The following is a 144,179-nucleotide window of genomic DNA, read 5'->3' on the forward strand; positions in this document are numbered from 1 at the left end:
TAAAAAGGTTTGATTGAATAGAGTTTATGTTTCCAACACCATTAACATTTAACTTCGATAATAAAGTTCACAAACCCTAAAGTGAAGTAGTGACATTTTAAAAAGGTTTGATTAAATAGAGTTTATGTTTCCTACACCTATAACATTTAACTTCGAAAATAAAGTTCATAAAACCTAAAGTGATGTAGTGAAATTTTAAAAAGGTTTGATTGAATAGAGTTTATGTTTCCAGCACCATTAACATTTAACTTCGAAAATAAAGTTCAAAAACCCTAAAGTGATGTAGTGAAATTTTAAAAAGGTTTGATTGAATAGAATTCATGTTTCCAACACCATTAACATTTAACTTCGAAAATAAAGTTCATAAACCCTAAAGTGATGTAGTGAAATTTTAAAATGGTTTGATTAAATAGTGTTTATGTTTCCAACACCATTAACCTTTAACTACTCAAAAATAAAATTTAAAAAAATCAATATATACTGATACTTTTCAAATAGTGATAAAACAAATGAGAGTTTCTTGAACTCTGGAAAAAAATTTTACGTAATTTCCCATTTAATATTGATAACTGAAAATTGTAAAAATAATTTTAAAAAAGAAATGACGTGTGATAGTAATTGATGCATAGGTTTGATTGACATTCAAAATTCAATTTCATGATGTTTATTAAGAATAAACACATATTTTACTAAAAGCAATATTTTTGTTCGTACCTATGATTGCTTGGAAGTATTTTTAGCAATTTCACTAGCTAAATATTTATTAAAGTTAACATTGCTTTAACTGTTTATAAATATATAGCCAATCAGTTTACGTAATTAAGTTTACACTATATGGTTTTTCTCATCTCAAGAAATATGATTGAAGAATATAATGATACGTGTAGTCTTTAACATTTTGATATAGACTATTTGTAAACATTTTGTTTTTCCATCTGCAATGCAATTTCTTACAATAACTTATTCGTTCAAAAGATGACAACTTCAGAAAATGTATTTCAACAACATTATAGAAAACTGTTTACTTTATTGAAAACGAATATTTTTTTTTTATTCAGAAATGACTTATTTCATAAAAATGTAAAATTACTTCATTTCATTTTGTGTAAATTTAAATATAATTTTTAAGGTTTCAAATTATTGATCTATAAATGAAGTTCGATCACTTTATTGCTTTTCAAATTGTACATTGAATGATCTGAAAGTTTTGAAACGGCATTTATAAAAAGAAAAATGTTTAAGGCAACATGAATTGTTTCACGAAATATGATATTTTCAAAAACAATATTTTATTATTATTATTAAAAAAATCAATGTATTTTCGAAGAAACCATATGTTCAAAATAAATGAGGCGTATCCAATCTAGCTCTTTTAGCAATTTTTTTTCTCTTCCCAATAGTGGTTTTTGTTTTATTCTTTGAAGTTCTATGTGGTTTTTGAATATCTTCTTATCACATTTTTTATAAAGTAGACTGTAAAAATTCCGGTAAGTTACGGTGAAATTATTATAAAATGTACTCTTTTAGAATCTTATAGAAATCTTATAGATTCTTATAGAAATCTTATAGATTCTTATAGAAATCTTATAGATTCTTATAGAAATCTTATAGATTCTTATAGAAATCTTATAGATTCTTATAGAAATCTTATAGATTGAATCTTACACATTCAATCTTACAGAAAATTTATTTAAAAATTAAAAGTTATTTTATAAAGAGAAATCTTTCATTAACAAATCTGAGAAAAAATGCATAACCAAAACTACCAGAATATGGTAAAATGCAACGTGTTTCGCGCTCTATGGGAACAACAAAATGGTGGTAATTTTTTAACGATGCGCTTTGGTAATGGTTTTGGTATGGCAATTCGGAACGAATGTGGCATTCCTATTTGCCATACCAAAACCATTACCATTACCATAAAATAGCTTTTAGTTTTTAAATTAAAATTTATTTAAAAATTAAAAGTTATTTTATAAAGAGAAATTTTTTTATAACTAATCCGAGAAAAAAATGATGATCAAAACCACCAGAATATGGTATAATTTGACGTGTTACGCTCTCTATGGGAACAAAAAATCATACTGAAGCGCTTTGATAATGGTATGGCAAATAGGAATAAATGTAGCATCAATTCCTATTTGCTTTTTATTTAACATTTGTTTTTTTAAATATTTAATCTAGACCATTTGTTTATTAAAATATTAAATGTAGCATAAATTCCTGTTTGCTTTTTAACTTCGGTTTTTAGATATTAAATGTAGACAATGACATATTTAGGTTGAATTTATCCTATAATTAAATCCTGATCTTAATTCGCAAAATGTATATTACCCCTCAAAACAAAATTCGAACAATCTTCGCAAAAGAGAAAAAATATAATAAAAAGAATCATATCCAGAGAAGAGATATAATACTTCTAAATGGCTTTTTGGCAGCGTCCTTTGGGATATAAGATCCTAATCTATTAAGCAATCCCACCCTGCACAAAAAAACATGGTATTGAGGTATTGCGATTCCCAACAAAACGCTTAAACCACTCGTTAAATACTCGTTCAATGTCCCTGCTCTCTTCTCACTGGCACTCCCCTCATCACCAATCTTTAGTGTGATTTGTACGTCATTTACTTGAAATCAAAGAGTCAAAATTTCAACTAATTTTCGTCAATAATCTTTCTAGAGAGCCACAGCATAACATTTTCCAAAAATCTTTTTAAAAAAAATTTTTTTTTAAAAAATAAGGGTGGTTTTGGGAACACTTTTCCCCAAGAAAATAATTAAGTGCCATGAACTTAAATAAAGATTTGATTTCATACCAAATATTGGATTTAATACAGTATTTACTCAAGATTAAAGAGACACAAAATTCAAATAATTTTCGTCAACAATCTTTATAAGGAACCTTAGTATAACTTTTTCCAAAAGTTTTTTTTAAAAAAATTTAAAACAGTAAGGGTGTTTTTGGGAACACATTTGCCCAGGAAAATAATTAAGTGCCTTGAACTTGAATTAAGATTTGATTTTATACCAAGTATTGGATTTAATACAGTATTTACTCAAAATAAAAGAGACAGAACTTCTATTAATTTGCGTAAGTAATCTATGTAGGGGACGTCGGTATGAAATTTTTCAAACCTCTTTCAAAAAATAAAAAAATAAAATAAAGGTGTTTTTCCAAACACTTTCGCATTGGGGAAAGAAGTTAGTGCCTTCAACTTGAGTAAAGATTTGATTTTATACGTATCTTACTGAGCAGAGTTCACTGGATTTTAAAGTGAACAGAAATCTGAAATAATAAAAAAAAATACTCAACTTTTTTTTAAAAATATTTTAACATTTCTAGATATTTAAAAGATACTTAATTTTAATAAAATTTTAAAAATTTAAATAAATTATTATTAATCTTCAAAACTTACAGATAAACTAATTTTTAAAAAAAATTTGAACTTAAGAAATATAGGTAAGCAAGGTTTTTTCTTTTCTTTTATGGCAGAAAAAAATCACCGTACACTAAGAAAAAAACAATGGTTAAAACTACCAAAATATGATAAAATTTACCATGTTTCCGGCTCTGTGGGAACCCCAAAAAGCTCGGTAATTTTCAGGGAAGCGCTTTGATAATAATTTCTGTAAAACTAACTATAAAATTTTGTTTTATAACAGGTGAAAAAATTTGGTAAATGAGGCAAAATTTGATAATCTTGTTATGATACCTCAGAGAATGGCATTAAAATCATTTATTAGCTTAAATTTGCTTTTCAGTTTTACGTTTAGTTCAGTTTTGTATGGCTTAAATTTACTTTTCAGTTATCTGGTAGTCAGAACTATAATTTCAAAAACTAGAATTTCCTTTAACAGTCACCACATGATGAATGTAAATTTTATCAAAGGAATATATATATATATATATATATATATATATATATATATATATATATATATATATATATATATATATATATATATATATATATATATATATATATATATATATATATATATATATATATATATATATATATATATATATATATATAATTTATTTATTATACATTATTATATATCGCGAAAACTACTGATTTAATTTTATAATAATTTTTCTCTTAAGCTGAACGCAAAGTTAGTGGTGTGCGTTAATCAAAAATTTTGAATTCTTTAAATTTTTGATTCGAAATTTGAAATTTTTAAATTCTTTCCAAAAAAATTATTGTTTTTGGACAAAATATTAAAAATGAGCTAAAAGTAGAATAAATAACAAAAAATTCACTGAAAATAAATTACTAGAAGTCTAAGCTTGGTACTGAAAATGCTCTTAAGGCTCTGTTTTGTTCTATTTATTTGGATGAAAAATCATCTTCCAAATAAAAAGGCTCTACCGCATCGAATCGTGCCCTATAATACATCTTACGTGATATTAACCTTCTAATATGTGATCAAATTGGCCATAAAACTTAATTTTCTCGGCATTTTCCTAAGTATTATAAATAAAAGAATTGGTCTTTTAGCGATTTTTGACCCTCTAAGTTAATAGCCAATTTAGAAAAGCGTGCCAATTTTGGCTCTTTTCTATTTTATGCTTATTTAATTACCATCTTTCATAAGAAAATTAGTTTCGTTCGAACTACACAAAGTGTCTTAACAAATTGAAAGGAATCATTGTCATTAGAGTTTTACAACTTTATAATTGGACTTTTTTACGTGTCTTTCTCTTACGATTCTTAACACTAGAACATGTTATAAAACTTACTTTCAGTATTAGTATGCTAATTAAACTTTAACCTTCAGTCTTAAACTTTATATTGGGAAATTCGGAATGAAATAATCGTCTTTGTTCAATAAAAATAAATCGTTTAATAGTTCAATAAAGGCGTCTTTTTATTTGTGGGAATTTCAGTTCAATTTATTTTCAATGGTGATATAATAATGTTCATTAAAGAAAAATGTGTTCATAAAACTAATGAAATAGTGAAAAAAGTAGGATTTTATGCCTTTGCGTTTACTTTTGCCGCAGCAAGTTTAGAATTCTGTTCATGATTAAAAGTATTTTTAATTTGGTTGACATTTGACTCGAGCAATAACATTCGACATTAAACTACAAAACAATTTTTATTTGAATGCATTTGATTATCACTTTGTGTGGTCCTTGCCTTTACAGAGTTCCTTCTTCATTTGTATACACGGAAAATAAAATAAACAAAAATAACTTGCCTCGTAATTATTTATTTATTTTGAACAGTGAAAAATAATCGTTGTTAATGTGGCAATTTTAAGATAGTAAAATGATAAAGTATATAAGGTAAGAGGAAGTATATTTTTTATTCAACTGAAAAAACAACCATAAAACTCTAACAAAACACTATGACAGAAACTGCAAAAAAACATTGTTGCTTTAAATTGAATAAATTAAAATAGAAATGTGCTCTAATGATAATTGTTATCTTGAAGCAATTTTTTAAAAAAGACATTTAGATAATTTGAGGTATTATTGACTAATTTTATTCGACAATTTGATAATTTTAAATAACTACACGGAGAAAAAAATTCTGGTAAAATTGCCGTACTATATAAAAGTAATATTTCTAGTTAAAAAAAAAAAGAAACATAAATAATTCTGGAGTTAAAAAAACTACTGTATAAAAATGAAATTTCTAGTAAAAAATAATAAATAAATAAATAAATAATTTTAGTGTTAAAAAATAAATAAACAAAATAAACGGTATTGAAACCATTCATTTACTAATTTTTTCGTTCATATGATATGATTTACCAGAAAATATGGTTTTCAAAAATTATAATTCAAATTACTACAGATTTAGTAAAGTAAACAAAACTGAAAAAGTATATTTAAACGAATAGTTTTCATGTCATGCTCTTAGTAATCATGATTAAATTATTAAGTTTCTCACATTAAACAGAATTTTATCACTTAATATAAAACCTGATTTTGTAGTTATTTTGCCAAAATTATTACCAAAGCGTTTTAGAAATGATTGCCGAGCTTATTGGTGTTCTCATTCAATTCAATTTTTTCGTTCATATGATATGATTTACCAGAAAATATGGTTTTCAAAAATTATAATTCAAATTACTACAGATTTAGTAAAGTAAACAAAACTGAAAAAGTATATTTAAGCGAATAGTTTTCATGTCATGCTCTTAGTAATCATGATTAAATTATTAAGTTTCTCACATTAAACAGAATTTTATCACTTAATATAAAACCTGATTTTGTAGTTATTTTGCCAAAATTATTATCAAAGCGTTTTAGAAATGATTGCCGAGCTTATTGGTGTTCTCATAGAGCCAGGAACACGGTAAATTTTACCATATTCTGATAGTTTCGACCATACTTTTTTTCTCAGTGAAAAAAAATATCCGAAACATATAAATTTTTAACAGTAAGTTAATATTTGATGTGAGAAAAATAATTAATTTAAGGGTATTTTTAGTTGATAATTATTAGAGTAGTTTGAGTAATTATCACTGGAATTTTATTGGTAATTATTACATGAATATTATTAATGATCAATAGTAGAGAAATATTGGTAGTAAATATTGATGCAGTAATTTTGAGGCACTTATCATTTTTTGTTCCTAAAATTTTTATTGTAGCATTTAAATTAGAACTGTGAATCCGATTTAAAAAGTGGAAAAATAAATCAGAAAAATCACCGCCTTCCATTTTAATGAGAGTTAAAAACGGGTTCGAAGAGTATAGAGACGTTTAAATATCTTAAGCAATAAGCCATGGAACAAAAATCCAAAAATTCACGCTTAAAATCATTGAATAATCTTTAACTCATCTTCTAACTCCCACCCTAAAGTGTGGCAGAAAAACTTGATTTCGAAACGCATGTCTTTTTAGGAGATTTTAAATCTCTAGAAAAATGAAAGAAAATCTTCTTTTTACTTTTTGCAATTTAGTTTAGAGATGACTCTGTAAGCGCAAAATAGAAATGGTGTATGAATTGTTTCGAAAATTACATGCCAGTTGGAAAAAAATTTAAATCAACATTTTCGATACTTTGAAAATACTAGTTTAATGAAAACTGCGATGTCAGTCGGGGAAATGTTCTACTCGAACTCCAACTTCGACATCGAACACTGTGCAAAATTCCAGATCAAATTACAGTACGATGTAACGGTACATTAACTGCATCATCAGTAAAATCCATTTTACCATAAAATCCATTCTGACCGTGAAATCATAAAATTTAACACCGTAATTTTCACAATAATATTTATTTAATAAGAGTAATTCAGTTATTTTACAGTAATTATTACTGTAAAATGCGGTATATCAGATTTTTTTTTGTTCCATAACTTGTGCCTGTAAAAATGTGTTTTTACGGCAAGCAGTACAGGTACCCTGATTGCTGGTACTTTTTACTGTAATTTGATCTGAAATTTTTTGCATCGTACTTTTTTGAGAGTTCAACTACGACTTATACACTTAAAATTTTTCACTAAGTCCTCTGAAAATATTAATATACTACAGCAGCATTAATATTCATTTCATTTGTGTGCAGGATTTAAAAGTGTTTCATTTAGGAATTACATTTTATGTTACAACATAACAGTTGAAAAAATAAGTAATAAAAATATGTTTGCCTAAAACATGAAGTAGTGTAATATATATCTAAGAAAAGAGCTAGAAACCAATATTTCACACACACTCGTACCTTCCTAAACATATTTTTACTAGCAGATTCTCAAGAGATTATTCTTGAAGGGGAAAATCATTGCAAATGTGATTTATGAAATGCATTTGCATATTTTTTAATTAATTTTTGATATGAACTGAATAAATTTGTTATGGAAATTTATGTAATATTTCAATAGCTGTATCAAAAAAAATAGAAAATAAAGTAAATAAACGTTCAAAAATGCTCAAACGTGATGAATTAAAGATGAAGAATTTAAATAATTGTCCCAATACTCATTTGAATAATATTTTGTTCACATACTAATTATGAATATTTTTCTAAATAATTTTCATATGATCAATAAATTCGTTTTTCTTTTTACTTTCCTTTAAATTTTTTATTTTATTTTTTTATTTGAAGGAACTTTTAAATTTTCAAAGTCAGAGTCAAGAAAAAATCGGCTTTTCAAAAATTTTCTTTGACTCTTCCAAACTCCACACTGAGAAAGAAAATAATGTAAAGACTACCAGAATATGGTTAAATTTCACGTGTAGGAATATAAAAAAAACTCAGCAATTTTTACCGAAGCTCTTTAATAATGATTATGGTAAAATTTACTAAAAAATATAATTTTATAATGTGAAATAAAATTTGGCTATTTTATCATATCATGTGTAGGAACTTATCTTAATTTATCTAACAAATTTTTAATCACAGCAAGAACGATACATTTAATTATTTAATCCAGGTAAAAATCCTTATTCAATTTCTCAAAACAATCTATTTCGGATATTTGGGTAAAGAAACTTAATGTTTAATTTTGCATAAAGATTTCTATGTTCTTAAAGCTATTTATTTCAATTGTATCGAACTGATTCTAAATTGAAGACCATTTGAAATGGAAAGGAAATGGATAATCATTTACCTCTAATTTGGTTATAATGGATACGCGTCCCTCCTATCTCATAAAAGTGCGTGTTAAACCGCGTTAACTTTCCTCATGTCTGCATATAGCATGCCTATCAACAATTTACCAAGATGCGCCATTTTAAATACACACTTATAGGGGCAAACGCTAACTGGAGTTCAACTAAATCTCTTCACGCAACAAAACAATGCAAAGGACAAAATAAAAAAAGTATTTTACGTCTGTGTTTTTTCGTATGAATGCATAATAAATTCATTTAAAGTCATTTACAACTATCTTTTACATTCAATACCCTCTGAAGTTGTTAAAAATCCATTTCTTGCTACGAACTATCACGCAAGCTATCTGTCCATTAGAGATGGGGCGTAACAGCTGTTTTAAAGTGGTATGTTACATCCAGTATTATTCAAAACCGTCTCTGTTCCAAGTATCTGTTCCAAGTTAACAGGTCTTGGATTGTTTTATCTGTTCATTGTTCCCTTGATGGGTGCCCTTGAGTTTAAAAGATATGTTATAAACAGCTTCATTTTTAATTTGAGTAGAAAAATGCTACTTATGTATTTTTGAACGAAATTTAGCAGATCAGATCCAAGATCGGCGTTTTCATTTACTGTACTTCAGTAAAGTTGCAAATTGTACCACGTTTATATTCAAATCAAAACATAATGAGCCATGATGGCTCAGGGGATAGAGCGTTCGTCTTCCAATGAGGTGAATCGGGTTCGAAACCCAGTCGATACGAATTCCGCATCAGGCATGCACTGACCACAGTGCTGAAAGTGAAATATCCTCAGTGGTAAACGAATCATGGGTTAGAGTCCTTGCCGTCAGTCTAACAATGGAAGATTCTCGTGGTCTTCCTCTCCATGTAACATAAATGCTGGTTAGTTCTATCAAAGAAGTCCTCCATAAAGGCAATTTCTTCCAATACTTGATCCAGGAATTTCGTTGCCTTCTGGACTAGGTTCAAAATTAATAAGGCTACGGAGTTGAACATTAGTAATCGTAAACCCAAAATTGGGTCGGCTGTTCAACTTCGGTTATAAAATATAAAATCAAACCATAGTATCAAATACTGAAGTGTAAAATATACAATAATAGTGCGAACTAAGGTAGACAACGTTAAAGAGCACAAAAATATTATTAAAAGCAGACAGCTGTTTCGGATGCTCAAAGGGCAACCTTCATCAGTGCAACAGAACTGTTGCCATGCACTCAAATTTAAGAACTACAATAATACACGATATACTAAAACTATAACACCTAACTGATTCTCTGTTTCAACGATTTCGTTACTGAAATGTACTACACTCTTAAAAAAAATCAGCTCAACGTTGAACGATAAGGTACAGTTTTTCAACCTTAGTGAAGTGTTAAATTTAATTATGTTTCTTTTTAAATTTAACTACTATATCATGTACTCAAACTTGATAAATACGATAGTATACAATATTGCAAAACTTAAACATCCAATTGATCATCTGTGACAAAGATTTCATTATTGAACAATTCTAGTACACTCTCCGAAAAATCAGCTCAACGTTGACAAATGATACGGTCCATGTTATCTGTACCTCAGGAAAGTGCTAAATTTAATTATGTTTCCGTTCAAATGAACCATAACAACGCGTACTCAAGTTTAAGAGATATGAAATAATTAGTTATACTTAGCACAAAAAATACCCAACAGAGCCTTTTCTATATCATCGATTTCATTAATTAATTTGTATTACTCTATCAGAAATATGAGTTCTCCGGAGAACAATATTACAATGCAGATTTATTAAAGGCCCAGTTATTTAAGTATTTTAATGTATTTTAAATACCAAGTTAGTTACTTACATATAAGAGGTAAATTAAACATATTTTAGTTCAAATCGAAACATAGTGCCGTGTGCCCAAGTTTGAGATGTACGATAACATTGGTTTTCAATTTAGCGCTAAAAGTTTCAAAAGTGTGATCAGCTACTATTAAAAAAAGCAGAAACGGCAGATTTCTTATAAATTACTATTGGCATGTTTTTATTTTTAAAAATTAAACATAGTTTAAACAAAGCAAAAAGTCCTAATAAGAATAAAAACATTAATAATAGTTTTCAAAGCAACCGAAACTTAATTTTTGATTGGCATTTTATAACTGAATTAACACATTATATTCGTCTTAGATTCGATTCAGTCACAGATACAAAATACCTGTTACATAAAATACTAGCCATCTCAATAAAGGATCTAGCTCTTTTGTCTGGTCTTGCGTGTTAGTGCTTTTACAACCTTGTAACAGAGAGGCTCCTAAGCAGCTATTAGAGTGAGACTGAACTGTCGTTTAGCTTTCGTAAATCCCCTTTAAACTATAGGTGGGATGCAACTTTAAGTATAAAGGTAAGTTTGAGGCGGCATTTCGTGTTTGTTTCAAAACGTGAGCATTGACATCCCACTCGAAGTCAGAAAATTATGGTTATTATGTGATAGAACGGATCATAAAAATATCTTTTCTTAGAGCTAATTCCGGGAAGATGTGGCGACTATGATAACCTGTCGGATTTGTAAAATTTTCACTTAGGTACTTTTATCTGCGTTCTCAGGCAATACTTGTTGAAGCTTTCAAGAACTGTTACAACAGAATTTTAAGTTTTAATGGTGATTCCGTGCCATCACGTTACTATTGTTATAGAATTACTGAAAAACACTAAAAGATATTTTTGCAGTTTCGCAAAAGGAAGAGTCAAAACTGAATATAAACATGATTTGAAAATTAGGTTTGAAGTACTTGTATAAAAATAGCATCATATACGCTATTGAATGTAAGCAAACTTTACAAAATATGATTATATTTTTACAATTTCGTATGGAGAAGAGTCAAAACTGAATTTGAACGAAATTACAAATTTGAAGAACTTGTATTTAAATATCATAAAGTTTATCAGACTCTGAATTACAAATTGATAAATGTTTAATTTAAGACTTTCAAAACTAAACATTTTTATCTTAAATTGAAAAAAAAAATTCAAATTCTACAAAATACAATTTTTTAATGATGTCTTTTCAAAGTTTTAGGTTGCAGAATTAGAGCTCAAATGGCCATAAATATGTATGGTTCTTCTTGAATAACGATTTAATAAATGTTTCAAATTTGAAATGTAAAACATATATATTTTTTAGGTTTAGAGAATTAAAATTAAACTAGCGTTAAATATGCACAGTTTTTAGCAAGAAATGAAAAAATAAACCTGTCAAATTCATACACTAAAAAAGAAAAAAATTTCTTTTCACTATTTAAACTTAAGTTGCACTAAATATGCATGATTCTTCTTGAATAGTGAATTGAAAATTGTTACAAATTCAAAACAAGAAAAAATACTACTTTTTTCCCCTTTGTAGTTTCGTTTCGAGGATATCACTTATCATGAGTTAATCAATAAATGTTTCTACCTCTAAGCTCACTCTTCCAAATTCTATAAAAGATAGTGTTTAACAACAAATTTGATGTTGATTGATGTTTTTACAAGTTAACATCAAATTGAGCTTTCATATACAATTTAATGAGTGTAAATAAATCTAAACTCATGCAATGGAAAAAGTAAACAGTCATCTCGCGCGCCTTCACACCATACGTTAAATACTTTCGCTACCGAAAACACCAAAGCAGGGGGGCTTTAAATATCGTCTGCTGATTGCTTACATTTGAATACAAGTTTCTCCAAGTCTTCATTGATTCATGTCTTCATAGCTGTTATAAATTTACTGAAACAAAAGTTCAGTGTTATAATATGTTTGTGTGTTTTCAGGTGTGTTGTAAGAATATTTATATTTTAGTTAAGTTTCTTTTAACGGTATTGAAATTTTTTTTTATTATATCTAGTTTAAATTCGTCTTAATATCGTCTGCTTGATTTTTTTTTTACGAGCTAATTTTATTTTAAGAATTAGTGAAAATATGCATCCCCTAAATTAAAGTAGTACTTTGGTATTAAGTAGTTGTCACCATTTTTTTTTACTATTTGTTTTTTAATTAAACACTGGAAACTTAATATACCTATTTAAAAATTACACCAAGGAACAATTTGATTTATATCACTTTTCAGAAAAACGTAATTTATCACTGTATTTCTCCAAGACTGTCAATTATAAAAAGGGAAGTAAACCAGTTCTGCTGCAAATTAAATCGGAACTAGATACTTTAGCGCCTACTCTCTAACTTTACAAAAAAAAAAATTGTAAATGTGATAAAACTTACGGGGTGGGGTGTTCAAACATTATGAATGCGTTGAATAATATGAAACGCTTGTAAAACGAATTTATTTTGAATATTAGTGTAAGCAAATTATCCACAAAGCAAAAAAATAAATTTACTGAATTCAAGGTATTTTTTACGTTTTTGACGAAAATGTTACCTGTGAAATGCTCCGAGTGAACATTTCCACAAATTTAAAAATTTACTACCTTGTGGCATATTTTACGATGCGAATTTCTTCAAAAACAATTTGTTTCCCTATTAAGTTAGCACAATTGATTAGGAATACAGCACAAAATAAAAGTAGTGTAAGTGACTGAGTTCTCATTCACTATCAGGATTCGTTCCCGGGAAATTTACTTGTAAAGCAAGTGCACTAATCCCTGTAACATCCCGTCATAATAAAATTCTTGTTTTACAATCAGAACACAATGCAACGGGGTAAAACCTGGGCTAGAAAGCTGTTTCTTCAAATAATTTAGAGTTAACGTTTTGTCGAAAATCACGTAATTTCGCCCAAAACAATGAAAGACATTTTTAATAAATGCAGAATCATCTAGAATGATAGTTTTATCTATGTACCGTATATTTTTTCCCATTAATATTTGACAACATAGCATAATCTGTTCATCGTCAGAACAACTGCTTAATTCGATCTCTTGAGAAAATGTATGAAATTTGAAGAAATTTATCCCAATGCGAGCAAAGTAAGCCATTACTAAGTTCATATTCTCAGTTCCTATATAAACATTTCTCCGCCATTTAGATCAATATACACATACATGGGTAAATCGTATAAATGTCAGTAAAGCTTTAACACAGACCACACAACATGTAAGGTTATCACACGGCGTGTAATGTCACACGTCCGTCATCACAAACTTCAATGTGAGATTGGCGATTAAACACTCTCGCCAAAATAAGCTAGCAAAAAATCATTAACTACCGTCTTTTTCTAAGATAATACGAAGAAAGTAGTATAAATAAGAGAACGCTTTTCAATCGCCATGAGATCTTCTAAAATGTTTACGTATACAAATATACATCGAAGTGCTTTAGTTTTGCGGAGTAATTTGCGTTGGTTTTGGGGAATAAATAACAAAGATGTCTGTTTGGAGGAAGGTTATCGAATGTGTGATTTCACGTTTCTGGTTTTTATAGTATTTAAAGAAAAACAGAGTTGCGTAGAAGTGGAACTCTATTTTATGATTCTTTCAAGCGTGGGAAACCGATTTTTTTCTAAAAAAAGAAAAAACTGTGTTCTATTTAACGATTGTACGTCCATGTTGTTAAGGAAAGATAAATTAAGAGAATTGTTTAAAATTTGTTAGCGTTCGTTTTTATTCTCATTTTATGTTTATAGTTTTAAATTGGACATAAAGTTATCTTCCTTATTTTAAATTAATATAATTGATAGTATATAATTTGTCTGTAGCTTTCAAGTTTTTGGTTCGATATAAAGATAAGTTAAACAGATCAATCAAAGCTTGTAATGATAGCGAATAATTTGGTTGTACCTTTCGTTATTTTTCCTCCTTTTACCTCATTATAAAAGTAATTTAAAAATATTTAGTAACTGTAGAAGGTAAATAATGGTACAAAGATAAATAACGGTAAAAGATAAATAATGGAACAAAAGTAAGTAACAGTAAAAAAAAATAGTGGTTCAAAAATTACAAATAGTTTAAAGAAAAGAAGCTTAATTCAGTTTGATAAAAATTGTTCGTGAAGTTTATTTTGTATGAAGTTGTTTAATTTTATAAAATAATCAAAATCTATTTAGCAATTAAATATTCTATCTTCCATTTCCTTTAAATACTTTGTAGAAAATTGGTCCAATTCGGTACATTATATAGATAAGTTCATATTTTCGAAATAAAATTATTACTTTAGTTACTGAATGCATATTACAAAAAATGAATTATTAATACTAATCCCAACAATTTTTAAATACAGTTAAATAACTTAAAATTTTAAGAATCATTTCATAACAGAATAAATAGTTTTATTAGTTTAAAAGAATATAACTTTCAGGGACAAGATGACATCTACTAAAAAAAGTTAAAAGCCTTCTATGAGGAATTAAAGTTGAAATTCAATGAAACATTATTAGCTTTATTGGTTTTTGAATGTTAGTGAAACATTAAGTATATAAATATTGAAGCAGTTTGTTTTATTGCAATTGCTTTTATGTTCTTATTAAATTAAGTTCTAATTCTATAAAAATTGTCAAATCTAATTACATAAAATCCGTCATTTTAAATAGTTTTTTAATCTCGTTAAAAGAATAATTTTGCAACTTATTATTTATTTTCGCAAAACCGTTATTTCTAAAAAAAATTGCTTCTTCGATTTAACAATAAATAATCACGTCAGATTGTGTGTTAAGTTAAAAAAAAAGTGTTATTAATTTTACAAATTATTGCTATTTAAATTATAATACAAAAAATTGTTTTTAAAAAAAATGTAAAGTAAATGTTACTCTTAGCTTGGTTGAATTTTATTGTCCAATTTTTCCTTACAACGCCTATATTAATGCTCTTTTTTCTATAATCTTGACACAATTTATTTATCTTTCTAAAATGTGAAAATATCAACTATAATTTATTACCAAGATATAAAATTAAATGCTAAACTAATTTTAAAAACAGAACAACTGAAATTGAAAATTTTTCATAAAGGTAATTAAACATTAAATTTACAATCAGTGAGTTTTTTTAAAATTATTTCTTACAATATTTAGAGTTTATAAATTGAAGAGAAAAAAATACTTCAAAACTTACGTGATAGTATACTTTTTTTTATTTGCGTACATATCTGTAACGATCTCTTTCATAATTTGTATTAATTCAAGTTTGTATTAATAGCTAATTAAAAATGGTATGCAAAAAATTTTCTTCAATTCGTTTCAGTTCAGATTATTTTAATGGGAGAAAATCAATGCTGGAATTTTTAAGTTAAAAATTATTAAAAAAGTATTTTACCGTTCTACATTTGGATGTTCATAAAAATTTGCTGAACTTTCAGCACGATTTTCTTTTCCTAAAATATTATATTAATTCCGATTATTCCATTCTATGCATTCTAAAATCCAAATTCATACTTTTAAAACTACCTTACAATTAAATATAAGCAAATTACAACAGAATATATGTATGAATGAAAAAAAAGGTTGAAAACGACTTTAGAAGATGAATACAGAACGATTCGATTAATAAATCAAACATTTCGAACACTTAATTATTACTAACATCAAAACAATAAAATCATCATAGTAAATTCATTAAAGATCACAGTGTAAATAATTACAATTTGTTATGTAAATTACGATTTGCTATGCCAATTATAAATAAAGTAGTTACAATCAAATGATATATTTCGATTAGTTTATTTAATAAAATCATCAGGTTTTATTAAAGATATTTTATTTTTAAATTTCAATAATGCATGAAAATATTAGATAATTCTATCAAAATGTATTATCAAAGCAGGCATAAAGTCAAAATAAAATAAGAACTTACAATTCAGAAACTATTCAGAAATGATAGATGATTATTATAAGAACGAATTTAGTAATTTTAGTCCCCTCAATTTCCAAGGGAAAAAAAACTTTCAAATTAATTGGGTGTGAATATCTTACGTAATGATTGAGCATTTGCATAAAACACCTATTGTTTTTCAAATTCTACTGTCACTTAATAGTCATCTATGTATACATGAAATCAATCTGTGTATATCTGTAAATTATAAATCCATTTAAATTACTAAGCAGTACATTTACTCTCGGTAAATTTTATCTGTGTATATCTGTAACTACAATATATTGTGAAAATAATAAATAATTGTTTCAGGCAACAATTTTATATTGTTATATTATAAATCTGGTTTACAAATGTATTAAAATAAATTATTTTAAATGCAAAAAAATTTCAACTACAAAAATCCCTAAAATCGAATTTAAAATATGATAAGCACTCTATAATTATGTAATTATGTGTCACAAGAATAATTGATAAAAATCAACAAACCTTACAACTTAAAAAAATTTTGAATTAATGGTAGTTTCTTTTTTTAAAACGTTATTAGATGACATTTTTTAATGAAATAAGTCTTAACAAATAAAACGTATTATCGCACTGGAATTTCTTTTCTTTTCTTTTTTTTTTTTTTTTTTTTTTGCAAAGTTTAAAATATAATAGATAACTTTTGTTATAATAATTTGTTTTGATAGTGTAAATTGCGTGAAACATTTTAAAATTTCAAGCTATTTTTAACACTTAAAAAGGACCCACAAGTGGTTATCTCAATATTTTACCGTTTTTAAAACCATTTAAAAATTAAAATTTTCATAATTTTGTAAAAATTTAAATAATTTGTATTTTTTATACATACTTAAAATTTCGAATTCTGAAATTATTTTTAAAATGATATATTGTTCCACTAATTTTAATGTTCTTAAAGTTTTTACTTTCCTCCATTGTCTGTATAAAGTACAAACAGAGGCGTGTTTATGAGAATAAGTGCCTATGGCACTTATTCTCATAAACACGCATAAATTTCCTAAAATATTTATATTCTCTTCCCATTTATATTCTATTTATGTTCTCTTTCTATTTATATTCTATTTATAATATTCTCTTTCTATTTATATTCTATTTCTATTTCTATTCTATTTATATTCTATTTTTATTCTCTTTCTATTTATATTCTATTGTATTTTCTCATTAATTAAGCTCAATTATATTTTAAAGTTTCACAAATATAATTTGGTAACAAAAATACGTCCGTACAACAAATGTAGCTGAAGGTTAAAGAAGACATAACCGGATGATTAAGCAATATTTTCAAAATTAAACCTGAAGGAAATTGATTTTTTTTAAATAATCATGCGTTACTAACACCAAAACAATAAAATCATCGTGACATAGTAAATTCATTGAAGATCACAGTGTAAATGTAATTACAATTTGTTATGTCAATTACGATTTGTTATGCCAATTATAAATAAAGTAGTTACAATCAAATGATATATTTCGATTAGTTTATTCAATGTTCAATAAAAAAAACGATGCTCTTAAACAGATCATAAGAAGAATAAACACATAATTATATACAAAACTTTAGTCTAAATAACGAGTGTAATACATTCTTTAATGAGAAATAAATTGGAGGAAGTAGATGTTTCAGTTTAAGAATGTCTTGAAATAATAAATTTGCTTATTCCACCTTTGACTTATTGTGAAGCAATGACTAGCTACATTTCGGAAAACATTAATTTCCTTTTAAATTAAATATGTGGTTAAACGACTTTTTGTAAAAGGATTTTGATTGAAATTAAATGTGAATTGTCTAGAAAATTTTCCAAAATTAAAAATATTTTTTGTGGAATGTATCAAAAAGTTTGTAATAAAAGTAATAATTATAATTATTAAAAATTAAGCATTATTCTTTAAATTACGATTTTATAATTAAAATTTGGTTTTGTCAGAAACCGTCGTAAATATAACAGCAGAAAAGGAAAAGCTATTTTTTATTATTTATTTATTTTAGTATTTATCGTGAATATATTCATAAATATTAAAAAAAATATATATTTATTTTGAATTCTGTGTTGCTTGACTTGAAAGCATCAAGAAGAAAAAAGTGTCTGATGAATAAATGCAGAAAAGTGTATGGATTTTAATTACACAGAACAGTTTAAAAAGAGTTGATATGTGGAATGATTTTTTTTTCTTATTCCCCCTTCTTTTTTTTCAATGTTGAATCTAATATAGCAACCTAAGGATATTTCCCGCACTTTTCGAGCTATGCAAAAGCGAAGTTGACAAATTATGAAATAGATATAAACGAAATTATGAAAAAAATGGAAGGATAAAATTGTTTAACGCTCGTCACCTACTTTGTTTTTACGATTAGCGGCTCCCTTTCATACGTCACTCCCACTGCTCCAAAAAGAGTCCCTCAAAAGACCTCGATGTCTTCTCTTCAAGTCACACGAAACGATTAAATGTTGTATTCTTTTCTTTTAATTCCGCTTTAACTTTAAAAAAAAAAATGGAAAAAAATATTTGATAAAATTTTTGATGTTAATCGATTTTGTGCTTTTTTGAGATAATGCACCTATAGCACTCGCTATACTTTCCATACCCAAGATACGCCGCTGAGAACAAAACACGAATCTATTAGAAAAGGGAACTCATCTAAACTGTGTATGTGTCTTCTTTTTGCGCTAAAATCACCGAAACAGAAGGTACACTAATATTACAAATTGGGAGAGATGGGGAAAATATACCATTGCACTCGCTCTACTTTTATTTCAGCTCTGTAATATAAAATTACTAGAATGAATTTTAAAGAATTAAATGGTTTTTAGGGTTTTTGTTGTCACATTAAAATTATCCCAGTCATATTGGAAGAAATTTAGTAAATTTTGCTTTGTTTATATACGTAAATTTAAATAAAAAATTCATTTATTTATGAAACAATAACAAAGTTATAATGAATGATTTCTTAAATTTAAAAAAAAATGCAATTTTTGTAATTAATTTAATTTAAATTTTACAAAGTGAAAATAGATTAGATGTTAATGTAGAACAGATTAGATGTCAGATGCAGAATAGATTAGATGCTAAATGCTTTCCACAATAATGCATAGCGTCTTTGAAACGAAACAAATATTCTGAATATGAGTGAAGAAAATGTTGAACTATATACTATATAAAACAAATAAACAGAAATATTAACTTTGAAATTGGTTAATTTATTTTACTTTTAGTCAATATTTTTTAACTTAAATGTATATTTCTTAATGAATATTAATTCATGAAGCATAAATTTTAGAGCCTTAACGTTTGGCATCTTGGTAATGTTTGGTTGAAAAAGTTTAATATTTAGTAACAACATACAAAACAATTGTTTCACATTTAAAATAAAGTATGTACTTTATAATAGTTGTCTTATTGTAGCTTTAAAGTCAAAATAATTTTTTTTTCTTTGCACAAGTGAAATTTTGAACAACATTCTAAGAGCTGTTTCCTGCCAAAAATAATACATTTCTTACATTATTATTCTCATGATTATGTTATAAGACATAACATACATATCAAAATTTTAATATCAAAACTGTGCTGAATGTAATGCCCTGGTGATCTCGTATAATTTGACTCTTATTTTGTTAATGTGAATAAACCGCATTCTTTTTCAGGTAGAAAAAAATTCTGCTAAAATAACCATACTGTATAGTAATAACATTTCTGGAAAAAATATAATTCTGGTAATAAAAACCAAAATATGTGGTATTTGAAAAATTTTTTTGGAAGTTTTTCTATTCACATGGTAACCATTTACGGGAAATTTGGTTTTCAAAATTATAGTTCTTTCTACCACATTTGGTCAAAAATATAAATCTGAGAAGTAAATTTAACCGAATAAATAGTTTTTATGCCATGCTGTAAGATAACATGGTTGAAATACAAAAATTTACCACATTCACCAAACTTCATCACATATTTTAAAACTATGTATTATTGATTGTTTCACCAAAATCATTACAGAAGTAGATAAAACCACAGTAAACTTTATTCTATAGTTTCAGGTAGTTTTGACAAAACGTTTTTCAATGTGCTAAAATTATGTTTTTGAAGTATATGAATGAGAATTTAAAAGTATACAAATTTTTTCCACCTATTCTAAGAAAACTAGGAATTTACGAGCGTCATTGGAAATGTACATATGTACAAGAAAAAATGAAGTACTCTATTTTATAGTACCAAAATCTGTTCATCTGCTAAGGGCTTTTTTTGTGAAATTGTTTTTAATGTGTGCTCTTTTAGTCAATAAGGATACATTTTTATTTTAAAAATTTTGAGTTCATCTTTTATTAATAAAAGGTGATAAGACAGGCTTCCATTCAAACTAATCAAGCGCAAACTGATTTAGATTTTTCGAATTATCGTTTAACGCAACATAAATAGTTTAAATGGGTGAAAATATCCATGAATAATTACAGTAATATAACTACAAATATCACCATTTTCTTAATACTAAATGAAATATGCATTAAATTAACTAAACATGCATACAAATCTTTAATTAAGCACATCTTTGTTTTTAAATTGGAATTGCCTGTAAATTTAAACTAAAAATTACCTGCTCCAGTTTTCTTCGAACTAAGAAAGAAATGAAATTGAAAGTAATGACATTTGAAGTAACTACTGCTTTTGTAGAAATATGTGTATATTTTACTCTAACTTGTTTAAAATCTTTTTGAATAACCCAATTTATTTCAAAACCTGCTTTTTAATTGAAATTACATTTAAGTTTAAACAGAAAATTACTTGCTCCAGTTTTCTTAGAGCTAAAAATAACAATTTAGAAGTAATGACTGCTTTTGTAGAAATATGCGTATATTTTAATTTAACTTGTTTAAATCCTGTTAAAATAACCCAATTTGTTTCAAAACATGTCTCAAAATTATAGTTTTTAAACTTTTAAATTATAATTGTAACTTTAAAAACTGTTTTTAAATATTTTTACTAAATCATTTGCCTAAATTGCATTGGCATATAATGCAAAACTATGAAATAAAACATTTAATGAAAACAAATGCCAAGTGAAACAATTATACAGTGGTTAATGTTTTTATAAAAGCACTGGCCTTTTATAAAATGCTTACATTTTCCTATCTAACGGTAATATATATGTTTATAAACTACATTTAGAGATTTATATCTAATTTAAAAAAAAATAATTTAAAGTAATAGGAAAATTAAGAGAAATAAAAAGAACAATAAATAAAAAAATCACAAATTAATTTTAATTCCTTAAACAACGAAAGATTAAATAAACACTGTATTCTAAATATTTTTCAAAAGGACTCTAATCTATTAATATTTTTTTATCTTCACCAAATTTCTGAAGAAAGAAAATTAATTATGCAAAAGAAATGACAAAATATTACTTAAGGCCGCTAACACAAATCTTAAGAATGTTAATTTTTTAATTGCATCTAATTTTTTGAAAGCTTCTTCCGGCTGTTTTAAGCAAAACTTAAAAGGCATCTTTTTATTTAATCGTTAAGAGCATTAAACATTCATTGCTTTAATTGAAGGATAGCATAACGCCCAGTCGTTAATTACTAGTCAACTAAAAACAATTATCTAGCACTTTCCCCAAAAGACTGGAAGTTTCTTAATTTTCCCCAAACACATCGGGAAAAATGAGGGGAAAACACTCGACGCATCTACTCTGTCGCAATTACGGGGAGTGATTATCGATCTTGCGCCAAAACATCGCTGGTTGTTGGGATGAGCGCGAAAATTAACAGGCGCTGAGCCAGAAAAACTGGTTTCATGACAACCCTTCAATTTATTTACCGATTCCAATTAGCGAGGACGAACCTCTCATATTTAAATGAATGTCATCACAGGCTTGCCACATGCTTTCCGTGACGTCATATTGTTACCCGAAATGATTTTTTATAAGCTTTTTATCACTGATGCGTTTGATTCCGATGACTTTTATGTTGTCAGTGAGCTATTGGAGGTAACTTAGTAACTTTTCATGAATTAAAGCTATCGAGGCGTATGATGAGCAATGAATGGTGATTTTATGGTTGTTTTTTTTTATTATTTAAGGAAGAGCATTTAGAATCCATTTGAATTCTCTAAATAATAAAGCTAATTTTTTTTTTTTTGTAATTTGAATGTTGCTCAGGTGTTATGCTATCTGGGATTATTAGTCTTTTACGTGGAATTTACGATCAATTTCCTTCAAATTTAACAAAATTACCAATTAGCAATTTACAAATTTAGCAATTTACTAATTACGAATTTAGATTACCGATTTCTCAGAGAAATCATTGCTTCTGCGTTTATATATCTGGTGAGAGATTATCTTAATTTTAAACTTGAGTGAAAAATTGTTGAATAGAATAGAGTAAATTTATTTAGAGAGAGCTGTAAAAAAAAAGTTACTTTAGTTTGGGCCTGATCTGTTGATGCGGGGTCCCAAACACAGCACTTTCAGGGGCAAATTTTTCGTAACTTTAAATCAAATTTACTTGTTTGTTTCTGAAGTGCCTTTAAATTATTTACAGCATGAGTGAATTACGATATATTAGTAAATAATTGATTATATTTATTAAAATTTTCGTTGACTTATTATTCTAATATACAATTTGTAAAGAAAAATACGAAAAGTAATTATTTATAACATTTATGGGGCCCAGACAAGGGGCTCTCGAGCCTTATGATATATTATAGGAACTAGCCACAATACTATATTAGATTTGTTCCCAGTGGCAAGTAGCGCAATACCAATAATACTAGAATATCATAAATACCACAATATGATGCCATATATGATGCTTGATTATTTGTGGCATAGTATATATTACCACAAATAATCAAGCATCATATATGATAATTATATTTGGGCAATTATTTAAGCCAACGGAAAAGGTATAGTACCTATTTATTTTGTTACCAATTTAATGTGATTTTTTTTGTTCCAATATGATGATACAGTAAAAAATAAAAGAAACTCGCCTGTTAAAATTCTCCTTTTTATTTTTGAAAAAAGAAATTAAGTTCAATTTCTTATTTACTACACATTTCCAGAAAAATTTGTTTAAAACTAAACTTCGAACTTCATGTACTGCAACTTTAGGGTAATAAGAATATTTTTAACATAGTGTTCATTTCATTCTCTCAACTTGATAAAAAGTGTCTTTTTTAATGAAACATATGCTTTGAATTGTAAAATTATATTTTTGAAAATATTAATACGCTTAAATGCTTATTTCTGACATGCTGCTGACATGCTTATTTCTGAAATTTCGTTTGATTTTTATTTAAATTCTCCAATATTTATTTAAATTGTGCGCTTGAATTATCGTTATTAGATAATATTAAAAAATGATATTTTTGATGTGAAACGATCTGTATTGAAATTTATGTCATCTATGTAAACAATCTATACTTTCAGGTATTAAGTGATATAATCATTAAACTTAGAACTTCTAAAAAATTATAACTAGGTTTTAATTAAAAAAAATTTATTAAGTTTCAATTATATGCACTTATTCTCACTTTGTTTAAGAATGTTATGTAATTTTTCTGAAAGAAATAAAATAAAAAACCCATTCTGAGGGAGCATAAATAAAGATATGGGAAGAAAACTGCTTCTCAAATGCTATGGAACAATCACCACTTTTCAAAGTAATCTAAATAATGTTTACATTTCAAGAGAATGTAATAATAACGTAAATATCGAAAAAGTATAGTTTGTTAGATTTAGTTTTTCACGTTTTTTTAATTTATTTATGTATTTTTTATCTTTTCTTTATTTTACAAGAAATTCATCATAGGCGTTTTAAAGCTAGTATTTGTGGAATGCCTGCTAAAGATATGCATTTCATGATGAACAATTATGTTAGCATATAATAACATAATAACTTATTTTGCTTTTTATATAATTTTTTTTATTAACTCTTAGGTAATTTTCAGTTTATTAATAAAAAGTTTTTCTTTACAGATGTTTTACTATTTTTTAAGCAAAAACTTGAGGAGAGAAATTAATTACAATATAGTTCGGTAAATAAACAAATATTTCTGATCGAATATATTGTTTCGTTTAAAAAATATAAAACTTTATCTTTAAGCTTTATATTCAAATAACTTCTTTTATTTATTATTTGTTCATCGAATATTTATTCAATTTTATTTTTAAATGAAAAATAATAAAAATAGCATAATTGATTGTAACTTCAAGTGGAAATGAGCCAAATCTAAAATTTTTCTTTAATGATTAGGTTTGAATTGCATTTTCATTTAAAAAATCAATTCATTTTTTTTCTAATTCGAATGAATTTTTATCTTAGAATCTTTTCTATTGTATGACAGAAAAAAATCGTTAAATGGTGCAAAATTACACTGAATAATTTCGCACGGAAATAGACACCAAATCAAACTTAAGAAGATTAAGACTGCGAAGTGATGAAGTGAGACAGCGAAGTGACTGCATTGCATAATTAGTGATGACGAATATGTTAATCAATAGAGCTATTTACGAATTTGAAATTCGATGTGCTCGTAAAATATGCAAATGCTGAATAATCCGTCAAACGCTTACGATTACAATAAACTGAGGAAAAATTAAGTTTTCTGGGCATGGGTCATTAGAAAAATTCATAGAGTTAAAAGTTCGCTTATCACGGGAGCATTAACAAAATTGGCAAATCAAGTAAATAATTGAGATTAAGTGTTTAAATAGTTTAATTATTTGTTACTCTTTTGTGATGAAAAGTTTAAGTCAATATACTGCCAAAACTATACGGAGAAAAAAAAATCTGGTTAAATTACAGTACTGTATGGTAACGACATTTCTCGTAAAAAAAAAGACAAAAAACGTAATTCTGATAATAAAACCAAAATATATGGTATTTATAAACCATTCATTAGGAAATTTTTAAGATCTAATGATAATGGTTAATCGGAAATTCTGGTTTTTAAAATTATAGTAACTTCACATTTAGTATAAAACACGAAATTGAAAGTAAATTTATCCAAATAAATGGTTTTTAGACCATGATCTAAGAAATCATGATAAAATTACTAAATGGTGCCACTTTTTCTAAATTTTATCACTTTTACTAAATTTTATCACATATTATGACAATATATTTTAAGTTAAGTTAACAAAAATCATTACCAAATCTCTTCGGCAAAAACTACTGAGCTTATCGTGTTTCCATAATGTCAGAAGCACGGTAAAGTTAATCATATTCTGGTAATTCTGACCATACTTTTTTTCTCAGTGTACTCTCAGTTGACTTAGGCTTTTCTTCCCAAAAAAGGTATCAAGAAGCTAAGAAGACTTTACCAATTTTTTCCAATTATTGAATTGATCTTGTGCTTCGGCAGCAAAACCATACATAAACATACAGTAAAATGCTAAGAAATATGTTGAGAAATATCTCAAAAAAGTTGGTTTAATGTTGAACCATAATATGAGGTGAATTTTCTACAGTTATGAATTGTTAAACCTGCGAAAGTTGAACCATTATATTAGTATCTTGAACAATAATATGAAGTACATTTTCTGAAATTCACATCAGTAATGAAGTCGTAAACCGATTCAAAATATCAAACCATAGAATCGTGTAAACAAGTTTAAGAATTACTACAATTTTGGTCTAAATTATAACTCTATTAAAGTTACAGCCTTAGAAGATATTTTGATTAAACACGGTCCAAAATTTCCTTCAATGAAAATTAATTGAAAAGCTCATGATGTCTTAATATCCACTATCTCGAGTAGATTTTCCATGTCTTAGTAACGTCCTAAATTATTATATGTATCTTATTAACATTGTGTGTGAAAAACATTTGAGTGAATATTTGACGACTTTGTTTTACAAACTTATGGATGCATTTTCACGAAACGAAATTCACTAATTTGAATTGTTTAAATGATTTTCACGCCACTTTTTCACATATTAATCCTTTTACGCTTAATGTTGCTTTTAAACAAAACAATTTTGGTTGAATTTTCATATTTTTTATTTTTTATTAATAAAGCAACAATGCATTTCAATGTGCCATGCTTTTTATCATGTCAACAAACTTTTTATTGAGAAATTATTGATTAAAAATTGTTTAATAACGTGAATAGTAAGTTAATTATTATTATTATTTAAAGCTAGAAATGGAATTCAACTATGCATGAAAGATTAGAAATGATTGGAAAAAAACATGTAGTTTCTAAGCAAAGGAGTTGAATTTCAGGAGAGAAAATGAATTTTTATTACATTATTTTTATTCTAAATAATAGAGAAGTAAACATGAAAACAAAATCTTAAAAAAAAATATAGTTATTTAAAAGTTTATATAATCGTGAAACTTTACGTAATAGTTAGTAAGTCTTTTTATTTTCCAATCAGCTGTTAATAGTACATAAATCGTATAAATTTAAAGAATAAATGATTTTTATGTGCATAAATTAAGGTATAAATGTAGGAAAGCGTGGAAATTGGCATTGGAAAAATGCTGTAGTTCAACTGAGAAAAATGATTCAACTTAAAACCTCGTTAAAAATGCAGTAAATTTGGATCCTTCATCGTATCATTATTTTTGTCTGAACTTCGAATCAATTTTTGTCAGAATTTACAATACAAACTAACCACTAAATTGAGAGAAAAAAGCTCTAAATTCTTTTAAATCTAGTTAAATTTATATTAAAATAATTGTATTTAATAAAATTTTGTGTATTAAATACGATTCAATATTTCAAATAAGAACAGTAAAAAGTAAATGTTTCAACTTTATATAAAGCATGGTTCAATTTAACACCTTATTGAAAATACATGAATTTGCAACGTAATAGGGTTAAACGTATCATTATTTTGCCTCATATTTTAAATAATTTTTCTCAGAGTTTAGAATAAAAACTAACCATTAAATGGAAAAAATGTTCTAAATTCTTTTAAAACAAATTTCTACAGTTTCTCTATTTTCAAGGAAAAAATGTAATTGATGTAACTTAATGTAAACATCTTGTTTTACAATTTTGCATATAAATAATACTTAATAAGTGTACTACTTAACTTGTTTTTCATATATAACTTTGCAATAAAATTAGTAAACGCGTATTTATAATTATGTGTTCTCGAATGTTATAAATTGTTCTCATTCAATAGAGGCAATTTTTTTATATTATTATAAACATAATTACTGATATTTCTTAGATTTAATAAAATACGAACAAACATTTGTAAGGTTTAAAAAAACAGTTGTTAAATATTCTTAATCATTAAACATTTATAATTAGCAACGCGCATGTTTTGAAATGGTATTCAAGCAACAATGTCTTTGTGTTTTGAAGATTTGGAGACTGTTTCTGATAATTTAAACACCATTTATCAGTCACGCGTTTCCAATTAGTTGACCGTAATTAAATAAACTAAATAGTTGCAGCTTTTAGAGACGTCGCCATGCCTCTAAATCTCAAAAACACACATCAAATGCTTATTCTTTCAATGAATCAGATTATATTGTACTTCACAGAAAGCATTTTACTTTTATTCAGTGGTGTTCTCCAGTTTTCAAGTGATTGTTAGTTAAAGTAGTAAGTTTTTTTGTAATAAAAAGACCAAACGAATAAAGTTTTTCATAAAATTTATTGCAATTTAAATATATTATGGGAATGTAATTACAGAGTTGTAAACATGAGGCATTTTTTTTTTCAAATTTTGAAAATGAATACTATTTGATAAAGTTAACTAAAACAGTATAATATGAGCTTACTTCATCTCACAAAATACAAAGAAAAATGATCAGGTTTTCAAAAGAAAAAAGTGCAATAAATAAACACTATATAAGCTCTAAACTATATAATTACTTTGTTAAACAATTAGTTAAAACATGTTTATCATAAAGTAAAATAATTAGACTATTTTATTATGTTAGTTTACGGTGCAAAACTGTACATGCGCTAAAAATATTAAGTACATTATTGCTCTTCTTACACATGAAATGATTTTATTTGTTTTTTTATTCACATTTCTACTTGTAGTTAAAATTAATTATTATTTATTTAATTTATCGAAAGTGTTATGGGTTATATTACAAAATGCTTTTTTAATATTTTAGATGACTAAAATAAAAATAATTATATAGTTAGTATTATATTTTTTAAAAAAAGATTGATTTACAATACTGTTATCAGAGATATTGTTACAATGATAATATGATAACTGAAAACGCTTTATTTTCTTCCAACAATAGGAAAACAAAGTAGCTTGGTTAATTTTTTTCATTTTCATTAATCTAGATGGTATCTTTAAAAAATAAAACAAATTTAATCGTTTATTATAAATAATTTTAAAGAATCAGCTCAGTTTCTCAACAAAGTTAATCCTATCTAACACTGTTACAGGAAAAATCGACACAAAATATTCAAATTAAAATACTTTATTTCCTGTTGTTTTCTAAAGTAAAAAGTTATTTAATTTAAAATCTTACTATTCTTAGTAAGAAAATTATATAGTTTGTACTATAAGGAAAATATGGGATATAGCAGCTTTATAAAAATATATGTATATTTTTTTTTACAAAAGTAATTCACGATAATAATATTTGTATTAATTTTCAAATATCTGCAAACCAAATGAATTATATTTTTTCACAAATTTAATTCTTAAATAAAACCAACTTTTAATTAGATTACCATGATATTCTATTGCCAGTAAACGAACAAAACTTCAATAAATACAATGTTTTTTAAAAGAAAAAAAAACAATTTGACAATGAACAACATATATTTTATATTACATAGTAATTCGAATCTCTCTTTTAATTATAACCATTTATTGCAACAATTTTTATCGCAAGAATGTATTATAAAATTCAGGTTATAATTTTATCAGAAGTAAGGTGGCTAAAAGTCCCACTATAAGCTATCACTCTTCAAGTCTTCTTTTTCTTCTTTTTTTTTTAAACAAATTGTCCATTTTGCTTCTTTGTAACAAAGATCTGATCAACGGCGACTCTAGATTAGACTTAATGACTTTAGATTTCATTAGTCAACACGTGAAATGTTGTTTTTATTGCATTTATTTGAAAGCTCAACAAATTGGTGAAGATAAAGAGTGTGGAGGTGCTAAGAAAGATGGCCTTTCTACACCACTTTGGTGATGTCCAACAGCTGCAGCTGCTGCTGCCGCTGCATGGGCAGCTGCAGCATTCTCACTAGCCCATGGTTGCAAAGTTTGAAGCGCGTGCAAGGAAGCGTTACTTATACAGAGTGGATCCCTGCTTTGATCATATATGGACTTAGAAACTACTTCAGCTTGTAGAGACATCATCAGTCTATTGGCAGCTTGTCGTTCAGCTTCTCTCTCCTCTGCTGTTTGCCGCCTGTAAAAGAAAACAAATGTTAACATTTATGAAGAATTAGAAAATAAATTTTAACATTTATGAAGGATTAGAAAATAAATTTTAACATTTATGAAGAAACAGAATATATTTCTTTTTAATATTTATGAAAAATAGAAAATAAATTTTAACAGTTATGAAGGTTTGGAAAATAAATTTTAACATTTGTGAATGATTAGAAAATATTTTTTTTAAAAATTAGGATGGATTCGAAAATTAATGTTAACATTTAGGAAGGATTAGAAAATTTTAAATTTTACATTTGAGAAGGATTAGAAAATTAGTTTTGAAATTTATATAGAATTAAAAATTCTTCCAACTCTTTTTCTATATCCTAACCTATCCTTCTATCCTTATCAATATATTAAACTCATCTTTTCATTGTGCTCATGCTTTGATTTCATTTTTCCTTATTTTCAAGAGATGTAAGTGATATTGTCAAAATTCTTAATGTATTGAATTTTAGCTATAATTTGAAATCTATGTGGCAACCAGTAAAATACACAAACATCAGTGAGTATGAGTTCGGGACATTTCGAGCTCTGTAAGATAAGATAGAAAATTTTCCCCAATACATTATTACTTGCTGCTTTATTATTTTTTTTCTCACGCAGATATCGAGCCATAGCTTGAGTATCGTATAACATATCTAAGTTATTGCTCGAAAAAAGCAAGCTCCATGACCAATAATTGGTATTAAAATATGCTGCACCATAACGCCATTTATGTTTAAAATTTCTACAGCTATTTTAGAAGGGATCAAAAATAAATCTAAATAATTACATTGCAACACAAGTTTTTGTAATTACAAGTAATTACAAGTTTTTATTTCTATGAAATACAAAGTTATTCTAAATATATACTTGACGTACAAGTAACTATTTAACATTACTTGAACTATTACTTAAAATAACCTAAAAAAATGAATTTTAAATAAATGCTTAACGTCTAACTATTTTTTTTTTTAATTTCACTAAAATTATTACTTAAAATAACTTAACGAAACGAATAATAACTTAACGAAACGAATAATAACTATAATATTGCCAATAGATAGAGAAAAATCCGAGTTTATGGCGCCATATGTGAGAAATATATTGAGAAAAATTAACTTTGGTATAAAAATATCCTTCGAAGCGCATTTTTATTGCCTAGAAAATCTTGATTTCCTTTGTTGTGTTTCTTTATTATAAACTAATCTTACCTGACCTTATTTTACAACGTTATACGAGAAATTTTAATAATAAGAATTATAATAATAAGAAAAATAATAAGAAACCACTGACTCATCCCCCCTGTACATGCAAACCTCCTGCCTAAATTGACCATTAGAAAAATACACCTTAAGTGGTCAACTTACACAGGTTTCACTGTCTTCATCTTATTAAATATTTCGCAATTATTAAATAGTATAATGTTACATTTACTTTTATAATAAGCTTAATGGAAAATTGTGCTCATTCAATTTTTGGAATTATAACAAAATTGCAAAACATTATTTAAAATCATTTTTTCTCATTTTAACTAAATAATTTATTTGACTATAAAACATTTAACGAGTTTTTCATTGCAACTTGAAAATTATTATAAGCTAAATTTAAAAATGAAAATTATACAGAAATTTGAACAATAAACTGTCCGATGTTTAAACAAAATGGGCACACCAATCGAAATATAAGAAAAGCGGGATGTACCCCAGGCTCCACGTTGAAAAAAATAAATAATATTCAATAAATAATAGGACGAATTTAAATACCTTTAGATTACAATTTAAGTAAGGCCCTTTGACGCCCAATAATCAAAAACAAGAAAATAAAATAAAATAAAAATAGCTAATGATAATTAAGAAAAAAAATATTGGAGTATTTATTTTTAAGAATTAAATTCAATAAAAAAAAATATAATATATTAGAAACATTTTGGAGAAAATTTATTGAGATTCGAAACTATTTTCTTTCTAAAGGGCTTTTCAGAAATAGAATATTTTGAGGGCACAGCAAAAAGTTTTCCCTGGACACCATAAATTCTAGCTATGGCTCAGGATATGAGCATAGCAGCTTTAAAATCTACAAACCCAAGTATACCAGAGTATATACACGTATTGTCAAAACAAGTCATTTTTATAATAATACTTAAACCAGAATTTTTTATATAAAAAGCAATTCTTTGAGCTGCGCCAAAAGAGGGAGGAGGGCAGTACCGCACTTCGAATTCTTAGTGGATTCCTCAAAAGACAAATACTTACTTTTTCATAACTACCAAAATAATGCTTCAATAAAAACCTTAGAATCACCATTGTTATTTGATATGAAACAAAATCGTCTGCAGCGCACAAATCTGACTGTGGTATATGACGTACCATCACATACAAACACGAATCCTGATGTCTATGTGATCATATAAAAGCCATTAAGATAAATATTTTAGAACTACATTGTAGAGTGTTCGAATCATACTCAGTGAATTCGACAACCATCATTCTTAGAAGGCAGGTCGAGCTACTGAATGCTTTTTTGAGAAATCGAAAATGGAATACGACGTTAGGTTATTTTATCACTTTCTAAAATGGACATTTGAGTAAAGTAACATCGGAAAGTGAACGCGTTATGAGATTTTTGTGATCTGTAATACTCGTATTAGAACATTTGGAAGATTTTCAAGGAATTTGTTCCTTTTACTAGCACGCGCAGACTTTATGGTAAGCAATTCTAGAAAACCGTTGAACATGAACGTCAGAAATGTAGGTTTATACAGAGTATAATATTCCATTTTCTGTTTTTCTTGTGCTTTATAAAGCCAACTGGATGCAAGCATTAAAAAGAATGTCATAAATATGAAGAGATCAGCAGAAAGTGCTTACGTAAAATGCAGGGACTATAACACTTTAACGTGATTTTTCGTTTTATTTTAGTTTGGGGATGAAACGAAATATGTAATCATTCTTTTATGCATACCTTTTTTGCAATATGTTTTGAAGGTTGAATATATTTTTGGTAATCTACTTTTTCTGGAAATGGAATAACAGAAAAATTTTATATCTCTTTTGAATAGTTATTATTTCAGAAGTAAAGAAAACTCTAAAAATAATATTCATTTTGCTAAACAAAAGAGCTTTTGAATTAAATAAGCTTTTAAAACTATAAATACATATTTCAAGAGTTGTGTAGGCAAAAAGTAAATGATTTTTTGAAATAAGTAAGTGTAAAATATACAACTTTCTTATACTACAAATAAAAGTCAAACTTTTTGTTGAAATAACGCCTAGCCTTGAAGATTTCCAAAATCAAAATAATAAGCAAATTTACTTATAAAAACAATAGTTTAATTTTATAAGCTACTATTTTGAAGGGAAAAAACATTAAAAGTGCTTTACGATAGATTTTGGGAAAATTGAATTGGCAATTATTTTCTTTCCCTTGTTAATAAATTCAACGCTTTTTGATCCCAATATGTACAAAAATGTCCAATGTTCACGGAATACAAATTCTGCCAAAATTACTATACTTTATGGTAAAAATACTCTATGGCAATGACATTCTGGTAAAAAAAAGAAAGAAAAAAGATCACAATTCTGGTAATAAAAAGCAGAACACGTGGTTTTTGCTCATAAATTAACGGTCATCAGAAATTCTGGTTTAAAAAAAATATAGTTTTATTAGCACACATTTAGTAAAAAATACAAAGCTGGAAAAATAATTTTACCTGAGTGAATGGTTTTTACGCCATACTCTTAGGTATCATGATAAAGATAATAACTTGTACCACATTTTATCACACATCATAAAACCATACTTTATTGTTAATTTTATCAGAATCACTACTAATACGCTTCGGTAAAAATTACCTAACTTTATGGTATTCCCATAAAGCAAGAAACACAGTAAATTTTATCATATTCCGGTAGATTGGATCATATTTCTTTCTCTTTTTAAAAAGTCTCTATATATTGAAATTTTTTATCGATTGCATTGTTTTTTCATATTCGTAGCAGCATTTAATATTTTTCCAAAACATTAAAGCAAATGTTGTTTCCCCGTTAAAAAAATAAATAAATAAATAAACGATAAATACATTATTTTTGGAGTCTAGTGTATTGCTTAGTGGGAAGCAATTATTATCTGTGTACCGCCCTGTTGTAAATTTGCTGTAATTCTTTAATCGTTGAAAAACAATTCTCTTTATAGCATGTCATTGCTTCATAATAGCATCTTCAATTATACATTTAAATAAAAACTCTAAATCGCTAAATGATCATGCTTTAATACTAATATCTTAGCAAAGTAAGGTTTTTCTTTATTGGTCCCTTCTTATCTATCATTAACGAAAAGTTATTATTTCAACGATACAAGATATTGGGTTATCATCTATCGGCGATATTTTTACTCATAAAGAATTATAGGGTGTTTATGCCAGAGAACACTTCTGGCAGGCTCATTCCAGAACAGATATAATAAAGGTATAGTAGATGGTTTGATTGGCAGACATCAGTGAATTCGAAGCAATTATGACGTCCCCGGGGTAAGAATAGGTGAATATGGAATAGATATCATTCCAATAACAGCAGTTAATGGTGCTGGTGTATCTGCTGAATCAGATTCTAATGATGTCGCCAGCCAACTCTCATCAGGAAGACTGGTATCCGAAGAGCCTTAATGAAATGGTAATAACTTGGTTACAAGCGCTACTGTGCCCGCATGTCTAGCTCCAGAAACGTCTGGCGGCGATAATAATAGTAAGAAATTTTTCTTGGCGAGCTCCATTGGTGCATGCCCTATTATGACACAAGATTAGAGGAGAGCACATCATGCATTTTCAATGAGATTGCTCATTTACGCTTCTTTCTTATGGAGTTGCAGAATCACCATCTCGTGACGTGAAAGATCACGCGCATTTAAAGAGAATGCGAGGGTAAATATAGTGTATTTTTATGAGATTATGTTCTGGATGCATTATGTTGCGAGGGAAAGAGTTAAACATTTATTCAATAATATTCGCTTTTTATTACACGAGGTGTCAGAACTGCGTATGGTCATAACACGCATTAATTGCTTCTTTTCTCCTGTTTCAGGTTTATTTATGATTCTGTTTCAGGTTCAAAAGTTACATTTATAATTTTGATTCAGGTTCAAAATTTACATTTATAATTTTGATTCAGGTTCAAAAGTTAGATTTTTGATTATTTTTCAGGTGAACAAACGTAGGGAAAATGATTTCTGAACAGATAATGGTCATAGTATACATTTAGCACTTTTTTCTTCTTCTAAAATGAAAATTTCATTTCTGTTTCAGTCTCAAAATATCTGCTCTTTCTCTTGTATTGAGTTCAAAAGTTAAATTCATCATTTCGTATCTGTTACAGAATCGTTTCTTTTCTCCTGTATCAGGTTCAAAAGCTTCATTTATAATTCTGTTTCAGTTTCAAAAGTTAGATTTTTGATTCTTTTTTGTGTGAGCAAACGTGAGGAAAATGAACAAAAAGTACTTCTAAATAATATACAGGGTCACCTGCAACTAGAGTGTCAGAACTGATTAATGGTTAATGTTATTGTCACTGATTAATGGTCATAATTAATGGCCAGAACTGATTAATGGTCTTTTTTCCGGTACGAAAATTTCCTTTCTGTTTCAGGTTCAAAAACTAGGAAAATAAATATGTTAAATATGAACAAAAAATGTATCTAACTGCTAAATTGGTTTGTCCGGAAATAAGGTACTAGAACTGAATACGGTCATTACATGCGTTAACTGCTTTTTCTCTTGTATCAGGCTCAAAAGTTGCACTTATGATTCCGCTTTAGTTACAGAACTTTAATTTTTACTCTTTTCCAGGTAAGACAAATTTCAAACATTTATAAATAAATGTGAGAGTTAATAATAAATATATATAACAAATAAATTGGGTTGTCTAGGAAGTAAGTGTCAATTTTCGATAAAGGACATATGAACAAATATGACAATATAAGAATGATTGAAAACAAATGATATGTTTACACATTCAAAAAGATAGAAATCAGAAAAGTGTCACTTCTAATTAGAGGAATTAAAAAAGGCCATTGAGGAAAGAGATTCCAAAATGGAGATGTGGAAGAGAGTGATAATTACATGGCCTCTTGCTCCAGTGACAAATCAGTAAAAGCTGCCCCAGCTCGGTGGGGATGCCCCATTTCAACCACCATTTTAATCTAGCGAAAAAATCTTAACATTAGACGACCCCAACGGCAAACAACTTCACCTTTTTTGATCAAAAGTATAAAGCACATAGATAAGGTTTTCGCAGAAAAACCAGAGAGGTTTTGTAAGGACAGAATTTTAATGTTTCTAGAAATGTCTGGAAGTGTCTCGAAATATAATGAACGTTTAATTAACGCTTGTCAGAATTTAAACATGCTGCTCTTCAAAATCAGCATGAACTCTCCAGACAACCTTATGATTAAATGGAAAAGAAGAGAAAGAAAATTTCAAATTTCCTTGCAATATTTTTTTAATTGAATTGAATCAAAAAATTCTCATGTTGTTGTTGATAGTGAATAAACGTGATATATATATATATATATATATATATATATATATATATATATATATATATATATATAAGTAAAGAATTTATATATATTTTAAATATATAATATATACTTTATAATATATATATTTAAGAGAGAGCATACTGCTTAGTTTAATGAGCCCTTTATTCAGACTAATGATACATAAAAAAAGATTACTTTATCTAATGTCCTCTTTGATAAATTAGTGAGAGACAAGCAAAATAAAGAAAATTACAGTGTTTAATGATGTGTGAAAAAAGTTTCTTATTTTTTTTTTGATTTTTCCTCTCTGCTAAGTAAGAGTATGAACTAAAAAAAAAATTATAGTGGACTTTCAACAGAAATTCAAACAAAAAGAGAAAGGTACAAAAGTTCGTATGATTAAAAATTTCAATTTAAAGAAATAGGTACAGTTTAAGAAATAATAATAAATATTATAAGCAACGACAGCACAACAGATTTTGAAAGAAAAAAAATTCTTTTAACGGCGATATTAAGAGTGTAATTTTTACAAATTTTTAGAAAATCACTGCAGTGCTATTTTACAGAGAAAAAAATTTTGCCACTCAAAAATATGTCCCTACATAGTAAAAAATTCAGGATCAATTTTTCTTAAAAAGCTCTGATATTCAAGGTGCTGGTACTTTTGCCGTAAAATCCACACTTACATGTTACGGAAAGAAAACTGATGCATCGTAACTTTTACTGTAATAATTACAGTAAAATCCCTGAATCATTCTAATTAAATAAACATGATTGTAAAAATTACGGCATAATATTTTACTGTAAAAATTGATTTTACGGACGATACACCCACACATACACTTTATACAGTAATTTGATCCGGAGTTTTTTTTTACATTGTATAACATACTGCATTTTTAGATGCATTGTTCTCTGATCTTTGGCAAAAATGCTACCCGTTGATTGCAAAAATTAAATCCTTCTATTATTACGTTTGAAAATATAACAAGAAATAAATTTACTAACAGTACAATGTTTGCATTATTTACTTAACCAAATTTTCAGTTACTTAACAAACTCTAAGTTATGAGAATGAAACGAATGCCTATTCAATATGATAAAACGAATAAATAGGAATGAAAAAATTTATTTTCATCTAATTACAAGTAATGTGACAAAATTAAATTTTAAATTATAGAGAAACTTTAGCCGCTTTATTATCAAAAAAATTATTATTAAAAAAATATCAATTACAATTTAAATAATAAATATCATTTAATAATTAATAAAATAAGGAATTACATAATTTTTTTCCAACACTGAATTTCATATCAAAACTAGTTGAACTTCGTACGGAGTAAATAAAAAGTAAGGGTTCAATAAATCAGCATTAAACAACACTACAAAATCATGCACAAAATTGATAGACACAAGTAATTAAGCTGAAACATTCCCAATTTTATTATTTGCCTCCCTTCCCAGTGGTTTCATGTTATCAGATTAAACAAATCACATTTTTAGAAGCTCATCCCTTCAAAATAAAGATTAATTATATATTTAGTATTATTTGGCAAAATTCTATTGCTCGAGGTAAACTCTTGATGGTCAAAAATTATTATTACCTGCAATTTTCTAAGGTGCCTATTCTTTACTAATGTGCCCTTCCAGGTGGGTTTATATTATCAGATTAAGCAACTCATGTTTTTAGAAGTTCATCCTTTCAAAATAAAGATAATTATATTAAGTATCATTTGGCCTAATGCTATTGCTCGAGGTTAAATCCTGATAGTCAAAAATTAACATAATCAGCAATTTTCTTCTGCACATATCCTCTTCGGTAAGCCGTACAGAACCGTAATTTCCACAAAAGGATTTTGGTACCAATATTAGTATATTTAGTACTTAATAAAATACACCAATTAATATAATAGCCATAGTGCCCATTAGTAAAACTAAGCATCATTGGCGTCAATAGGACTATTTTTTATGGTTATTCTATGAAGAAGTCCCGTTTTCTTCATTAGTTTAACTTTTTAATACAAAACTTATTTCCACTTTAAAATTTGAACCTATTACCAATATTAATTAGGCATCATTGGTGTCAATAGCAATATGGCCATTTCTTAGGGTTTATATACACTAATAAGTACCTTTTTTTCCATTCAATTCACACTTTTTCACTTCAGGGGCACACTTTTTTTATTTCAATTTGTACCTATTGCTAAAATTAATCAATTGCAATTCTCAAAAATAATTAGTAACAAAACTAGAATTTTTATAATAATTTGTGGACCATGAACTAATATCGATACTTATTTCAAAGGCCGGAAAACATCACCAAACTATTATTGAGGCCAGTAGTGCTTAATTAAATACTTCTTATATTGTCGCAAGGACGTTAATGAGAATCTATTATACTAAGGTGCTGTGATAATAGATTTTTTACCGCCTTCCGAAACGGATAAGTACCCTAATATCACCATCCACATTCATTGCCCCTAATATGCAACTATTAATTTTTTTACTTATTTGTTGTATATTCCGGTGCTTAATTCTAAGATTATAATAGCTACTATTATATTAGCAAGCTACTATTATAATCTTAGAAGTTCAACTCACTGAAAGGAAGATTAACTAAAATATGTTATTCAAACTTTACCGTAATTTTTCCAAAGTTTAATAGATAACTGCAATTTATATCATTAGTTCTTGCTGAGATTTACTAATTAAGTTTATAGAAATCTATATTATATAAAACGCTAATACGTACGTATGTATGTATCTATCAATAAAACCGATGATATTTCTTTTATCGCGCTGGCAACAGTTTTCATTTTTAATTGATTGGATTCGGCGCGCAAGAGCACGTAGTGAGCAACCAGATAACAATAACCAGAGTGAGCATTATCAGGTTGTTCAATTCAGATTCATGCACTAAAAACATGACAATATTTAATTTAAACTCAATTTGGAATTAATTAATTAATTGAAGTGAGAATGCTTTAAAAGGCCGCTGTTGAATTGATATTTTTCTACTGGGAGCTACCTAAACGTCTAAAAAACGTTTAAGTGTTTGTATTGAATGCATTGAATTTTTTTATATTTCGCGTTTATTTATGCATTGAATTTTCACGCTTTAAAATGCAGAATATTAGTGAAGCGATATTTGATAATTTATTTTGCTAATACGCTTCTTATTAAGCTAATGTTTTGATTTTTTCACCATGTACAATCAAAATAGCTAATATACTTTTTTAAAAGCCAATCAGAACATTGGTAGAATTCTTCTACATAAGTACAATACTAAGTCTTTGATGATAAAATACTATGTCTTTGATGATAAAATACTATGTCTTTGATGATAAAATACTATGTCTTTGATGATAATATATTATATCTTTGTGCTAGAACATTGTGTTCATTGGCGAGCGAGCGCAGCGAGCCATGGTTCACGGCGTGAACCACATAGGATTGCGTAGCAATTCTCGGGGGTTGGCGAGCGTTAGCGAGCAGGGGGCGGAGCCTCCCAGTACGTTATAAAAGAGTATCGCTATAAGAAACACGTGGTCTCATGTACTTTTTAAAACGAATTCCGTGACGTCATTCCCATAAGTTGCGAAATTACGAATGTTGATTTTATTTTAAATAATTCATAAAAACGCGGAATAAAGTTTATTTTTAATCGTTTAAAGTTAAAATCTAACCGATTACTCATATCATAAAATAAACATCAAATTTTATAGAAATTTCTTTTTTTGGATTTTAGCGCGTGAACCAGAGATCTTGTCTGCCACGCCTTTGAACGTACATATGTACACCAAACTTGATGTGGATTTGTATAAGGTTCATATACACATACATACATACATTCTGCTTTATTTATACAGTTGATGTTTAATAAAAAATAAACATGCCTTAAAATTTTATTTTAAACCTCATGTTTCTCGGTATTTTCCTGTTATTAAACGGTAATTCCGAAAACGTATAAAGTATCCACCAGGAACAAATATTGAAGATTAGTTTGAAGTAGAAATATCACTTTAGAAAAAAAATGTGGCTTATTATTATATTGCTATAAACACATCATCACTGCACTTTATTTTCCCTTGCGTTATTTGAGAGTACATAAAAAATTTTGATAACCGTTTAATTGAATGGAATTAATTTCTTAGCTTATTTGCTAAATTCACAATTCTAAAATAAATTAGGTGGAGAAAAAAACTTAAGTTTAAAATCTAATTTTCTTGAAAAAAATTTATTTAGACCAAACTTTGAATTAACGAAGATGTGAGAAAATTTTCAAATAGAGACCAAATTTTGACCTTGGTATGAATAGGAAGATGAATGTTTCTTCAAACTATCAAATATTTTGGAATTGTCCCTGTTCGAATTAAAGAAAGTCCACCACATTATATCCAATTAGCTAAATTATTATGAAAAGAACTAGACCACGAAAAAAATAACATGGTCAAAACTACCAGAATGTGATAAAAATTTATCTCGTTTCTGTCACTATAGAAAAAAGTTCAATAATTTTTACGGAAGCGATTTGGTAATCATTTTGGCGAAATTAACGATTAAACATGGTATTATAATGTGTTATAAAATTTGGTAACAATGGTAAAATTTTGTAAATTTTGTATAGTACCTTAGAACATGGAATAAAAACCATTTACTCAGTTAAATTTACCTTTCAGTTTTGTATTTTTTACTAAATGCGTGATAATACGAACCACAATTTTGAAAATCAGAATTTCTGATAAACCGCTGCTAAATGAACTGAAAAAAATACCAAATGAATGATTTAAATATAGTATATTTTAATTTAACTGACCAAAATTAAGTTTTACTCTTTACCAGAAAATTTATTACCGTACAGTGCGGTGATTCTATCAGAATTTTTTTCTTTGTGTGTCTCTTCGAACTAGCCAATGTTTCGAATTATCAGTGTTCAAATTAAAGCGAGTACACCGCATTATATCCTCTTTGCTAAATTACTGCGACGAGAACAAAAAATAAAGAAAAAGGAAAACATTTCCTCAGTCTAAAAATCATAGTCACTCTAGATGCATCATCATTATTGACAGGTATCAATCGAAAAGCTTACTTTAAACTCAAAAAAATTACTTGCTCAATTTACAAAAAGCTGTAAGTAGTATCAAAGTTCGAAGAAAGTGTGTTGGCGCCTGGCGTCTGCCATTTGATTACAGTACTTCTCCTTTACTTACCTTTCAGTTTGGCGGCGAGATTTGGCTGAAGCAAGAGTTGCTTCAGGGCTCTTGTGTCATTGTGCAGGCGCCTTGGCTCAGGTAAAGTACGGAAATGAAGAAGATAACTGACTGATTATAACTGTATGGAATGTCCGAGTCACAGAAATGGCCAGACATGGTTATGTAGTCACTTAACTCTAGCCACAGTTTTGTTTCCGATTGCAACGTCGCGTGTAAAGGGACACGCCTTTCCACGAGTCTATGATTATTTTTTTCGAAATTGTTTCAGCTGTTGGGTTTTAAGATAATTTTTTTTTCTAAAAAAAGCTGAAAAATACGGGTGCCGTGGGTTTAGTTACAGACTTTTGTTTTGGAATATTTAGAGCAAGTTTCATTCATAAGAAAGTACTATAAATATAAATGGAATTGCGTTCAGTTGCTGTACATATATGAGTCTGATTTAAAAAATTAAACCTGAAAGTTTTTAATATTGTGTGCGTGTATGTTTGCAAAATGCAAGGTTGTGTACATACTTACGAATATAAATTAATCTAAGAAAAGAATACTGATCAATTAAAAAATAAGTAATGCGATGAATAATAAAAGTATTAGAGTTCATAAAAGAAAAAAATGATAGTCTCATGGTACTAAACAACTCAACTTACTAAACATTGTTAGCAGAATTTTTTTTTTTTTACTCTAGACTGTGAAGTAAGAAGTGGGGGGGGGGCTCATAAATTCAAAAAAACCATCGATTTTTTGATGCTGCAGTTATTTAAATATTCTTATTTAAATATTTTTCGTTTCATTTATATTTTCTTAAAATTTGCGATACTAAAATAATCTGAATCAAATTATGATAAAAACAAGAGTACTGGCACTCAGTACGCAGGTACTTTTATCGGAAAATCTGATAAACAGTGATTTTTTTTTGCGGTAATAATTATAGTAAAATTACTGAATCACTCTAATTAAATAAATATAACTGTAAAAATGAAGTAAAATATTTTACGGAAAGAATTTTACGGATGATGCACCTGAAGTGCCGGTATTTTATACTGTGGTTTGATCCAAAATTTTCACAGTGTGCAGTATTTTTACAGTTGTTTGCAAAAAAATTGCTATATCTCGTCAAGTTATTATGGATTGCCATTCCTAAATATTAAACTTGCATAGAGTACTAGAGTACTGTCTCTCTCTCTCTCTCTCTCTCTCTCTCTCTCTATATATATATATATATATATATATATATATATATATATATATATATATATATATATATATATATATATATATATATATATATATATATATATATATATATATATATATATATATATATATATATATATATATATATATATGTATGTATATATATATATATATATATATATATATATATATATATATATACATACATATATATATATATATATATATATATATATATATATATATATATATATATATATATGAGTTCAAAATGAAGATAAAACAAAGAAAAATTATACATATGAAAAAAAAAGGGGGGGGGAAATAATAAGTAAAAAAATAACAAACAACAGTATTTAAAAAAAAAAGGATGAAATTTCATTTAAAAAAGACGGAGAAAAAAAATATATATTCTTTTCATCAGCCCACGCGATTATATCCGCAAAAAACTTCCGGTTTTCCGGTTTTTTTAAATAAAATTTCATCCTTTTTTTTTTCTTTTAAACTGTATATATATATATATATATATATATATATATATATATATATATATATATATATATATATATATATATATATATATATATATATATATATATATATATATATATATATATATATATATATATATATATATATATATATATATATATATATATATATATATATATATATATATATATATATATATATACACAGTAAAGCATAGTTTAATTTTTCACTTTACTTAGGTACGTTATACTCTGTATTTACATTATATACTTTAATCAAAATCGCTCTAAGAGGAACTTTTTTTTTTTTTTGCATGAATCTACTAATTTGCATCCCAAAAAACTATGGGGTGTCAGAAAGAAATAAAATCGGGAGCTATTTTTGAGACCAGGTATCTTAATTATATATCGGTAAGCGTTTGTGTAAATGTTTATATAAATAATTTGAAAAAATTTAAAAAAAAAAACATAATTAGTAATCGTTTCTTTTCTCAAATATTACCATACTATTAAAGTTAGAGTACGCTGCAATATATAAAGGTGTACAAACCATAACCATTTAACAAACACCAAATAAAAATGTTAATTTTCTCCCATAAAAATTCCTAAGTCATTTTCATAAATTATGACTGTTATTACATTTATAAGGATTTAAATTCAGATCACACATTGGAAGAAAAGAAGTATTTCATCAACTCTAATACCATATTTCAATACGAAGTTTCAGTGTTATCAAGTCATGCATTCGGTACCATAATTAAAGAGTTTTTCTGTTAAAGGCGCTTTCATCTATTGGACAAGCTAAGCAATAAAAAAGGCAATAAGTGGTTAAAATGTGAATGAATTATTAATTGTCGATGCCAGACACTGTTTATCTCATTTTTGATCTGTCCTATTCTAATTACATTAACAATTCAATAAACCTTCGCTGCAGGGAATAAATGAATGAAGCAAAAACTCATTACTCAGATGTAAATTAAGCAAAACTCTGACGTAAATCTCTCGGTTTATTGACAAATATCATTAGAACGAAAAAATTAAAACCAAAAAGTTTGATTAATTAATTTTATGAAATATTGCGAAAGAAATTAACAGAAATTGTTTGAACACATTTAAAATTTGTTTCGAAATAGTAATATAAATTTTTACATGTGTTTAAAAGATTTTGGGGTAAATGCTAAAATACTAAATTTGTATATTTTGAATAGAACAATATACGAAATCACAGTTGCAATGTGAATATATAAACTATCTTAGTGTTAAAACACAGTTCTCCAAAGGTGTCCAGAGGTGTAAACTCTTCATTCCCATTGCATCCATACACATTTTAAACTTGCTAAAATTTTAATATGATATCAAAAGAGAACGGAAACGCATTTAGGAATTGAGTAGTTTTTAGTCCAGTGCCTGGATTTCAAATTATCAGCCAAATTGTTTGCCAGTTAATTAGCCAAATATCAAAAGTATTCGTCAATTTTCGAAAGTCTTCACCAAATGCAAATCTTAACAATTTTTTATACATATTTTTCCTTCCAGTGGAAAAAATAGCTCGCCAATACTTTTACCAAAACACAGCTTTATTCGCTAAATTTACGATTTTATCGCCTTTGGCAAGGTGGCGAATGCTAACCTTGGACCCTGTAGTCAGAAACGCTGAAGGAACCCTAAATGATTGACCATCTTCTGCCGCATACCAAGACTTAATAAGTAAATTAAGTCAATAAAAATATTTAATGACAGAATTTTTATTGAGTACTTTTTAAATATTTATTAAATGAATAAGAGATGGAATTCTTCATCGTATCGTTTTATCAATACTATTATGTCAGATAGTTAAATTTACAGATCTTAATCAGCATAGAGTATTGTAATTTGATTTTAGTGTGCATATGTACTGAATAAACATGAGCTAAAATGTGGCTTTCATCGAAATAAAAACAATTTATTTCATTGTAATAAAAAAATTGAAAATGTTAATTGATGAGACATATTACTCATAATTTCAATAAAGAAGACAAATTTCTATAGTTCTTGAATTTGGCAATTTTTTTTTTACACAAAATACTAATGCAATTTTTCATAAATGTGTCTTTTTTTCATTATTCATTCAATATGTTGTAAATAGAGTTTTTGTTCATTTAATTTTGCTTTCATTCTTTACAAGCATTTTAATTAAATAATTTTATAAAAATGATAAAAATATTAAATAAATAATAAGTGATTAATCGGATATAAATTTAATTACAGGTTTCGAGAATCAGGTAAAAAGAAAGTTTTAACTCTCGTAACCCCTGTGATTCTTTTACGGAATCTTAGGGTACCGCAGAACACCATTTGTGAAACGTTGCCTCAAACTAATTAATTCTATGCTCCTTTAATTAATTTACTTGTTCTTACTAGAGTTACATTATTATAAATGCCAGAGTTTCTTAAACCCCAAAACTAAATAAAACTAACAATAAATAAGTAAGTGAAATTTAACAATTGATAAATAAAATTTAAAGGAATTTTTGTTTTGTTTCTGTTGTAGTGACTAAGGCAATACTGACTCTTCATGAATTTCGGATATTATAACTCTGAAGAGAGAAACACTGATTAGATTATACCTGATATTTAGATTATTTAGATTAAACTATTGTTTAAGATCTGTCAAGTATATAATGAAATTGGTTTAAACAATATTAAAACACCTTGTAATCCAGATAAAAGAAAACTGTTTGCTACGTACCCAAGCAGTTTTTAAACCATTGTTTAATCGCTATTATAACAATTGAAGAGATAAATGTATAAAGATGCCAAGTAAAATGCTTTTTTTTTAAATCCCAGTTTTGGGTTTAAAAGCATGATGCATTCAATAGATGCATTCAATAGAACTGATCCATATCTGTCATGCCATTGAATAAGATAATTTTTAAAATGAAAATGGGTTTTTCAAAAAGTTTCCTGTTTGTTGCTATAGATAAAGTTATTGTTAAGCAATTCAAATAAACGACTTTAGAATCTTATTCCACTTATCGTCTCATTTGAAAAAAAGGAAAAAATGGGAAAAGACAGTTCTCTGACATTTACTTAGACTTACTTAGTTATCAGGCATTAAGACTTAGTACAGTAAAAAATAGGTAAAAATGTAAAAAATGTTTGCTTATTTTTTGCATTAATGCATGAAAAAGAATAAATGATTTGTTTAAAAATTTCAATTTTATCACACCCAAAACAATATTAACATTTATTAAGCTTCATCTCCAGTGGAGATTGGAATATCTAAAATCAAATTGAAGTCAGCTATCATACGAAATACCACAAAAAAACTGTCCTTTGCTCTATACTCACATCCATCAGACAGTTTTGGGCTTTAAGGAACTCCAAAATCAGACAGAGAAAAAAGTGCTCTAATACCAGAATTATAATGTTTACTGATATTACTATGAACGACACACCAATTCCTTTTAAAATGAAAATAAGTTTTTAAACCCTTGTTTAAACCTTTATGAAAAAATATAACGAATTTGCCAAAAGCTATCAATGTCACAAGTTACGAAAAATCAAAAACTATACAGGAGAAAACAATAAGTTGAATTAGTTCATTTACTTACTAGAAATAACTTAATTTTACTGACTTAAAAATAAAAATTAAAAACAATTAAGAACCTTTTTATTCTGGTTTCTCAGAAAAAAAAGGTAATATTCAACTTTTAAGTTAAAATTTTTTAGCACCTTAAAATGTGTTTTATTAGATACTGGAAAACAAGGAAACTCAAGAAGAAACTGAAAAGCTGAAAAAAATATTTTATCGGCTTAAAAAAATTACCTTAATCTAGTTTTTGTTCTGTTTCTTCAGAAAAAAAGATATAATCGCCAACCTAAGCTCAAACATAAATTTTATAACACCCGAAAAAGATTGACACTTATTAGATTATACCTCCAGACAAGAATGTAGTATCCAAAATCAAAATGAACTCCACTATCAGGCACTGAAATGCCGCCAAAAAAATAGCGACTATAGCCATCCACTAAACTCACCTTCATCACATCTTAGCGCAATATAACTTTAGACCCTAATCCAAAAAACATTTATTCATCGCCGAAGACGCGTATGAAATAATGCATCAACCAACCTGACAGACAACCATCATTCATCGTGGTAATCTCTTTTAACTTTGGAGACAGACCAGAAGAGTTTGAAATAATATAAGTAAAAATAAAAATGTATAAAATGGATTTCGGGAGCCGCGCCATTTAATTTGAGTCCTTGTAGTTGGTACCATTTAAATGCACGAGGTCCTTCTAAAACACTCAATCGAGCAAGAAGGGAGGGAAGCCATGTAAATTACGTTTGCTTTTGGGATAATATTTTCTTTTCTTTGTCTGACCTTTGTTTTCCTCAAGAGGGCGTGTCATTATGTTAATTTTTTTCGCTCTTGGCTGTAGCGCTGATGCTATTAGTAGCGGGTGTGGAATTTCAGCACTTTTAAATTCTCTTCAGCACCTTAATGCTTCTTTTGTTTTTGTCTCCTTATAGTTTAAGGAGGAAAAAAAAACAAACAACTTTTGAAGCATTACGAAATGAATTTACGATAGTTTACGCTGATGTCAGATCATTAATTTGGTATTTTAAGATTCTACAAAGTAAAAATAAAATTTTATTATTGAAGTTAATATTTATTATTTAAATTCATAGGTACAGTTGAAGTAAATATTTATTGTTCAAATTCATAGTTATAGTTGAAGTACTATATAGTTAAAATAAATATTGTGGAATTATAACGCTTTTAACTTCTTCAGCACCATAATACTTCAATTCGTCTCCTTTATTGTATAATCAAATAAATGGAAAAAAAAACTTTTGTAGCAATAAGAATTGAATTTATGATAGTTCACGCTGCTATCAGGTACTTAATATGACATTTCAATATTTTACCAAATAAAAAGAAAATATTATAATTGAAGTTAATATTTTGTATTCAAATTCATAGTTGTGGTTGTAGTAAATATTTATTGTTAAAATTCATAGTTATAGTTGAAGTACAATGTTCGCAAATTTACTTTAGATTCCGTACTCTCCCGTATATAAGATTTGGAGTAACTACGCATGCTTACTTTTTTTTCTCCAGATCTTACGTATTTTTACGTTTTGTTGGCTCGACTTTACAATGCTGCAAGTACGTTCTTTATAGTTTATGAATGTTGCTTTCTGTTTAAGCCTACCTTCGAATTAATAACACGGACTTGTTACAGATAGCTCAAGAAGAACACCAACACAAAAGGAAAATGGAGGATTTATTACAAAATATTAAAATGAATGTGATTTTATAACAATTGGTTTGTTTATTTAAAAAAAAAAGTATTAGTTTTAGGTTGAAATTACGGTTAATATTTTTTCGCTATTTAAAATTATAGACAACATTTATTTTAATTATATGATTAAAACTTTCAGAATACCCATGTCCAATGCAAATGCTTGCTTTGATTTTGTACTCAAAGTTAAAATGATATTCCACTACGTAAGCATTTCTATGTTGAGCGTTTGTGCAAAATATCTTATTTTCATTCACGTATGTGTTATATTTTATCACGGGCGCATGCGCATTTCACCAGATATGAAACAGGTGTGTGGGCATGCGCAATTGCTTCAAATCTTATGTTGGGGAGTATGCGTAATGTTACGTAAAAGTGCGAAATTTCCCTATTGTGAAATTTCAACAATTTTAAATACCCTTTAGACCCTTAATACTTATTCTTTTTTCTCGTAGTCTAAGGAGAAATAAAACAAATCTAGCAACTTTTAAAGTGTTAAGTAAATTTATGAGAGTTAGTGTTTTTTTCATGTACTTAATTTGTTATTTTAAAGGTTTTACAAAGTAAAAAAAGTATTATAGTTGAAGTTAATATTTATTGTTTAAATACATGGTCATGATTGAAAATTATTGCAGAATCACAGCACTTTTAAATTCTCGTCAGAACCTTAATACTTTTTTTGTTTTCCCTTTTCAAAGTTTAGGAAGATAAAACAACTTTTGAAGCATTAAGAAATTTAGTTATGATATTTTATGCTGTTGTCAGATACTTAATTTGTTATTGAAAGATTTTAACATAAAGTATGAAAATTAATAATTGCTAATACTAGTTCTTTTTTTAGTACCTGTTCCGTTAAATTATGATTTATAGTTTCTTGAATTTAAGATAATTGAGAATAAAAATTGTAAAACAACATATTCTAAATTATTGCTTCAATTATTGCTTTCTAAATTATTGCTTATAATTCTAATTTTTGTTTCAATTTATTTTACATAACTGGAAATCAAGTAATGTTTTTTTTTTAATTATTTCGATCGATTTCCGACTATAATCAATTTCTGACGATAATTGCAAAAACGGAAATTACATCAAGAATTAGTTTAATGTATAAGAACATGTTACATAAATTTCATTGTCACATGTTATTTCAATGTTCATGTTTAAAACTTGTTTTTTTATTAATACTTTATTTCTATCAAACACTTTGAAGTATAAAGGATTAAATACTGCTTATATATTTCTTTATCTCTCTTTAATGAAATATAAGTGCGACCCCATCTCTTATAAAATATGAAGCAAAATATCAAACACCTTTCAAAAAAACATTTTAAAAAGCTGTTTAAAGTACCTAACGCTTAACACTTTCATCGTGGCAATGACGTGCCTTTGTCCCACCATCTGCGTTTACAGTTCCCCCGCAGCACTAAAATTGAAATAAAACTTAAATTTCTATAAAAACTTGCTTACTTTACTTTAAAAATAACAATCAATAGCAATAAATAACCATATTCACTAATACAACAATAGAGCATAGTGGGTAGACGAGTTATTTCGTCAGTCTTGATGAAACAGCTTATACAGTACTTCCTACAATGCATTCAGACGCAACATCATAAGGTCACATTTTAAAAAATTTAATGATTTTAGATTTACGCTTTGTTAAGTAAATGTAGGAATAATGATTCAAATGATTTCGATTTTTTTCGTTCTCAATTCTAAGAAAGAAAAAAAAATCCAATAAATACGCACTTTTCAACTTTTAAAGTATTTCGCTTTTTTATACGCTACACCCATAATGTAGGGAGAAAAAAAAACTTAATTGTGTGTTTCAGAAGCCAGCTGCATTTGGGTGGTTTAGCTTAAAAGAAACTCGTATTAGAAAATAAAGAAACGCTAAAAGACGCATAGCACATTGGGTGGAACGATATATTGAGCTTCGATGGAACGAGCCAGCTTGGAAAAAAAACTGTTTTATTTGAACGCCCATCCTTTTCGAGTATTGTGTTTAATCGCTGAGTGCTTTAGTTCTTATTTTTCCATTTTTTTTCGCGAGAATGTAATAAAAAGGTTTTGATAATCGCATATACAGTTGTATGTTTATTGAGGTGTTTTACAATTTTCCACTGTAATTTCTTTTTTGTTTCTGTAGCAGGCGTCACCGTGAATAAAACATAATATTTAGGTTTTATTAAACACATTTTGTAAATTAACGTAACTGAGAATTGAAACTTCACCCATTAAAAAAATATTTTTGACATTTGTGTCTTCTTTCTATTAATGTTTGTTCAAGATGTGTCACCTTTATTAATTGTTTTCGTTAAGACGAATTTCAAAAGCATTTATTATTTTCTTCGCATGTCGAATTTTTTAACAATATGTGCAGTACATTGCGACATACTGAAAGTAAAATATTGGGTGGAAATCTTGAATAATATAGTAATTTATTGTTGCATATATTGTAAATAATATTAATTTTGCCGCTGAGAAGGAAGCATGTTATACTGGTTTTATTAATTACATTTTCTAAATTAACGCAATTATGAACTGAAACTCCACCTATTAGAAGCATATTTTTGATACCCGTGTCTCCTTTTCATCATTGTTTGCATAAAATGTGCCACATTTAATGATTGTTTTTGTTTTAATAAAAATATCAAAAGCATGTATTATTTTTTTAGCATGCCGAATTTGTAATAATGTATGTTATTTATCATACATTGTGACTTAAAGTAAATTATTGGGCTGAAACCTAAAATAATTACATAAATTTTTTATCACATATTTAAGGAAAAGTATTAATTTTGCCACTAAGAATGAAGCATGTTAGACAAGTTTTGAAAATTAAAGCAAACTTAGAATTGAAACTTCACCTGTAAGAAAAATATTTTAGACATTTGTGTCTTCTTTCCATTAATGTTTGTTTAAGATGTGATGGATATCGAATTTATAAAATGTATGTAATTAGTGATTCAGCATTGCAACTTGCTCAAACTAAGTATTGAGTTTAAATAATGAATAGTTTAACCCTTTTTTTTCCTTATATAACTTGTAAAGAGGATAATTTCATCTATGGAAATGAAACACAATAGTTTAGTTTTTTTTACGAGCTTCGTAAATTAACATTGACACTAACATATTAATTAACACTGACATTAACACTAATTTAAATTAACATTTTAATGACCTCATCCATTAGAACAGTGCTCGTTAGTTTTTGAGATAAACTCGTTATAGCAGAAACCCGTTTGTTTTTGACGCGTGTACTTTCTTGTAATCAATATTTGCTTAGTATAAACTTATTATAATAATTGCTTTTTTAAAACAAGTTTTAAAAGAATTAGTATTATTATTACAGTTTAAGTAAGTCTTTATAACGAAACAAAATAGCGCGTATTATCAAAATCTCTTCCAACTCAATTATTTCGGTGAAATACTGAATAATTCATTATTTTTGGTTTTTTTATTTCATAAAAAAAAGAGTAATTTTAAATTTTTTTAGTATCTTCAAAGATTTTTTTCTTGTTTTTTTTCGTCCTAAGTACTAAAACAGCATTATTATTCTACTATTTACAAAATTGAATATAAATGTCTGAACCGTGAGAAAATGACGTATAAAATGTTAAACAAAATGCGTACTTTAAAGGATGGTGTGAATTGTATAAATTATAAAAATATTGAATTAAATTTAAGTTAATGACTTAGTCTGAATGAAAAGATTTTCCGTTATTTCATTCTTCTTGATTTCTTTATAATTCAAATTAATCGAGAATTTTTAAGTGTTTAATATGAATGTTTAAATTTAATTTAAGGTTTAGTGAAATTATCCAATGTAAAGAAAGGGGAACTACTGTTTTACAATGAGTTAAAAACTATATTTGCATGGTTCATAAAAATCATGTAGGAAAATAGCAATGCTTATGTATAATAATTTTTTTCTATTCATTTTATAACAAATATTTTTACAATGGTTTCTATAATAGTAATTAAAAAGTTAAAGTTGTATACTTATAAGTTTATCGAAGTCAATATACTATTTATACTATTACCGAGGATTTGGTAGCCAGTTTTAAAAACATTTTTATACGGATTTGCTTAGTTTGTTTTCAAAACTGTCAAACTTTATTTTTTAAATAAGAAACGACAGCTTCTCTTTCCTGTAATGGCAACACGGTTAGTTTAAAGACATTTACTGAAAGTCACTTTTCTGACTTTTCAAGCAAGTTTTAATTTTATATTTTCAATCGGAAACGAGCAGCTGAAAGTTATTAATGTATTTTTTTAGTTAAATATATGTTAGGAACGTTTAGTTATATGTTTATCAGTCTTATGTAATTAAACTCTTAACTCTGAGCAGCTGCTCAATTTCTATTCCTAAAACTTTTTCGTTTTGGCCCACGTGTGATGCAACAGATGAATTTTTTAATATTTTTTTTAAATGGCATCTACTTTAAGTGATTGGCGCTAGTACCAGTTTCCTTTCAATAATCGAAAAAAAGAGAAGTTTCAATCACTTAAAAAAAATTGAGTATTTCTTTTCAAAATAAAGTCCTCCCGTTAAGGTTTAAAAAAAAACTTTAGAGACCATTTCAAACAAATTGTCTTATGCGATTTTTATGTAAGTACGTGTTAAATTTCAGTTATATCAAAACGTTTTTTGTTAAAGAATTTCGGCTGTTTTTCATTCAATTTTTTTATTATTATCAATATTCTTTTATTTGCACGAGTCAAGAAAATCAAAATTGTAAGCATTTTTTCACAATCAAATGCAACTTGCACGTGATATATTTTTTAAAAAAAGAAGCATTTCAAATACTTGAAAGAATTTTAAAGTAACTTTTCGAAATAAATTCATCCCATTAAGTGTTAAGAACCCTAGAGAACATTTTAAACAACCCAACTTTCAATTGAAAATACGTGATGTTAAATTCCATTTATATAAAACGATTTTTCTTTAAAATGTCCACAATTTTTCATTTTGTCTTCAATTTTCTGTTTCAAGGAATGGAGTCAATTATTTAAAATGAAAGAAGCCGTGTAATATAACAGAAATACTTCTAAGTGATGATAAACAGAATAAACTTTATATGATTTTGACAAAAATTACAATTTTTTCAAATTCGAACTATTCCATTATCCAGTATAATTGACACCCAAATAAATGTTAAGCATGAAATGTAATTGACAATCTAAAGCTATAGGCACTGAACTAAAAATTAGAAACAATTTTTCCCAATCAAATACGACTCGCACTTAATATATTTCAATGATCGAAAACGAGGAATGTTTCAAACATTCGAAGGAATTTAATGTAGCTTTTCAAAATAAATTCATCCCATTAAGTGTTAAAGACCCTAGAGATCATTTTAAACAAATCGACTTTTACTTGAAAGTACGTGATGTTAAATTCCATTTATATGAAAACGATTTTTTTTGAATTTTCCCCCATTTTTCATTTCGATTTCATTTTATCGTCAATGTTCTCATATTTAAAGAAGTGAAGACAATTACTTAAAATGAAAGAGGCTGTGTAATATAACAGAAATTCTTCCGAAGTGATGATAAATGGAATGATCCTTTTATGATTTTGACATAAAATGACGATTTTCGAGTTCGAGTCATCCCATTATTCACAGTAATTGCCGCCCAAATGAGACAGAAGTTATGATCGATGAAGCTCGAATCGAAAAGAAAACTGTTTAGTAAAATGCTTATCATCTGTCCGCCCAGTATATGAACGATTTTCGAAGTCAAATTTCACCTTTAACACCCTTTTCATCGCTTGCGTTATTTTATTGTCCCTAAAAATACTTCCGCTTAGCTTGACAATCGTTTGCGAAACACGCGCAGGAGGTAAAGAAATTTCGACACTGATTTTTGTTTCTTTTTTTCTCATATATTTAAAAATATCATGGTTAATTAAACACTATCATCGTTCATTAAAAAATTATATTTTAAGTAAAATCTGCGGTTCAAAGTAAAAATCATTATTTCTTAATTACTGGAAAAAGTATATGTATTTATTTTCTTCATAACAAGCATAATGATACTCATTTACGAGTGCTCATATACAAAATTAGCATTCGTTTTATATGGATGGAATCTCAGAAAAATGGCTCAATGTTAAACAATAGTATCGGTACTTTGAAAAAGTGTGTTTGAAATTTTATGTCGTTAACATTAAGTTATTTAATTGAAGAATGACAAACTATGTCATATTACCGTAACAATAATACGGTTCCAAAAAGTTCTGGCAGTTTAAGATTATTAATTTAACATATAGCTAAAAAACAAGTTCTAATAATATTTCAATCATCAGTAATCGCTTATTAATTTTTTATTCTAACACTTTACAAAATTTCAATCAGTTTAAAACTATTCATTTACTGATATCAAGTTGAAAAACAAGTTTTATTAATATAGTAATAATAAGCTATGTTTTGTTACATGTTTCTCAAATCATTCTGTTTTAGATATTTTGCTAAAATTAGAATATTTTTTACTTGCTTTTCGTTTTAATTTAGTTACGCAGGCATTTTATTTCAAACTGACATTGAACGAAATATTGAAAACTGAGCTAAAGCAATTAATTAAAGAAAATTTCACTTTCATTGAATTTCAGTTCAAGCACTTTGCAATGTAAAAATTGCTTTCTTATGATCTGTTTTAGAAAAAAATATTTTTCCTTTTTTTAAAAAATAAAGTAAGGATAAAAAGAAGGAAAGTATTAAAACGTAATTCTTTTTTTAAAAGAAGTGAAGAGAGAAAAAATAAGGAAAATATTATGATAATAATAATTACGGAAATATTTTAAATAAAGTGAAAATAAGAAGAAAAAAAAGTATTAAAATGTAACTATTTTTTGTAAATAAAGTGAAGATAAAAAAGGAAAGCATTAAAACGCAAATATTTTAAATGAAATGAAGATAAAAAGAAAGGAAAAGTATTAAATTGTAAATATTTTTTTAAACCAATCAACATTTAAAAGCAAACTATATTTTGTTTTAAAAGCAACCGAAGTGAATACATTTAACAGGCTTACAAACTTATACTAAGAAGAACAAAATATAAAATGCTCAGTGTTTATGTATTCAGACATAATTTAAACGCCATATGTGGATGAACTAAAAATTATGCAACGCGTAAGACAGTGGCAGCCTAAGCCTAATTCTGTTAGAAAGGTGTGGTCTTTAATTCAATGACGTCACATAAATGATCGATTTTTTTCCGGCTGATCAGTCCAATCAACTCGAGAAGTGGTACTTTTTTTTAGAAGGCAGGTATTAATTTCAATCAGAACCGGTGTCAGGTATATAAAACAGTTGACTGCTTTCTATGGCCACTCTGCAACTTGTACTACTATTTAATCTGACTTCTCTATCAAGATTTACATATCACAAACGTTTCATTAAACGCCATTGTTTTACCTTAATATATTCCTAATTCATTATTTTTCGAGATAAAAAGGCTGATAAGCAGATTGCCTTCGTTTTTCTTCGAAACGAAACAAAAGAAGTTGTCAGATTAAATTTGGCGTAGCGTAGCCAGGGGAAAAGAAGTTCCAAACGCCAAGCAGCGATAAAAGCCTGAACCAAAAAGAAAGTAAAGTCTAGATGTTCCTTACGAAACCTGCTTTAATGTTTATCCTTTTATAAAACACGCAATTTATGCAGAAATATTACTCATTTCAATTCATCAAAAAATTGTATCTATTGATCTATTAGAGAGGTAGATGAAACAGATTGACTGATTGATTAAAAATTTGTTGATAAAACGCGTAGTTCATGTTGACAGAATGATTATTTACATATAATTAAATAAAAACCCATCCATTGATCTATTTGATATGTATTAAAATATACTGTCAAGCAGATACACCGAAAAATAGGTGGATTAAAAATAATTGACTGATTGATTAAAAATTTCTTGATAAAACGCTTAGTTCATGTTGACATGATGATTATTTATATATCATTAAGTAAAAAAGTACTCATTGATCTATTAGATATGTATTAAAATAGACTGATAAGCAGATACATAGAAAAATAGGTGGATTGAAAATAATTGACTGATTGATTAAAAATTTCTCGATAAAACGCGTAGTTCATGTTGACATGATGATTATTTATATATCATTAAGTAAAAAAGTACTCATTGATCTATTAGATATGTATTAAAATAGACTGATAAGCAAATACATAGAAAAATAGGTGGGTTAAAAATAATTGACTGATTGATTAAAAATTTCTTGATAAAACGCGTAGTTCATGTTGACATGATGATTATTTATATATCATTAAGTAAAAAAGTACTCATTGATTTATTAGATATGTATTAAAATAGACTGATAAGCAGATACACCGAAAAATAGGTGGATTGAAATTAATTGACTGGTTGATTAAAAATTTCTTGATAAAACGCGTAGTTTATGTTGACATGATGATTATTTATATTACATTAAATAAAAACGTACTCATTGATCTATTAGATATGCATTAAAGTAGACTGATAAGCAGATGCATAAAAAAATAAGTGTATTAAAAACTTGCTTATAAAACCGATAAATTGTACAGAAATATTAATTATTTCACTTCACTTCATCAAAGCATTAAAAATATATAAATTTATTTATCAAACAGATAGATAGACAAGCGGAGGTCGAAGAGAGAAATAGATAGGTACGTAGATGGATAGATATATAGAAAGATGCAAACATTCCTTGAAAATAAAATATCGATATTCCCAAAACAATAAATATTGAGATAAGAATATGTTTTTTTTTCTATAATTTCGTATGATACTTAAATCGGATATAAAAGTTTAAAGTTTGTATATATTTTCAACAAGTTTAATAACTGTTCTTCGTTATGCATTCTTTCGTAAAACAAAAAGTAATTACTCAATATATAGGAATTAATTAACCTACGAAATCGAGTGCAACATTGAAAACATATGCCGCCACAAAGAGAAAAGCTAAAATAATTCTAACATTTTTTTATTATTATTTGTTGCTATCAACATTGACTTCACATTTTTAGAAAGAGCAAAAAGTTTTTAAAAGTTCAACTCATCAAAATAAAGATTAGCTAAACTCCTAAGCTTACGCGGAGAAAAAAGTCCTGGTTAAGTTACCTTACTGCATGGTAATGACATTTCTGGTTTAAAAAAAATAACAACACATAATTCTGGTTAATAAAAACAAAATATATTGTATTTAAACCAATTATTTGGCAATTTTTCTGTTTATATCGTAGCGGTTTAGCATAAATTCTAGTTTTCAAAATTACAGGTTCTTATTACAAATTCTTATTCTCTTCTCTAAATTATTCTTATTTCAAAATTACAGGTTACAGTTATGCTTATAACCACACATTTAGTAAAAATACAAAACTGACAAGTAATCGAATTAATGGCATGCTCTAAGATATCATAATAAAATTACCAGATTATCGTGTTAGAGTCAATATCACATTTATTAGAATTTTTTAAACTTATAAAGATATGAACAATTATGTAAAAAAGATTGTTAAAATTTCCAAATCGCTTTAAGTTGTTGTTACTTTAAGGTAATTATTGATTATTTGTTAATTATTTCTAAAATTTACTCGTATCATAATTATTTTCCATTTGTGATTTCCTTTAATATTATGTATATTTGTAAAACCTTTCCTTGCATTTTAGATGTTAAGTTCTATTTACGATTAAGCTACGATTTATTTATTTAAACGATTTGTTTATTTAAACGATAAAAAAATATCTATAGATTTTACAAAAAAAAAAAAAAAAAACAAATACAGCACTATAACACGACACCGAAAATGATGTTACTCTTCACGACCAACTCAGAATTGCCAAAATTTACCATAATCAAGCAATTTTCCTCACTAATTCTGCACTTTAAGGCACAACTTTTTTTTATTTCAATTACTGCTGATTTTAAATTATTAATTTTTATAGAAACGTAATTCTAAAAACCGTAACTATAAAAATCTAAATACACAGTTTCGAATGTTTTTTTTTTTTTTTAATTCAGCGTCACCTCACTTTGATTTAGCCTATTTCTACCTGACATAAATAATGAATATAATGATTAAAGCTCAATAAAATTCAATTTTGATCAAACAAAACTGTAAGCTAACAAATGTCAGCGTCGTTATCTTTTAAATATGTAAAAAAAGAGTCTTCAGTTTAATTTATGACATAATAAATACATTAATGCCCAATTTTAAAACAATGAAAAAAATTTTGTTATTCAAGCGACCTTCCTATGTCGACAAATTACAATTTTGGACTATCAAAACCAGAATCTAAATGTAAGGATAATAACTTAAACGATTTTGGAGTTATAAAAAGACACAGACAAACAGACAGACACACAATCTCTTCCTTTTATTATTACACACTGAAAAAAATTCTGTCATCGGTAAAATTCATTTTACAGTTAAATGCTATAGCATAATTTTTATAGTAATATTTATTTAATTAGAGTGATTTATTGATTTTACTGTAATTATTACTGTAAAAATTACCTCTGAGTGCACCCTGAGTGCGAATTCTGTGTACCACAATTTGATTCAGAATTCTTCACAGTGTAGATGTAACGTATTCTAACGAGTATAATAGATAATTTTCAAACATTTTTGGAACATCGTAACAAAATTAAATATTTGTGAATGTTTACACGAAATAATAATCAAAAATAACAAAGAACTTGTTTCAAATCAAACAAACAAAATTTTAAAACATGATAAAGCAGATTTCATTCTTGAGATCTACTTCTATATTTTCAGCAAGACAAAAGCTGTTACTTATTATTTTTGTTTCCCTTTTGCGAATGCTCATGGGTTCTCCTTCTTCATTGCTATGCATTGCTTTGACATGTAATGCCGAACCATTTCGAAGCTGAAGCTATTAGAGACTGTGATGTTTGTCTCTACGCTATTTTAAATTGAAAAAGTCAGAAAAATGATGCATTTGAATGAATCTTTTGCAAGTTTTAGAAAATATTGCTTAGAGAGAATGTAAATAAGTAAAAATGATTCCAAAAACAATTTTTTTTCTATTGTAAACACTTTGACTCAATAATCTTACAAAATTAATTATTGTTATGCCCTAACAGCCGACAATAACGTATATTTAGCACGGAATTTTAAATGTTTTTAAATGTTATTCTTATAATAAACTTCTCAATTATCATAACAGGAATCAGACGAATTATATAAATCTGATATCCTGTATTTGTTTGTAACTGGATAAGTTTTGATTTTTATTTTTATTTCTATATTTAAATGAAGAACCCAATAGCGGGTTACCCAATCAATAAAAGTCCAGTAAAAACACAATGGAAAGAATACATTTGAAAGAATTTTTTTCAAGTTTTCGAAAATATTGTTTTGAAAGAATGGCTATAGGTAGAAGTGATTCCAAAAACAATTTTTCCTATAGTAAACATTTTGACTAAATAATTTTAATAAACTATCGTTATGCTCTCATAGCCGTCTATAATGTGCTTTTAACATGGAATTATATATGTTTTTCAAATGTTATTCTTAAAATAAACTTCACAATTATAATAACAGGAATCAAACTAGTTGTAAATCTGAAATCCATAAAAAAATTTATTTTTTGATATGTGAGAAACTGGATAAATTTTGATTTATATTTTGATTTCAATATTTAAATTAAAAACCCAACAATGTGTAACCCAACAGATAATAGTCCATTAAAAACCCAATGGATAAATTTGCTTCATCATTTATTATTAATAACAAAATAACCAAAATATATTTTTATTTTTTTAGAAAATCGAATACCTTAGCTAACCATTCCTTCCTAACAAGTTTCCTCAGATTTAAACAAGTTAAATATCGCAATCTGCACTTAAAGAAAAAAGCTCCCATGGCTGCTATTTCCAAGAATTTCTTAACAAAGAGCCACTTAAATTAAATGCTCCCTCAGCACAAGCGAAAGAAATAAAAACAAAACTTGATATTCCTCTATACAATGGAAAAGTATATATAGCAAAGTAAGAAAGAAAAAGAAACAGTATTACATTTAAAAGTACACTACTGGGAAATCCAACTGTTCTCCAGTCTAGTTAGAAACAAGGAAATACTATAAGCCTTGTTAAGAAAAGCAATTCATTTTTCATGTTTTAAAAATGAATGTAACGTTATCAAGTCCAAAATGCGACTGAACCTGTGTAGCTCTCCAACTGCAGCTTTCAATATTAAATCTTTTTGTTATGATATTGTGTTCTTAGGAGTTTTATTAAGAATATATTTCAGCTGTAAGAAAACTAATTTAAACTTTTGAAAAGATGAATTTTTCATTTTTGCATAATACAGCAATTTTCAAATTCTAAAACATTTTACAAAAAGTTGAAATTAGAACTAGAGAAACTGCAAAAATTATAGAAACTACTAATATTGTAGATAATGGATATAGATAATGAAATATGGATAGTGATTTAGCTTTGACATGTATATGAATACAATAAACAATTTTTCTTGAACTTGAATTAACAGATAAGTGGATAGAAATTCAAGTTATACATTAGAAAATTATTTAATACAGTTTAGAGGGACTTAATTAAAATATAAACATCCTTATTACGCAACTAAAGGCATAAATACAAAATTTAACGCATCACTGGCTGCGGTCAGTGTGCGGGTGGGTGACCACTTGGATCAGTCTGAGTAGGGACCGAGGGTGTGCGGTATTGGTCCTCGTTAAACTGTTCTACCGTAAAGTGCTCGACTTCGCGTGCAGGTCGTCGGGCTACCGAAGCGGGTGTGCCATCCCCTCTGCAGAGGATCAAAATTGTGATGGCATGTCTTCGGATCATTCTCAGGGATGTTTCCCAGACCGTCGCCAATAGCCCATTGTGCAGTTCTAGTGCGACGTAAATGAACAACAACAACAACAACAACAAAATTTAACGGCGAACTTTAGTTTTCTGTCGATGAAAAGAAAAATTCGAGACAAAAGGGGATCAATAATCACGCCAATTCGTAATCTGTTGTGAACAAAGACAGACGATATAAAAAAAAATAACATTGGAGTTTCCGAAAGCGAAAATATTTAACTCATGGTGTGGAGGCACGTGATCTTGGTGTAAACATTCTGCATTTTAGGTGTTTAAAGTTTTCATACATCCTTTATATTCAAGAGAACGATTCGAAGTTAATTAGAAAAGAATGTTTCTTCAAACAAGTATATTTGGATTGTTCAGCATCGAAAGAAATTGGAGAAATATTTCTAAGCAATTTCTATTGAAAAAAATTTTCTTTAAAATTTTTTGCAGTTTCACTGTAAAAAAAGTTTGGTACATAGTTGACACCATATTTTTCTTCTTTTTTTTGTGGTAAACTAAAAAAGAATTTATAATGCAGTCCCATTTTCTTGCTATTTTAATACTGCTACAATTTTAGTTATAGAGTGATTAATTTTTCATTTGTTTATTTACAGACAACACATGATTTCATGCTCTTTAAAGTAAATTTATGGCTTCACTGCAAAAACATTTTGTTTAAAAAAAAAAACACACACACACGCATTTTTAGTGATACATCCTTCTGTCATAAAATTATCATTGTTTCAATTTTATATAATTTTCCAACACTATAACTACTGCACTGTTTTTAATTTAATCCACCAAAAATATGGGTAACTAAACACCAAAATTTTTGACAGTGTAATTTATTCCTTGCTTTATGCTATTGTTTTTTAAGACATTTCTAATATTCATTGAAATTTAAATACAAATTTTTCATAGTTTCTTTTTAGTATAAAAAGTTTTATGAAGAAGTTACAACAATAGTTTGTAGAAAGAAAACCTCAGATATTTTTTCGATATCCACTTTAGTTTAAACCACATTTACTAGTAATTAACCCATTAAGAACTAAATTTCAGTTTTTCAAAAATATTTTTAATAATAATATTAAATTTGTGATTTCAGTTGAAAAATTAATTAAAAAGATTCAACTTTATTTTTTTTATTCGAAAGACATTGAAAATTTCATACACTTGACAGACTTATTGCCTATTTCCTGAAGATTTTAAGAACTGAGGATTGTGAACATTTTTTTAAAAAATAAATTCATAAAAATTTTAAATATTACGATGGTTTTAAAAAATATTCTTATAAGCCACACTTTTTCCGTGGGTTATATTTTCACACGTCGCAACTCTTGCATTTATTTATAGATGTTTGCTTCAAAATTTACCAAAATTTGCACAGCACAGCACATCACAATGCAGCACACCACAGCCCATTACAATTTCCACAGACATTACGGCCTTACCGGAATATTTTTCTCCGTTGTATATTATAATTATATCTTAACTCCTTTTAAGGAATAATTTTTTTCGAGTAAGAAATGATGCTTTAGAAACAAATAGATTTACATTTCAAGGGGTTCGTAATATTTTTGCATTAAGTGTTACAAAGCTGCATGCATTGCGTCAAAAAGAGCTGTTCATTTATTGATATTATACCAAGATATTTAATTTGTAAGTAATTGGTACGAAATTATTGGTAAATAATTATTGGTAAATTTTTATTGGTTATATTATTGGAAAATAATATTGGAAATCAGTATTGTAAATAATTTGTAAGTAATTCAAAATTATGTAATTTTATTATGATACCTCAGAGCATGGAGCAAGAACTATTCATTCGGTTTATATTAACTTTGGAGTTTTGTATTTTTTACTAAATGTGAGGTAATTAAAACTAAAATTTCTAAAACCAGAATTTTCAGTAAACCGTAACCATATGAACAGAAAAATTGCTGAACAAATGGTTAAAAAAACGTATATGTTAGTTTCCATGAAATGCCATTGCCATAAAGCAGGATAGGTAATTTTTCCAAAATTTTTTCTCTGTATTATTTTCATACTAATTATTATAGTACTATTGTATTGTATTTCATTCTATGTACTTTAACTCGAAAATACTTTTTCTCCTGTATGTTTCTTTACTTATATTCATTTCTTTTGTATTTTTTTAAAATTTGCAGCATGTTCATTTACTATTTTATAAATGTATTAAAAAATCGTAAATGTGGAAAAATTTCATAATTTTATCATGATACCTTATAATCTTATGAAATTTGCATTTTAATCTTGTATTTGTTACTAAATATGTGGTAATTATAACTAGAATTTTGAGAAGCAGAATTTCTGGTAAATAATTACCATATGAACGGAAAAGTTACTAAATAAATGTATTTAAATACGGTATATTTTGGTTTTCAGAACCAGAATTTTGTTGCGTTTTTTTTTTTTGCAGAAATGTCATTACAATATACTACGGTAATTTTACCAGAATTTTTTTCACCGTGTGGTTTGGGAGGATGTTTCGAGGCAAATAAATTTACATTTCTAGTGATTTTCAATATTTGGGGATTAAGTGTTACCAGAATGGTTACATTGTGTCAAAAATTGTAAATTATCATATAATGATCCAATAGCTAAGATATTAATTTTAAAGTATCGATTTTTGTTTACTGACCTCCATTTTGTCCTTCGGTTCTGAAACCATGTTTTAACTTGAGCGTCTGTCATTTTAAGAGTTTTAGCTAAGGAGGCACGTTCTGCTGAAGCTAAGTACTTCTGTTTATGGAATCGTTTTTCCAGCTCACAGATCTGCATCCTCGTGAAACTTGTTCTCGGTTTTTTCCTTTTTGGTGGCGTTCGATTCTGGTAAGGATGACCAATGCGTCTAGGAGGAACCGGAGGTAGGCCTGCTGCCAAAGGAAAAGGCACTGCAAAAGAAAACACATTCATTTAGTAAAATGATAATAAATTACTAAAATGATAATACTTTTTTTTCCAAAAATTTAAACCTGTTTTATAAAATTTACTTTTTAGTCTTTTATATGGTAGAACATAAATAAAATTTATAGTTTAATGATTTTTGCGTCTTTTACTATACTGTTGCCATCGAGTAACTAAAATTTGGATAAATGTACGGTTTTAAATTAAGTAAATGGTTTATGTCTTTTCCAGGATGTTTTTTTTTTCTTTCTGATTTTTGTATTAGTACTAAAAAAAATGTTCAACTTTAATATTATTGGAATCAAGTAAACAGAAAAAATTCTAGATCAAATAACAGTAATAAAAAAAACGCCATTTGGGGTGCCGGTTCATTTCACACTGAAAAATCAAGTTTTCCTGTAAAATTTTGCGGAACAAAAATTTGATCTATTGTAATTATTACAATAGTATATACTATGAAATCATCGCAATTAAATAAAAATTACTATCAAAATAACGGTATAAAATTTTACGGTAAAAATAGGTTTTACAGTAAAATGAATTTTACTGATGGTGTACCCAAGGTGCCAGTAATTTTTACCGTAATTTGATCCAGAATTTTTTCGGTGTATTTTTGTGAAGGAATCATTAGTATACTTTAAAAGCTGTAATGTCATACCTTTTCAAATTTGATATTAAACAGCCTAAAAAAATTGTGTGACTGAGCACTTTTCTTTTCAACTTAACCCCAAATAAAACTTTCATATACATTATACAGGGTGTATGAAAGCTCTAAGCACCTAATGTCTCCATGCGTTAGATATTTTCGAATCCGGAAACTCCAATGTTAGGGTGCTTTTTTCATCGTCTATAATTGCTTGCAATCGATAAAGTGTTCACATAATTTTTGATCTGTTGTTGTCTTCGATGCTACTTTTTATCTACAGGAACTGAAGTTCGATGTTGAAATATGTATACATGTTTTTAATTGTGTAATAAGAATATTTATATTTTAATTTAAAAATCTCTCTAAACTATATTAAATATTTTTGTACTGCATATTTCCATCTGCTTCTATTCTGTTAAGTTCTAATTTATCATAACATTCTCTCTGTGCTACGCATAAGCTTGATTTACAAACTAATTTTAGTTTAAGAATCAGTTTATTAAGCATCCTAAATTTATGATTCTTAATCTATATTGTTTCGTAAAGATAGCTTCATTTATATACGTATCTCATCTTGCTATAATTATGTATATTTCAGTTACGGAATACCAAAAAAAAGAGGCAGCTAGTTTGCAGCAAGTAGTCTAAAAGTACGTTCTCTGTATTTCTTTTTATACGCCAAGAGCTGTCCTAGGTTCTAAATCAATTTGGTGTAATGTTGTAGAGATCATCTTTGCTGTAAAGAGACACGAAAGTTTTCTACAGGATATCATCTTAAACTGTTAACCCCAAATTGTTTTTTAAATATATTTTAGAAAAAGAGTATTAATGCTTCGTACATATAAACACAGCCAAGAAGAGCCTAAACATATTTTTATTTGTTTTAATTTCACTATTAATCATAGAACATTCATAACTTGTAATTTGTAGCTCGTGATTAACTCGTGAACATTGATAATTTATGATTTTTAATGGTATTTTAGATACCTTCTTTTTGAATAACTAAGAAAATCTCTGTTAAATTTTTAATAATAAATTTTCAACATTTTATAAGATTATTAATTATTAACATTAATATAAGATTATTTTCAATTTTTAGATAAAGAAAGTTACAACAAAAAAGTTTCAGTTGGATCAAATCCTGAAATGTATATCAGTCAAAGCATTTGAAAAATGATGAAATGTTTAGAAATTTTATCAAGAAAAATGTATGCTTATTATAAAACAGTAACTTTTTTAAGAGTTTTATGTCACTGATAGTAATTCCAAACTTAAAGAATAATTATTTTAAGTTTAAGAAAATTAACTATTTATTTATATTCGTTTCCAAAAAAAAAAAGTCAAATGGCAGACTGAATTAAGAACTGTGAAGCACAAGAATGAAACGCAAGTAATCATTTCATTGGCTCAACCTGCTGAGTTTTTTTTCCCTTTCAATGTCTCCTCTTCAACCTGGTATTAGCTCAATAAGGCTTGGCAGGTTCAGCACCTGGTAGTCAACGACTCAGTCACGCATGCAAATGAATAAAGCACAGAACAAAATAGTATTAAAAGTAGAATGATAACATAACTTGTAGTAACATTACTGCTAATACAGATATTTAGGGTTGCGTTTAACATTAGTTAAAATATTAATTATGAAAATGTACATGCTGAGGAATTTGAAATTTGAGATTTACACTGGGTTGAAAAAGAGTAAGAAAAATGTTTGGTGGAAAACAGTGTAATGTAATGTAAAATGAGAAAGCTAATTTTATAAAGGAAGATAAATTCGATATCAAATACCTCTATTAAAAAGTTTTTTCGGAAATCAAATACCCCCAAGAAACTGAGCTGCAATCCCTTTCAGTTTCATAATAAATCACAGTTCTGAATAAATCAATAATCCATGCATTTAGAAAAAAAAAAGTATGGTCAAAGCTACAAGAATAGAGTAAGATTTACCCTGTTTCTGGCTCTATTAGAATATCATGATAATTTTTACAGAAGTGCTTTGTTTATAATTTTTGTAAAATTAACAATAAAATAATGTTTTAAAATTTGCATTTCAGCTTAGTAAATGTGGTAAAATTTGGGTAATTTTATCATGATACCTAGTTAGTATTAAAAACTACAAATTTCAAAAAGCAACCAATATCATATGAAATGTAACCGTTATTATATCAATGATCAAAATGTCGCATAGTTTGGTTTTATTACCAGAATAATAATAGTACAACTATTATAAAGTAAAGTGCAAAATTTTGACAAGTACGAAAAAGTGCAGGTACAAAAAGAACTGAAAACAAAAATAACTGAAAATTTCACATAAAAAAAAAGGAAATAGATTGATATGAGGGCTTTTATACTCCAAATGCAATTTTTTCTATCATAATTACAACTTAAAATAGCAATTGAAAATAGGATTTAGCATCTTAGCATAAATGGAATTGTTTTTTAAATCGACATAATTTAGAATCACAAGTTGAACTAGGAAATCACAAGCTGATAGCAATGGAAAATAATAATTATAATACTAGCTAGTTTTTGGAAATAATCAACAATTTTCGATATTTTCATAAAACCATAGATAAGAGGAAAAAATAAAGAGTTTAAAGCATATCAGTGCAACATTATTTTCTTTTAATTACAGTAAACTAACAACAATATACAGTGATTTGGAAATTTTGAGAATATTCTGACACAATCGTTTATATTTCAACAATTTAAAAAAATTCGAATAATTCTTAAAATCATAACACATAATCGACACAAAATATATTAATAGTTTGAAGAAAATGTTATTTAATTAAATGTTACCAAGGAAGTCACACCCACGTACATTTATTTTTAATTTAAATTCTTTAACATTTCCAAAATAAAACTATTTACATGTATATTTATGATGATATCTGTATAATTTTACATCACATTCAATCCAACTTTTATCTATATTTTATCAAATGTTAATTTTTTTAAAAAAAAAATCTCTTGTACACACTTTCTTACTTTAGCAATTTTTTCTTTGTGATTAATATTCACGCTTTAGAACTTATAAATTTAATTTCAGTCTTACACATTCAGTCCATTTTTGAAAATGTACAACAAGAATATTTGTCGACTGTTATTCTAAATTTAAAAAAGTTATATAAAACACACGGAAATAGTTTTTAATTAAGTATTCAAATGATGGCAAAACAACTTTGCTTAAACCATTGAAACTTTATAAAGTAAAATAATCCGTTAATTTACTCTTCTTAACTTGATTTACAAAGGTCGTATATTTGTATAAAAGGTTAAGAGTAATAAATAGTACTATAAATTTGGAACAGTGAGTACTTTAAAACAGTTTGTGTAAAACACATGTTGAAAAAAATAAATATTATGGGTTAACGCTGCATTTTAGAATTGTACTATAAGAAATGTGAGCGAAAATGGGCTAAGTTGTATAAGTTCCTTTCCTTTTTTTTTTCTTTTTTTTACATTATTAAATGAAATAAAATGCCCAAATTCTTACACTATTTCTTTTTACTATCTACAAAATGTACAAAATACCCTCTTCGATTCTTAAAGTAAAACACACTTAAAGTGTTCAAAAAAGATATCAAATGCCTTAAACAGGCTCGTTTCACGAAAATAAAAAAAGAATAATAAAATTTTTTCATCTCTTATTTTGAGTGTCGTCTCTATTACTGGAATTCAGTGTAATAACATACAAACGACCATGTTTACATGTCAAATATCCTAATCAAATAGACTTTTAACATGTATGTTTTGTCGCGTAGCGATAAACAGGTACCATTACACCGTAACGATATTTGCCTGAAAATAGTGATTTAATTTAATACTTCGTTCTTTGGGATAAGATTGGAATAAGATCTCGAAAAATTTGCTTTTTATTGAAGCATTAGTTGCTATGGTAAACAATAAGCTCTATTTTTTACTATCAATATCGTATCGAAGAATTTAGTATGTGTTGACTACTGTGCCAAAAAGAAACTTTTGAAATTTAGCAAAATTAAAATTATTCTCAGCATTAAAACAATATTTTGATGCAAAAGTTCTTAAAAATAAAAATAAAAGTTATTAAAATGTTCTTAAAAAATTAAACCTAATGCAAAGTTTTACCTAATAAAAAGTAAACAACTTTAAGAACATAAAAAATTAGACTGTTAAAGTTGTTTGTTCACCAAAACAAAACAAATATTATTGACGCTTGTATACGACTGCACTAACTCTTATGGTACTATTGCAAGAAGTATTATAGAAAAAAAATATTTTAGCTCCTTAGACGGTTTGTTACTTTTACGTGATGAAATTTATAGACAAATGGATTAATTTTTATTAAATCCGATTTTTAACCATTAAAGTTTAAATAATTACAAAAATTTATTGAATATGATATTAAACTCTAGCAATAGATTGTTTTCGTAATAAACTGTGGAACTTGTCTTTCAAACTTCTTCGTTTATTTAGTTAAATTCAGAAAGATATGTAGTATTAGAGTAGTATTCATTTTAAAAATGTTATGACAATGAATATTTTATACTTAGATAAAAAAACTTCTAGATATATTTTAAGTGTAAAGTAATATAAGTTATAAAAAGATAGAAATTCCTTACTATAATACAATTAATCTCTTTGCTTCTTTTCAAAGTTAAAAAAAAAAAGAAAAAAGAAACTGAAAATGTATAGGAATATGAAGTAGAATATAAATTGATGAGAAATCAGCAATATGCTTGAACTACAAAAAGGCATTACATTCATACTTTTAAGTTAACTGTTTCGAAATATAATTTTACTGCAGTAATACAATACTTTCAATTTAATTTCTAGACAATTTTACTGTTGCTTCAAACCATGCTTCTTTCAAGAAATTGAAAAGCATATTTATGTCAATGAGTTTTCAATTATTCGTTTTAAGATAGAACAATAATTTTAAGCCTCAATTACTTTAAATATATTGATCACTTTAAAGATGATTTACACGAAAAAAAATGCGTGAAAATATTAATAAGAGATTTTAAAATTATTAGTTGATATTATTTTTAATTATAGTTTTCATTAACAATTACAAAACTTTTGAGGCTCTAATGTAGCACTTGTGACCATTTTCACCATAAAAAAAATAGGAAAGTGATTCTTTATGTACAAATAAACTGTGGTTTCAAATTATTTCGCAGAAATATTCAATTTCGAAAGATTTTTCCTCAAACATTCGAATCAGTTCAATTAAATTTCACTTTAAATTATGAGTTTGTATTTATACACAGTGCCAGTTTTTATCTACCGAAAATGATACGTTACTTATTTTAAAAACTATAAAACATTTGAAAGAAATAAACTACTGTGAACAGAAATAAATGCTTTAAAGTTGAATCCCTTTTAACACAGAATTTAGTTTATTATAGTTCGCATAATTAAGCATTTGAATCTTTGCTTATAAGAAAATAAAATGATATATCCTAAGAAATTTGAACAATGTAAAAACTTACATTATAATAATGCACAAAGAAAGAGAAGAAGAAAAAAAACTTAATTTTGGCTAATAAAACCAAAGTATAATGGTATTTAAACTATCCATTTGGTCGTTTATTTTCATTCATATAGTAACAGTTTACTGGAATTTCTGGTTTAAAAAATTATCGTTTTTATTGCTACACATTTAGAAAAAAAATGCAAACCTGAAAAGTAAAAGTAACCGAATAAATGGTTTTTATGTGATGTTCAAATGTATCATTATAAAATTACCAAATTTCACTACATTTTTGAAATTTTATCACAGATTATAAAACCATATTTATTGTTAATTTAACCAAAATCATTACTAAAGCACGTCGATAAAAATTTACAAGATTTTTTGTGTTCTTATACAGCCAGATGCACGGATAAATTTAACCATATATTTTTTCAGTGTTAAAGTAATATATTGGCTTCTAAATACCATTTTCAAATACGAGAACATAACTTTAAAATAAAATTTTACTTTTGATAGCAGTTTTATTGTAGCTGTAAGTAAGTATCATTTCTTATACAATTTATTTTATCTGAATTATCAAGACTGAAATAGTTTAATTGTGATTCACTAACAGACCTCTAGGAGAGAATTAGGGTGAGTCACTTAAGTGTAACATAATTTGCCTGTTTACCCTCATATAAAATTGTTAAAGTTGAAAATTTTGATTTATAATATATAATGCAAACATATTGATTTTATTTTTCCTTGGTTGCAACCCAATTTACCTATTCAACCTCTTATAAAAGTGCTACACTTTAAAATTTTAATTTATATTATATAATGAAAACTTACTGATTTTATTTGTTCCTTGTTTATATCATATATCGCCTTTTTAACCTCTTATAAAAGTGTTACACTTTAAAATTTATATTTACAATATGTAATGCCAACATGCTGATTTTATTTGTTCCTTGGTTGTATCATAATTCACCTATTTAACCTCATATAAAATTGTTGCACTTAATAATTTTGATTTATAATATATAATGCCAACATGCTGATTTTATTTGTTCCTTGGTTGTATCATAATTCACCTATTTAACCTCATATAAAATTGTTGCACTTAATAATTTTGATTTATAATATATAATGCCAACATGCTGATTTTATTTGTTCCTTGGTTGTATCATAATTCACCTATTTAACCTCATATAAAATTGTTGCACTTAATAATTTTGATTTATAATATATAATGCCAACATGCTGATTCTATTTGTTCCTTGGTTGTATCATAATTCACCTACTTAACCTTATATAAAAGTGTTACATTTTAAAATTTTGATTTATAATATACAATGTCAACATACTGATTTTATTTGTTCCTTGGATGTATCATAATTCACCTACTTAACCTTATATAAAAGTGTTACATTCTAAAATTTTGATTTATATTATACAATGTCAACATACTGATTTTATTTGTTCCTTGGTTGTATCATAATTTGCCTATTTAACTTCATATAAAATTATTGCACTTAATAATTTTGATTTATAATATATAATGTCAACATACTGATTTTATTTGTTCTTTGGTTGTATGATAATTCGCCTATTTAGCCTCATAAAAAAGTGTTACTTTTTAAAATTTTGACTTATAAAGCCAACATACTAATTTTATTTACCCATTGAGTGTAACATAATTCGTTGTTTAAACATCTTATAAAAGACGTCTCACTTTAAAATTTTGGTTCTTAAAACATGCTGTCAGTATAATAATTTTATTTGCCGCTTAAGTGCGCCATAATTTTCAATTTCAAACATCTAAAAAATTTATTTCATTTTACATTTTTCAATCTTAAAGTATGTTATCAATATTATCGCCTCTTAAAAATTTTATAGCCCTCTTAAATATATTATTGCCATTTAAAAATATTATCAATATTATTACCGCTTATTTGCCACTTAAGTGCAACATAATTTTCCTTCTAAATGTCCCATAAAAAAGTGTTTTACTTTAAAATTTCGACTCTTAAAATATGTTGTCACCATACTAATTTTATTTGTATCTTAAGTGAAGCAAAATTCTCAGTTTCAATTTAGTATAATAAGTGCTTCACTTTAAAATTTTGACTCTAAACTAGGCTGCCAATATATTGATTTTATTTACTGCTCAATAGCAACATAATTTGCAGTTTTAACCTCCTATTAAAAGCCCCTCACTTTAAAGTTTTGACTTTTGAAATATCCCTGCAAATATTTAAAAATCATTTTATAAAACAAATTAATATGTACTAAGACAGTTGACAGATAAAGAAGTAAACGTCATAAAATTTTTTATCAGGATTGATGTTAAGAAAACGTTTCTTTCAGTTTGTACAAAACTTGACTTAAAAAAAGTTATTTTTGCGGTGATACAAGATGATATAAGAACACTATTCTTTTATACCCAATAAAAATGTCTGTGTTGGGTAAATAATCTTTTATCGCAAGAAAAATAATTGTAAAATGCATGATAAAACTCAGCAAGTTTAAATGTTATCATATTTTTAACAATAACGCCCGATGAAATATAGGTTTATGTTCTCCATAAACGAAAGATTTTACAACTCAAAAAAGATGTGTAAAAATGCTTTCAAATAAAACTGCTGTAATTAAGTTTTATCTCATAACTATACATATGATACGCATAAAAACTAATTCTTCGTAAGATCTATAATATTATTTGTCTTATAAAGATAAGCAACATTTTATACATACTTAAAATTTTTTTTAAATAAAATATTTTCATCGTGGTGGCGAATGCATGTTAGGAGCAACTTTTACAATTAAAATTTAACTTTTTTCTCTCCATTTAATAGCAGTGTCATGTAAGAGTTTTAGTATGATTTAGTATGCTACAAATGCTTTTAATAACGTTTATTGTCTTGTATCTTTATATATAAGTAATAAATCTCCCATATATTTTACGTTTGTGAATTCACTCAAAATGGCGTTAACGATAAAAAGGGTAACATATTTTAATGATATGTAAAACACGTGTTAAAAAGAATAAGAACTGACAAGATTATTTAATAAATCAAGTTGTTTGTTTTTATTTTAAAGAAGTAAATTTTAAACTTTGAAGTTTTCTTAAACTATTTATACTATGTTGTCTTGTGTGAAAGTACATATTGTATTACAGTTTTGTGTCATATTAAAAAATTTGCAACAAATTTACGTTGAATGCAGTTTGAGTGAAAATGATCTTGAGAAAAAAGAGAATACAAAAGTAATTTTAACAGCAATAAATTTCAACGTTAACTGAGCATTTTTTATAGGTTATGTATAAATGATATTATTAGTACTAGTACTATTTAGCTAAAAGAATTATATAAATATTTTCGACTTTTGAATACATAAATAATTTTATTTATTGGTAAAAAAATTTCGAATTTTATTTTTCGCGTTCTGCCTTTCCCGTCAAATGGATATTTCTTAAATTCATAATTTTTTTCTTCTATATTAAAAAATCGTAAAGGCCGCAAATGTTTTGGGTGTTCCCCTTAACGTTGCATTAAATTTTACAACACAAAAGCTATAATACTTAGAAATTTGAAATTACTTTGCGTAGAAAAGTATGCAGAGCTTAAGATTAGCAAAATGAACATTCGGTAATTAGTTTGAGAACTATTAACAGTTAAACTTGATGGGAAAATACCATGGGGCTGCTCTACAGGTCGCTGGAATAAGACTACAGAGTTAAAATTTGGCATGCTGAAAATGCTATATTTGTTAATGAAATTAACACTGATTCTTCTGTTATTTTTTTCTCAACTTATTTTTCCTTTGTTGCTCAAAATCAGTAAGACTTAGAAACTTGTAATTATGAAGGTCTGTAGTAAAATGTACTAGGAGTTCTATGGAATTAAAAAAAAAGGATTTTATTAATAGTTCGAGAATAATTAACTACTAAACTTGTGGTAAAAAATAATTATGAAGGTTAATTATGTAATTATGAAAGTCTGGAGAAAAATGTACAAGGAGTTGAATGGAATTAAAAAAAAAAGATTTGATTAATAGTTTGCGAAAAATTAACTGCTGAACCTGTGGTAAAAATTAATTATGAAAGTTAATTATGCAATTATGAAGATATGTAGAAAAATGTACAAGGAGTTCGATGGAATAAGAAAAATAGGATTTGATTAATAGTTCACGAATAATTAATTGCTAAACTTGTGGTGAAAAATAATTATGACGGTTAATTATGTAATAATGAAGATATGTAGCAAAATGTACAAGGAGTTTGGTGGAATAAAAAAAAAGGATTTGATAAATAGTTCGCGAATAATTAAGTGCTAAACTTGTGGTAAAAAAGAATCCTATTGGTCAATCTACTGTCCACTGAAATGCAATTACAGAGTTATAATTTGACGTGACATCATTTTGAGTTATAACTTTTAAGAAGAGCTTTTTCCAAATTCCCATAAGTTCGAAAATTGTTGCAATTTTAAGCTAGATTCTGTTTCTTCAACTTTTTTAGCTTGAAAAAATAATTTTTTATCCATTACTGTAGAAAAAAGTTATCTCTCTCGCAATTTTCATTTCACAAGCTCGCGCTTGATTTGATGCTAAAAGTAATGAAAAAAAATATAAATAAAAAATTAGTGAGTTATTAGATATTGCCAGACATACATCATAACATTTTTATCAAAATTTCTGAAAATATATAAACAGAAGTGAGACGAAAGTTATTTCTAATGCGAACTATAATATGATGAAAGGTAATTGTCATGCATTAGTGAGAAGTTAAATTACTTCTCATTCATACTTATTGTGTCGCCTATTCTGAATTCCTAAGTTTAAATTTCTCCAAGTAAATTTGATTATTTTTCAAATCCAGATATCCTTTCATTCCGTTACGATTAATATCTTAATAAAATGTGCTCGAACAAAACAATATTGATTATAAATTTTCTAAGTAAAATTATCATTTTTAATCAACATTTAAGAAAAAAAAACTTTTAAGAAGAACAAGAGAGGGAAACTGTTTATGTCCATTAAGCTAATTCTGAGAAAGGAAAAAAAAAACGAATTTGCATACGGACAGGAGCTGTCCCCCCCCCTCCACCACCATTGCCCATTTTCACCGAGTAATAACTCTCTGGGGAGGGAGTTTCGATTTTCTATTTCATTGATTTGCCAAAATTCAATCATCCTCGAACTGCAGCAGATGGCAACTCAATCGCAATTTTTTTTAAAAATCGAACATAGACTGTTATTTTTCCTGATTTTCAGTAATGAAAGAGAAACTACCATGAAGGCTTGCCAGCAAAGCAAACATCGAGATAAGCCACATGAATCTATAAAAAATATTCAAAGCACATTGGGAGAAAAGTTTAGGCCATTAAAATTTCTATTTTATGAACACAAACTTAATATAACGCACCGCAAATAAATGCGTTCAAGTAGTACATAGAAAATAAATCACAAGGCAAATTCATGATTTTTTTTTTTTTTTGCTAAGTAATGGAATGATTAAAAACAAATTAAAAGAAAAAATATCACCGAAGACTTACACGCTATATAAAGATGAAAGAAAAATGATTAAATAATACTTAGCAAAAAGATTTTTGTTAAGGTAGCAGTGTTATCATTACTACCCATTACTAGAAAGTATGAACACATTAATATCAAAATTCTGTCGTCTTACATTTATGAAATTTAAAAACTGTTGTTTGCTATTTAAAATGGTTGTGCCAAATTTTAAGCTATCGAAATTTTTAAATATCCAACAACATCAATTGATAACAATGCCATTTAAAACAAAATATTATTATTGCAGAGTTCTACAAAAACGGCAGGAAATAAATAAATAAATAAAAACTACAAATCATTCAATATGCTATTTGACAACCTCGAGATCAATTCAATCAAGAAAAGTAATAGATTTATCCTATGATAACTATTCATTTTTAAATAAACAAAACTTTCCATTATAATTGTTTGAGAATAAGAAGATTAAAAAGATAGACTAGTCTGAAATATTATGCTACTTTTCATAGAAAGTGAGATTTGAAATAATGAAATATAATATGATCTGAATGTTGCCAAAATAAAAAATAAAAAAATACCTGTTTTATGGGTAAACAAGCATAAGAAAATTGTACTTTACATTCATGTCTTAAGTAACGATGTCATTACTTGTTGTATTAAGTGAATTTTGATAATATTTTCAGGTGCGAAAATGTGAAATTAAAAACAAATAAAGTAAATTGTATTGTTTCAGCAGCAAAATGTCAAGGATAATTAAAAAGATCGGACATTTTAATTATTATTGTTATTTTTGCAACAAAAAGAATGATTTTATGAAAAAAGTCAATCTATTGTTTCCAAACCAGTCATCCGGAACATAAGAAAATGATAGTGGTGCATTTTTTTAATATTTTACAATATAATAGAAATGTTTGTTTTTTTTTAGCAATTTTTGAAAATTTCTTTCAAAAAGTTGCGTGAAAGATTTTATTTCAAAATATATATATTAACATTCATTTTTTAGTATAAAGTAGTAAAGAACAAATATCTATCAAATATATTAATGAAAATGATATCGATGAAATATTTGGCTGTTTTTTAATAATACAAGACTTTAAAAGTGCAGAATTTTATGAAAATGCCAAAAAATAGAAAAGATAATCGTGGTTTCGCTCAAGTTAAAAGCAAATATGAAACTAATGATAGTAAAGATAATTTACAAAGTTTGTTTGTGAGTTATCTCAATTATTAGGATTTTAAAAAAGTTGTATAAATTCATTTTCATTTCATTTTTTCATTCATTTCATTTTTTCATTCATTTTTTAGTATAAAGTAGTAAAGAACAAATATCTATCAAATATATTAATGAAAATGATATCGATGAAATATTTGGCTGTTTTTTAATAATACAAAACTTTAAAAGTGCAGAATTTTATGAAAATGCCAAAAAATAGAAAAGATAATCGTGGTTTCGCTCAAGTTAAAAGCAAATATGAAACTAATGATAGTAAAGATAATTTACAAAGTTTGTTTGTGAGTTATCTCAATTATTAGGATTTTAAAAAAGTTGTATAAATCTATTGATTACATAAAAATGTTTTTTTTTAGTTATATTTTATTGTATTCGTAATTTTATGACTACTATGGACGAAATGAAAAACAGATGGAGTTTGTATGAGTTTATTAAGATATCACTAATAAGATGTGAAGATATCAGTAGGTTTTTAGAATATCAGAATTTTGTGGATACAATGGTTTTATGAAAATGCCGATATCGGTTTGTACGTTTTCTGCAATTTCAGATTTAAAAAAGTTTGTATAAATATATTGATTAAATAAATATCAAATGTTTTTTTTGCCATATTTTATTGCATTCATAATTTTATGAATACTGTTGACGAACTGAAAAACAGATGGAGTTTGTATGAGTTTATTAAGATATCACTAATAAGATACGAAGATATCAGTAAGTTTTTAGAGTACCAGAATTTTGTGGAGACAATGGTTTTATGAAAATGCCGAAGCCGGTTTGTACGTTATCTGCAATTTAAGATTTAAAAAAGTTTGTATAAATATATTAATTACATAAATATCATATGATTGCTTGGGCATATTAGATTGCAAACGTAATGTTATGTGCACTGTTAATGTACTGAAATATAGATGGAGTTTATAGAAATTTATTAAGATATCAATGAGATTTTATACTAAAACTTAGTTGTTAGTTGTATTATATCATCACTGGTTTGTAATAGGATGCTCTCCCCTTGCGTCAGTATTTATTTTATTTAAAAATTAGGAACTTTTTCAAGGAATCACGATTAAAAATATTTTGAAACTAGCGTCAAGAAACAAAGTTTAAACATGAATTAAGGAATTATTGGTAATAGGAATAATAAAATCTTTAGTAATATAATACGCTGATGGTGACGCACCAATAACAAAATGCTTCAAATAATGTTTATTTAAAACTTAAAATTATTTTGTTGATTGATTTACTTTCTCTTGTTAAAAATGTACAAAGTCTATTTATAATTATCACTGTTAAATTTAATTTTAAAAATGAATCTGAAAAATCTTACTCTGCAATTGAAAGATATGGAGTTAATAAACTAGTAATACCTCTTCATCTAGTGAGTGTGTTTTTATATATTTAATATAGTTTAAGAATTAATGAAATCTTGTAGGCAGGTGTCTTAGAAATAAATTTTAAAATACCTTAAATAGAATCAGCTAATCAACTTGGAATTTCTCAAGTTTCGAGGATAAAAATAAAATAAAAGAAATCTAAAAGCATTTGAAAGAAATATACATGAAAGTCTTAGTACAAAAACAAAAACAAATTTCGATGAATTGGCGAATTAAGCGGGTATTAAAACATTCTTCAATTACTGATTTTTTCAGAGGATAAAATAATATATTATTTATATTATATTTTTCATTAGCATTGATTTATTTTCATATAACTTTAAATGACATTTATGTTTTATGATGCCAATACTAGCAGATTTTATTATAATTGTTTATTGATCAAAAGATTGAGTTTATTTAATCAAGACATTATACTCTACATTAAATACCGCTAAAAAGAAAAATTTCGTAAAAATTTAGCATTTAAGTTTAGATAATAAACTCCCTTTTCAATTGAATAACCCGCTTTTTTGAATAGTGTTGTCTGAACCATTATATTTATACATACACTCGCACATCTAGACATTAAACAAACATTAGACACTAACCAAAGGTACTAATTGCTGTTAGAGCTTTTTTGGCAAACCTGTTCAGAGCGTTGTCAAGTTATCTGCTTTCTTTCTACAATGATTTTTTATGTAAAAAATTCTAATTATTAGTATATTTGTTTCTAAATTGTAATTAATCGTTCTGCCCCTACGTTTGTTTAAAATACAGAGATTCTGCAAAACAAAATATTATTCATTGTTTTTAGATAGATTGATAGGTAGATATTATGAAGAAAAAAAATAAAAAAAAATAGGCCTCATTAAATTTAAAATGCATAAAATTTTAAAATTAATAAATATAAAATGAAGGAATATAAATTAAAAAATTTGTCGGTAAAACATATAATCTAATGAAAATTGAGAACATTGTAAATAATATTAAGCTATTGGATACACGGCATAATGCTCTGCATTTTTAGATGTTTTTAAATTACTTTTATTCTTATAATCGGTATATATATATACAAATTATTTTATCCCCATATGGTATTGAGTGCATTCACGACGATGATGTTATGCAGCATCGAGAAGGATATTATAATTTTTCTCATATTACAATATTGACACAAAAAAATTGTCGGCATGTAAAAGAAGAGTGTTATTCATATAGCCCTATAGTAAGACTTTAAACTGTTACTGAAAGAACTTATGGTAAGTTATATTTTTAATGATAGTAAAAAAAATTTAAAAAAGGTATTTAAATGGAGAACACAAAATGATGAACAAAAAAAAAAAAAGATTTCTTGAATCACAATGAGCATCAAACTGTTACAAATTTAACAATCAATGACTGGTTACGGTAAGAAACTATACGCTTTTCAGTACTAACAACAAAACAAACAAAAGAATTTCTTAGATAAATCTTTAAATGAAGGAAAGTCATTGCAAAAAAAATCAATTAATCATTAATTTTTTTCTTTTAGATATTAATGAGGTACACAGATTCCACAAACAACAAAATTATGCCTAAACAGTTTAACTATCTATTTTTACAATTAAACTGTCAAAGAAATTGTCCCAATAATTGTTTCAAAAAAATATCTGATTAGCTATATTAATCTCATAAAGTACTTGAAAGAGTAGTTTTTGTGGAACCAGTAAGAAATAACAAATAAAAACACAAGACCTCATTTTTTTCATACTTAAATTAGATGGACAGATTCTACAATTTAAAAAAAAAGGTAGTTTGACACACATACTTAAACTGTACCTAAACTATTTGACATTCTAGTTTTACACATAAACTTGCAACAAAATCGTGGTATTTATTGTTTTACAATTTATGATGACAGATATTAATCTCATAAATACTTCAAACTAAAGCGTTTTATTTTTTTTAATTTTTTTTTTACATTAAATCAGAAAAAGGTAATAACGGAAACAAAAGCGTTGACGGAAAAAAAATATATTGACCAACCTAGAATTCTATCTTTACTTTGAGTCAGTACCCAAGTATAACAAGATTAAATGTTGAATAATTTATGATTAAAAATATTAGTCTCATAAAGCACATTAGACTGAAGAGTTGTTTTCGTTGATCCAGCAAAAAATATAGGACAAAAACACGAAATGGCATTTTTTTTTTCATACTTAGTTAAATGGACAGATTCTACAAGCTATAATAAAAGTTTTTTGACAAACATACTCAAAAAGTATATGCGTCATGCTCTTTAAGTATCTCCTATGCCTAAGCAGTTTGACTTTCTAGTTTTATAATTAAACTTTTAATGTTTAATAATTTGTGCATTATTTTTATTTAATGTGGAACCAGTAAAAAGAAAAGAACAAAAAAATAATGACCAACCTGGAATTCTATCTTTGACTATACCTTGGGACCCGACCCAAGGAAAGGAGACAGTCGTATGGTAAGATAAAGGTGCCGGTCTATGTGCTGGCACCCTTATCACAGTTCCATTTGCTCCACTTTGAAGAGGGTCATAATGGGGAACCATCCCTGACATAGTTGACATCTTCAGGTCACTAGTCGAAAAATAAGGTGGTTGGTTATTAAGTCCAGGACAGCACCCACTACTACTAATGACCATCATTGGTGATGCTGCGGTTGAAGACGCCGGAGTTGTTCGTGCCGAACTGCTATCACAACCGTGCACGCTGTTGTTGTCCGTTGATGACCTACCGTCATCTTTTCGATGATTGTTGTTGTTGTCACTGTCCACTTTCGAATCATCACCGAGCAACCTGCTGATGCTGAAAGACAGTTTAGGTTTCGTAGAAGATTCTTGCATGATTGGCGATGAGGAAGAATTATTTTCCGATGTAGGTGGGGAAGAGTGTCTTGTGGTCATATTGTCCATGTAGTCCGTATCGAGTACACCACCGATTCTTGTAGAAGGATTTGCAATATCGATAGCGTTGGCAGCTAAAGGAGGGGACCTGCCCTCTCCGACGCGAGCAGTACGATCACAGAGCATGTTTATTTAAACAAGACAAAAACTCAAATGCATTCATTGCTCGATTTCACCCAGTGAAAAATCTATGACTAGTAAAAAATGCATCTTGCACTTCAAATCAATTCACAGATTTAGCGAATTATTTTATTCTTCACACCCTACACAAACCGATTAAATGTCAAAAGTAAAAAGCACGTGACAGATTGGATAAGTTTTTCGAGAAGTAAACAACGTAAACACAATAGACGAAACCGGCTGTAAAAAAAGCAGCGATACGTCCCCGCGCTCTTTCTGTACTATGAGAACTTGCTCAACTGTAGGGACTTTTTGAGGGTGGCACTTGGCCAGGCAAACGTCCCGCCCAGTGGTTGTTCAAAATCCGATTTCCAATTGGTCGCAAGGGGTTTGGCGACAGGGAATATGGCGGCGATCGCCGTTGGCGCCGCCCTCCTTCCTACTTACCAATTGATTACGGAAGGCGGCTCGGGATAATTGGTTGCCAAACTACTCAGCCAAATAGGTGATGTTTTTCTTTCCTTTTCATAAGAAACATTTCACCGCCCTCAATAATTTAGAGGAGCAACGGGACAATAGGTACTTTCGGATTATAGTTTTTTCTTTTCTTTTGCGTTTCCGGTCGGTTTAAAATGCAAACCCACCTGTTCTTTTCTGCCAAGAGACTATGTAATTTAAGTTGTTAGAAACAGTGAGCCTGCACAGGGTTAACAAAAATACTGTAATTTGTACGGTCGTCTGCAAAGGTTTTGCTCAAATGATTTTGGTTTGTCATAAAGAGTACAGAATATAATAGATTTACAAGTTACGTCGATTTTTCTTCTTGCAAAATGGTTCTTTAGGAAAACAAAAAAAAAAATTTCCAACAAAAAAAATAAATAAAAAATATTTATTTTAAGCGATAGGAAATTCTTTAATAGATTAAAAATTATTTCCTGCTCACATTTTTTTTTCTTGAAATATATTGAGAAAATGGTCCTTTCTTGCGAAATGGTTCTTCAGGAAAAAAAAAATTTTTCCCAACACTTATATCTTAAAAAAAAATTTTTTTTGTTTTAATTGATAAGAAATTCTTTAATGGATTGAAAATTATTTGATGTACATAGTTTATTTCTTGAAATATATTGAGAAAAATAAGTTAGTAAAGCTTAAATAACTAAATAATTCGATTAAATATGCACATAAAAAATTAAAGTATTCAGAGGTTTTCTTTATTAATTTTACATATATTTCGACACAAAATAAATATTTTTGCGAACGATTTTAAAGAACCGAAAGAAAGAAAGAAGTATTTTTTAATTTAAAATTTTTATAAATTGGTAAGAATCTCTTTCCAAAAATAAAAAGAGTCTATCTGTCCTAACAAATTTTCCTCTATTGTTACATTCTACATTTAAAAATGCTCAAATATATTAACTGTCATAAAATATAAAAAATTATTATTAATATTTTTTGATTAAACCCCAATTTTGTCCATTTTAATTTTAAAAAGAGTTCTTCCACCCAAAAATCACTAAAATTACTAATAATATTTGCTATATTATAATATTATTTCTTAAATTAATATTATTTATCTTAATTTGTAGAGTATGAAATGTTTTTGTATATAAATATTAATAGAAATTTTATTACCAAATTATTTAAAATAAATCCTCCAGCAATGACTCTGTTATCATGACTCAAATCGCCATGACTCAAACAAGTTAGTTATTTGAACGTGAAATAAACTATATTCATGACTACAACTGCTAAATTAGTTCAACTTAGAGAAAAGTTACCTAATCCGTATCAGTATAATTTTAGTTATATAATAAGGATAGTTATATTTTAAATTCTAAGCATCTGGCAATTTCATTAAATAGTTTTAATATATTGATTTCCTAGCCGCTTCTGATCGAATTCGTCTTAGTGTTCCCTCTGTGCTACGCGTATGCTTGATAAATGAACTTAAGAATATTTATAATATTTTAAGAATATTTACATTATTTATAATATTTTAAGAATCAGTGTGTGTATGTTTCCTAAACAAACTATTCTTACTTTAAGTTTTATTTTAAAAATAACTCAGTTGGCTCGTATGCGTCTTGTTGTTATTATAATGGTGAGCAGCAAGCAAAATGGTGTGCAGCAACTTAGCACCATCTACTGCAAAAGAACATTCTTGGAATTTGGCTATAACATAAACTATTCATTGTTCTTTGTGTAGTGCAAAACTAGGAACCAAAAATTATCTATGGTGTTTCCTTACACCACTTTGATGTAATGTAGTTGCCACCATTTTATTTTATTTTATAGCCAGCGGTGAACAGTTTCAACAAAATTCATAATTTACAACTATCAATGCTCAATCTCGTAAACTTGTAATTTTGCACCGACCTCAGAAGACTAGGGAACTCTTGGATCGAGCATTGGGATAAACTAGCCATCGTGGAGGTCATTCTGAAGGATCTAACCCTTATTTGCTTTAGATGGATAGGAGAACCACGAAAACCTCCCATGGTTAGCCCGACTGTAAGAGAATTCTAACCCATGTTCCGATCTATCCAAGCCGCCGTTTTGGTGGTCAAATTTATTAAATTGTTTTACATAGCATAGATTCCGCAGTACGCTGTGTGAATAATGTAATAAAAAATAATGCGTCTCTGCCTCCAGTGACATTCACTCACTTTATGCGTTGCATCGATTCCTCTTCTTCACTTCAATACACTGTAAAAAATTAAGATACATAGTTGCAACCATTTTCGGTGTTGAGGTAAATTGGAGAATTAAATGGATTATTAAGGACATAATTGTAGTTATAGTACTATATATATATATTATATATATTAAGAAAAACCATAAGTTTCATTTGCGCATGAGCTGCAAGTTAATAAAACTCATAGAATAAGTTCAAAATGTAGAGAAAACAAAGGAAAAATTACTGAACAATGAAAAAAGGGGAAAAAATTTACTTATTGTGTTCTATTTTATTTGTTGTAATTTTTTTGTAAAATTTTTTCAGTGCTTCTCACATTTCCTCTTGTTCTCATTGGCACGACAGCCCAGGATGGGCCTTGGCCTTCTCAACAAGCCTATGCCAACACATTCTTCCCTCAGCCAAGGTTCTTCACTTTATTATCCTTAAAACTTGTTGGTCCTTTTCAAGGCAGTTTAAAAATCTTAGGTTCGGCCGTCCTCTTTTTCTTGTACCTGTTCTCACACTATTGTATTGATATATTTTGCTTGGCTATATTGATGCAATATTAGAAAGCACTCTTTTTTGTGGATATAATTGTGTGAGCTGATGAAAAGATTATATCTTTTATTTTTCGGATTTTTTAAAATTTTTTGCTTCTCCCCCCCCCCCGGTTTTTCGTTATTTTTATTATTATTTTTCTTTTCTTCCCCTTTTTTCATTGTTCTGTAATTTTTCTCTTGTTTTCTCTACATTTTGGACTATATATATATATATATATATATATATATATATATATATATATATATATATATATATATATATAATTGACAATTGTCTGGAATAGTTAGTGCGAATATATTACTAAAAATATGTTTATTTCTTTAATCGAAATACTCTTATAGATTGATTCCAATGCGCATGAAAATATATGTTTATTAAACAAACGTGCAAAAAAGACTAACTAATGAATAAATTTATAACATTGAAAAGTAAATAAAAAATGCGACGCATGCACAGTAAAAATTTTTTTTTTATCTCAATACCATAAATGACTATACACAGCATCAAGGTGTCGCAGGTTCTAAATCTAGCGCTGAAAGGATAGTTAATTTTGCTAATTTACTGTCCAGTGGTGTAGTTTTTAAATTTATTAAATTTACTTTTATAAAATAATTTTATCATAAGTCATTACCAGTCATTATCATAAGTGCTACGGTAAAAATTAACATACTTTCCTTAGGGACAGAAAGCATGGCAAATCTTTAATATTGTGATTAAGACCATTTTCTTTTTCTTATTGCACAAAGCATGAGAGTAGATTTTTATTGGAAAAGAGCCACCTGTTCATAGTTTTACTTTTAAAATCTTCAGTTAGACTATAAAGTTTTGATTCGCTATTTGTAACTTTTAAAACCTTAGTTCCACCTTTTTAGTTTTATTTTCTTTATATTTTATTTTGATAATATTAGGATGTTATTTTTTATTATTTTAATTGTCTAAAATAATTTTTTTAATGCAAGTAGGGTGTTTCAGCCTTTGCTCGCTATTATTTAACAACAAGCGTCGATGTTAACAGAATCTTTTATTTTATTTATTTCTTTAGTTTTTTTTCCAGATAACTTTTCTCCCTTTTTTCACCTTTCCGATCAACAATGATACCGATTAGGAGGCAAAAAATTTAAGTTATTAGACTTGCTTTTGTTTTGTTGATTTTGTTTCATCGAATTTGATTGATTTCATTTTATTGATTTTGATAGATTTTGCTTTGTTGTGTTTATAGATTTGTTTATGAATAAACACACAACTTAGGCACTCCAAAACTAAGTGGAAGTTTAATCAAAATAAGATCTATTATTCATTTTTAAGCAAAACAATAATAAGATCTATAAGTTGCTGCAGTTGTTGATACTAATAACGAATAGTTTTTGCTAAACTAAATTACGCAATCAAAGAAAGAAAAAAAGAAGAAGAAAGAAAAAAAAACACAAGAAGAAAAGTTAAAATTTTAGTTTAGACATAAAATTATTCAAAACTAGTATTCTCTTATTTTGCTACGATTTATTAAAAAAAAATTACAAATTAGGACAGGGTTCAATTTTTAGAGGGGTGAGCAAAACTTTTGCGAGACATTTTATTTTTTTTTTTTAGCATACCAGCTAATTTTTCAAAAGCGACCAAGTGCATAATTGTGCTTACATTTTTAATTTTTAATTTAACATTTATTCTAAAATTTAAGTATAATCAACACTTTAAATACTTTTTTAACATAAATTTTTTTTTTTTTTTTAAGATAAGTAATAAGCCTGAAAACTACACATAATGAAACACTTTAATAGTTATCTAAATATGCTGCAATAAATATCAATGATAAACATGAGATAAGTAGCAAAAAACAGCTTGGATAAAGCGCAAATTTATTCCCGTTGTGCTTTAATCTACAGAGCACAAAGCATATCCTCCCTTTTGTTGGGTGAGGTAAATAACCCTATAATTTACTCTGGAAAACGGAAGTTTAATGTAAATTTCGCAAAAAGAGATAAAAAAAGAAAGGATAATTTTAAATTTAACATATAAAAGTTTGAAGATATGTTAATATTCTTCAGAGTATCATCATATTCTTCAGAACATACATCATCCCCTGCGTTCCTTCTAATATCAAAAATTCTCAGCAAAAGACGAAATTAAGTAAGGGGATAGAACCTCACGGCGTCCCCATGCAAATTAAGGCCTGAATCAGAGTATAAAACTCCGATTGAATTTTGTATAGCTCAACTTTAAAAAATACTTTCCATGTGTGTCAAATGCATGCATATTTATTTATGTTTGCGCCGCTTACGCGATATGAATCCCTAAAGCAGTAAATCGAATTCTGATTCTCGAGTCATGGTTGCCATTTTTTTTTCCCTTTTAGAAATTTTAGATTTTATTGAGCCATAACATCTCTCATTTTTCCCGAAATCTTATTACAGTACCGAATTCAACTATACTATGATATTCTTCAACTTGATTACAATGATTATATGGTTTACATGATTTAGTTCATTTTATTAAAGTTATGGAGCAAATTTTTACACTATTAGTATTCAAGGTACGGATATTCTAGTTGCATAAAATTTTTTGGGAATGTAGGGATTACATTTCCTAGTAAAATGTTTTTTTTTATATATTTTATATTTACTATTTACGATTAATTTTTGAGTTACTAATGTATTGAAGGGGGAAAAAAACATTCCGAAAGTGCTTTTATAATTAAAAAAATTTAATGTTTCCGTAAAGCCATCCGAAAGACATTTTTGAGAAAATTAGTTGCTTTGTTTTGAAAAAAAATATAGAAGCATTGTCTTCAAAAATATAAAAGTTGCAAAGATTTGAGAAAATATATAAATTGCATTGTTTTGAGAAAACATAGAAGTTACTTTGTTTTTAAGACACGTAGAAGTTGCATTGATTTTAAAAAATTTAGAACTTGCATAATATAGGAAATATGGACTTTGCATTGTTTTGAGTAACTGTAGAAGCATTGTTTTGAGAAATATGGAAGTATTGTCTTGAGGAAATGTAAGAGTTGCATTATTTCGAGAAAATATGGAAGTTACATTGTTTTGAATTCATATAGAAGTTGCATTGATTTGGAAAAAGATTTATAAATTATCTTAGTTTGTGAAGATATTGAAGTTGCATTATTTTGAATTAATATGGAAATTTCATTAAGAGAAAATATAGAAGGTGCATTGTATTGGAAAAACAAATATTATTATTATTATTTAAGGGAATGTATAAGTTTCATTCATTTTGCGTTGATTACACTATTAGTCGAAGTTATTAATGGAAATTTGCATCAAGAATTTTTCAATCTGATCAAATCTTTTTTCAGCGAATATAGCCTATAAAATAAATTTGCGTTTCTTCAGCATTAAGCTTAAACGTATTTACTTTGAAAAGCTAATTGGGTGGAGATTTTTTTTGCAATTGTCATAATTTTGAAAATTTCGACTTGAGGAAAAAAATGAAAGAGAAATTCTTTCATAATTATTTGTTGCTTTTTTTTTTAGAAAACGATCAGTATTTCTGAAATCTAATTTTATTTGCTTAGACAGAGCAGATAAACAGTTTATTCGGAGAAAATAAATATTATGAAGAGACGACTATTGTTGTAATCTGAAGTATTGTGATAAAATTGCTCAGAAAACCAAAACAATCACGAAATCATTTTTTTTATGCATGTGCACGATAGCTACTAGAAATAATGCAATTAGTTAGTGAATTTTTGAGCTTGTTTAGTGATCAACATGTTAGATTGAACTAAATAGGAATAATTTTCTTGTAAAAAGGATTAAAAATGTATTTCATCTTCCCGAGTCAATGTCCTCTGCGTGTTCACGTCGAAATATTTTTAGCTATATTATTTGTCTTTCAAACCATTTTAAATATGTATGAAAAAATCTACTAATTCGCAATTGTTATATAAAATAAAGTTATCATAATATGTGAGATAATGAGTCTTGTATTTGTTTTAGGGTTAGATTGTGTAATTCATTTTGTTTTATTGTTTAAATTTTCGAAAGTGCAAAAATATATTACTAAATTAAATGAAAACAATAAATATATCTTATTTTTTAGATTCGAAAAATGGCTTTGTAAATATATATTCAAGCCCTAAATTGATTTAGAATTCTGTGAGTGCCGGTTTGTATAATTACTAGCTAATAGAATTATTCTCTTATTGTAATCATATTTCCGAGAAAGGAACCATTTATATATCATAATATTAATTTTTCTAATATCAGGCACATGACCACCGGATACCAAAATCAAACATACTACGTCACTCATCGATAAAGCGTTGAAGGATTAAAAGTGACTAGGTCAACCTTTACATCTGTTTTCGAATAGACATTCCGTTCTCAGGGGTTAAATAATAATTCTAGGTTCATTTCATCTTTACTTTCATGACTAATTCTTTTTCCTCACTCTTAAAAATAAATAAGGTTTGGGATTTGTTACAATGCGGAACGGTTGGTAGCAGGTGTGTGTGAGACATAGGGGTAAGGTCGTACTGTTGCAGCAAAGATTTTGTTTCACTTATGATGTCATAAAAGAATCAAGAATTCAAAAAAAAAATTCTTCTTTAGTTTGTCCATTGTTACACTTATTAGCAATAAATTTTAATTAAAATCATTGCACTCATTTTAATTTAAAAAGAATTTGTTCCACCACACTTGTACACACCAATTCAGGGAAAGCTATAAAACTTCATACAGCCGATGTCGCATCGACACATCCTGAGATGCTAATTTCTAATTTCAATGGTACAAAGGGCTGAAATTCGGAAAATATGATCCCAAATCTTAGTCAGGAGTAATTTTACTTTTACTTTTTGTTTATTTAGCTTAATCTCAATATATATCAAGATGTGTCATTGCAAAGGCCACTTTACTCTTTCAGGACGGAAGTGTACAGCTGAAAGAGTGAACGATAGTTCGAGCATCCTACGAAGAACCCTAAGGTCCTTGGCTCAAATGCTTTTTAAAGACAGCGAATATAGCTCGCACACATTCCTCCCTTCACATCACTTTTGAGCGCATGCATTATGCTTTAAAATATGTACATGTTGTTTCAATTTTGAATATATAGAGTTCTTTAAATTCAACTACTATTTGTTTATCTTCATATTTTTGCTTAAATATGTGATACCTATTTTTGTAGTGCAATTAGCAATAAATGCTGTAAAAGTAAGTAAACTAATTTTAATTAATCCTATCGAACATTTATGTACTCAATGCAGCGAAAAACAGAGAAAACGCTGTCTCATTTTTCTAATACGAAGTAACCATTGTGTGCAGAGAATCATTCACTTAGTGGAATCAGTGCCTTCAGGAGCTGGTTCGGTAATGTGATCGCATTAAACGGCGGGCACACATAGTTTCAAGCTTTCAAAATAAATATTTAAATAATATACGATCATTTATATAGATATGTTTTAATGAATACGCTGGTTATAGAGGTATTAACGAATGAAATATGAGATTAAATATTTTAATATTTTCAATTACAATCCTTATTTGGGCATATCATAGGTTTCATTTTTTACTTTTTGTGTCATTAAAAACACATCAGTGAGATATGAAATATCGTGTTTGGAATAGTGATTCTTTTTCTTTGTGTATATATAATATATATATATATATATATATATATATATATATATATATATATATATATATATATATATATATATATATATATATATATATATATATATATATATATATATATATATATATATATATATATATATATATATATATATATATATATATATATACAGTCGGACCTTTATTTAACGAACTTCCCTTTTACGAATTTCTCTATTTTGCGAATTTTTTCGAGAAACCAAGAAATTTTTGGAAAATTCCTCGTAAAATACTTCCAAATGGCGAAGTGAATTTTTTATTTAACGAACTTTTCCTTGAGATCCATTTTCCCTATTTTCGTAAAATTTCAAAACATTTTAAACTTGTTGACGCATTTTACGGGGGAAATGCCCTTGAATTGATTTTTGAAGCCACTTAACTTTTAGAGAAAACAGTGAAATCCCGTTCCATATTTTTGCATTTCAAACGAAAAACTCAAGCAAAATTAACTGATTTTATCATAAGCAATTAAACTTAAGAACACATGTGGTAATGCATGCTTAATATTACTTTTATAATAAATGCAAATATAATTTTATGCATAAATTCAGCTTTTCTAAGTTGTAAATATATGTAGCATGTATTAGATAATGTTTTGCTCTATTCCTGCTTTCCATGCAGATTTCTTTTACGGTAAAGATTTTTAAAATAAATAGTAGATAAAGGTAAAGGTGTATTAATTTCAATGTTAATTATGTCTAGTGTTTATGAATTTAAAGCCTGTTTTGTGTCGTTCAAGTATTTCAAAAGGCGACTTTCTATTTAGCTAATTTTCTGTGTAACGAACTTATTATCGGGACTTAGCGACTTCGTTAAATAGAGGTCCGACTGTATATAAGAATTGATAATGTTCAGAAATCTAAGGCAACCACTAATGGATAAAATTTTTGTTGTGTAACATTAAAAATTAAAAAATGCATATAAACAACAATAATAAAATGATAAACAAAAATAAATTAGAAAACAACAAATAACGCAAGTTATTTTTTAAAATATAATTTAAATTTGGATATTAATGAAGCAAAACTTGTTTATTTGAAATGTAAAAGATAATTCATTTGTTTTCATCATAAATTCAATTATAATTGCAAATTACTTACAATATTGTTCATAGTAAAATATAATTTAAACATAAGCTTTGAATTTGCTTTTATTCTATAAATACAACTAATAATAAGTTTCATCATTGTTCTAAATTACACATTTTCTTGTGAGTAGTTTTGCATTTAATGTATCTCTTTATGTGTGTCGTGATTATTGTAATTATCATTCTTTTAGTTGGGCAAAACGTGGAGAAAGAGAGTCTTCGTAAAGAGTGGGTTAGAGACCTTAAATGCAAACACAAAAGAGTAAAATCTCTTTTCCTCTCAACAGTCATTCTTAATTCAATCCAAACGTATCATTAGAGACGTCCAACTAAAAGCTGCTTCTTCATTTCCTTAATGATCGCTTGCACCCTCACTTTGTGTGTGGGAAAACAGACGATCCTATTTATTTCGACGACAAGGCGCTTTGACGTCCTGTTTATTACCCCGAGCTTTGTAACTTCTTCGAATAATAGGATGATGAGTTTGTTGAAGACGACTAAGCGAACGCTAATTGTGATGGCTCATTTAATTGTCTTGGGGAGTTGGCTTATGGCGAATGGGATTCGCGTCGTTACGAAGTTAAATTGATCTGTTTAGATATCAATCGATTACTGTAAGCGAAAGACATTTCGCAATAAAATCAGATGATCAATCAATCAATCGTGTTGTATCAATAAAATTATGACCTATATTTTGATTCAAAGTAGCAATGTTCTTAAAAAAATGAGGTTAGACAGAATTTGTTCAAAAAATGGAAAACCTACTAAGATTCACTCATTTGTTTGTAGTGTTAAAATCACTATGAGTCTGAGTTTTGTATACATAGTGATGATGAATATTAATAAATTCATATGAATGAATATGTTTTGTATTCATATGAATTATCAAATCATGAAATATAAAAATATTGTTCAAATATGATTAAATTGTTCAATTTACTTTAATATAATATATAGTTTATTTCATGCAATTATAAATCGTATATAAAATTAATTTTTACGAAATAATCATGTTATAACTGGGATAAATAATTACGTTAAACTGGATCCTGTAATTTGCCCCACACTCGGTTGCCCGACAACTTAAATTACCGACTTTGTTTTCCCGACAGCTAATTTTCCCGATAGGTACGTTTGTCCGACAGCTCATTTCCTCGACATGTACAATTGTCTGACAATTACTTGCCTGACAATTTATTTTCTCGACAGGTACGTTTCCCAGAAAGAGCTGGCATGTAAAGAAAATAAGTATAAGATTCTCTATTGTTAATCTTTAAAATAAGGCTGGGCTACTTATGACAAGAAAGTACAAACGATATTTAAAGATTTTCAAGAATTTCTTTCTGCAGTCAACTCGGTTGACCCCAACATTCAGTTTACTTAATATACGGAAATTAATCGGACTTTATCGTTTTTAGATGTTCTTGGTAATTAAACAATCTGATCATTTTTCTACCTCTGTTCATTGTAAACATTTTGCTGTCAGTTCTAATCACCCTGAGTGTCAGATAATTTCTGCAATTCTTACCTTCGTTTTCCGCACACTCAACCCTTGCTCTGACTCTTCTTTTAACTCCGAACTTAACTTCTTCATCTAGCTTGCTGCAAACCATGGATTTAACCCTTCTATAGCTGACTCCGCTCTTGCTAAACTCTCTCGACTCAAACACCATATCCTTACAGTGATCTTGTAACTTTACCTTTTTCTTTTCTTCTCTTTATAAAAATTGCCAATATCCTATTTTTAGGCCTGTAAACAAAACTTACATTTTTGTCTCTTAAATATCCTCTCAGTTTCAAAAATGCTGAGACATTCGCCACATACTTTGCCAGTGCCACCTTACTTTGAACAAACTTTGGACTTACTTTGGTTTCTTTGGACAAACCAGACTCGGTTTAGAATTTAGACTTAAGGAACACGATAGATTAGTCGATAAATAATCGATAGATAAGTCGATAATAATAGATTAGATGAAAAATAATTACTTGCTGCACATTGATGGAATCTTGGGCATAAGTTCAATTTCGACAATACCATAAGTATTTCCACTCCAGTCATCAGTTCATCTTAATGCTCCAAGATCTTATTTCATTCATATGAACGCTGATTTCCTTCTTTTCGTTAATCTCTCACCACCTTACCAGAACGCGTGGAGATGTATTTCACCTTGATCCATCCCCTCTAGGACTTGTTCATGTTTCATTTTTATTTTTTATACCCTCTCAGTTACTGCGATTTTTTTAAGTATTGTTTCTCGCTTTTATTTTCGATTTTTTGTTGCCAACATTACGTTTTACAATTCAAATGACTTTGGTTCTTTTCATTCACGTCTGACAATTCTTGAGAATGGGTGCCTACTTATGAGAGCTTGGAACATGTCGACTTTTATTTTCATCTATATATATATATATATATATATATATATATATATATATATATATTTTTTTTTTTTTTTTTTTTTTTTTTTTTTTTTTTTTTTTTTTAATCAAGTAATATCTTACCTATTCAACTTCCTACAATTATTTTTTAATACTGAATAGTAGTGCAAAACCATAAAAAAATTAGAAGAAAATTACAAAATTTCTTTTTATGATCAAAAAATCTATGACAATGTTGAAAGTTCATATTTATTACTGTATTTGAGTTAGGGAAAAATTTCAACTGAAACTTTCAAATTAAAATTATACAGATTTTTTTTTCTGTACATTAAATTAAAATCATATATTGTTAGAAGTGTCAAGTAAATTACGTTAAAATTATTGCAACAGTTTAAAATAATTTATTAATTTTCAATTTATCACCATAAAATAAAGCCAAAAGACCAGATTAAGAAATTTAAATAAGAATGCGATTAACTAAGTACCTAAAAATACAAAGGGTAAATTAAAAAAGCTAATGATTTTTTTTATAAAAAATAAATGAAATTATAAATTCTAAAATATCACATAAAAAAATCACATTATGGTGCCTTTAATCTCCTGATACGCAGATATTTATCTTTCATTATTTTTAATTTAGAATCAGTTCACATAATATTAAAAATTTAAATTTATATACTTACTTTCGAAAAATTATGGTTCGATGAAATTGTCTCGAGTTAAATATAGATTTATTATTACTCCTACCATCATATAATAAACAATATATAGTGCACAAAATAAAAAAAATGGATCGCTTTGAATAACTTTTAATCTAATGATCAGATTTTCTCGTTTTAGGACTCACTCTTAAAGTTTCGAAAGAGTGAACAAAAATATGCTAATTAATTTGTGCAGACATTATTTTAAGTTATGAAATCAGACGCAAAAACATAATTTTTCGAAATAAACCTTATATGGGATTCACTTCGTGAATTTGAAAAAGTCGTATTTATAAAATTCGATATTTTAGGAATTATTCAACTGATTTCGCTCAATTTTGGCATTTGAAATTTAATATTGCATTCATATTCTTTAAAATGGTGTAAAAAATCGAATATCTTAGAATTCAAAATGATTTCCATTTTTAAATTAAATAATAAAAAACAATAAATATTCTCTAAAAGTTATATTTTGCATGGAATTATCTTTAGATAAGCGAATTTTATAATTGTGTGTAAACATTTTTCAATTCGCTTTAAGAGTGAGCGATATGGCGGAATACGTAAAAAGTAAAATTAGCATTAAAGGGGTCAAACTTTAGATAGCTCTCCTGATGAAACTATTGGGACCATATTTCCCAAATTGCGGTTACCCTCATTATTTCGGGAGTCAGAAATCTGACTCTGTCAGAAAAAAAAAGGCAAGTTTGTTCAGAGAAAGTATGTTTCTGTGTCTGATTTTGTAACCCAAAATATCATCTGCTCTATTTTATTAGAATATTTGAGGTCCACCCCTCGAACGCTTAAGGTTGAATTCTGTAACGTGATTATTCGATCAAAAGTTATTCATGGTGTCACTTTTTTTCACACTGTATGAAATATTTTGCTAAAGAAGCAAGCGTGGTGCTTGATGGAACTCATTTTGCTGTTCGTGATAATGGAAAAGCTTTGCTGTATTTCGCAAAATACTTATAATACTCTTAATTAAATACTTTTAAACATTTTTAAACGCTACGTAGACACTTGATCTGACGGTCCACTACTATCAAAAAGTATTAAAATTAATTATGTTTTTTTTTTCAAAATTATTTTATTAAAGCACCGTACTTTTTGTCATAATGTAATTATTATAAGAAATATATGTATAATATATGTATAATATATATGCAATGAATAATGAATAATATAATAATACTTTATAATATAATATAATAACAATGAATTATATACTATAATAATAATGAATAATGTAATGTAATAATAATGAATAATATAATATAATAATAATGAATATTATAATATAATAATAATGAGTAATGTAGTTATTATAAAAATAGAAATATAACAACAAAAAATTATGTTTATTGTTTGAAAATACTTATGATTCCCACGAAGTCTCCGCTGTTAATTTTTCCTGTATATTACTTCCACTCCATTACTATCAATATGTTTGACTAAATGAGTCTTTTTTTCTTAAATATTTTGTTAAAGCACCGTACTTTTTTGCTCTAATGTAACTATTATTAAAAAAGTAGATATTTAATAACAAAAAAAACTGTTATATTTATTACTTGTAAATACTTATGACTCACACAAAATCTTCACTGTTGATTATTACACTTGATTTGGAATTACTAAACTGAATCGGTAAATTTTTTTTAAATATATATTTTATTAAAGTAAGTACTTTTTTACCATAATGCAATTATTAAGAAAAATATAATTATAATTACAAAAAAAAATATTTATATTGCTGTAAAGTACTTATGACTCACATAAAATCTCCATTGTTAATTTTTGACAGTTAAGGTATAAAACTGTAAATTAATTAATTTAACACCGTTTCCCGTTTAAAACTATTAATTTTAACTATATCTCTACTACTAACAAAAAATTTTTAATAAAATAAATTTAAGAACTTCAAAATTCTTATGAATTTTGCAAGATTTTTGTACCAATTTTAGCCTGTGTTGCACTTAAATTCGAATTTTACTACCTAAAAAAATATTAAATTATACTGGGAATTTTAATAAAATTTTTATTAAAGCACGTACTTTTTTTTCTATAATATAAATATTATAAAAAATAGAAATATTGGAAAAATTAAATTTATTGCATCAAAATATTTCTGAATTACATCAGATCTCTATTGTTTATTTTTACCCGTGTTACGCTTCATCAGCAGCTCCATTACAATAAAATAAATAAAATAATGATAATTTTGATAAAATATTTTATTAAAGCACGTAACGTAACTATTTACTTTCTACAAAAATAGAAATTTAATATAAAAATAGAAATTTAATATAAAAATGGAAATTTAATATGAAACATTTATGAAAATAAATTCAACATAAAGCATAAATTTTCGAGAAATATCTTAAAATTGAGATAAAGAAACAAAGTCACATAATTTTTTTTCTATGAAACACCTGGCTTAAATCACTCAAAAGGAGTTATTTATATTATCTTTAAAGAAAGATATGTTAGACTTGATTAAAAGATCAAAAACGTTTTGACATAATAATAAAATGAAAAAGCAACCGCAACATACAACAACAATCTCTCCTTTACTTCAGAAAGATTTTATTTGTATGCCTTAAACAGATTTCCCGCATCTTTTCTCGCAAGCATAACCATATTTCATAATAAAATCTGACAAAGATTTCAGTTTTAAAAACGAGAGGTAGCAAAAAAAAAGAGCCGGAATAAACTGAAGAAAAGAATTCTCCTCCAAAGAAACCGTCATGAACTGAAAATGGTTACTTTCACTACAGAATTGAGATAGATGTAACATTTTCAGTTTCGTTGGTGGAAGAAGTAGAGATGGTATATTTTTACGAACCTGCAAATACATATACGTTTCCATCTCGAAGAAGATTCCCTTGCTTTATACACACACGATAAAATATAAGACAGCATTTCCGTAAACTGTTCTTGTATTTCTTATCTCCGGTAAGGGTAAAAAAAGTGGGAAAAACACAAATTCTCCGTGACTTAACTGGCGCTCCACTATGTCAAAGATTAAGTACCCTACAAAACGGGAAGGTAGGCTGTTTTTCGTCCATTTTATTAAACTAAATGGTTTCTGCAGAGCTGAAAAACTGCACGTTTTATAGACCGAGAAACTGGAACATTACCAAATGGTAGTTTATATGTATCCACGCAACGTATGTTTTCTATTTCTCGAAACCATATATATTTTGCTCCTATTTTTAAATTTTATTTATATCTTTCAATTGAAATATATTTTTGTTTGAAAAACCTATCTCCAAGCGAGCAAGAAATGTATAACGTATAAAGCAAACGCACTTAAAGCATTTCTTTTAAGGCATGCATCCAGAATTTATTTTTATGAACAAAAACATCATTTAATAGAGGAAGTTTCTACTTTTGTAAGGCATTCGGAGAGTTAATAATTTTTTTATGCTTGGGAGCTCATATTTTTCTGGAGACATCGCTTTTATCTCTGATTATTTTATTATTAAATTCCTTTTATAATAAGTAATACATAACATCAATAAATTTTAAAGAGGCTTTGAAGTCAGAAAAAATAATAAATTTTCTGTCTAAAAATTGAAATGAGTTTAAACGTAATATTTTTAAACGAAATTTGACTTTATTTATCATTAATTTAAACAAGGACGATTAATTTAAGAGTCCTGATGGCTCTACTTAAGGCACTGAACTATGAAGAACTGGAATTCGATTTACAGTGGCTGCTTGAGGTCATCCAGTTTAAAATCGATGGGTTATAGCTTGTCTGGGAAGTAAAGGCTGCCTGTGTGCATTGTTGACCGCAGGGCTACAATTATGGACTAGCCCCTGAAATTGTGGAGCCACTACTTCTTACGTTATTTTGAAATAAAATTAATGCTTCATTAGTAATGTCTTATAATTGGATATTTGTAAAAAGTTTTCCCTGAATTTTATTGATGAATGACAGAGAAGAAAAATGATTTTTCGGCAGAAAATCAACAGTTAAAATTTTGTCTTTTACTGTTTCAGTCAAAAAAAAAAAAAAAGTTCATTCATTATTTGTTCTCTAAGCTTCAAAGATCTGAAATTCAGAAAATTTTAAATCACTTACAAGTTAACAGCAATTTTACCAAGTTTACTATTTTTATACCTTTACCAAGTTTTTATTAAGTATTATATTTCATAATTTGTTTTCTCTAATAAACAGTTCGAGCTTGAAAGTAATGATAAAGTTTCTCACATTATGGAAAGTTTGTATAGAGTTTTCTCCACAATATACAACATTTTCTTTTAACCAAAAGGGAAACTTTTTTCTTTTTTTTCGTCAAGAAAAACTACAGGTAAAAAAACGTCTTTGAGAGGTACACATACACAATCAGAAATAAACTATGCATTTATTACTTATTTTTTCTGAAATTTTTAAATTACATAACTCGAAGAAAGATATTTGGGCAAAATTAGCGTACGGTATGGCAATGACATTTCTGGTAAAAAAAATACTATATAAATAAAAATAAAAAATAATAATTCTGGTTAGCAAAACAGAAAATATACGGCTTTTAAGTCATTACTTTGGTAATTTTACCGTTCATATGGCAGCGGTTTTTTCGGAAATTCAGATTTTTGAAAGTATAGTACTTATTAACACACATTTAGTAAAAAATATTAACTAAGAAGTAAATTTAACCGAATAAAGGATTTCTACGACGAGCTCTAAGATATCATGATAAAATTACGAAGTTTTACCACATTTACGAAAATTAATGATGTATTATAAAGTCATATTTTTTTAACTTTACCGAAATCTTTACCAAACGCTTCGATAAAAATTACCGAGCTTTTTGGTGCTCCCAAAGAGCTATAAAAACGGTAAATTTTACCGGGTTTTGCTTAGTTTCGGTTATACTTTTTTTTTCTTAAAGAAGAGATAGAAATAATTTTAAGATTTTCGTAAGTCCTATATTTATTAATTTTTTTCTCGAATAAACAGTTCAAGCTTTAAATTACCGATCGATTTTCAACAAAATATCTACCTTCTAAATGAATATCAACGAGGAAAACTGGCGTTTCAGCAGGAAAAACAACATTTAAGAGGATGTTTTTGAGCGAAGCTAACGCTCTGTCGAAAATAAATAAAAAATTCATTAGTTATTTTTAACAATGATTTTAACATCTTCATAAGTCTTAAAATTTCATATTTCCTCTCATGTTTGTTATAATATATATTATTGCTTCTCCATTATGTATATTAGTATCTCTAATGTATATTAATGTTTCCATACATAAAATTTATACTCTTTCAAAAAACTTCAACAGTCATTGTAAACGAATATATATTTTGCTAATTTAAAATATTCAACAAAGCTTTGCTTCTAATACGATTCATTAGCAAATTTATAACGTAAAAGATATATTCTCTAATATTTATTATATTGTATACTAATATTTCTCTATTACGTATATTAATATCTCTAATGTATATTAATGTTTCCTTACATCAAATTTATATTTGTTAATTAAATTTTAGCAATCATTATAAACGAATATACATTTTGTTAATTTAAAATCTTCAACAAAGCTTTGTTTCCAAAGAAACTCATTAGCAAATTTATTGCGTGAAAGCATAAAGCATTTTTGATGAACAATAATTTTTTAGTAATAATTAAAATTGTAACAACTAAATAACAATTTTTTCTTTAGTTTAATACTTTTTAAATTTATATTTAACTCGAACATTTATATTGCATTTAAAGTAATAAGTTTATTCCAGTTTTTAAATTATAACAAATTACTCTTTTCCAATTAAATGAAAAAAAAATTGGAATTTTAAGTAATTTAAAAAAAGACATAAGTATTTTTTATTTCTATTTTTTAAATCAATACTAAATTTAATACTTAATTTAATAAAGAAAACATTTTTACAGAAATAAAATCAATATATTTCGTAGCAAATACGACTATAAAATGCTTTGAGTTTGCTATTACAGAAAAGAATTTATAATTGGGATTTCAAATTATTATTACATTTTTATTAAATTTTCTTATTTTTTTGTATCATTTATCAAGCACATTTGCTTATCAAGATAAATTAATGTTTAAATAACATGATATATAGCTTAAAGATCAAATTTATGTAACTCTAAAATAGCCATATACTTCAGGACCAAAACGATGACTTTTTGAACCCAACTAAATTTAATCAGTATAAAACACTATTTTTATTTTAAAAAAATATTTACTAAGAAATATGCACTAAGCTAAAAAAATATGCACTAAGCAGTGTGCGTGTGTGCGTGTTCAGATAAGTGCATGAAACTAACTAACTGGATCGTATATGTGATACAAAAAAACTAATTAAATAAAATGCTGAATAAAAGTTTAATGAAGAGTCACTGGAAATAAAACTGGAAAATAAAACAGGCCTACAAACGAGTATAAAATATATTTTCTAATAAAGAATAATTTTTTTCTCACTTATTGTAAGGGAGGGTGAAAATCTGGCATTAATTTCAAAATTTGGTATTAGTTGCAATTTTAAATATGACAACTTTACTCCCTCTAACCCCAATTTTTTTTATCAAATTTTTTGATGATTCAATTTATTCAGAATTCTACCATCAAAAAGTTTCTATTTTTTTTTCTTTTTCCTTTGAGTTAAATGCAAAATGCAATTTTTTAACAAGAAATTTGGCAAATCTTAGCATACAAAAGTAAATAAAAACATCGGTATCAATATAATTTAGTAAATTATGAATTGATTTAACTACTTTGTTTTTAGATACAATTTAATCTATACAATTCAAAATATATAATGCGTTGAATGCTGAATGTACCTTTGATCTCTTCAAAAAGAAAAATTTAAAGACAACAAAATTTTGTTTTTAATTTGCCCGATTTATGAGAAATTTAATTCAGTTGTTCGCCTTCATGAATTAGGTTGACAAGTGCCCACTGGGTAACGTTAAATGAGTAACACCTCCTGCATCTTCCGAGGCGAAGAATTCAGTGCCTGCCTGTTAAAAAAAAATAAGAAGGTTACATCTGATGTATCAAGCGAATATAAAAATAAAAAAATGGAAAATAGAAAGAATCCGAAATAAGCTTCTATTTAACTAGATGCATAACCAATTTTTATATTTTTGGTGAAAAGTTACATTTTATTTATAGAAGAAAAAATCTAATCAAGAATATATATAGTTTTATTTTGGTTGTCTTAAATTTTTTTTTTAGGTTACTTAAATTAATTTATGAGAACGCGATTTATTCTCCCTTTTGATTATATTAGAATCAATGCACTTTAAGAAAAGATGAAAGACAGTGAAAATTCGAACAATCTTCTCGAAACACATTCATTCTTTAATAAAACTGCATCTATTTAGACATTCTCTCCCGAGCCCAGCATCTTCGCTCTCTCTTATCGACATTCCATCACGGTGCTCCTCCGGCATCCTCTTTGCTCTTCTTTATCCTCCTCCTCCATCCACCGGTATAATTAAATGAAGTCGAATCCCCAGCCTCACCGCATCCTCTCCATCCAATGAAACGCGCACCGCACATTAATTCACGCCTGAATATTTGATGGCAAATCGTTTTGGACCCGAAGAGCTGTTGGTCTTAATTTGGTTTCGGGGGGTCCCACGGACTATCCGGGACTCTTCTCCAGGACTCCAGTAATTGAACGATGATGTAGAATCCAAAAAGGCTCCTAATCTGATTTACAGTCATCAACATCCATTACTTGGCTCCTACGAGGGTTCCCGGTCAAGGAACCAAGTTCTCTAAGACTTAATGGATATTGCTCGTTTAGGACTTACTCTTTTGCTTTCTCTCCTTCTACTGCTTTGCCCCCCTTATTTTCCTTATGACTAGTTCTTTATATAATGCCTGCCCCCTTCACCTTTCTTATTAGTGGTATACAGTTATTCCTTTACCTAGAGAAAGCTTTTTTATCCCCTTTTCTTGTCTTTTTTTTTCTTCTCCTTCTTTTGCCCCCAGATGCATTTTGTTGGTAATTCTTGCGAGATAAAGTGACATGAATCAAAATGTAACGAGACTTTCCTGGTGCTTTATTTATCTAATTCTTATATTTTTGATGAGATTTCTGTGTTAAATATAGTAGAATAACGAGAAATAGCAGGTTTTATTGACTATAGTTGTATTCATTAGTTAGAGCATTTAAAAAAACTAATTTAAAAGATATAAAAAATTTTATTAAAAAATGAGAAAATAATTATCTACTTATGTTATTACCAAAATACAGCTTGTTGGTAATTTTTGCAAAGTAAAGGGACATGAATCAAGAGGTAACGAGACATTCCTAAAGCCTTAATTATCGACTACTTACATTTTTAATAAGCTTCCTGTGTTTAACTTTTTAAAAAATAATAAGAAATAACAGACTTATATTACTATAATTATAATTATTAAATGGATAATTTGAAAAAAAGAAGCTTTATAAAAATAGGTAGAAATTTAATTAAAAATATAAAAATTTAATATTTGTGCGTATTTAATTAGAACCAAGATACAATGTGTCGATAATTCCTGCTAAATAAAATAACTTGAAACAAAATGTAATAAGACTTTCCTGGGTCTTTATTTATCTAATTCTTATATTTTTGATGAGATTTCTGTGTTAAATTTAGTAAAATAATAAGAAATAACAAGTTTTATTGACTATAATTATATTTATTAGTTAGATAATCGAAAAAAGCTACTTTAAAATATGTAGAAATTTATAAAAGTATGTAATTAAAGCATGTAATTTATTATTTACATATATAAAATTATACCCGTGATTCAATTTGTTGATAATTCTTGCGATGCAAAGACCCAGGAATTAAATTGCAACAAACTTTATTTATCTAATCATTATATTTTTGATAAACTTTCCGTGTTAGTAATAAGAAATATTATAAGAAATAATAAGAAATATTGTGTTTAAATAATTTTAATTATATTTATTGATTGGATCATATTAAAAAATCTGTTTTAAAATATGTATAAATTTAATCATATCTAAACAAATTGAATATCTACGTAAACTAACTTATTACCCCTATACAGTTAATCAATAACTCTTAATCGAGATTAAGTGTTAACATTTTGTCGATAATCCTTACGAGATTAAGTTATGTGAATCAAAATGTCACGAGACTTTTCTTACGCTTTAATTATCTAATTCTTATATTTTTAACAAGTTTTCTGAAGTAAATTTAGTAGAATAATAAGAAATAACAGGTTTAAGTCACTACAATTATATTAATTACTTGGAGAATATTTAAAAAAAAGTTTTTATGAAGTTTGTAAAAGTTTAATTAAAGCTCTGAAAATCAATTGCCTGCATATTTTAAATAGGAACCAAGATGCAATTTGTCGATAATTGTTGTGAGCTAAAGTGACATGATTCAAGCAATAATAAGACTGCAGTCTTATTTTCCTTATTCCTATGTTTTTACTATGTGTGTTGTATTAAATTTAGTAGAATCATTAGAAATATTATGTTAAATCTAAAATTATATTAATATTTGAAGAATATTAAAAATAGCTGTTTTGGAATATGAAGATTTTTATTTAAAAATTCATGAATCAAATATCTGCACACATTAAATTATTGCCCATATATAATTTGAGGATTATTCAAGTGAGATTTAATTACATGAATTTTATACAGAAATACAAAGATTTTTATTTAAAAATTCATAAATCAAATATCTGCATACATTAAATTATTGCCCATGTATAATTTGAGGATTATTCAAGTGAGATTAAATTACATGAATTTTATACAGAAATACAAAGATTTTTATTTAAAAATTTATAAATCAAATATCTGCGTACATTAAATTATTGCCCATATATAATTTGTCGATTATATAAGTGAGTTTAAATTACATGAACCAAAATGTATGAAGACTTTCCTGAAAATTTCCTGTATCTAAGTCTTATATTTTTTATAAACTTTCTGTATAAATTCAATACTATAATAAGAAATATTATGCTTTAATACCTATAATTAAATACACAAATTTGTATCGTTTTAGAAAAAAATTATTTAAAATGGATAAATATTTATATAAAATATCCTAATTCTTAATTAAATGTCTATATATACTTACTTGAAACCCATATACCTTTTTGGGAGTTACGTCGACATAAAGGATCATAAATCAAAATACAATGAAATATGACTGAAGATTTAATTTAACTGACATAATTAAAAGCATTTTGTTTTGCTAAAAAATCTAGTTATATTTCCAAACTAGAGCGTTAAAAAACATATAACTGCTTAAAAATAGAAAGTTAATTGTAAACATATGGAAGTTAAATTACTATGATGTATTTTATCTAAATAAGATTTATCTAAACAAAGGGGTATATTATGTTAACTTAGAATTAAATTACTTATAATACAATAACTTAAAAATTGCTTTATAACATTTCGCTTTTTCTAAAAGTTTTATCTGAACATTATCTGCTAAGAGGAAGAAAAAAAGCATGATCAAAACTTCCAGAATATGGAAAAATTTAATGTGTTTCTGGCTCTATGGAAACCCTAAAAAGGACGGTAATTTTTACCGAAGAGCTTTCGTTATGGTTCTTGTAAAATTAACAAATAAATATTGTTTTATAATAAATGTTAAAATTTGAAACGTGTGGTAATTTTTATCATGATACTTTAGAGCGTGTTATAGAAACCATTCATTCGGTTAGACATAATATTTAGTTTCGTATTTTTTGCTAAATGAGTGGTAATAACAACTATAATTTTAAAAACCAGAATTTCTGGTAAACCGTTATTATATGAACAGGAAAATTATCAAATAAAATGTTTAATTATCATATATTTTGATTATGGCTTCTTTTTTTTTTAACCAAAAATGTCATTACTTTACAGGTCGGTATTTTTTTAATTTTTTTCTCTGTGTACCTCTTTTAAGATTATCCTCAGTAACTATTTATAATATCTTCTTGCTGAAAGAATTAATAAGTTAAATGTAATAAGATTTGTAGTCAACCGTAGAAAACACCAAAATGGAGTTTAATCTTTTCAAAATTATCTTAAGTGAAAAGTACGAAAAATTAGTGCATCAAAAGAGAAAAATTAAAGTAAAATTAGTGTAGTGTGAGTGTAACAAATTAATCAATTATTTATGCAAAGCATTCATGATTTTTTTAATACAATTTGAAATTTATTTTGCTTTACATTTTTTCTGTTTTACTCGTTAATTTTTGCACTAAATCATTTATTCCTGTTTTTCTTCTTAAAATATGCTTTAAGATTGAATAGCACATAGAGACTCCCCAAAATATGTATGTGATATTTGATATGATTTAAGTGCCAATAATGAGTGAATTTAGCATCCTATAATATATAAAAACTATTTTAATTTGAATTTAAAATTTTAGGTAACACAAGGTACAATTTCCTTATCGGTTTAAAAAATATTATTTTATAACATCTATTTCATATTTAAAAAATGCGTAAAATTTCATTACTTATCTAAACATATTCGCTATACATTTAGAAATCCAATTCAAAGTTTTCGATTGCATTGTTGCATTTAATTAATGTTTCTAATTAGTGTTGTTTAGGGGCCTTTAATTTATAGTTTTGCGCTTTTGCAATACTATAATTAAAAGCCCCTATATAGACACAAATGTATTATTTTACAGAATTTAAATTTTTGCACTGCAAGTGATAATTTAACGTCGAATCCAAAAAAATTCTTGTTTTATTTGAAACTAAAATTTTTGAATTCGCTTAAATTACAAGCTGCATTTATTTGCATAAATATGTGTGCTCTCACTGAAAGCTAAAAATCAAATAAATAAAAAAAATGTAGAAGAAAGTTTTTGATTACATAAAATTTTGAATTTCCAGATTTTAAACTTAAATGAACGCTATAGAATGAAATAAATATGTAAGCAGGGTACTTCGCAAAGACCATCCTTAGAATAAATTTTCACCGTCTTTATTAAAAAGGAAAACAAACTAGTACTCAAGGGAAGGGGATACATTTTATTATCATGGAAATATGATTCGTACTTTATTGAGACATTACACTGTAAGAAGAAGAAAAAAATTGCAGCACGGTGCCGTGAAGTGTGTGAGGAAACATACCTGCTGTTGTAAACCGGCGGTTTGATACAAGTTCATGCGGGAACAGCAGCACGGATTACTAATGCATAATACATTTCTGGTTTAAAAGAAAAACCAACAACGTAATTCTGATTCATAAAGCCAAAATATACAGTATTTAAACCATTCACTTGGTAATTTTTCTGTTCATACGGTATTGGTTTGTCGGAAATTCTGGTTTCAAAATTACAGTTCATATTACCTCACTCTTAGTAAAAAATACAAAACTGAAGAGTAATTTTAACCGAATCAATGGTTTTTATGCCATGCTGCAAGGTATCATGATGAAACAACCCAATTTTACCACATTTACCAAATTTTATAGCAAATTATAAAACCATATTTAATTGTTAATACCAAAGCACTTTTTGAGTTTTCCATAGAGTCAAAAACACAGTAAATATTACTATATTCCGATAATTTTGACCATACTTTTTTTTCTCCGTGCATATATGCTCTTGAGATTTAATAAGTACTTTCTTGCGCTCTACCGATGCTGCATATGCGTCTTTGAGAGGATATATGAGCTTATAATAAGCTCTTGAGCTTATAATGAATTATATGTGCTTTCCTGAGACAAAATTATAATTTTTCATAAAATTATGCGTGTTTTTATGGCGTTATCTATACATTTTTATAATGATATGCAAGCGTTTTGGGAGCATTATATGTGAGTTCTTGCAACATTATATATGAGACAATGCATGTCTTCAGCTTAAATAGTCATTTTTATTGCCATTTCTATTTCACCGGAAAATTCTTAAGAAACAGTTAAACATAATTCCTCGAAACCTAATTCAAAGATTAGATTTAGTTAAATTCATTACTTTGCAGAAGTAAAAAATCGTTTATCTTTTACAACGTTTAATTATTTAAACACATTATACAAACTTTAACATTAATTAAAGATTCAACAAAAATAATTTAAACTGAAATGAGAATTAAACATCAATTAAAAATTATTTAGATGAAAGATTAACGCGGAAAAATAATTATATCGAAAATTTATTTCTGATAGAGAAACCTCACACCATTTTTTCTCTCATCAATCCTGTGTTAAATCGTTTCTTGAAAATTCATTCTGTACCACGAAAACAGTACCCAACCCCTCCCCCACACGCACAATTTTTTTTAATAATATCTCCCCACCCCCATGAATATTGAGCCTTTAAAAGTGTGACACTAATCGTCCTTTTTATGAGCTGTTATTATCAGTCTCCTACCCCTCCCCTTACAAAGCAATCAGTTTGCTTTTTTTATGAGACGAAACAATCAGTTTTCTTTTTTTTTTTATGAACCGAAGATTGAGAGGGTAAAAAATTACAGAGTATAAAAAAAGGAGAAATTCATAAAGATTTGATCGGAAACAAGCGTAGCAGTGGCGAAGTTTTTTAATTTCGTTAACTGTTTCATATCGTGCGTTTTCATTAAGCGGTCTATAGCTTTCTACCAGCTTACAGCTCTTGATCTAAGAAAGGACGACAACGCCCAGTGACGGCAAATAAAAATTTATGGCCCTACTTTGACCAGTGATGATGATAAAAAACAATAAACCCTTAATTTAATGGATTTCTCCTTTGTTTTTTTTTATTCATTGTTTTCTTTAATGACTCAGGGAGAGGATAAAAAATGAAGAAGCGAAAAAAATTCTCTTTCAAACCATCAAAGCTTAAGTGAGGTAATTTTTTTGCCTTATATTAAAGGCGCTTTAAGTATTTTTAATTTTTTTTTAAATAGGGTGGAAATGTGCAGTTTGATATGTGTTTTTATGATAAGTAGCTTAGATAAGAAACTTGTAAAGATGTATTTCAAGCTGTTTTTTTATAGGCTTGTTTTTTAAGAAGCAGCATTAAAAAGTAATACGAAAGAATGAATAAATAATGTTTAAATTGAATAAATTGCTTGATCTGTCTAAATGATTACTGTAAGAAGGGAAGTAATTACAAAACGCCCGTGGGTGAGGGCTTTCTTCTTGTTCTTTTTTTTTACCTTATATTTTCTTTACATTTTTTTTCAAACAACGTACTGTGTTTTTTTTTAATAATACTTTTAGATTATTTCCTTTTAAATAAAACGCGAGAGTAAAATTATCATTTTTTTTTCACCGAACGATAACATGATGTTTATTTCATGAACAGTAAAAAATTTCAATCACATTAATTCAATAGCGTTGTTTAAATAATTCGGCTTATCACCCTAATTTGCAATGACTTTTTATGTTAATATTAAAAGAGATTTTGGACAAATAGAAACAATTTTTAAACAAGAATTACACTTCATTATCAATTATGCTTATTTTAAACATGGCTAGCAGTTTATTAAATTACATGCACTTTAATAACGTAAAATGTTTCAAATAGTTAATAAGTTTTTCGGTTATAATATTAGTAAGTAAACGACATTTATCTTAAAATTAATTCTTTAATGTTTGTATCTGATTTGAAAGTATGTTCCAATTTAACTGCAAAAAAATCCGGATTAAATTATGGTATGAAGTATCGGCACTTTGGGTGCATCAACCGTAAAATCTATTTTGCCGTAAAATCCATTTAAGCATAATATCCATTTTACCTTTAAATTCATTTTTACCGAAAAATCATTTTTACCGTAAAATATTATACCGTAATTTTTACAGTAATATTTATTTAATTAGTGTATTATACTAGTGGGCTGCGCCCTTTGCTCGCTAACGCTCGCCAACCCCCGAAAATTGCTACGCAGTCTTATATGGTTAGCTTCACTCGCTACTAAATTAGGTGCATTGCAATTGCACAAAATTCTAAGAATTCAAAACAATCATTCAAATCCCTATAAAAACTTTTTTTTTTTAAAAAAATTACATCTTTTTAGTAAATACTAAGTCATTAAAATAAATCTGAATTCAAATAAATGACATGTAATTCGTTAAACCTATTAGAAATGTACTATAGTATAATTCGTGATATAAATCAAAAATCGTCAAATAAATTCGCAATATATAAATTCGTGAAAAAAGCGCTTTCGACAAAATACTAAAATAGAGATCTATCGACAGATTACACTTCTGCCTAGCTTAATAGTATGGGATTGCCGCAGCTGATGCTCTCTGGTTATTTCAGTTTCCGTTTTCAAAAGCGCTATATGTTGAGCCACCTCAGCTAGATTTGGCATGTGACATTTTTAGTGACAATCATTGGTCGATTCGCCGTGTAAGAGAAATAGTAGAGTTAACAAAACAAAGCAAACGTTGACACTGGATAAAAAGAAATACAGCCAAAATTTGGGAGCCGCGTAAGAGAATTATACATATTAGATTATTACTGTAAATTAGATTTTTAGTTTCGTAACATGCTCCGGTAAGAATGGGTTTTAAGGTAAAAAGTACCGGTACTCTGAGTGCTGATACTTTTAACCGTTGTTTGATCCGGAAATTTTTCCAGTGTAGTTAAAGTTAGAACATTTTTGAAACTAAATAATTGAAGAGCCTGAGTTTTTGTTTTGACTTGGGTTGAAACTTGAACTTAAATGAGTAAAAGTTTCATTAGAAAATCTATAAATAGATTTTTAAAGAAATCGAATCAGAGTTAGTTTGGTTAAAGAAAATGATTTCAAGTTTATTAAAAATCATTTTTTGTAAATTCCCTCTGTCAAAAATAGCTTTTGCTGGTTTAACTAATAATTTTGTAAGCGTAACAAATTTTTTTCAAAAAGTTCTGCGCAAGCATTACTATTTAAATGCTACTAAGAAAAGAGAAAATATGAAAAAAAAAAACTTAATATTTCTTTTTTTATAAAAGACTTTTAAAGTTTATATTCTAAGTAAAATCTTAGTTATAAGCTGAAATTGAATCAAACTTGTGGAGAGATGGACCAAACAATTCTTATTTCAGAATGTAAGCTACTATTTTTAAGTTTCTGAAAAAAATATTACCGATTAGCTGGATACTGTTACATTTTACGATAGATAAAAGTTAGCGGTCTAAGAATACAGGAAAATGAAATTTCGCTTTAGGTTTTCCGTCACGCTAAATTAATTTGACAGTTTTACTTAAACCCAAGTAAAATGTTCAGCATAAGTGTTCGTTAAATTTTCTAATAATGTTTTGAATGTTTTTGATTAATGCGTTGTTTTCTATTTATAAACAGTTAAGGTAAAAGTAATAAAATAAAATTTACAGTCGAGAGTGTAGTAATATATATTTCTGACTCAACCAAGAGTGGAACACTCTCTTAGAAAAACCGATCCAACTTTGAATTCAGAATATAAAGAGTGAATCATTTTGTGCAAATTCGCAAAAACGATTGCGATGAATTGAACCTTATTCTGTTAAGTTGAGATTTATTTTATTTTATAACCGTCGTTGAACAGCCGACCCAATTTTTGGGTTTACGACTACTAATGTTCAACTTCGTAGCCTTGTAATTTTGAACCCAATCCAGATGACGAGGGAACTCCTGGATCAAGTAATGGGAGAAATTTGCCTTCGTGGGGGACTTTTTGATGGAAACCCGCATTTGCGTTACATGGAGAGGAAGACCACGAGAAACTCCCACGGTCAGCCTGACGGCTAGGGGACTCTAACCCATGATCCGTCTACCACTGAGGATATTTCATGTCAGCACTGTGCTCGGTGCAAGCCGGATGCGGAATTCGCATCGACTAGCCATCGCCGGGATCGAACCCCGGTTCACCTCATTGGAAGGCGAACGTTCTATGTGTTGAGATATAGTATTGAGTAATCAAATTTAAGATTAAATTTTGCTCAAGGTTTCCAGTCTTTCTAAATTGTTTCAATAGTTCAGTTTTAGTTGAAGCCAAGTAAAAATTTTCTGTATAAGTGTTTGCCAAGTTTTCTTAATTTAAAATCTTTTATAATGTTTTCGATGATAGCATTATTTTTGATTTATTAACGACTATAACTAAAATGACAAACTGAAAATGTACAATCAAGAGTGCAGTCATGTATATTTCAACTCAACCAAGCGTGGAATATTTTCTCAGAAAATTCGATCCAACTTTGAATTTAGTATATGAAAAAAGAATCATAATGCTGTGCAAATTAGATGAAGCATTAATAAAGCAATGAATTGAACCTTATTCGTTAAAGTTGAGTCATAGCATTAACTAATCAAGTTTGAAATATACGAGGATATGTTTCAATCCAGCAGCATATTACGGTAGCCAATTTGAACGATACCCTAATTTAACACGCTCCAAAATGTGTAAATTTTTGACTAGAGCAGTGGTTTCCGAATGGTGTTCCACGGAGTTCCGTGGAGTGTCACAGGGGTTCCGAGTGTTAAAATTTTTTGAAATCAGTAATATCTTTTTAAACTTATAATTATATTTACATCAAAACAATAAGCTATAATATCTTTAATAGTTTCGTCCCAAAAAAAGAAATGACAGAATTTACAAATATGATAAATGCATCAGTTTTTCTCGGCGAAATTTCCCATCAAAATAGAATGATCAAATTCAAGAATAAAGAATTCGTTTCCTTGATGACTATTCTCAACGTTTATAAGAGTTCTTCTTCGGAAGCCATAATTTGGCGTATCTTATTCATTTTCATCTAATGTATTTGGAAAAAACAAATCCAGAACTAGATTAGATACCACTCTAGGCCTGTGAATTCAACTGCTTGACATAAAACCTATTATCTTAGAGTTTTATAGGTACGAAGATCATTGAAAAAAATTTAAACATTCACATTAAATATTACCAAAATAATTTGTAGTCTTTCTTGGGTCAATAAGTTCGCGGCTACTAATACATTTTATTTATATGTTTATCATTCCGCCAAACGATGCTCTGTTAGTTAGGGTTCATTAGCCGTAAAAAACTGGAAACCCTTGGACTAAAGTATATCTTTGACTAACTCGAAAGTGGAGAAACATATAGTTTTTAACTCAATCAAAACAAAAACATATATTTTTATTCATTCAACAGTTTCGCTGAGCATGCTTTTTAACTAATGCAAAAAAATGCAAAAAAAAAAATGCAAAAAAAAAATTTAGTATCTTTCTGAACTTGGACCCTCTAAAGCCATCCCTCCGAGTTAAGATTTTACAGCTGCGATAGGCAGGCAGATGGCACTATAAACTTACAACTAATGACAACAATCTTGAAGCATGTTAAAGTTGCAGCAAATTTGAACAATACTGTGGATGATCCAAAATGTGAAAATTTTTGACTTGCTGGAGATTAGAGCACATCTTTTCCTAACTCAAAAGCGGAGCAACGCGTGCTTTTATTTCATTCACAAGAATAGAAACAGAAATTTATATTTTTTTCCCCTTTCATAAAACAGTTTCTCAGCGCACTCGTTTTAACTTTGTTCCGATGCAAAAGAAAACTATAGTATCTCACTAAACTTCGAACCTCTAAAGCCATCCCTCCGAGTTAATACATTAACATTTTACAGCTCCGATAGGTTGGTAGATGGCACTTTAAACTCGCAACTACTGACAACAATCTTGAAGCATGTTAAAGTTGCAGCAAATTTGAACAATACTGTGGATGATCCAAAATGTGAAAATTTTTGACTTGCTGGAGATTAGAGTACATCTTTTCCTAACTCAAAAGCGGAGCAACGCGTGCTTTTATTTCCTTCACAAGAATAAAAACAGAAATTTATATTTTTTTCCCCTTTCATAAAACAGTTTCTCAGCGCACTCGTTTTAACTTTGTTCCGATGCAAAAGAAGGCTATAGTATCTCACTAAACTTCGAACCTCTAAAGCCATCCCTCCGAGTTAATACATTAACATTTTACAGCTCCGATAGGTTGGCAGATGGCACTATAAACTCGCAACTAACGACTTTATCATATACTATCAGTGCTTAATCGCAAAATCGATTTCGACACGCTCCTATGCAGTAACTCCATGTCCACTTTATAAAAGGCGGAAATATTCGATTGAGACATAATGCGATTCAACTTTGTTGCAAGAACAGAGCGAACGGTCGCTTGACCATGTGCAACTGTTGCACCCAACGGTGCCATCAAAAGCATTGCCATTGGTCATTACTAATTCACTGCCACTCTGTCCACATGGCCGGAGGACGTGCGGCCACGTGTCAACCATCCTCTCTGCCCTATGAGAAATTGATAGTTCGAATAACAGACTCGCCTGTTCCATTAATGGGCCATCGGTGGCTGATCCCGGGGCGCGAGAGCCCCACTCGACCTGACGTTGATCAAGATGAATACTGGGGCTTGCACCATCTGGAGAATGTACATCAAGAATGGGCACGCTTTTCACTATTACGCTACATATCGTTGGCTTTGTAAGCAGACCAATGTTTGGGGTGGGTGATGGGGTGTTTTGGTGGTTTAATGGGGGGAGGGATGCGGGGAAGTGATTGAGGCGATTGATAGGGGTAATTCCTTCCCATCGTTTTACCGGTATCATTTTGTCAATAACTGATTGGAATGATTTTGCGGGAGTTGATTTTTTTTTTTTCGTTTTTCGACATATCTTTTAGAGAGGGGAATCGAAAATTATATTTATTGTCAGGTTTGCGATTCCATACTCTCCCCCTCCCCAGCCTATTCAAGTTTTAGTGGCAGATGATGGTCTTTTATAACCTTGTCTGATTCAACCATCTGTATTTATTACGATATTGAACTTCTGATTTAATAAACTATTTAGCCCTTTTTTTTTTAATCGCAACTTTATTTTTCATTTCCCTTTTACGAACAACTTTTGCACAATTATTGTACTATACGGAATTATAACCTCACTCAAATTCTAAAAAGAAAAAAAATAATTTGCTTGCTGTACTGAAAAAAATGCCGAATCAAATTACGGTAAAAGAAACCGGCACTTCAAGTGTATCATCCGCAAAATCTATATTACAGCAAAATTCATTTTTTCGTGAAATATTATACCGTAATTTTAACAATAATGTTCATTTAATTAAATTTTACTATAATTATCACTGTAAAAATTACGATATATCAGATTTTTTGCTCCGTAACATGTTCCGATAAAAATGGATTTTACGTTAAAAAGTGCCGACACCCAGAATGACGGCACTTTTAACGTAATTTAATCCGGTATTTTTAACTGTGTAATAGTTTCTTCTTTAGGAACATTATAAGTCAGTTTTAACGCTTCTAGTTATTTTTGTAATATTTAAAGTTAGTCCCTACTTTTAACAATATTTGTATCTCAATTAATTGTAAATTGAAGTAGAGATTTTTTTAAATAGAAGTATGAATTTTCATTGCTTCCTGTTTTAAATAATAATTAAAAAGTTTCATTAAGTTTCTCAATTTATCTCAAAAAGTCAAAAAATATAGTAAGGTTACAATTTTGCGGAGCGCTATATGTAGTAACTGAAAAATGCTTTATTTATTTGCTTTCATTCGTTAATTAAATATCCTCCTATCGTTAATCCTATTTTTTATTTTGTTGTTGTTTCTAATGCCACTTGCCACTCGGGCAAGCCTGCTTAGTGAAACCGAGCAAATAATTTTTTATTTTAAATACATTTGATTAAAAATGATAAATTGGAAATGTCGAGCTTCTGATAATTGGATTTAATTGCAAAGTTTTATGTAATTGTAAAGCTCATTGTTCTTAAACTGTAGAAATTTTCTTTAAACAATAATTTATTTTAAAAATATAATAGTTCTTTTTCCCTATAGCCATGAGATTAAACCATTGAAAAATCCGAGGTTCATTTTAAAGAGTTGATTAAATAATAACAAGTCTAGAAATAATTCTTGTTAGGAAATTTAGGTTTTTGAAAAATAATTGGTTTCAATATTTTTCGTTCTAAATCCAATGAAAGTGGATGGCGTGGTATTTGAAAATTAAAATTAAAATCAAGATTATCTATCACCTTGAAAATTGATTAAGTCTTGGGGGAAATCAATAAAATCAACTTCAAAATGTAATTATCAAAAATTTAAAATGTAAATTTCAATCTGTGGTAATAGTGCAAGCGAATTTCGAAATAAAATATCGTTATTTATATCTTCCCAAAATGCATCTACCGCACCTGTTTATAATTTTTTTTTAAAAGTTTTCTTTTAAAAAAAATTAAAATAAAAAATTAAAAAAGCTACAAACTAATAGGAGGCGATAGCTGAGATTCTATTTTGAAACATTTCTAAATTTGTTTCGAATAAAAATTAAAAGCTAAATTACGATAACACAGTAAAGAACAAAAGGTAAAGAATTTTTTTTTCTAATACCTGATTTTAGGATTAACTGTATAGAAATATTTTCTTGTATCTTTGTATAAAATTCAACTTGCGCAACATAAAGTCTTCAAGTTTAGGTCTTAAGCATATTGTAAATTGCAAATTTTGCTACACGTAGGATTAAACTGGATTTTTAGAATAATATTATTTAAAGGCCGGGATAGCCTGGTCGGTAGGGCGCTGGGCCCATATCCAAGAGGTCGTGGGTTCGATCCTCGCCGGCCGAAGACTCCCCGTGTAGTAAATGGTGACTGATGCACGTTAAATCTGTCGAGTCTCAAAGTCCTCCATGTTCCCACAACAAATCAATACCTCCGGGGGTGCTGATCTAGGAGTTTCCTTGTCTTCTGGATTGGTTCAAAATTACAAGGCTGCGGAGTTGAACGTAAGTAGTCGTAAACCCATGAAATTGGCTCGGCTGTTCAACGACGGTTATAAAATAAAATAATATTATATAACTGACTACGTAGAGATCGTCGCGGACAAGTTTGAATTTTTGAAGATATTGCAGATTCTCTCCGTAAATTCTGCTACCGGAAGATTTATTATATAAAAATTTCTTGATTTTTCAGAGTTCATTGATCAAACAATTTTTGAAAAATGGATTTTACCTCCATTATTCAAAAGTTTGTTTATTTAAAATATATCTAGTCCCTAACATTACATTGTAAAAAAATTTAGTGTATTTGAACATCAAAAATTATGACAACTATTTCACACCTAAATGACATTCCATTAATCCAACATCCAAAGATAATTCGTGGTGCTGTGGAACACCTAGAATGTTTTTTTACACTACTTGGCGTTAAGTGTCTACCACCAATCAATATCTTTGTTATTTAGTGACACTAAAATTTATAATAGCAGTAAGATATGGCACGCATAAGAATCGGTTATTTTTATGAGACAATATGAAGTTAGAATCGGTAAATTTGATTTGCATATACAAGCACTTATTCTTAGAATAAAATGAGTTTGTAAATCAAGCATACGCGGAGAGGAGAGAAAATTAAGACGAATTTCAACTAGGCTTAACACAGCAGGAGAGGGTAGAAATTATCCATTATAAAATTATTTAATACAGTTATAGAAACTTAAAAATTAAAATATAAATGCCCTTATTACATAACTAAAAAAAACATACATATTTTAAAGAGCGAACTTTAGTCTTTGCGGATGAAAAGCAACATCGAAGACAGTCACTCTCTAACTTGTTATCGATTGTAAATAATTACAAACGAAATCAAAACACCCAACATTTTATTTTATATTATATAACCGTCGTTGAACATCCGATCCAATTTTGGGTGTGCCACTACAGTGTTCAACTCCGTAGCCTTATAATTTTGATCCCGATCCAGAAGACAAGAGAACTCCCGGATCGAGTATTGGGAGAAATTTGCCTTCGTGGAGGACTTTTTGATGGAACTAACCAGCATTTGCGTTACATGGAAAGGAAGACCACGAGACGGCAAGGGGACTCTAACCCATAATCCGTCTACCACTGAGGATATTTCACGTCAATACTGTGGTCGGTGCAAGACGGATGCGGAATTCAAACACCCCAACCTTGCAATCTTCGGAGAAAAAAAAATTATGTGTTGGACAAAGGTGATTAATTTTGATGTAAACTGTTTTACATTTTTGTTGTTTGGAACTCTCAAGCACTTTTTAAATTATATAGCTAGTTTGATTTGGTGCTAACTTGAAAAAAAAAAGTCCAATGACCACAGTTTTTACAGCATGTGGTTAATAACGTTTATACCTCAATGACTTATTTATCATTTTTAGATTTATTTTATGTGCTTTATTCCAAAGAAGAGGAAAAATCTGAATTTGCAAGGAACAACGGGCATTATTGTGTACCAAAAGTAATGCTCTATCTCTTCCGTCAAGCTTTGTAGAAGGATTTAAGAAACACAACTTTTAACTTTTCTTAATTAAGAAGCTTAATATTATTATCCAAAATATAAATAGCATTCTATTTACCTTGCTTTCTCCTTTAAAAAAAGAAAAAAAAAAGGCAATATTTCGCATGCTAAAGGAGAGAGGGGAAATGAAGCATCGATATGATCGGACAAACAGTCGATGTCCACCCACAGTTTCCGCTCGATTTAAAATCCTCATTGCGAATGAATCCTTCTTTCACATCCTTTCTCTCTCATTCACAATAAACGAACGATTACATAAAAATTTTATTAAATGCTGTCACAGAGTTTTCCGCTGAGAACAGATCCGTTCGTAGCTGGACCTCTTGAACTCCACCAATCATCTTTAAGTAATGGTATTAATGAATGCGCTCATAATAATCACTTGATGAGACTGGGGACACGGGCAATATCCTGCCCTTAACGACTTTGTGGACCCTTCTTTCTAGAAACGGAAGCACTTGACTTTTCATTATGACTGACAGAGCGTTTAAGACTTGAAGTCATCATTCACACTTAACCAAGTCAAGGAGGATGAATTTGTTAATGTATATAATGTTTACTTTTGTTTCTTCGGTAATTTACTCTCTACTAGTGGTCTCACATCGTTAAATCTATTGAATATTTTTAAATTGCTGAAGCGAATAACATGTGCTGGGTGGTCTGTAGTTTTCTTGGAAGATTAACTTTCGATGAATTAATTTTCGATTTTAGAGCTCTGTTTTCAAATTTCTTCGGAGGTAATGACACTGAACTTTTGAACGTGCTATGTCAAAAAAATTGAAAATATAATGTTAATATTACAGTTTGAAAAATTCAACAAAAATTTTTGAAGCTAATAATGTTGCATAAATTAGCCTTTTACGTTAAATTACGCGTGAAGAGTAGAATAGATTAATGCCAAAATAAAAAAGAAAAAACAGATCTTTTCCTCATTCAGAAAAACGTCACGATCTGTTATATTTTTTTCTCTTTTTAAAACAATCTACCCTGTAAAAAATTCCAGATCAAATTAATGTAAGAAGTACTGGTAATCTGAGTGCAACATCCGTAAAATCCATTTTACTATGCAATCCATTTTTACCGTAAAACTTCACACCGTAATTTTTACAGTAATATATATTTATTTACAATGATTCAGTGATTGAACAGTACACAATACTGTAAAAACTACGGTACATCAATACAAGGTGCCAAAACTGATTATGGCAATTTAACACTTTTTTTCTTCCGTTTCAGGTGCGAAAGTTTTGTTCTGCTTTAGGCTCAAAAACTGTTTTAGGTTACCGAAAAGTCTATTTTTAACGGAACATGTTGCGAAGCAAGCAATCTAATGCACCGCAATTTTTATAGTAATAATAATAGTAAAATCACTGTGTCACTTTAATTAAATAACTATTTCCGTAAAAATTACGGTATAATATTTTACAGTAAAAATAAATTTTACTGATGAGGCACCCAAATGCCGTCTTCATGCCGTAATTTAATCCGGAATTTCTTACCAATTACCTGATCGTAGCATGGAAATTTCTTTGGGGGTCTATATTTTTACATTGGAATGAGAAAACAATTCAAAGAAAGAGTTTTTACTCAAATAATAAATTAACAGCAAAGTACCGATTCTCTGAGTGCCTGTACTTTTGACCATAAATTATTATCTGAGAAGTGAAGTTACAATTTCAAAAACCGATAAAATAGTTCTAGCAAAAAAAAAAGTGGAAAGTTCTGGCAATGGGTAAGAAAAAAGTTTTAAAAAACTTGCATATAATAAACAGAAATCAGTAAGTTGAAAATTTTAAATTAAAACGTTCCGTCTAAAACTCTGATTTGCATTATTTAAACAGAAATTAGTAAGTTGAAAATTTAAAATTGAAATGCTCCGTCTAAAACTTAGATTTACATTATTTATGAGTCCAAATTCAAAGTTAAAGTGAATTCATCGTATGGTCAACTTCTAGTGCTCGATTTTTGTCCTAAATGACAATTTTGTTGCCTTCGCCCATTTGCTTATAATCCTAAGTTATAGGTCAGTCAAAGCAGCCTATATATAAGCAGTCTATCTAAACACAATATCAGTCAAAGCAGTCATCATATCGGATCTCTAATATGTAACATCAATATTTTTTCCGTTAAGCCTTTTCGTGGTATCCAGGAATAATGGGCAATAAAAATAACGTGATCTTGATTCTTCGAATCATTGCAAATAGGGTAGAGTTCCGAATTACCAAAATGACTTTGATGAATATTTAAAAGGGTCATATGGAGGTACAGAGGTGATTCAAATGGCAGTTAAAAAAAGATGCTCTGAGGAAACAGTTTTAATAAACCTCGAAATTGGCCTACCGTTATCAGAATTAGTCCACCTATTTTGCAATATGAAACAAATAGCTTTTTAAATAAATAAACTAAATCGGTAGGATATTACCTGATTGAAAACATCATTCGCTTCAAAATTACATAAAAAAAGGAAATAAAATGTCGACTGTTATTGCCTTTTTATGCATTTTGAAGCGAATGAAGTTTCTAATCAGGTAAATAGCTTTTTAGTTGAATTTTTAAACTGAATCCTTGTAGGCCATACCAATCGAGTCAAAAAATTTCAAATAACAATCAATTTCATCAAAATAATAGCAAGATCAAGCAAAATACCAAAGACTGCAAGAATTACGAGTACAATTAGCAACATAATTGTAAATTGAAAACAAAAGTAACTGCCTCAATCACACTGTAAAAAATGGACACTCAAATTTTACGAAACTTTCTTCGGTTTTGGCGAAACCGTTTCCTGGTACTAAATGCTTTGAGCAAAAATTTCTTCAAATTCATGAAATAGTTATCGTCACTTCTTCAAGGAAAAAAGAATTGTCAAAATTTTAAGAAAACTGCCATTTCATTAAAAAAAAAAAAAACTAGTAGCGCCACCCATGCCCGAATCGGGATTCGATCCCAGGACTTTTTTGCTACGAGACCGACTCCTTGACCACCTACAGGGTGGTCGGCATTACAGTCACTTTAATCGCATAGTCTTGATTATAGCTAACAATCTCCCACAATGCTCTACAATGAGACTCCATAATTGAAGAAACATTTTTGTCACGTAATTGAGAGTTCGGGTTTTGTCACAAATCATGTGATTCAGTTATGAAATGATTAAAACAAATTTATGAAATTCAGTTTAAGGATTTTTGAACCGTCAAATGTGAGAGTTTCATTTCTGAGAGAGCACACTGTGATAAATTGTTTGTCAAACGCTCAGAAAAGCGTAAACAATCAAAACCATTTATATCTATAACAACATTTCCAATAGTTTGGAAATGCATCAATTTTATTGTAAGGCCTTTGAATTGATACACGTTACTCTCTAATTCGCATTGTTCTCTAACTGATACATTATTCACTCTCTAATATGATTAAGTCTACTTATCTATTTACTTTCATACGAATTCTTTTCATTACCCTAAATTAAAATTAAAAGTCATTCATAATCATAACTATGAATTACCCAATGAGCTTATCTTTAAGTCTAAAATTAAACAAATTTTAACTCTTCCTGTAAAATCAACAAACTTAAATACCTTGACCTGAATTAATATATATAATTTAAAATTTCCATTGCTAGTAAGATTTTTCAATTAACTTGTTTAGAATATTTTACGAATCGACTTTAATAAATGGAATTGGGTCACCCAAACTCATAATCATTACCACAAATTAAGACATAAATTTTTCCTAATTGATAATTTCAATGTTATCGTCAACAGCGAAAAGCATTATATGAGAACGGCCCCTTCTCCGAGAAACATGTTCGAACACGATGAACATCGGCCATCAGACCATTAGTCACAGAGCAATGATTCAAGAGAGATAGTCCATAAAGGGTACTCCAATATCATCAAAAAGGTCGATAGTACCGCTTCCAACTTCCCTGGAAAGCACTTCCCATAACCAGGTTATTAGTGTCAAATGTCGTTAACTATCGATGCAACTGCCACTGAGATTAACTTGGCTGTCTCCGTACATGACAATACGAAACGGAATTTCAACGTCTTTACCCACCCTCATACTCCGCAAGAACTCATCAAGTATGCACCTTCTGAAATGTAAATAGAGGTTTGAAATTGGAGGATTTCCTAATGGGCAGCTCAGACCACTGTCCATTTGCGCCCAGTGAAGAGGCGATTATAAGCACTTCTGCCTTGCTTCACTTTGCATATTCTAAGTATGTTATTGCTAGTAGATTCCTCATGCATTCAAATGGAAGCTTAGATGTAGTTAGGGCATGGGAAAGGATATTTAATGTTTGAAGAGCGAAGTTTGGTTCAGTTTGATGGAAGGTTTTTGGAATCATACGTTTAGGTTTTAGTTCGTAAATGTACGTTGTTGAGTTATTATTCAATATATTCATATGTCTAAGGTTTTCATGCGAATATATGCTCTCTTAAACCTGAAATTACAAATGAACAAATCGAATAAGAGTAAAATTATGTAACTAGGTAATGTAAAATTGTGATTAGGTTCTAGGACAGCTAAGTATTGAAAAAATGTATAATCCGTTTTAGTTCATAAATGTATGCTGTTGAGTAATTATTCAATATATTCAAATGTCTATGGTTTTCTTGCGAATATGTATTATCTCTTAAACTTAAAATACAGCTAAGCAAATCAAACATAGGGATAATTATGTAACTATATGGTAAAAAAGTGTGATTAGTTAATGCAGTAGTTAAATGTTAGTTAGGTGTTGAAAAAAATGTATCCTCCATTTTTAACTTACATTGTTTCACTATCTTTTAAATGTTACTAATATTTTAGTCTGAATTTTGACATTCCGTTTTTGATTTGCATGTTGCGTGGAATATTAGAGAGAAAAAAATTCTTGCAAAATTACCGTACTGTATGGTAATGACAAGACTGGTAAAAAAAATACCAGGTAATTCTGGTTGATAAAATCAAAATATGCGGTATTTAAACCATCCCTTTGGTAATTTTTCTGTTAATATGGTAACGGTTTTCAAAATTATAGTCCTTGTTGCCACATATTTAGTAAAAAACACAAAGCTGAAAAGTGAATATTACCGAATAAATGGTTTTTACCATGCCCTAAGGTATCATGACAAAATTACCAAATTTTCTTTCATATTAACAAAACATACTTTATTGTTAAATTACTGTTCTGTGTGGCAGTAACATTTCTGGTAAAAAAATAAAAAATAAAAACAGTTTTGGTTAATAAAACTAAACTATACGGTATTTAAACCATTCATTTGATAATTTTTTCGGTCACATGGTAACGGCTTACCAGAAATTCTAGTTTTCTAAATTATAGTTCTTATTACCATACACTTAGTAAAAAATACAAAACTAAATAGTAAATTTACTCGAATAAATAGTTTTTTATGACATTCTCTAAGATATCAAGGTAAAACTACAAAATTTTACTATATTTTATTACATATTGTAAAATTATATTTTATTATTAATTTTACCAAAATTATTACCAAGGGCTTCGGTAAAAAATACTGAGTTTTTTAGTATTTCCATAGAAGGAAACTCGGTAAATTTTATCATATTCTGTTAGTTTTTACCGGTTTTTTTCTCAGTTTATTATATACACGTATTAAGTTATACATTTTTAGCTATTTGAATTTTTAGTGCCATTATAATCAATCGATACTAGATTATTAAATAATGTACAAGGGGCAAATTAATCAATACATCATCTTGCTTTTCTAATCTACCATGAAGGACATGCGAAGATATATTGAAAAATTTGAAACTTTTTTTATTTGATATGAGTGGTAAAATTAAATTAACAATAATTTTGTAAAATTAACAATAAAATTATTTTTTATTGTTAATTTTACCAAAATTATTACCAAGGGTTTTCGATAAAAAAAAATACCGAGTTTTTTAGTATTCCCATAGAATGAAACTTGGTAAATTTTATCATATTCTGTTAGTTTTTACCGTTTTTTTTCAGTATATACACGTATTAAGTTACACATTTTTAGCTATTTGAATTTTTAGTGCCATGGTAATCATTCGATGCTAGATTATTAAATAATGTACAAAGTGCAAATTAATCAATACATCATCTTGCTTTGCTAATCCGCCATTGATGAAAGACATACGAAAATATATTGAAAAATTTGAAACTTTTTTATCTGATATGAGTCATGGTTTAGATATTTTTTTTCTGTTTGTATATATTCACAAAACAATTGGCATAGTAAATTAATAATCAATTTACCCCTTAAAGAAAATAAAAAAAATTACATTAGACAATTCATTGACTCATTTATATTTATTTATGGTTTTATTACTTTTGTTGCAAAATTTATAGACGTAAATTTCAAAATTATTTCGTAATATGTTTCAAGCGTTAATATTTAGTATTTTTCGATTAATATTTCCATTTAGATATGTCTCTAAGTCAAAGATTGTCCGTTTTTAACAAACGGCCGAAGTAGTCTGAGAAAAATAATATCATAACGGGCAATAAATTAGATCAAAATAATTTTTTAATAAAAATTGAATTTTTGCTTTTGTTGCAAAATATGTAGACATTAACACTATTTTAAATCATGTTCTTCACTTTCAGTAACGAATTTTTTCACTGGACAAAATGTAATTTTTTTCAATTATTTTTAGTTGGGTCTAAATTAAATTAAATTAGTTTTATTTTATTTTTTTAAAACAAATTTCCGCTTATGCAGAATCTAAGATAAGAATGCAAAACAATTACACTGTAAAAACTTCCGGATCAAAATACAGTATAAAGTATCGGCACTGTGTATGAGAGCACCATCGTAATATCCATTTCATTGTAAAATAAATACTTATTTATCGTAAAATATTATACAGTAATTTTTACAATAATATTTATTTATTTAGATTGATTCAGTGATATGACGGTAATTATTGTTGTAAAAATTACAGTATGTCAGATTTTTTTTGTTCCTTAATAGGTTCCGGTAAAAAGTACCGGCACCTTAAGTGCCCGTATTTTTTGCCGAAATTTGATTCTGAGTTTTTTACAGAGTAGTTCATAATAGCTTCAAAAAGAATTAATGTATGGTCTTACCATTTATTGTTTTGAGATACACATTAAAATACTTTCGGAATATTTTCCAGACGTTAAAGTTTATATATATATATTTTTTCGCATATATATATATATATATATATATATATATTGATTTACTTTTCAGGTTAAATATATTCCAATGAAAATGAGACATTTATTCCTGACAGCAGAATTCCTATACAAAAACTCGCACTAATTATTTTAAAATAATCTTAACCGTAAAAAGTGAAAATTAAACCCTCATTACGAACCACTCAGAATAAACGCGTTTACTTTGGGTAATTTTTTCATCAACTCAGTAATGAGAGAAAGTCACTTCCAACTGACAGGAAGGTTGTTTATCTTTCTTTTTTCTTGATTATCTTAGTTTTGACAGGGTTAATATGAGAGAGTTTATTACAACGTTTCTTTTCTTTCTGCAGGAAGTTGTAATGAAGTAATTAATTCATTGAAAACATTTAATTGAATATCCTGACACACTGCTTCTCATCTTTCCGTTTAGAATCACGATTTTTTTTTTTAGTTTTTTTTAACTAACCTACTCACAGTTGAACAAATCAACTATATATCGGAGCATTAAAATAAAACACAAAAAGGAAATTTGTTTCATAAGCAGCTTAAACAAATTAACTTAAAAATCACAAAATATGCTATTGCTTGTACTTGTCTGTGTACTTGCTTGTGTTCCCTGTATCTTTTAATTTTTTAGCCCTTCACATTTTATTATTTTTTTTGGAACAAATGACGCATTAAAAATCTCACAAGTCCCACACTAATTTTGTTTTTATATGAAATGTGTTCAAGGCGTTCCGTAATCAACAAGCATTAAGTGTATGATATAAATATAGAGGACGACGGAATTAAAAACACTCTCTCAGGTTCACTCGAATGATGAAATTGCAAAATTTTTAAAATAATATATTTATTTTTGAGACACGTCTCTCACCTTCTCTCAGTTTCCTCCTGTAAATAAGTAGATTTTATTGGTTTTTAAAAACGCTTAATTCGCTAGTCATTCTAAATTTTATTGAAGCATTTTATTTTTTTCCTAGACTTAAATAATAACTCTTAATGGGCTTTTTAACTTTCCTTTGTCAAAGAATCTAAAAATATATATTAAGGGTATTAATAACAGATTACCTTGTAGTGATTTATAGAAGAAACTTTATATGGGCATAATTGATCACATAACATGTAAATAAAAATTGACAGAATAAGGGAGGCAAAAGCTTTTACAGTATCTAATTTTATTTTCAAGAACACATGTTTTATTTTATCACCAGTGTTGAATAGCAGACCCAATTCGGAGTTTAATATCAATATCAATGTTCACAACTGCAGCCTTGTAATTTTTGAACCCAAGTCAGAAGACAGGAAAACTCCTGGATCAAAAATTAAAGCAAATTAGCCTTCATGGAGGACTTTTTTAGGGAACTAATCCACATTTAAGTTACATCGAGTGGAAAACCACGAAAACATCCCATGGTTAGCTCGACGGCAAGGGGATTCTAACACGTGATCCGTACTTCAGCACTGTGGTTGGTGTGTTCCGGTCAACCCAGCCAACTCTGGAATTCTAATCTGGGTCACCTCAGCTCTCTACCCCCTGAAAAAATTTTTCTCCTACAGCTGCAAGAAAATATGATACATATTTTAACTAATTGAAAGAAATAAACAGGTAGTCCTAACATTGATTTCATATTTCAAAAACTCAATAGTCTTATAACATTACTGCAAAATAATTTAGCATATTTAACGGAATTCGTTCTCCTTTTTCTAAATTTTTGTTACAATATTCATTTAATATACCAATTAAACTATAGCTTAAGTTAATTTCTTAAGTTAGAAGATTTTCTTTTCTCCCCTCTACTTCAAGGAAGTCAAATTATTTCATTCGAACATCATTATTATTATTACTATTGTTAGAAAATTTAGAAGGAAATTAATTATTATTTATTTAATTGATTAATATTTTATTTACCTTTTAGCAGACTCATAAAAATTAATACTGCTTTAATAATATAAAACTTTTAAGCAATTTTGTCTACCTACTAATAAAACTATTCTTGCCTACGTATAATTGAAATTTAACTCCATCGTTATATTTAAAAAAAAAAAAAAACGTAAAATTACGTTTTAATTTTTTCACAAATTTCTAAGTAGCTTTACAATTGCTGGTGGAAAAGAAATGTATTTATTTTCCACTTTTTTTTCAAAAATAGGAGCTTAAAATTAAAAATTTACGAAACTGTGCAACTGTTAAAATTACAAGTGAAGAAAATAAATAAATACAAAAATAAAACACAATAAATAAATAAAAATGAGGCAAATGCAAATTTTATTGTAGGCGCTACAACAGACTATTACTTATATTTTAGCGTCAGAAGAAAATAGGAAATAATATTGTACTTTACCTTAACTTTTAAACATGTGATTGATTCAATACACGTTTATAACATAATTTTTACTTCTTAAGAAGCGCCATCTTGGATTTTAGGTCAAATATTGAATTTGTGTTTTCTTGATATTTTTTTGTACTTACCAAACTTTTTGATGATTTGGTATTATTAGACAGCTCAATATTTTTCAATAACGATAGAAAATAAAGGGGTCGCTTTATTAGATTAGTAGAGAGAGAACTTGATAAGCTTATCTGCTTGATAGTCTTATAAATTTTTCCCTTAAAACCTTAAAGCAATAAAATAATGTGATTTGTGGTTTTGTGTAAGTAATTTAAAACTACACGTTTATTAGTTTTTTAGATTTTTGAAAAACTAATTTTATTACAGTTTATAAACTATTGAAAATCGTTTTGGATGACTCTAAAAAATTATTTTAACGTTAATCGCATAAAAACAATAATACTTATAAAAATTTTGAAATTGCCAACTGCAAACTATTTAATTATATGTCATAAACTGTTTATTGCAAAATTGTGTTGGCCTAATTTTGCACAAAAAAATTAATAGAGAATCTAAAATACCTTGTACGTCATAACTCAAATTGTGATTATTTGTGGCCTTGTGTTTTACACACTGTTAGAAGTTTCTTGGAAAAAATGGCTAAATAACAATTAATTGAACTGTTATTTTACCATATTCAAATAACGATAAATAAAATGGTATTCAAACTGTTAACAGTGAGAAAAACCGTTTATTAATTACCTTCATTTAATAGCGTTGAATAACCCGAATTTTATCCCACCAGCTAAGCCCACCTAATAAAGTAACTTAGTTCCTTGCAGCTTGCTACATAATACAGCCAAGAAGGACAGCTTTTTCAGTTTCATGACGACAAAATGTGGGTTCGAATCCCAGTGTTGACAACTCAATATTTCCTCCATTTTCTTCAATACATGACAGTTAAAACCAATCTAGTTGTAAATGGATACAAAACCGTATAGTTTTGTATTCATGATTTCATAACCATACCAGTTGTAAACGGTTTCAAAACCGTTTAAGGAAAAAAATGTTCTTTACCATAAACGCAACGGTTAATTGGATGGACTGACTACTACCGGTTATTTTATAATGATTTTATAATGAAAATTCTAACGAAAGACACTGCCAGATAGAATTAATATCCATCATCAGTTTATTTGTGAAAATTAAATAAAGAGGAATAAAAACATATTTATATTTTTCCCTCCTCGTTTTCACCCCCTCTACTGTTGTGCTCAGTCGGGGAGGAAAGATCTCTTAAAAATGTGTAATCTAGTACAAGTTGTATCGCTTTCTCTTGAGAAAATAGAAATCTAAAAGATTTTACATGTACATAAACATTCTGCTTTGCTCATCGCCAACTGCGGTAGGTTATCTGTCTAGTTTGCGACACAACTAGATATGAAAAAAAAGAAGAAACTCTTACACATTGGCGATTAAAAAAAGTAAATTAATGAAAACTGAGTGGCAAAGAAAGCCATTTGAGCTCTTAAGTTACATTAAAAGGCATTTGTTGAAAACTGAGTTACTCTGTGTGTGGCCCTATTGAGTGAACTCTTCTTTCAAATCTTCTCTTTGAGTTAATTTGGCGACTGATTTTTCAACTGTTAATGAAGTGATAGAGGCTAGTTAAGATAAAGAAACGCTGTTTTTTTATTACTCTGTTTAGAACCCCAAATTTCCTTGATTGAATTTGAAGATAATAGAGCATGATGATTTAAAGTCATCTGATGATGTACATGATTGATAACTCTTTACTTGCTACTTGAAATAAATTGTTGAAAGATCTTTAAAGATGATTTAGAATCGTGTAATTTTTAAATATGGGTGGGCTTTATTGTTTGGTGAAAGACACAGTATTTCAATAAGTGAGGAAATATGGCTGCTTATGTAACATTAATAATGACTGCATTTTAGCATAGCGTTATTTTTTTAGTTACTGAAATAATTATTTTCCTAAATTTTGGACGCTCTGGTTTTCTAAAAAAATTCCAAATTTTTCCTTCCAGTTTAGTCTGTAATACATAGACTAAACATGAGCATCAAAGGAGCAATATAAAATAAAATGAAGTAATTCATAAACAAGTATATTTTAAAAAAATTCTGAAACTTCTCTCTGTTACACATCAAATTAATTTTAAAATGCATCAAAATTCAACAGAAATTATTCATCTTTCGAAAATATTTTTAAAAAAATATTCAATTTCATCGCAAGTTAATCTGAAATGCATAAAATAAATTTCTAAGTAGCAGTAAAGCTGAGAACAGAATTGTTCATAGCATATAGGCTTCCATGAAAATTCATAACCACCTCTTCTAATTTTGTCTGAAAAACATAAAATAAATTTCAATATATCAGCACTGTAAAAACTTTCGGATCAAATTATGGTATAAAGTACCGGCATTTCGGGTGCATCATCCGTAAAATCCATTTTTACATTAAAATATTATACCGTAATGTTTAATGTAATATTTATTTAATTAGACCGAGTAAGTGATTTTTTACGGTAATTATTGTTAAAATTACCGTATATCAGTTTTTTTGTTCTGTAACAAAGTCCGGTAAAAATAAATTTAACGGTGAAAAATACCGGCAACCTGACTGTCGGTACTTTTTACAGTAATTCCATCCGGAATATTTTGCAGTGAACACAAATTGAAAAGAAATAGTTTATAGTATATCTGCATTACTGTTTTATAAATATTGCCAGTATATTTTCATAAACACCATTTTGTTGACATTGAAGAAATAATATTGTGATTAATCGATGCATTTCGTAATCTGAAGCTAATTTTATTTTATTTTGTAACCGTCGTTGAACTGCCGACCCAATTTTTTTGAGTTTGCTACTACTAATGTTCAACTCCATAACCTTGTAATTTTGAACCTAATCCAGAAGACAAGGGAACTACTGTAAATCCGGAATCGGGAGAAATTTGCCTTCGTGGAGGACTTTTTTGATGGAACTAACCAGCATTTGCGTTACATGGAGAGGAAGATCATGAGAGTTTCCCATGGTTAGCCTAACGGCAAGGGGATTCTAACCCATGATCCGTCTACCACTGAGGATATCTAACGTCAGCACTGTGGTAAGTGCAAGCCGGATGCGGAATTCGTATCGACCAGCCATCATTGGGATTCGAACCTGAGTCACCTCATTGGAAGGCGAACTCTCTATCCTCTGAGCCATCGCGGTTAAGTTAATTAAGAACACTCGGGGCATTTTCAATGTCAAGTTATCATTTGCTTGACGATCTATACTATAAAACGAAATCGATTGAATGTTGAACATGATATGCGCGTTGCTTTGTCAAAAACTACCCCTCAATTCAATTTATTAATTATAGAAAATCAGCAGCAACCTTCACGTTAAAAATTTTAATTTTAAAAATTTTGTATACTATTAAAATAATAAAAATAAATGTTTTCTAATAATTACTGTTTTTTGCTATTATTTTTTTCTCAGAGGGAGGGTCCGTGACTTCTTAAAAAATTTTAAAAGGGGTCCATTATACCAAAAAGGTTAAAAAACACTGATCTATAGGAAAGGTCCTGTATATTGTTTCTATACAACGCCATAGTTCTTTATTTGGTAAAAAAATTTAGCGAATCTTACTTATTTACCTAAGTTTAGTGATCTGAATAGTGTGAATTTAGCATTCACCACTTTGCTTATTTCATGAACTGCCTTCTGAAAGGAAGCAATGTAGAATAATAATTTTTAACACTATTTCTCATTAAGATTAAAAAGCAGTACTAATTCATTTAAAAAAAAAATTCCATTTAATTTCTACAACGACCACTCACAAAAGACATAACTTCCCACAAACACAATAGAGCTTTCAAAATAATTACAACCCCAGGAACAGCCCGATTAGTCATTTTATCACAAGACACAATCTCATCATGACGAAAAAATAAGCAGGCCCTGCCTACCTATTTAAGACTCACTCCCTTCAATCATGTGGTGGGCTTAAAATTCTCAGTCCGAAAATTGAATCAAGTGATCGAGCACGCGTTGCATAATGGAACTATCAAAAGAGAAATCTCTCAAAAATATCTCAGCGACATTTCCCACCATGGTGAAAACTCTCCACAGGGAATTCGGGAAATGGGGCTAAATCTTTCACCTGATCTGCCCATCTACCCTGGCAGATTGGAAGCCCATTTTTACTCGCTCTATTCTAGCCTGTCTCTTCGACTTCTACTGTAGGCACGTGATCGGACACGTGCCTAATTTTATGCCTGATTTCTGGATTTGCCCTTCTGTGTAAATAATCAACCACGTAGTACTCCGAGTAAATGATTTTTTTTTCCTGTCAGATTTGATGGAGATATTTTCATTATTATGTATTCAATTTTTAGTTCGCATGGTGTGGGTTTGTATCAAACTCAATTTTGTTGAAGCAAATTAACCCTTTGACGAGAGTTTTTATTAAGCATATTTTTCAAACGTTTTTCATTTTTTTGCCTTAATTTAAGTCAAAATAAGTGAAAAATATTATATTTAGCATTTTGATAATTTATGGTTATGAAATGCAGCATGAAAAATCGGCGTATTTCTCTGCATTAATGATAAAATCTTTCAAACACGGCTGACAAACAGAGCATACTTCCTAACGATAGTTTTCCAAATTTGCAGTTATTCAAATCTATTTATCACTGAAGTTTTTTAATGTACGAGATCAATTATTGATGCATTTTTGAATATGAATATATTTGAAAATATTTTATACTACTTTTTTTTAATATTTTATATTTTGGTAAAAATATAATTCCGATAATCTAATAGATTTTTTAGTAACTATTGAACAACTTTTCATAACTAAAAAATAACAAAATATATTTTGGCTTATATAGAGAGTTAGAAATATATATATGTATATAAAATTGACACCAGTGTCCCATCTTCTTCAATGAGTTAAAAATTGTTTTAATTTTAGTAAAACTCATATTGTGAATCAATATAAAGTTGTTACATTGAAAACAATTTACACAAGCAATTTTAAGTACATTTAATTTGTTTGGTAGTGTGACTTGCTTCATATTACTTCAAAACATGAAATCATTCCATAATAAACCAATATTAATGCCATATGCCCAAGTCCCGTATAAATAAATTCAACAAGAAAAAATGAATTGCAGTAAGAAAAAAATTCGCTATAAAATCGTAAAATGTTATACTGTAATTTTTAAAGAAATACATATTCAATTCGAGTGAATCAGTGATTTTATGGTAATTATTACAGCAAAAACTACGATATACCAGATATTTTGCTGCATAACATGCAAAAATGAAATTTACGGTAAAAAGTACCTACATCCTGCTGGCTCTTTTACAGTTATTTAGAACGAAATTTTTTACTACGTAGCTCTAAGTTATATCGATTTTGTATAAAAATCGTAAGTTTATGTTTTAAAAATCACTAAAAATGTTTAACAGTGAATTTATTGCTAATTCTTATTTATTTTGAAAGAAAATATTTGACCCGTTATTTAAATTACTTTTTTTTAATATTGATATTGTAAAACCATCAGTACCAACAATCTTCTCTTTAGAATCTATGCACCATTCATGAGAATTAGAATATTCCATATTACATTGAAACACCATTTTATTTTATTTTTTATTATAATAGAATTTGTGAAATGTTATAAATCATCAAACAAAATACTAACATATTCAAAACCTTTGGTCTTTTAAAAATCATTATTTAATAACAGCGTTACTTACTCGCTGGAAAGAACAGCTATTATGATAAGGAAAGTATTTAAGATATATTATTAAAAGAGAAAACTTGTCGACAAATCATATTTTGATAAGATATGGTTTTAAAAGTGATATATATATATATATATATATATATATAACAAAATAAATAAGTACAGGAAAACACGAAGAAAGTTAAGAAAAACAATAAATTTCATTTATTGCGCATAAGCTGCAAGTAAACAGAGCTCATTAGATAAGTTCAAAGTGAAGATAAAACAAAGGAAAATGACAGACATATGCAAAAGGGGGGGGGGGTAATAATAAAAAAAATAAGAAACGACTGATTTAAAAAAAAATGATGAATTTTTTTTTTTTTTTTTTTTAAAACTGGAAAATAAAAGATATAATCTTTCCATCAGCCCACACGATTATATCCGGATATAATCGTGTGGGCTGATGAAAAGATTATATCTTTTATTTTCCGGTTTTTCTTTAAACAAAAATTAATAAATAAATATTTCATAATTTTTTTTTAAATCAATCGTTTCTTATTTTTTTCATTATTATTCCCCCCCCCTTTTCATACGTCTATAATTTTCCTTTGTTTTATCTTCATTTTGAACTTCATTTGTATTTGAGATGCCTTACTAACAAAGAAAAACTTAACTTACCAAACTATAACTTGTCGATAATAGTTAAAAAACTTAATTTTAGCCGAAACTTTAAAAGCTAATTCCTTAACCTACCTTAAACAAATTCAACTCGAAAACTCTCAAGTTATAATAAAAACATTTACCTACTCAATGGAAAAGAACAGCTACAATTAATGTCTCTCACCCAACTTTTAAGACTTTTAACCCTTAATTTCTTAGCCTTCACTTAAAAGAGTGAGTTATTTTTACTGAATGAAAGTGAAAGGAGGTAAGAGGCACACACAAACTTCCATTAAAAAGTCGTAAAACCCGCCCTCCACTTCTGTCAGAATTTTATTACCCGGAAAACATCGGATTAAAAGAATAAAACGTTGTAAAGAAAGCAAAAGATACTCTTGTTCGAGTCCTCTTCAAATAGAGGATCGGAAGGAGGCTCTTTATATAATCCAGTTACATCGCAAGTCACCGCGACCCTGGAAGTCCCATGAGGACAATATGGATCACGGAGTTGCTTCCTAGACCATGGGGGGAAGAGGAGGATTTTTCAAAAGGCAAAAGGTCCCACTTCGCTTAATTGATATCCAAAAGCAGAATGGCTCAGCCTCCTGGGGTTTTGCCACAGACTCAGTTATTGCAACAGAAACAAGCGGTGCGCTCTAAGTATATTATATAACCTCACGTAACTCTCGATGCTTTGAGTTTAGAGTTTTAAAATACAAGAGAAGGTGAGTTGGTTTAACGTTCAAGTCCCGTAGCGGAGGTGAGGGGTGCAGCTTAGTACCTGTGTGTAGGCTTTTAAAGTGATGAGATGTTTGGAGCATAAATGGCATAAATACGCTTAAAGATGATTTCATTGAAACATGAAACGAAAATATGATCAACTTAAAATGGCAAAAAAAAGAAGAGTATGTTTAATATGTTAAGCGTTTGAAAATACGTGCCAAAGAGTTTCATAAGAAAAAATATGCATCATTGTTTTTTTTTATCCGTTATTCTATGTAATGTTTAAGGAATCATATTTCAGAACTTTATTAAATCAAGATATCCAAGTTAAAAAGTATTTATTATGTTGGTTATTAACATAAAATAAATGTGGTAAATTCATATGATGCTTAAAAATGGTTTTATTCAATCATGAAACAGAAATATGATCAAATAAAAAAATAGAACAATAAAGGAAATAAAACTAAAAAGAATATTGATTAAGTTAAGCGTATAATGAGCATTTCAAAAGAAAAAATAAACACTTATTTTTTATATATTGTTCTACGTAATGTTTTAAGTATCATATTTGAAAACTCTATTAAATCAAGATATGTACGTTAAAATATATTTAGTATGTTGGTTGGTCTTATAAAATAAATATGGTAGATTCATAAGATGCTTAAAGATGATTTTATTGAATCTTAAAACAAAAATATGATGAAATGAAAAAGGCCGGAAAAAAACGTAAAAAGTATATTTAATATGTTACGTATTGGAAAATACATGCCAAAGGTTTCATAAGAAAAATATACATCAATGTGTTTTTTATGTGACTTTCCATACAATGTTTTAAGATTCATATTTCAAAACTTTATTAAATCAAGATATGTGTGTTGGTATGTATTTATTATGTTGGTTATTCATATGAGCTAAATAAAGTAGATAATATGCTTAAAGATTATTTTAGTGAAACATAAAAGAAAAATATGATTAACTTAAAATGGCAAAAAGTAAAAAAAATGTAAAAAGTATACTTAATATTTTAAGCGTTTGAAAATATGTGTCAAAGCGTCTCATAAAAAAATGCCAGCAATGATTTATTTATTTGATGTGTTATTTGTTAAGAATCATGCTTCAAAACTCCATTATTAACTCGAGAATTACAATGTATTTAATATGTGAGTTACTCAAGCGAAATAAATAAAGCCAATTTTATGGATGTCTGACTAACATTTTAAAATTCAAGCAAAATACTAAATATTTTGTAACATACTATACAAAGTATACATGTTTTAAGAGATTTTTCCTCACGATTCATTTATTTTTTAGAGCTGTGTCCATTGGTAAAATTGGATTTAAGATTATTAAAATAAAATTAAGATTATTAAAATAAAATTTTGAAATTAAAATGAATTTTAAATAAAATTGCAATAAATTTCACAAAGCAGCATTCAGCATATGGCATTCAAGTTCAAAAATATTGTTAGAATAAAGGAAAACATAATTACAACAAATTCATAAATGAAGGACACCTAATGAAATATATCCTAATATATATCTTATAATTATATCCTAATGAAAAAACAACTAAATTTATGTGGTTAAATATGATGAACAAAAATTAGTTATTTTGAGTTGACTTTTAAAAATAAAATTGATATTAATATCACTATGTTAATTAAACTCAGTGGCGTCCTGATGTGGTGTGGCTGGGTGAGCTTCAAGCAGCCACTGGGGATCGACCCCAGTTCTTCACATTGACAGTTTAGGGCCTTAACCACTGAGACATCAATGTTCACTTAGATATCCTATTATACTAAAAAAATTTATACTTATTTTTCTGTTTAAAATTAATATTTTTACAGAATTTTGGTTCAAAAGAAATGAAACACCCAACACAATATTTAATAAGTGCGATTTATTGAGCAGTCTAAACATTTAAGAGCACTAAACAAGCAATATATTATAAACAAGCAATATAATTAAACAATAGTTCACTAAACTATTCAAATACAATAAAACATTTATTGAATAATCAATAAATTGAGCAATTTTGGCATTTAACAACTCAGATCTATTCGTGATTTAAAAAATCAATATGTTAAAATATTGATTTCTATCTTTTATTATTTAAAAAAGAAAATATTCAAATCCATTGAAGCCCAAAATAATCTATGTATACAAAGATTCTAGATTTTTAAATTAAAATCGATTTAAACATTAAACGATCAATATATTTAGCAATTTTATCACTTAAAATTTCAAATTTATCGAAGTACAATCAAAATATTTAACAGTCCCATCACGAAAGAATTCAAATACATCAAAACAAACAAAATTAAACATCAGCAAAATATCTAACATTTATTCAAAATATTAGATTTTTGATTATAAAAAAGTGAGTTTAAAGATCTAATTAATGCATACAGGTATGTTTCAATTCAGTATTTCAAACATTTCTAAAAACATTAACAAACATAATCTTGATGATTCTTGAAAACTTAATCTATTTAGCATTTAAACCATAACATTTTTATACTCTTTGAATGCAATGTATCTCATAAGAGGACCTCACAACAATATAAACTCAATATCTTGCCAGAGCATAACTTCCTTTTCTTCAGCACTACAGACAGTCAAACGCTAAGGCTATCTCCATGAGCTTCCTCCATCTGACCTTATCTGGAAATATCATAATCATATCTGGCTAGACAGCCCAGGGTGGGCCAGTGCCTTCCTTTGAATTCGAATCCACTTCTCTCTACTTTTGACACTTGTTCGCTAGTTTTTCTCCTTTAGAGTAAGGAATCTGGAAATATAGATCAGTTAAGTCTCAGAATTAAAAAATAAATAAATTTTAAATTAAAAAATAAACTCTTCATCAAGCATTTTTTTATCTATCTATCGTCTATCTGGATCTGTGTATCTTTCTAATTATTTACATCTATTCTCATTTCTAATTGTGCATATAAATCTATTTATTAATTAGCTATTTAAGCGCAGGATGAATGTCTAAAACCCAAAGTATGAAACTTTTATACTCTTTGAACACAAGAACAAAAAAATAATAGTAATAAAAATGCTTTTTTTTTTCAAGCAAAAAGAGGATATTTTTTACAAGTCTACCTATTTAAAAAATCTGACTTCAGAACATTCCATGACTTACTTCATTGTGCTCAGGAACACTAAGCTTCATCACTGAATAAATTGTTTAAGAGGACGCGATCAGAGACGAGGGCAATCTTTTCAACTTCAACGGCGAAAATCTGGTAAAGAAGGCACCGAGGTCTTGGTAGCTTTTTAAAGTATTACTTTCGTTTTAGGAGGCAAAAGGGACGTTAAACATCAGAGTGCTTCTCCAGTAATATTAAAATGATTGTGCTAGGGATGTCAAAAAAGAATATTTGGTGAAAAGATTCCATTTAATTTCCGTGTAAAAAAAAGCAATTTTACATAACTTGATCATTTATTCCTCTCACCACAAATTATGATTTTAAAATTACTTTTGCCATAAAAAAAGATTCCATCGATTTTCTACCAAGTTTATAGCATTAAAATTAATAAGGTTGTGTTGCGTTTTTTTCAATTACATACCTTTTTATGTAAATAATAATAATAATAATTTTATTAAAATCATGTATTTATTTTATAATTAGATGTATATAATATTGTTATACATATTTTCGGAAAATATATAATTGCTTGTTTTGACTAAATATATATGTTCATATGAAAATATAATAAAAATAAAAAATACTTGCTTTATCTCGACGAATATATTTTTTAAGTAGATTTAAGTTAAAGCTAAATGTGATAATATAATTGTTAAAGATACATAACAAAATCTTCTAATCACTTAATTAAAATCATTTTTAGACTAATTTCGTACACAAAATATGTTTCTAAAATTAAAATTGAAGCAAATGAAATAAAAAGAATGTTATAAAGAAGAATGTTATAAAGAAGAATGTTATAATAAAGATTTAAATCTTTAGTAGCATAATTTTTTTTGCAGTTTCTTTATATCTATAATGTAGCATTTTTACAAGGAAATAAGATGGTACTGTATGGTACTTTTATTTACTTCGCATTAGAGCTGCACAATGGGGTAGTGGGGATGGTTTGGGAATCATCCCTGAGGATGTTCCGGAAGAAATAGGAAGGAAAGAGCAAACCGAGTTTAATTGATTGTTTAACTTACAAAAATCGAAATTACATCGTAAAAATTAAGTCTTTCTATAACTACTCGTTTGAAAGTTGTAAATGTCATCAAGGTTAAGGTTCCACATTTTTTAGACCAACGACATGATCTAGACCAGTGGTTTCCAACTGGCGATCCGGGGGCCGCATCCGTCCCGCAAAGCTCTTTTTGTGGCCCGCGAACTAAAATATATTAGTTGTCATTTTTTCGTGGACAATTTTGGTAAAAAATCTGTATGGGTTTAAAATACTTTTCTCGTTAATAAAAACCTAGTTTCCTCGTTTCTGTGAAATTTAACTTACCAAAAAAATTTACTTCTCAGGTTCTACATCCAAGAAAATATTTATTTAAATGCAAAAATAATCGTGTATGTTGCTCTTTTTTATTTCATTTTTTTCTCTCTTTTTTTTGTATTTTGTGAATATAATTTAGCATGTGTGTATCAGAAATTTTCTCGAAGAAATTCTCCGATTTAACTTTTTGAAACCACTCATTTTGGACGAAAATATTTACTCACACATTTGTAAATTTTAAATTTAAAATCTAAATATCTATTCTCTGGTGGTTGCACCAGACATTTTCTGTGCTACTATGTAAGTTTTAATACCAACCTTTTTTTAATGTTTTATATCTTAACAATTAGATATCTTCTGCACATTAATTGTTTAATACATAGGTGCACATTAAAGTTATTGTAGCCCGAATTTTTTAATATGCAATTAAATATTTTTTTAAATCTACTTCATATTTTAATTTGTAATTCAATACTTTTGTTTTGAACAACTTGGTTAAAATCTGACAGAGGTATTTAATGTTCCTTCAAACATAAAAATGAGTCATACATAAAATTTTGATAAAATTGCAGCCCGTTATTTGATTTGTGTTTTTAATTGTGGCCCCCGGCCTCATGTAAGTTGGAAACCCCTGATCTAGACAATGTGGTGAGCAATGCTCACCGGCTGCCTATATTTCTCAGACTTGAATCCTATCATTCCGAAGGGGGATAGGTTTTAAGCCATAACTCCATCATAACGAAATCCCTTTATTATCCAAATTGAAATTAAACAATGTGTTTTTAAGTTTCGACTTTTAGTCATATAAAAATTATTAAAATAAAGCTAATTCAGTAATGCAATCAAAATTAAAGCTAAACGAATGATCCCAATTACGAAATTTTATACCGATAGACTATTCATTCTTTCTTTTTCTTCCCTCACTTAATTGCTGCTAAGGAAAAACGTTTTAATATTAAGTCATAATATTAGTAATTTAAAAATATAATTCGAATTCACCCGATCCCTAATACACTGATAGAAAAATAGATAAACGTTTCACAGAAAAACTCGTGAAGGCAAATACCAGCAAAGAGATTCACGAATATTTCCGTTCAATCAAAATTGACTTGAAGTGAGATTGAGGTGATTTCACCATAACTGTAACCGAGTTCGAGTTAATAACGGACGACCGGCATGTTTTTGCGAATGACACATCAATCGAAGCGGAGGAACGTGAAAATTAAATCCAATATTTATACATTACAAGTTAAGTGTAAGCTTTAAACTATTGCTTCTATCATGTAATATTTCTGTTTTTGTATGCACGATGTTTTTAATGCGAAATTCATGATTGAGCACATGCCTTTGGAATGATTTCCAGCTTGTTCAATTTGTTAGTCAATTCGCTTGTATTTACTTCCCGAACATACATATTTTAAAGTGAGTTACATTGAAAATATCTGAAAAACAACGTTGCCATCAAAATTTTAACAGTGATTATTGTGAAGTGTAAAATAGTTCTACAGAAGTCAATTTTAGCCATTGATGAGTTTTGAATGAAAATAGAATTTCAGTTTCCTTAAATCAGCATTTTATATAGCTATGTTAAAACAACAGCTTATGAAATAACGCAAATGTTGTTTTTTTATGTACATTTTAGTAATTTTTATTTTCAATGTCAGTTTAGAACACAGATTAAAGGTAAATTAGTATTTATTGTAAAAGAAACTATGCTTTCTTTCTTTTATTTTGATATGCAGTGCTCAACAAAAGCAAGCATTAGAATCCTTTATCATACATTAAAGGTTTAAACAAATTAAAATATTTAGTTATATTTCACTGAAAAGTTAATTATTTATTGTTTATTATTGCATTGTTATAAATATTTCGAATCATATCGAGTTATTATTGGTAGAATCTTAGTTAACATCACCAGCTTAGCGTGATTTTAAGAGTTGGAGCCAACACCAAAATAACGTGGCATTACTGTCAAGTTGCCTACAAAAAATGAAAAAATAAAAATGAGAAACAAAGCAAGAAAAACCACAGTAGCCGAGAGAGGAAAATAACTGAACAAGAAGCACCACTGTGACTGAAAGGGGCAAATCAAGGTAAAATGCATTTCTACGCGCTATGGAGAAATGACGAGGAACTTACGTCGTTAACAAGGGAATCTGCATTCATACGTATGAAACAAGATACAAGGGTATTTGGCATGACCGTAATTGGGTTTATGCCAAAGATTTCAACAATGCACAGCAATTGATGATTTTTTTAATTCTTGATAACGGGCATAAAAGAAAAAAGATTGAATCTTTTTTTTCTTTTGTATCATATCAATGCTGATTCCTTTGTTAACCACATTAGTTCCTCACCATTTTTTTTCCTTAACACGTGGAAATGCATTTTACCATAATTTAACCCTCTCAGTCACTGTGGTTTTTCATCTTTTTCTCTATCGGTTACTGTGGTTTTTCTAGTCTTGTTTCTCGCCTATAGTTTTCTATATTTCGTTGGAAGCTTAACGTTAATCACTTTTGCTTCTTCTCATTTAGGTCTGGCAAGTCTTGAAAACGTCCACCTGTTTTTAAGCACTTAAAACATGTCAACTGTTTTTTTTTCCATTTTGTATATTTTGGAAGCGAATTAAGCAATAATTTTGTCTAACTAGTGGCACATTTTTTAAAACAAAGCTTTAAACATATACATCCTATAAAATCTTAAATTCATTTACATTTCGGTACTATTTCATTTTTGTTGTCCGAAAGAAAAAACTATTGCCTTAGGGCTAATATTATTATTTTCCTACGATCATAACTTGTTAAGCATCCCCAGCGTCAACTTAGTATGTCAACTAGAAGAACTTTTCAAGCTGCGCAGGCTTAGGTATTAGAGCTCTTAGCGCCCAACGAAGGAGATTTTCATTGTTCGTTTCTACGTGTAACACAAACTCCCATAACCACACTGCTATAATCATGCCGTTAGTCATGAAATTGTAGAGCCATAATCTTTATGGTAATTAATGATTCTAATCAAGTGATTCTTATCAGTGATTCAAATCAAGTGATTCGAACTAAGCAATTTTGATCGGTGAATCGATTCAAGTAATTCAAATAACTATTCGAACTAAACGATTCAAATCACTGATTGAAATTAAGAGATTCAAAACATGCGATTCAGATCAGTGATTCTTATTAAGTGTGGTAGATTTTAAAACGATCTTTCTTTTATTTCCACCGACATTCACAGACGATAAACAAAAAAACATTAATAACAAGAAGAAAGGAAAATTATTTGGTTGCCTAGCAACCAGCCAGAGTTAGAATATTACAATTACAACAGTTGCTAGCCGTGTTAAAACAATTATTTAAACTAACTCTCCATTGATGTCGCAACAAAGTTTTAATTCTCTTTTGTAATTCTTCATTCCTCCTCATCTTCTTCGAGTAAAATGTCTGATGTAAATACAGCAATCAAACCTTTTGAATCACCAGAAGCAGTTAAAATTATCATCGGATACAACTATCATCGGATAAAATAATCATGTGACAAAGCAAAAGCAGAGTATCAGCACCTGGTAAACAAACATTATACACGTATGCATCACAGCAGTTAACACTATAAGTACATAAAAATATATGTAAAGTAACCTGAATTTAAAACTGATTTACAGGTTAATCAGAAAATTGGCAGATCTTTTATTAATATAGCTTTGCTGAATCTTTGGATTATTATATATTGTAATGAATTTAAAAGATAAAATTTTATTTTTATTTTCAGATGAAACTTTATTGCAATATGGAGAAAATAAAATAAAAATCAGGGAGAACTGACTCGAAGTGTTATTCAGAAAACAAATTAAACTTTGTTACTAAATTTTATATTACAATATCAGATTGATATGATGGTAGTAATCAGGTTTTTGATTTTAATGTAAAGGATTTGTCGTTGTATATGCTGCACAAGTTTCTTGCAATAAAATACTCCGATTAGCTTAAACTATCTGTTTTTTTCTTCTGAATGTGCTTTATGTTGTAGTAAAGTCTGTCTCTATGTATAGACTGAATGTCTTTATGGATAAGCTAGACAGAAAAATATGTTTCAAATATTTATCTACGGTAGGTAGTAATTAAGATAGTTTTGAGGATTCTCTATTACGAATGAAAAGTTACAGAGCAGTAGAGTAAATGATAAATTACTAATTTTTAAATTCTTCTAAAAAAAGAAACTTTAAGAACAATATGTTTTCCATCAATTAATTACTTAACATTAAAATAACAATTTGGAAAAAATATAACCTTACTGTTACTGTCTTTCTTTCTCCCTATTAGGCGAATGTTCTTTTGCAATTGTTTGAGTTAAGTCTACAATAAAATGAGCAACTAATATGGGAAATTAATGAGCATTACTATTAAATTATTACCTCTTTTTAATATTTCAGCTTACAAAACTTCCAATACCTGTTAGGTAGACAAAATTTATAAAAATTTAATTTATCTTCACGCCTTTATTCTAAAAACGAAAAAAAAGGACATTTTTAACTCATTTTAACTTACATTTACCAAAGAAATTCATAATTAAATTAATATCTAATTTTTCAATTGTTTATGGGAGTATTTTTTATCCTTAAGCTACTGTAAGTATTTTAATATGTATCTATTAACTAATTAATCAGAAAATAAGGTACAACACCATGGAATTTTTTACAATGTATCACGCATTTATTCAAATTTACATCAAAATATTGTTCCTTTCAAATCTTTTAAAACATTTTAAAAATTTAAAGCTAAATTTAAACATTAATTAAATATTTATTCTAAAGCCATATCTGAATAAATAACTATTCATTAATATAATGTTTATTTTTACATTTTCAATTGGGTCTATCATTCAAATAATAATAATATCTAAGATCGTTTTTTTTTCGAGAATGTTTTTAATTTTTTTTAAAAAGGGCGTTTTAAACATTTCCTTAATTTAATAAAATTCCAAACCATTTTTTTTCACCTTACTGATTATTTTCAATGTTTAATGTGTTTTCATTTAATTTCTCGTGTTTTCGTTTCACTTATCTATGTGAATTATTTACAAGCAATGACTGGTTAAAGAACAATTAAATAAATTGTTATTTAACCGTATTTCCGAGAAATTTCTAATAGTCTGAATTGTTGAATTCATCAACTATACCATTATACTCCATATTCAACCAAGACTGCGTAATATTCTTATAAAATTATAGTCTTTAAATTAAATTGTTAAACATGGAAAGCTTATTATGTTGGTTGAATATTTCATTAAACTGAGAATATTTGTCAATATTGCATA

At 27.8% G+C, this 144,179-nt stretch overlaps 1 protein-coding gene across 1 annotated transcript; it reads right to left on the minus strand.

Moving 5' to 3' along the window:
- Positions 1-27,963: 27,963 nt before the first annotated feature.
- LOC107441150 (uncharacterized) lies at positions 27,964-81,838 on the minus strand. The gene is made up of 3 exons (XM_016054306.4): positions 80,871-81,838; positions 63,968-64,220; positions 27,964-29,720 (listed from the first exon to the last, which is right to left on the minus strand). Exons 1-3 carry the CDS (start codon positions 81,496-81,498, stop codon positions 29,429-29,431), a joined length of 1,173 nt encoding a protein of 390 aa, XP_015909792.1. The 5' UTR covers positions 81,499-81,838; the 3' UTR covers positions 27,964-29,428.
- Between the last annotated feature and the right edge of the window lie 62,341 nt (positions 81,839-144,179).

Source organism: Parasteatoda tepidariorum, chromosome 2 (assembly GCF_982258835.1).
Source record: "Parasteatoda tepidariorum strain Cologne lab strain chromosome 2, Ptep-v5.0, whole genome shotgun sequence".
Taxonomy (NCBI): domain Eukaryota; kingdom Metazoa; phylum Arthropoda; class Arachnida; order Araneae; family Theridiidae; genus Parasteatoda; species Parasteatoda tepidariorum.

Coding starts and splice junctions, on each gene's coding strand:
- LOC107441150 (XM_016054306.4), bottom strand. CDS start 81,498: ATGCTCTGTGATCGTACTGCTCGCGTCGGAGAGGGCAGGTCCCCTCCT. Junction 64,221..80,870: donor AGTCAAAGATAGAATTCCAG/GTTGGTCATTAT, acceptor TTTCTTTTGCAG/TGCCTTTTCCTTTGGCAGCA. Junction 29,721..63,967: donor AACCGAAGGACAAAATGGAG/GTCAGTAAACAA, acceptor TTTCTTTTACAG/GCGGCAAACAGCAGAGGAGA.